Source organism: Hylobates moloch, unplaced genomic scaffold (genome assembly GCF_009828535.3).
Source record: "Hylobates moloch isolate HMO894 unplaced genomic scaffold, HMol_V3 SCAFFOLD_2, whole genome shotgun sequence".
Taxonomy (NCBI): Eukaryota; Metazoa; Chordata; class Mammalia; order Primates; family Hylobatidae; genus Hylobates; species Hylobates moloch.
In genome coordinates this window covers 4,889,158-5,033,336 of record NW_026652277.1, presented here as the reverse complement: position 1 = coordinate 5,033,336, position 144,179 = coordinate 4,889,158, and the positions used below count along the sequence as shown (strand labels likewise).

At 39.3% G+C, this 144,179-nt stretch overlaps 2 protein-coding genes and 3 pseudogenes across 6 annotated transcripts; 3 read left to right on the top strand and 2 right to left on the bottom strand.

Moving 5' to 3' along the window:
• Window positions 1-29,595: 29,595 nt before the first annotated feature.
• On the bottom strand, window positions 29,596-63,401 carry AKR1C4 (aldo-keto reductase family 1 member C4). 3 transcript variants are annotated; one of them, XM_032144125.1, is made up of 9 exons: window positions 63,318-63,401; window positions 59,646-59,813; window positions 51,070-51,186; window positions 43,130-43,207; window positions 42,567-42,689; window positions 36,236-36,339; window positions 35,799-35,988; window positions 31,565-31,647; window positions 29,596-29,638 (listed from the first exon to the last, which is right to left on the bottom strand). In XM_032144125.1, exons 1-9 carry the CDS (start codon window positions 63,399-63,401, stop codon window positions 29,596-29,598), a joined length of 990 nt encoding a protein of 329 aa, XP_032000016.1. The 3 variants fall into 3 exon arrangements, with proteins under 3 accessions (XP_032000016.1, XP_032000785.1, XP_032001505.1); XM_032144894.1 differs by having other exon boundaries at window positions 35,799-35,967; XM_032145614.1 differs by lacking the exons at window positions 29,596-29,638; window positions 31,565-31,647; window positions 35,799-35,988; ... (1 more) ...; window positions 42,567-42,689; window positions 43,130-43,207 and adding an exon at window positions 50,938-50,977 and having other exon boundaries at window positions 51,059-51,186.
• Window positions 41,233-42,262, bottom strand: LOC116471513 (ADP-ribosylation factor-like protein 4A; annotated as a pseudogene).
• A 9,737-nt stretch (window positions 63,402-73,138) lies between the features above and the next one.
• Window positions 73,139-92,799, top strand: AKR1C8 (aldo-keto reductase family 1 member C8). Of its 3 annotated transcripts, XM_032142983.1 has the most exons (10): window positions 73,139-73,152; window positions 75,394-75,463; window positions 83,552-83,719; window positions 84,595-84,711; window positions 85,724-85,801; window positions 86,612-86,734; window positions 87,909-88,018; window positions 88,817-88,982; window positions 90,964-91,037; window positions 92,541-92,583. In XM_032142983.1, exons 1-10 carry the CDS (start codon window positions 73,139-73,141, stop codon window positions 92,581-92,583), a joined length of 963 nt encoding a protein of 320 aa, XP_031998874.1. The 3 variants fall into 3 exon arrangements, with proteins under 3 accessions (XP_031998874.1, XP_031997426.1, XP_031998096.1); XM_032141535.2 differs by lacking the exon at window positions 73,139-73,152 and having other exon boundaries at window positions 75,325-75,463; window positions 90,964-91,046; window positions 92,541-92,799; XM_032142205.1 differs by lacking the exon at window positions 73,139-73,152 and having other exon boundaries at window positions 75,371-75,463.
• A 16,555-nt stretch (window positions 92,800-109,354) lies between these two features.
• On the top strand, window positions 109,355-143,644 carry LOC116458857 (aldo-keto reductase family 1 member C4-like; annotated as a pseudogene).
• LOC116459458 (ADP-ribosylation factor-like protein 4A) lies at window positions 122,790-131,020 on the top strand (annotated as a pseudogene).
• Window positions 143,645-144,179: the final 535 nt, after the last annotated feature.

Below are 144,179 nucleotides of genomic sequence, written 5' to 3'. Positions count from 1 at the left end.
GTGATTTTCGCACATTGATTTTGTATCCTGAGACTTTGCTGAAGTTGCTTATCAGCTTAAGGAGATTTTGGGCTGAGACGATGGGGTTTTCTAAATATACAATCATGTCATCTGCAAACAGGGACAATTTGACTTCCTCTTTTCCTAATTGAATACCCTGTATTTCTTTCTCCTGCCTGATTGCCCTGGCCAGAACTTCCAACACTATGTTGAATAGGAGTGGTGAGAGGGCATCCCTGTCTTGTGCCAGTTTTCAAAGGGAATGCTTCCAGTTTTTTGCCCATTCAGTATGATATTGGCTGTGGGTTTGTTATAAATAGCTCTTATTATTTTGAGATACGTCCCATCAATACCTAATTTATTGAGAGTTTTTAGCATGAAGGGCCATTGAATATTGTTGAAGGCCTTTTCTGCGTCTACTGAGATAATCATGTGGTTTTTGTCTTTGGTTCTGTTTATATAATAGTCACACATATTGATTTGCATATGTTGAGCCAGCCTTGCATCCCAGAGATGAAGCCAAATTGATCTTGGTGGATAAACTTTTGATGTGCTGCTGGATTCGGTTTGCCAGTACTTTATTGAGGATTTTTACATCAATGTTCATCAGGGATATTGGTCTAAAATTCTCTTTTTTTTGTTATGTCTCTGCCAGGCTTTGGTATCAGGATGGTGCTGGCCTCATAAAATGAGTTAGGGAGGCTTCCCTCTTTTTCTATTGATTGGAATAGTTTCAGAAGGGATGGTACCAGCTCCTCTTTGTATCTCTGTAGAATTCGGCTGTGAATCTGTCTGGTCCTGGACGTTTTTTTGGTTGGTAGGCTCTAATTATTGCCTTGATTTTGGAGCCTGTTATTGGTCTGTTCAGGGATTCAAGTTCTTCCTGGTTTAGTCTTGGGAGGGTGTATGTGTCCAGGAATTTATCCATTTCTTCTAGATTTTCTAGTTTATTTGCATAGAGGTGTTTGTAGTATTCTCTGATGGTAGTTTGTATTTCTGTGGGATCAGTGGTGATATCCTGTTTCATTTTTTATTGCGCCTATTTGATTCTTCTTTTCTTCATTAGTCTTGCTAGTGGTCTATCAATTTTGTTGATCTTTTCAAAAAACCAGCTCCTGGATTAATTTTTTTTTTGAAAGGTTTTTTGTGTCTCTATCTCCTTCAGTTCTGCTCTGATCTTAGTTATTTCTTGCCTTCTGCTAGCTTTTGAATGTGTTTGCTCTTGCTTCTCTAGTTCTTTTAATTGTGATGTTAGGGTGTCAATTTTAGATCTTTCCTGCTTTCTTTTGTGGGCATTTTGTGCTATAAATTTCCCTCTACGCACTGCTTTGAATGTGTCCCAGAGATTCCGGTATGTTGTCTTTGTTCTCGTTGGTTTTAAAGAAGATCTTTATTTCTGCCTTCATTTCGTTATGTACCCAATAGTCATTCAGGAGCAGGTTGTTCAGTTTCCATGTAGTTGAGCAGTTTTGAGTGAATTTCTTAATCCTGAGTTCTAGTTTGATTGCATTGTGGTCTGAGAGACAGTTTGTTATAATTTCTATTCTTTCCACATTTGCTGAGGAGTGCTTTACTTCCAACTATGTGGTCAATTTTGGAATAAGTGCAATGTGGTTCTGAGAAGAATGTGTATTCTGCTGATTTAGGGTGGAGAGTTCTGTAGATGTCTACCAGTCTATGCACTTGGACTTTCAAGCCTCCAAGACTGAGCCAAATAACCTATTTTCTCTGAGTCACTCAGCCTCAGGTAATTCTGTAACAGCAACAGAAAACAGACTAAGACACACCCATATAATCCTCCCCAAATAAGTGAAAGTCCATTGTCAAGCAACAAAGGGATATGCTGCTGGACTCTCTAGGGAAACACACCTCACTCCTCCTTTACCACTCCACACAAGCAGGGAGCCAGAAAGATCACCTTTCAGGATTCTCAAAATGCCCTCTGAAAAGTCTGGTTAAGACCACACCTTCTGATTAGGGGTCTAGTGCATTAAGGCTGCTATGACAAAGTACTGTAGACTGGGTGTCTTATAAGCAAAAAAGAGATATCTCACAGATCTGGAGGCTAAAAGTCCAAGATCAAGGTGCTGGCAGATTCAGGGTCTGGCAGGGGCCTGCATCCTGGGTCACAGACAGCTGTCTTCTCACTGTCCTCATGTGGCGAAACAGGCACACAATCTCTCTGGGGGCTATTTTATCAGAAGCACTGGTATAGTTTGGACGTTTGTCCCTTCCAAATCCCATGTTGAGGTTTGATCCCCATTGTTGGAGGTGGAGTCTAATGGGAGGTTTGGGGTCATGGGGTTGGCCCCTCATGAATACGTGAATGCCCTCTCTGGGGAGGGGTAAGGTCTTAGTCTATTAGTTCCCATAAGAGCTGTTTGTTAAACAGAACCTGGCCCCTCCCCTCCTTCCTGCTTCCCTTCTCACCACGCGATCTCTGCACACACCAGCTCCCCTTCACCTTCTTCCACGCTTGGAAGCAGCCTGAGGCCCTCACCAGAAGCCCAATCCTGAAACTTCCAGCCAGCAGAACTGTGAGCTGAATAAACTTCTTTTCTCTATGAATTACCCAGCTTCAGGTTCTCCTTTATAGCAACAATAAATGGACTAAGAGGAGCTCTAATCCCATTCATGAGGGTTCCACCCTCATGACCTAATCACCTCCACAGGACCCACCAGCAGATAGCATCACCTTGGGGGTTAAGGCTTCATATGACTTTGGTGGGGATGTAAAGATTCCATCCATTGCACGGGGCAAAGGGAGGCCATAGCAGCAGGGTCATAGTGTTCTGGGCTGCTCACTGCCCCTCACTCCCAGGTCTGCCCCCCACCAGCCAACGCCTTCATGCTGCTCTGGGCTACCTCTCCCAGGTCCTGCTCCCAAGCAAAGGTGCTGGCTCAGATACGATCTCCTGAGACTCACTCCCTGCCCCTGCAACAACATGGCCATGTCCTTGTCAAGTTCTTCTCTAGGAAAATGTGGGAGTCACATAGAGACTTGTACCTACCTGTGCAGAGGTTTTCCAGAGCTTCGTGTCACCCCCTCTATCTCATCATTGGTTTTTGGCTTCAGTCTCACCTTCTTGGTGATGTCTTTGTCCCTGTGTCACTCGAATCAAAGTAGCTCCCCAGTCCCCACTGTGTCTCTCCATCTCCTCTGTTTTAGTTTCTTCAGAACAATTGCCTGAATTATTCACTTATTTTGTGGCGTGTTTTCATATTTATTGACTGATTTCTCCAACACTAATCACCACACCTAGAAAAGCTCCCTAGTATGTGGTCAATGCTCAATAAATATTTGGAATGAATGAAATTGAGCTCTGCATAGCCACAGTGGGGTTTTTCAGTTTTTCTGTGCTCTGTTCTTATTTTCTGTGATCTGTAAACTATCTCTAAATCCTTATTAAACGTTGCATCCAATACTGTTTTTTTTTTGCAGTGGGAAATTGAGAGGCCCATGTTGCACTCAGAGCAGCAAAACATTTGTCATCCCTCCCCTCGGGGCTGGGACTAACAGCAGGGCCTTCCTCAATGGGGTACAGCTATGCCCAGCTGAGTGACAAATGCTCTAGTCACAGAGAACACAGCAGCACAGGAGGCCGGCATGGTGGCCACAGGGAGAGTTCACGCATGGCCGCTTGTGGACAGGGGCAGGGTGGCAGCCCTGAGGAGGTTCAGAGGTGACCAGGGACATCTTGAGGTAGGAGCATCAGTCATGAACCAGGATATAAAAATCCATGCTGCTCATTTAAACAGGATGTGTCATCAGATGATGGGAGTATCTGGAAGCCAGTAGGGAACAATGAAGCAAGCCAGAGGCTTTTAAACACAGGAAGCCGCTACCCTCCTAGGCTAGAGAAGCAGAGGAGACAGTGCTGGAGGCAGATCCTGGGGTCTCTGGAAGAAGCAGCACCCATGGAGGGCCTGAGGGAGGCAGCCAGGACAACTGGAGGGATGAAAGCTGCGCTTTGTCCCTCAGAGAAGGTAGGAAAGGCACCTGGACTCTGGCTTCCCTTTCTGCTCTCAGCAGCACCTCACAGTGGCCAAGCCCACCTGGAAGGCAGCAGGCAGAGAGGGCAGCACCCTGGGCTGAAGAGGCTGCCCTCCTGGGCTACAGCAGAGCAGGAGAGGGAGGAGGAGGGGCACTGAGCAGACAGGAGTGTCAGTCAGGCTGACCCTGGCCCTGCATCCTCTGTGAGGTTATCAATGAAATCCTCCACCTTATGTGGTTCAGGCTGATGGGGTGAGAATGCTGGGTTATGTAATTGTCATGGTGTTCATTGAGGCAGATAACTAGAACACACATAAACTTATTTGTTCCTGGGAAAATTCTTAAATCTCATTAAGGCTTCTTAAGCATTCACAAGATTGAAACCACCTTTGCCAGAGGTTAGGATTAATAGGTGGGGTTAGATATCCTACCTGAAATTCAGTTCCAGAAATATTTACTGAGTATCTTTTACGTGGAAATCAGTGTTCCTAGTGTTAGAAATGCAAAATGTTTCTTCTTTCGTGCCACAAGGAAAAATCACATTCAGACAAAAAGTTCTCTCAATGAGGCAATTTTTACTTTCTGCAGAAAGGGTACCCCTTGCAGATGGAACAAGGGTGAGGGCATGCATAGAATAAAGAGACATCAGAATATTTATTCCCTACTCATGAGTTCCCTATTGCTGTGTCCTGTCTCCACTGGCTGGAGCCAGACCTCACAATCTAAATTAAAACCCGATTGGCTAATTTTAAGCTTTTTTAAATAGGTAGAAAAGTAATATTCCCAAATAAGAAAGGGGCACAGGCTGTGAGCTGGGGCATACCTGTGAGCAGGTCCAACACAAATATCTCGGTTAAGGTACAAGGACATAGGATGTACAACTTGCCTGTGAACATGTCTAACGGCCGTATAGCATAGGGCTTAACAAAGTTATTAGCATCAAGCAAGGAGGCTTGAAGGAAGTTAGTCTTTAAAATAAACTATCATTTCTAACATTTATGATTTATTCTTTCATGAGGAAAACTTTGAAGAGGAAACTTTACTTTTTACACTATTTTTTTAAGTCAGGCATGTAAGAATAAGAGTTCCATATTCACTTTGTGAGGCTATATCTTCACATGTTCCCTTGGGCTGGGACTAAAACAACAGCCTTCCTTGAAACTAGGACATGGGAGTGATGGTATTAGGACAATTGCCTCGTGATGAAAGAATACCCGAGACTGGGTAATTGATAAAGAAAAGGGATTCAATTGGCCCATGGCCTGCAGGCTGGACATGAAGCATGGTGCTGGCATCTGCTTCTGGGGAGGGCCACAGGGAGCTTACAGTGATAGTGGAAGGTAAGGGGGGAGCCCGTGTCTCACACCGCAAGAGTGGGAACAAGAGAGTGAGGGGGCAGGTGCCACACTTTACACAGCCAGATTGCCCATGAACTCACAGCGAGAACTAATCACAAGGGGAATGTGCTGAGCCATTCATGAGGGATCCCGTCCATGATCCAATCACCTCCCACCAGGCCCTGCCTCCAGCACTGGGGATTACATTTCTGCATAGGATTTGGAGTGCACAAATATCCAAATCATATCAGTAATTATTGCTGAATTTTGAAGCCCCTGGTCCCAAGGACAAACACCTTCCCAAACTGTGGCCTGGAAGACCAAGGGACAATTTCCTGTCTCTCTGGGGCATGGATTACACCAGGGAAAAACATCAGGTGTTTGAGTGCCAGTGGCTCTGCCATTTGTAGGTTGTAACACATGATCAGAAGAATGCAACAGATCGAATATCCAGCTTTGCTAAGGTTGTAGAGTTTGGTCTGAGCTAGGAGCGGGCATTCTTCACCAAGGTCTTCCTCAGAATCCATGCCATGGGACCTGGGCTTGCTGAAGGGAGATAAGCCACAGCTGAAGACACTCCAACTTCAGAGAACACAGCTCCCTTTAATACGGAAAAGCTCGCTGCCATCAGCACCCCGAGTTTTCTCCTTTCCTAGCCTTGGGTGTCCTACGTGTGTGAACTGTAGGAAAAGAGGAGACACCCAGCTTCCAAGAGGGCAGTAGGGAGTCATCAGGACCCACTAAAGACAGCAGATCCTTCTGCTCTCAGCCCCAGGACACCCCTACCCACCGTCCCCCAGACCAAATGAACTCTGCTTGCAGCTCCTTCTGCCTAAAACTGTCTCCACTCCTGGTTTTCATGCCACAGGAAGTTAGACAAATGCTGAGGCTATCGGAACAGTAACAAGAATACTTAGTGCTGTTTGCCAGCACCTTTATTGAAGTGTAATTTACGTATCAGGAAACTCACCAATTTTTAACATACACTTCGATGAGTTTTAGCAAATGTCTAGAGTTCTGCAATCATCCCCGTGTTAAGGCTCAGAAAATCATACTACAAAGTGGAAAATGATACCCCAAGGTAGGGCGCTTTGACAGGCTGAACTGAGACAGCAGCCTCAGGGTCTCCCCTACCATACCCCTCCCCTCCTGCCACCTTTCCTCCCTCTGTCTCCCAAGAAGTGCAAGATTAGGCTCTTTTCTGAAGTTTTTTTACCTAGAAACTGGACTCACAACGAGGAACACAATTGCTTTCAATTTCTCCCTGAAATTTCATTAACCAAAGAAGATTAGAACTTATGTAACAGAGGAAGAGACTGAAAATTAAACACCAACATCTACAGCCTAAACCAACTTTGTCCCAAATTGTTATTTGTTCTGTGCTCCCAACATCCAAAGTAAATAGACTACAGGATGATCTTTGCCTCCCAGGTCCATTCAGCTCTCCTGAAAATCATTGACTCCCATACCACCTATTCCCCCACCTCCCCTTCTCCCATGAAGTGAGGTATGTGAGCACCTGGACCTCACCCGGGTTATTGGGTCATGATTCTTCTGCAATTCTTCCATTCTATACACATAAAAATAAACTTATATGCCTTTTTTCTCCTCATTTTTTTTTTGTTCATTCATTTTCATTGAAACTTCAAAGGATAAAGAAGTAAGGCTTCCCTTTTTGGCCCTATAACCACAATCTCATTTTGAAACACTTTCATCACCCCAGAAAAATTCTCTGTGCCCATCTGCAGGCAATCCCTGCTCCCAATACCAGCTCTAAGTAACCTGTAACCTACTTTCTGTCTATAAAGCTTCACTTCTTCCAGAAATTTTATAAAAATCAAGTCAAACAATAATTTTTTAAATATTTGACTTCTTTCACCTGACTAAAATATTTGTGGTTGATTTTTGTCCCTGCTTGTACCAATAGTTTGCTCCTTCTTATTGAGAAGCATTTGTTTCATTGTATGGATGTACCACATTCTGTTTCTCTATTCACCAGTGAACGGAATTTTGGCTATTATGAGTAGTAATGGTACAATGAACATTTGTATAGGAGTCTCTGAATCTACATTTTTCTTTTGGGTGGTTGTCGGGGAATGGAACTTCTGGGATCTAGGATAAGTGTATGTTTAACTTGTTAAACTGCCTCACTGTTTTTCAATGTGGCTGCACCATCTTACATTTTTCATTAGCCATGTTTGACTCCTGCCCAGAGAGAGCCACCTCATCCTGTTTCTCCACCTTTGTTTGCTTTGTTTTGCTGACTGCACCCACTGGTGTTTCTAGGTCAGGAGCCTCCTCAGTGCCCAGTCCAGGATATACAGGAGGCAAAAAGATCCAGAGGACTTACTGCCCAGCCATCTCCTCAGTCCCGGGGTCTAGGTCCCTAGACAGTCTACTTTCTTTTCTCAACGTTTCAGAGACTTTTACTGTTTTTAGGTGTAATGTGTAGGGGAGCACATTTAAGTGTGACACTACATTTCTGGAACCAGAAGCAGGTGTCATGGTTAAGAGCATGAGCAAATCTAAGTCACACTGCAAAGTCTCATCTCCTGTCTCTGGCTTACTTCTCCCAGGTCCTGGGAGAAGCCCAGCAGAGGCACTGGCCCCTAATCGAATCTCCTGAGACTCACTCCCCTTCCCCCCCCCGCAGCAATGTGACCATGTCCTTGTCAAGTTCTGCTTTAGGAAAGTACTTGAGTCACACCAAGAATTGTACCTGTCTGAGCAGAGGTTCCCTAGAGCACCATGTCACCCCCTCTATCTCATCATTTGGTTCTTAGCTTCAGTCTCATCTTCTCAGTGAGGTCTTCATCCCTGTGTCACTGTATTCAACGTAGCTTCCCAGTCCTCATTATCTGTCTCCTTCTCAACCCTCTGTTTCAGTTTCTTAAGAATTGTCACTATTAGTAATTATTTGATTTATTCACTTATTTCATGGTGTGTTTTCATAATTATTTTCTGATTCTTCCAACTCTAACTACCACACCGAGAAAAACTCCCTAGTATTAAACACATCTTTGTTAATCAAAATAGGAACGATTACAACCAACACATTTTTGCCAACGAGAAATAAGTTTGTTCCTATAACATAAAAATCCATGCTTCAGCATTCTATGAACTCTCAGAAAGCATTTTCTGTATCAAGCTGGTTGTGGAAGCATTTTCCCTGCAAAAAGTTGTCAGGTGCTTCAAAAAGTGGTATTTCGTTGGTGAGAGGTCAGGTGAATATGGTGAATGAGTCAAAACTTTGTAGCACAATTCCTTCCATTTTTGAAGTGTTGGTTGTGTGACGTGTGACTGGGCATTGTGGAGAAAAACTGGGCCATTTCTGTTGACCAGTGGCTGCTATAGGCATTGCAGTTTTCGGTGCATCTCATAGATCTGCTGAGCATACTTCTCAGATGTGATTTTGCTGGGATTCAGAAAGCTGTAGTGGATCAGACCAGCAGCAGACCACCAAAGAGTGACCATGACCTTTTTTGGTGCAAATTTGGCTTTGGGAAGTACTTTGGGGCTTCTTGGTCCAACCATTGAGCTGATCCTCATCAGTTGTCTTATAGAACTCACTTTTTTGTTGCATGTCACAATCAAATTATGAAATGGTTCATTGTTGTTGCATAGGATAAGAGAAAAGGAGACTTCAAAATCATGGTTCTTTTGATTTTTGCTCAGCTCATGAGGTACCACTTATTTCACCTTTCCAATTTGCTCCAAATGCTAAACGTCTGTAGAATGATCGATGTTGAGTTCTTTGGCAACTTCTTGTAAGAGGATCAGCTTTGATTGATCGCAATTTGTAGTTGTCAACTTCCGATGGCCGGCCATACATCATCTTCAAGGCTCTTGTCTTTGTAAAACTTCTTGAACGACTACTGCACTGTATATTAGTTAGCAGTTCCTGGGCTAAATGTGTTTTTGTTGTTGTGTGTTTCTGCTGCTTTACAAACCATTTTGAACTTGAATAAGAAAATCACTTGAATTTGCTTTTTGTCTAATGTAATTTCCAGTCTAAAATAAACATAAAATAAACAGCAAGTAATAAGTCACTAGCAAAATAAAGTGAGAAATGCCCATTAAAATGATACATAATATAATCACATTTATTTAAGAATGTATTCTAATATCAAACAGCAAATTCCAACAATGCAAAAACCACAATTTTTTTTATTCTTTAAGTTCTGGGATATGTGTGCAGAATGTGCAGGTTTGTTACATAGGTATACACATGCCATGGTGATTTGCTGCACCCATCAATCCATCTACATTACGTATTTCTCCTAATGCTATCCCTTCCCCATTCCCCCACTCCACAACAGGCCCCGGTGTGTGATGTTCCCCACCCTGTGTCCAAGTGTTCTGATTGTTCAATTCCCACCTATGAGTGAGAACATGTGGTGTTTGGTTTTTCTGTCCTTGTGATGGTTTGCTCAGAATGATGGTTTCCAGCTTCTTCCATGTCCCTACAAGGGACATGAACTCATCCTTTTTTATGGCTGCATAGTATTCCATGATGTGTATGTGCCACATTTTCTTTATCCAGTCTATCACTGATGGACATTTGGTTGGTTCCAAGTCTTTGCTATTGTGAATAGTGCCACAATAAACATATGCGCATGTGTTGTCTCAGTAGAATGATTTATAATCCTTCAGGTATATACCCAGTAATGGGATTGCTAGGTCAAATGGTATTTCTGGTTCTAAATCCTTGAGGAATTGTCACACTGTCTTCCACAATGGTTGAACTAATTTACGCTCCCACCAACAGTGTAAAAGCATTCCTATTTCTCCACATCCTTTCCAGCATCTGTTGTTTCCTGACTTTAATGATTGCCATTCTAACTGGCGTGAGATGGTATCTCATTGTGGTTTTGATTTGCCTTTCTCTAATGAGTAATGTTGAGCTTTTTTCATGTTTGACTGCATAAATGTAGTCTTTTGAGAAATGTCTGTTCATATCCTTTGCCCACTTTTTGATTTTTTTTTTTTTGTCTGTAAATTTAAGTTCCTCGTAGATTCTGGGTATTAGCTCTTTGTCAGATGGATAGATTACAATTTTCTCCCAGGGTTGCCTGTTCACTCTGATAGTTTCTCTGGCTGTGCAGAAGCTCTTTAGTTTAATTGGGTCTTATTTGTCAATTTTGGCTTTTGTTGCCATTGCTTTTGGTGTTTTAGTCATGAAGTGTTTGCCCATGCCCATCTCCTGAATGGTATTGCCTAGGTCTTCTAGAGTTTTAATGGTTTTAGGTCTTACGTTTAAGTCTTTAATCCATCTTGAGTTAATTTTTGTATAAGGTGTAAGGAAGGGGTCCAGTTTGTTTTCTGCATATAGCCAGTTTTCCCAAAACCATTTATTAAATAGGGATTCCTTTCAGCATTGCTTGTTCTTGTCAGGTTTGTCAAAGATCAGATGGTTGTAGATGTGTGGTGTTATTTCTGAGGGCTCTGTTTTTGTTTTGGTCTATTTATGTTTTGATACCAGTACCATGCTGTTTTGGTTACTGTAGCCTTGTAGTATAGTTTGAAGTCAGGTAGCATGATGCCTCCAGCTTTGTTCTTTTTGCTTAGGATTGTCTTGGCTGTACAGGCTCTTTTTAGGTTCCATATGAAATTTAAAGTAGTTTTTTCTAATTCTGCAAAGAAAGTCATTGGTAGCTTGATGGGGATAGCACTGAATCTATAAATTACTTTGGGCAGTATGGACATTTTCATGATATTAATTCTTCCTATCCACGAGCATGGAATGTTTTTCCATTTGTTTGTGTCCTCTCATTTCCTTGAGCAGTGGTTTGTAATTCTTCTTGAAGAGGTCCTTCACATCCCTTTTAAATGTATTCCTATGTATTTTATTCTCTTTGTAGCAATTGTGAATGGGAGTTCACTCATGATTTGGCTCTGCTATTATTGGTGTATAAGACTGCTTGTGATTTTTGCATATTGATTTTGTATCCTGAGACTTTGCTAAAGTTGTTTCATCAGCTTAAGGAGATTTTGGGCTGAGATAATGGGCTTTTTTAAATATAAAATCGTGTCAGTTGCAAACAGATAATTTGACTTCCTCTCTTCCTGTTTGAATATGTTTTATTGCTTTCCCTTGCCTGATTGCCCTGGCCAGAACTTCCAATACTATGTTGAACAGGAGGGGTGAGAGAGGGGATCCTTTTCTTGTGCCAGTTTTCAAAAGGAATGCATCCAGCTTTTGCCCATTCAGTGTGATATTGGCTGTGGGTTTGTCATAAATAGCTCTTATTGAGATGTTCCATCAATACCTAGTTTATTGAGAGTTTTTAGCATGAAGCGCTGTTGAATTTTATCAAAGGCCTTTTCTGCATCTATTGAGATAATAGTGTGGTTTTTGTCATTGGTTGTTTATTTGATGGATTAGGTTTATTGATTTGCATATATTAAGCCAGTCTTGTATTCCAGAGATGAAGCCGACTTGATTGTGGTGGATAGGCTTTTTGATGTGCTGCTGAATTTGGTTTGCCAGTGTGTTATTGACGATTTTTGCATCAATGTTTATCAGGGATATTGGCCTGAATTTTTTGTCATGTCTCTGCCAGGTTTTGGTATCAGGATGATGCTGGCCTCGTAAAATGAGTTAGGGAGGAGTCCCTCTTTCTCTACGGCTTGGAATAGTTTCAGAAGGAATGGTACCAGCTCCGCTTTGTTCCTTTGGTAGAATTTGGCTGTGAATCTGTCTTGTCCTGGTCTTTTTTTTGGTTGGTAGGCTATTACTGCCTCAATTTCAGAACTTATTATTGGTCTATTCAGGGGTTCAACTTCTTTCTTGTTTGGTCTTGGGAGGGTGTATGTGTCCAGAAATTTATCCATTTCTTCTAAACTTTCTAGTTTGCATAGAGGTGTTTATAGTATTCTGATGGTAGTTTATATTTCTGTGGGATCAATGGTGATATCTCCTTTATCATTTTTTATTGTATCTATTTGATTCTTTATTAGTCTGGCTAGTTGTATATTTGTTGATCTTTTCAAAAAACCAGCTCCTGGATTCATTTTTTTTTATTTGTTTTTGTTTTTTTCTGTGTGTGTGTGTGGGAGTTTTTTTTTTATTGTTTTTATTTTTTTTGTGGGGTTGGGGGTGTGTATGGTTTTCATGTCTGTCTCCTTCAGTTCTGTTCTGATCTTAGTTCTTCTGCTAGCTTTTAAATTTGTTTGCTCTTCTCTAGTTCTTTGAATTGTGATGTTAGGGTGTCAATTTTAGATCTTTCCTGCTTTCTTCTGTGGTCATTTAGTGCTATAAACTTGCCTCTAAAGATTGCTTTAGCTGTGTCCCAGAGATTCTGGTACATTGTGTCTTTGTTCTCATGGGTTTCAAAGAACTTATTTATTTCTGCCCTAATTTCATTATTTACCCAGTAGTCATTCAGGAGCAGGTTGTTTAGTTTCCATGTAGTTGTGTGGCTTTGAGGGAGTTTCTTAATCCTGAGTTCTAATTTGATTGCACTGTGGTCTGAGAGAGTGTTATGATTTCCATTCTTTTACATTTGCTGAGGAGTCTTTTATTTCCAATTATGTGGTCAATTTTAGAAAAAGTATGATGTGGTGCTGAGAAGAAGGTATATTCTGTTGATTTGGGGTAGAGAGTTCTGTAGATGTCTGTTAGGTCTGCTTGGTCCAGAGCTGAGTTCAAAGTCCTGAATATCCTTGTTAATTTTCTATCTTGTTGATCTGTCTAATATTGACAGTGGGGTGTTAAAGTCTCCCACTATTATTGTGTGTGAGTCTAAGTCTCTTTCAAGGTCTCTAAGAACTTCTTTTATGAATCCGGTTTCTCCTGTATTGGGTGCATATATATTTAGGATAGTTAGTTCTTGTTGCATTGATCACTTTACCACTATGTAATGCCCTTATTTGTCTTTTTAAATTTTTATTGGTTTAAAGTCTCTTTTCTCAGAGGCTATGATTGCAACCCCTGCTTTTTTTTTCTTTCCATTTGCTTGGTAAATATTCTTCCATCTCTTTTATTTTGAGCCTATATGTGTCTTTGCACTTGAGATGGGTCTCCTGAATACAGCACACTGGTAGGTCTGACTCTTTATCCAATTTGCCAGACTGTGTCTTTTAATTGGGGCATTTAGCCTGTTTACATTTAAGCTTAATATTGTTATGTATGAATTTGATCCTGTCATTATGATGCTAGCTGGTTATTTTGCCCATTAATTGATGCAGTTTCTTCACAGTATTGGTGGTCTTCACAATCTGGTATGTTTTTGCAGTGGCTGGTACTGGTTTTTCCTTTCATATTTAGTGCTTCCTTCAGGAGCTTTTGTAAGGTAGGCCTGGCAGTGACAAAATCTCTCGGCATTTGCTTCTCTATAAACAATTTTATTTCTCCTTTGCTTATGAAGTTTAGTTTGGCTGGATATGAAATTCTGGTTTGAAAATTCTTTGCTTTAAGAATGTTGAATATTGGCCTCCACTCTCTTCTGGCTTGTAGGGTTTCTGCAGAGAGATCAGCTGTTAGTCTGATGGGCTTCCCTTTGTGGGTAACACAGCCTTTCTCTATGGCTGCCCTTAACATTTTTTCCTTTGTTTCAACCTTGGTGAATCTGACGATTGTGTCTCAGGGTTGTTCTTCTCGAGGGAGTATCTTTGTGGTGTTCTCTGTATTTCCTGAATTTGAATGTTGGCCTGTCTTGCTAGGTTGGGGACTCTTCTTCTGGATAGTATCCTGAAGGATGTTTTCCAACTTGTTTCCATTCTGCCTGTCACTTTCAGGTACACCAATCTAATGTAGGTTTGGTCTTTTCACACAATCCCCTATTTCTTGGAGGCTTTGTTCCTTTTTGTTCTTTTTTTCTCTAATCTTGTCTTCACACTTTATTTCATTAAGTTGATCTTCAATCTGATATCTTTTCTTATGGTTGATCAAATCAGCTGTTGGTTCTTGTGTGTGCTTCACGAAGTTCTCACGTGATGTTTTTCAGCTCCGTGAGGTCATTTATGATCTTCTCTAAACGTTTGTTCTAGTTAGCAATTCCTCTAACCTTTCTTCAAGGTTCTTAGCTTCCTTGCATTGGGTTAGAACATGTTCCTTTAGCTTGGAGGAGTTTGCTATTACCCACCTTCTGAAGCCTACTTCTGTCAATTTGTCAAACTCATTCTCCATCCAGTTTTGTTCACTTGCTGGCGTGGAGTTGTGCTCCTTTGGAGGAGAAAAGGTGTTCTGGTTTATGGAATGTTCAGCCTTTTTGCTGTGTTTTTTTTTCTCGTCTTTGTGGATTTATCTCTCTTTGGTCTTTAATGCTGGTGACTTTTGGATGGGGTTTTTGTGTGGACATCCTTTTTGTTGGTGTTGATGCTATTCCTTTCTGTTTCAGTTTTCCTTCTAACAGTCAGGCCCCTCTGCTGCAGGTCCGCTGGAGGTCTGCTCCAGACCCTGTTTGCCTGGGTATCACCAGCAGAGGCTGCAGAACAGCAAAGATTGCTGCCTGTTCCTTCCTCTGGAAGCTTCATCCCAAAGGGGCACCTGCCAGATGGCAGCCAGAGCTCTCCTGTATGAAGTGTCTGTTGGCCTCTGCTGGGAGGTATCTCCCAGTCAGGAGGCATGGGAGTCAGGGACCCACTTGAGGCAGTCTGACCCTTAGCAGAGCTCCAGCACTGTGCTGGGAGATCTGCTCTCTTCAGAGCTGGCAGGCAGGAACTTTCAAGTCTGCTGAAACTGTACCTACAGCAGCCCCTTCCCCCAGGTCCTCTGTCCCTGGAGAGATGGGAGTTTTATCTATGAGCCCCTGACTGGGGCTGCTGCCTCTCAGAGATGCCCTGCCCAGAGAGGAGGAATCTAGAGAGGCAGTCTGGCTATAGCGGCTTTGCCAAGCTGTAGTGGGCTCTGCCCAGTTCGAACTTCTCAGTGGCTTTGTTTTACACTGAGGGGAAAACTGCCTACTCAAGCCTCAATAATGGTGGATGTCCCCTCCTCCACCAAGGTTGAGCATCCCAGGTTGACTTCAGACTGCTGTGCTGGCAGTGAGAATTTCAAGCCAGTGGATCTTGGCTTGCTGGGCTCTGGGGGGTGGGATCCACTGAGCTAGACCACTCGGCTCCCTGGCTTCAGCCCCCTTTCCAAGGGAGTGGATGGTTCAGTCTCGCTGGTATTCTAGACGCCACTGGGGTATGAAAAAAACTGCAGCTAGCTCAGTGTCTGCCCAATTGGCTGCCCAGTTTTGTGCTTGAAACCCAGGGCCCTAGTGTCATAGGCACCCGAGGGAATCTCCTGGTCTGTGAGTTGCAAAGACGGTGGGAAAAGTGTAGTATCTGGGCCAGAATGCACCATTCCTGAAGGCACAGTCCCTACTGGCTTCCCTTGGCTAAGGGAGGGAGTTCCCAGACCCCTCGCACTTCCCAGGTGAGGCGACACCCCACCCTGCTTGCTTGCCCTCTGTGGGCTGTACCCACTGTCTAACAAGTCCCAGTGAGATGAGCCATATACCTCAGTTGGAAATGCAGAAATCACCCACCTTGTGTTTTGATGTTACTGGGAGCTGCAGACTGGAGCTGTTACTATTTGGCCATTTTGCCATTCACCCTGAAAAAAAAAAAACTTTTCTTGTGGCTACTGAAAATGAATTCCTCCTTTTACTCCAAAAGGAAAGTAGTTCTATTGCCTGCAACTCTCACTTGGAGACCACACAGCTCCAGCAAGGCAGCCTGCCTTCTCTTAATCCCCACTCGAATGTGATGACACACTAACCCCAGCCATCTGTTGAAATACTTCTTCAAGCACTCAGTGCAGTGGTGTGTCAAGACAGGCTGCCAAGTCCAATTGCTCAACCACAATTACTTTTGTACTCACCTAATGCACAGTCAATGCTCAGTAAATATTTGAAGTGAACGAAACCGAGCTCTGAGCATGGCCACACTGGGTAGTTCTAAGTTATTTTCTGCTTTGTTCTCTGTGATTCTCCAAACTATCTTTAAATTCTTACTAAAAGTTACATCTGAAACTCGACTCCACTGTGGGAAATTGAAGGGCCAATATCACACTTGGAACAGAATAACGAATACTTAGAAGCGGTGGTTTTACCACCATCATAAATTGATGTCCCCACCTATAGCCGTATTCCCAGCTAAATCTAGGCCTGGGATATTAAACCTCCATGAGGAAAGTGGTGCAGTGATTCAGATACTGGTGTTTGCAAAGTGTTTCACATATAGAATTGTTAGAATTGTCTTTAGAAGACAGGTTTATCTAACATCTTGCATCTATTATATGTACTAATAAATACCATTTTCTTATGGGGTCTCCTAGTTGAATTAAGTTACTTTTTCTTGCTCCCTGCATGTTGCTTTGTGGAAATGCTTCTTTTCACTGGGAAGGCAGTAGTTACCTGACCTTAAAGTTCAGCAATATTGGATTGCAGTTTTGACCCAGGGTAGACAACCAGTTTCTTATACCTTTGGACATGTGATGGTCCAAAGGCAGATAAAAGAGCATAACAGTGTCAATCAATGTTCTTTTCAGTCCCCCCACCCAGTGGATATTGGAAGGTCTAGAGAACTCTCATGTATTAATGACCTTGAGTCTTAAACTGTCCCGTGGTCATATTTTCCACCAATGTAAATGCTGGGACAAAAAGCAAACTATAAAATGCAGAGATACAAGAGAAAAAAGGAGGATATTTTTGAAGACAACTTGGAATTAAGTCTAATAATGTCTTGACCTTCCCGTGTATGTAATCCAATAAACTATTTTATGTAATTCTGTCAAATTCAGCTTAATCAGAAGTAGGACTTGCAAATATTTTCCTCATTCTGTGGGCTGCCTTCTGATTCTCTTTGTAGTTTCTTTTGATGCAAAAATGTTTCAATTTTTATGAAGTCCAATTTATCTTTTTTTCTCCTTTCATTGTGCTTTTTTGTCACTTGTGTTTGATTTTCAGCCATTTTATCCCTGTGGCTACAGGACATAAGATTCTCCTTCCCAACAAACCCATTCATTGCTTGATCCAGGAATTTCACCCATGAGCTCATCCTTGTATTCCCCTTAACACTGTCTGGCAACATTAGGTGCCACCAACCAACTAATTATATTCTTTAGTTTTTCCGCTAATCTGAAAAAGTATCTCATGTAGAGTCACCAATTTCCTCGCCTCCTATGGGTCATTAAGTAGAGTATGATTGCAGATGTCTTGTACATATCTATAAACAATTCAGGCCATGGACTATCATTGTCTTCTGTATTACTGAAAATAGTCCTCAGTGTTTTCAAGTCTAACCTTAGGGAGACAATCTAGAAACCCCACAACCAATCATCCAGTTCAGAAAACGTAGATTCCTGTGCCTCCAGAACCACTCCTGTTACCAAAATCTATTAGTTAGGGTTCTCCTGAAAAACGGAACCAATTGTGTGTTGGTGTTTGTGTGTGTGTGTATGTGTATGTGAGAGGGGATTTATCAGGAGCATTAGCTCATGTAATTATAGAGGCATATGGAGGCACCATATACCATTTACAAGCTGGAGAAGCAGGGACTCAGTAGCATGGCTCAGTCCATATATGAAGCCCTGAGAGCCAGCAGAGCCAATACTTTATCTCTCAGCCTGAAGCTGAAAGCCTGAAGCCCGGGGAGCCATTGGTGGATGTCCTAGAGTTCAAAGACCACTGAAATCGGGGCTCTGATGTCAAAGGGGAGGAAAAAAGTGGTGTCCCAGCTCCATGAAAGAGAAAGAGGCCAAATTCACCTTTCCTCTGCTTTCTTCTGAGCCCTCAGCCAATAGGATTGTGCCTGCCCATAGTGGTGATGGTGGCACTTCCTGAGTTAATCACTAGTTCAAATGCTAGTATCTTTCAGGATTATCCTCAGATACACCCCAAAATGATGCTTTACCAGCAGTCGAGGTACCATTTAATACAACCCAGTTGACACATAAAATGAACCATTACACGTCATATTTTTCATGATTTGACCCATTTTTCAAAAAGGGATACCCCATTTTATTCTTTATTGTACTTTGCAGATATTACTTTTTTTTTTTTTTTTTTTTACAAATTCAAGATTAGTGACATCCCTTTTGAGCAAGTCCACGGGTGCATTTTTCCAACAGCACATGCTCACTTCATGTCCTTGGGTCGAATTTTGGTACTTCTTACAATATTTCATACTTTATTATTTTACCTGTTTTACTGGTCTGTCATCAGTGATCTTTGATGTTATTATAATTGTTTTTGGGAGCCGTGAACTGTGACCAGATAACATGGCGAACATGCGATAAATGTTTTCTGAATGTTCCACCGACTGGTTGTTTCCTAGTCTCTCTCCTTCTCCTCAGCACCAATCCTCCCCTGTTCCCTGAGAAACAACAACATTGAAATTAGGCCAATTAGTAATCCTAGGATGGCCTCTAGGTGTTAAAGTGAAAGGAAGAATTGCACATCTCTAACTTGAAAACAAATGATTAAGCTTACTGAGGAAGGCATGCTGAAAGCTAAGATAGGCTGGAAGCTAGGTCTGTTGAACTAACTTTTTGAGACAGTCTCACTCTGTCACCCAGGCTGGAGTGCAGTGGCACGATCTCGACTCACTGCAACCTCCACCTTCCGGGTTCAAGCGATTCTCCTGCCTCAGCCTCCTGAGTAGCTGGGATTACAAGCATGTACCACCACGCCTGGCTAATTTTTGTATTTTAGTAGAGACAGGGTTTCACCATGTTGGTCAGGCTGGTCTCAAACTCCTGACCTTGTGATCTGCCTGCCTCAGCCTCACAAAGTGCTGTGAGCCACCACATCTGGCCTGTTGCACTAATTTTTAGCCAAATCATGAATGCAAAGGAAACGTTCTTAAATTCAAATACTACCCCAGTAAATACACAAATGATTAGAAAGCAACAAAACAGCCTTATTGCTGATATGGAGAAAGTTTTGGTGGTGTGGGTCAACCAGCCACAACATTCTCTTCCACCAAAGCCTGGTCTGGAGCAAATCCTAACACTCTTCTAGTCTAGGAAGGTTGATAGAGATGAGGAAGCTGCAGAGGAAAACATGAGATCTACCAGAGATTGGTTTGAGATTGAAGGAAAGACACCATCTCTATAACAAATGCCAGGTGAAGCAGCAAGTTATCCAGACTTACCAAGATCATTAATGAAGGTAGCTACACTGTAGATTTTCAATGTAGAAAAGATAGCCTTTTATTGAAAAGTTATGCCATCTAGGACATTTATTGCTCAAGAGAAATCAATAGCTGGCTTCAAATCTTCAAAGGACAGGCTGACTCTCTTGTTATGAGATGATGCAGCTGGTGATGTTCAGTGAAGCCAATGCTCATTTACCATTCTAACAATCCTAGGGTCCTTAAGATTTAAGCTAAATCTATCCTGCAAGTGTTCTGTAAATGGAGCAAGAAAGCCTGGATATCAGTGTATCTCTTTAAATAATAGCTCACTGAATACTTATTTCATTGTTAAGACCCACTGCTCAGAAAAATTTCTATGAAAATATTGCTTGTTGTTTGTTGACAATGCACTTAGTCACCCAAGAGCTTTGTTGGAGATGTATACAGAGATTACTGTTGTGTCTCTGCCCGCCAACACAGCATCCATTTTGTGTCCCATGGATTGTGGAGCAATTTTGATTTTTTTTTCTAGTCTTGCTGTTCACAAAATATATTTAATAAAGCTATAGCTGCCATAGATAGTGATTCCTACAAAGAATGTAGACAAAGTAAATGGAAAACCTGGAAGGGATTTATTCTAAATGCCATTAGAAACATTCATGATGCATGGGACGAGGGCGAAATATTAACGTTAATGGGAGTTTTGGGAGAAATTGATTTCAACCCTTCTGGATGACTTTAAGGAATTCAAGACTTCAATGGAGAAAGTAAATGCAGATGTGGTGGAAATAGCAAGAGAACTAGAATTAGAATTGGAGCTTGAATGTTATGGAATTGTAATCTCATGATACAATTTTAACAAATGAAGAGTAGCTTTTTATGGATGAGCAAAGAAAGGGGTTTGGTAAAACGGATTCTACTCCTCATGAAGATGCTGTGAGCATTGTTGAAATGACAAAGCATTTAGAATATTGCATACACATATTTAATAAAGCAGTGGCAGGATTATAGAATTGACTGAGTTTGCAATAAGTTCTGCTAGGGGTAATGTGCTATCAAACAGCATAATGTGACAGAGAAATATTTCAGGAAAGGAAGCGTCAATTAGTGCAGCAGCCTTCATTTTTGCCTTTAGAAAAAGACATTGTCACAGCAACTCCAACCTTCAATAACTACCCTAATCAGTCAGCAGTCAACATCAAGGAAAGACTTTCTACCAGCAAAGAGATTTTCCTTTGCTGATGGCTCTTTTGATAATAAAATATTTTAGAATTAAGGTATGTATATTTTCTTTAGACAGAATTCTATAGTACACCTAATTACAATACAGTGTAAACATTCTATGGGCACTAGGAATTCAAACAACTTTTGTCACTCATTGGGTTATTTGCTTAATTGGGGTAGTCTGGAACTGAACCTGCAATATTTCTAGGGTATGCCTATATTCAATGTCTTGTTTATCTTTTGTCACAGTTTTTGACTAAATTTGGTCCTATATTTGTAAAATCTATTCTGCCAATCGATTTGCTTTTGAAATAGAAATTTAATCCATTTAAGCACATGCCTCTCACAGACCCACATGCCCCTCAGTCCACCTCCCCCCTCAGACCAGTGCCTGCCTCTTCTGCTCTCCCCCGTCAGACCCAAGGCCCCTCGGTGGCCCTCCCTGCTCAGACCCACACCCCTCTCAGCCGACCTCCTCTCTCAGCCCCTTCACCTGGACCTGCCTCAGACCCAGGGCCCTGCCTCAGACCACCTCCCCCCTCAGAATCACACCCCTCTCAGAACACCTCCTCCTCAGGCTCACTACCCTCTCAGACCACCTCCCTTCTCAGCACACATAATAATATTTTGGTCAATGACAAACCACATATACAACAGCAGTTTCATAACTTAATAGCTTATTTTTATTGTACCATTTCCATGTTAAAATATATTTGGATATGTAAATACTATCCATTGTGCTACACTTGCCCATGGTATTCAGTGCAGGACCATGCTGTACAGGTTTGTAGCCTGGGACCCATATTTTTATTCTATAAATTTCTTTTTTGAGTCGGAGTTTCGCTCTGTCGCCCAGGCTGGAGTGCAGTGGTGCCATCTTGGCTCACTGCAACCTCCCTGGTTCAAGCGGTTCTCCTACCTCAGCCTCTCAAGTAGCTGGGATTACAGGTGTGTACCACCATGCCCAGCTAATTTTTGTATCTTTAGTAGAGACAGGGTTTCACCATGTTGGCCAGGCTGGTCTCAAACTCTTGACCTCAAGTGGTCCGCCTGCCTCAGCCTCCCAAAGTGCTGGGATTATAGGCGTGAAACACCGTGTCTGGCCCCATATTCTATATCATATAGCTTTAATGCACAGTAAGCTATGCCATCCAGGTTCGTGTAATTATACTCCCTCATCTTTGCACAAAGAAAGATGAAATTGCCTAATAAAGCCTCTTTCAGAAGAGGTGTGATGTGATGCATGATTGAATTAGTGACAGGGAAAATGTGACTTTTGCCATTTTCAGTTTTTCCTTTCTGTCCATAGCTTTTTTGTCCTTCATATCCACAGTTACTATGTTTTTGGTGTGTTTGTATGACTTTTAAAAGTGACATTGGGATTCTCATATCATTTCCTCTTACGTATATTCTATAGTTATTTTCTTTGTGGTTGCTGTGAGGATGACATACAACTTTATAAAGTTATAACAATTTACTTTGAATCAATACCAATCTACCAGTATTTCATAAACCTTTCCACAGGGTTTCTTTTTTTTTTGCCTTTTTACATTTTATTCTATGTAAATTATACCTTAGTAAAGTTGATTTTTTTTTTTTTTAAGAGATTGCAGCTACATATTAACAGGCTGAAAGGTGTGGGTCGTGTTTGGATCCTAATTCCAACAGTTGAGGGAAACAAGAGAACTTAAAGGATAAATTGGAAAATACGAACATAATCTGGATATTCTATGATTTAGGTATTATTGCTGATTTAGAGGTGGGTATGATGAAGGTATTGTGGTACATTTAGAAGGAGCATCCTTATCTCTTAGAGATTTACACTAAACTGTTTACAAATGAAAGTATACAATGTCTAGGGTTTGATTCAAAATGATTCAGGGGGGTGGATATAATGAAAGGGACTACAAAGGAAACAAATTGGCCACAAGTTAATTATTGGATGATGGATACACGAGGCTCATTATACTCTTTCCATTACTTTTTTGTATGTTTGGAATTTTCCACATTAAAAACGTAGAAATAATTATATGCTGATATGGTTTGGATCTGTGTCCCCACCAAATCTCATGCTGAATTATAATCCCCGATGTTGTAGGCAGCGTCTGGTGGGAAGTGATTGGATCATGGCGGTGGATTTCTCATGAATGGTTTAGCATCATCCCCCTTGGTACTGCCCTTGCAAAAGTGAGTTCTCGTGAGATCTGGTTGTTTAAAAAGTGTGTAGTACCTCCCCTCTCTTTCTCTTCCTCCTGCTCCAGCCATGCAAAATGCCAGCTCCCCCTTAGCCTTCTGCCATGATTATAAGTTTCCTAAGACTTTCCCAGAAGCTGAGCAGATGCCAGCACCTTGCTTCCTGTACAGCTCACAGGATCATGAGCCAATTAAACCTCCTCTCTTTATAAATTACCCAGTCTCAGGTATTTCTTTTTAGCATTGCAAGAATTGACTTATACATATGCACATATGAAAAAGACCAAAAGAAACTTCAGTAACATATTACATTGGTCATGGTTTTTAGAATTAGAGTTATTGATGATTCCCATTTTTTTCTCCATAATTTTTATCAAAACTCTTTTAGGAACATAACATTTTAGGGTTTTTATTCTATTTTATTTTATTATTATGATACTTTAAGTTTTAGGGTACATGTGCACAATGTGCGGGTTTGTTACATATGTATACATGTGCCATGTTGGTGTGCCGCACCCATTAACTCATCATTTAGCATTAGGTATATCTCCTAATACTGTCCCTCCCCACTCCCCCCACCCCACAACAGTCCCCAGAGTGTGATGTTCTCCGTCCTGTGTCCATGTGTTCTCATTGTTCAATTCCCACCTATGAGTGAGAACATGCAGTGTTTGGTTTTTTGTCCTTGCGATAGTTTACTGAGAATGATGATTTCCAGTTTCATCCATGTCCAAACAAAGGACACGAACTCATCATTTTTTATGGCTGCATAGTATTCCATGGTGTATATGTGCCACATTTTCTTAATCCAGTCTATTGTTGTTGGACATTTGGGTTGGTTCCAACTCTTTGCTATTGTGAATAGTGCCACAATAAACATATGTGTGCATGTATCTTTATAGCAGCATGATTTATAGTCCTTTGGGTATATACCCAGTAATGGGATGGCTGGGTCAAATGGTATTTCTAGTTCTAGATCCCTGAGGAATCGCCACACTGACTTCCACAATGGTTAAACTAGTTTACAGTCCCACCAACAGTGTAAAAGTGTTCCGATTTCTCCACATCCTCTCCAGCACCTGTTGTTTCCTGACTTTTTAATGATGGCCATTCTAACTGGTGTGAGATGGTATCACATTGTGGTTTTGATATGCATTTCTCTGATGGCCAGTGATGATGAGCATTTTTTCATGTGTTTTTTGGCTGCATAAATGTCTTCTTTTGAGAAGTGTCTGTTCATGTCCTTTGCCCACTTTTTGATGGGGTTGTTTGTCTGTTTCTTGTAAATTTGTTTGATTTCATTGTAGATTCTGGATATCAGCCCTTTGTCAGATGAGTAGGTTGCAAAAATTTTCTCCCATTCTGTAGGTTGCCTGTTCACTCTGATGGTAATTTCTTTTGCTGTGCAGAGGCTCTTTAGTTTAATTAGATCCCATTTGTCAATTTTGGCTTTTGTTGCCATTTCTTTTGGTGTTTTAGACATGAAGTCCTTGCCCATGCCTATGTCCTGAATGGTATTGCCTAGGTTTTCTTCTAGGGTTTTTATGGATTTAGGTCTAACATGTAAGTCTTTAATCCATCTTGAATTAATTTTTGTATAAGGTGTAAGGAAGGGATCCAGTTTCAGCTTTCTGCATATGGCTAGCCAGTTTTCCCAGCACCATTTATTAAATAGGGAATCCTTTCCCCATTTCTTGTTTTTGTCAGGTTTGTCAAAGATCAGATGGTTGTAGATATGCAGCATTATTTGTGAGGGCTCTGTTCTGTTCCATTGATCTATATCTCTGTTTTGGTACCAGTACCATGCTGTTTTGGTTACTGTAGCCTTGTAGTATATTTTGAAGTCAGGTAGCGTGATGCCTCCAGCTTTGTTCTTTTGGCTTAGCATTGACTTGGCAATGCGGGCTGTTTTTTGGTTCCATACGAACTTTAAAGTAGTTTTTTCCAAACCTGTGAAGAAAGTCATTGGTAGCTTGATGGGGCATTGAATCTATAAATAACCTTGGGCAGTATGGCCATTTTCACAATATTGATTCTTCCTACACATGAGCGTGGAATATTCTTCCATTTGTTTGTATCCTCTTTTATTTCATTGAGCAGTGGTTTGTAGTTGTCCTTGAAGAGGTCCTTCACGTCCCTTGTAAGTTAGATTCCTAGGTATTTTATTCTCTTTGAAGAAATTGTGAATGGGAGTGCACTCATGATTTGGCTCTCTGTTTGTCTGTTATTGGTGTATAAGAATGCTTGTGATTTTTGTACATTGATTTTGTATCCTGAGACTTTGCTGAAGTTGCTTATCAGCTTAAGGAGATTTTGGGCTGAGACAGTGGAGTTTTCTAGATATACAATCATGTCATCTGCAAACAGGGACAATTTGACTTCCTCTTTTCCTAATTGAATACCCTTTATTTCCTTCTCCTGCCTCATTGCCCTGGCCAGAACTTCCAACACTATGTTGAATAGGAGTGGTGAGGGAGGGCATCCCTGTCTTGTACCAGTTTTCAAAGGGAATGCTTCCAGTTTTTTGCCCATTCAGTATGATATTGGCTGTGGGTTTGTTATAAATAGCTCTCATTATTTTGAGATACATCCCATCAATACCTAATTTATTGAGAGTTTTTAGCATGAAGGTTGTTGAATTTTGTCAAAGGCCTTCTCTGCATCTATTGAGATAATCATGTGGTTTTTGTCTTTGATTCTGTTTATATGCTGGATTACGTTTATTGATTTGCATATGTTGAACCAGCCTTGCATCCCAGGGATGAAGCCCACTTGAAGCTTTCTGATGTGCTGCTGGATTCGGTTTGCCAGTATTTTATTGAGGATTTTTGCATCAATATTCATCAAGGATATTGGTCTAAAATTCTCTTTTTTGGTTGTGTCTCTGCCAGGCTTTGATATCAGGATGATGCTGGCCTCATAAAATGAGTTAGGGAGGATTCCCTCTTTTTCTATTCATTGGAATAGTTTCAGAAGGAATGGTACCAGTTTCTCCTTGTACCTCTGGTAGAATTCGGCTGTGAATCCATCTGGTCCTGGACCCTTTTTGGTTGGTAAGCTATTGATTATTGCCACAATTCCAGAGCCTGTTATTGGTCTATTCAGAGTTTTAACTTCTTCCTGGTTTAGTCTTGGAAGGGTGTTTGTGTCGAGGAATTTATCCATTTCTTCTAGATTTTCCAGTTTATTTGCATAGAGGCATTTGTAGTATTTTCTGATGGTAGTTTGTATTTCTGTGGGATCGGTGGTGATATCCCCTTTATCATTTTTTATTGCATCTATTTGATTCTTCTCTGTTTTCTTCTTTATTAGTCTTGCTAGTAGTCTATCAATTTTGTTGATCTTTTCAAAAAACCAGCTCCTGGATTCATTAATTTTTTGAAGGTTTTTTTGTGTCTCTGTTTCCTTCAGTTCTGCTCTGATTTTACCTATTTCTTGCCTTCTGCTAGCTTTTGAATGTGTTTGCTCTTGCTTTTCTAGTTCTTTCAATTGTGATGTTAGGGTGTCAATTTTGGATGTTTCCTGCTTTCTCTTGTGGGCATTTAGTGCTATAAATTTCCCTCTACACACTGCTTTGAATGTGTCCCAGAGATTCTGGTATGTTGTGTCTTTGTTCTCATTGGTTTCAAAGAACATCTTTATTTCTGCCTTCATTTCATTATGTACCCAATAGTGATTCAGGAGCAGGTTGTTCAGTTTCCATGTAGTTGAGCGGTTTTGAGTGAGTTTCTTAATCCTGAGTTCTAGTTTGATTGCACTGTGGTCTGAGAGACAGTTTGTTATAATTTCTGTTCTTTTACATTTGCTGAGGAATGCTTTACTTCTGACTCTGTGGTCAGTTTTGGAATAGGTATGGTGTGGTGCTGAAAAAAATGTATATTTCCACAGGGTTTCTTTCTCTTCACCTCACATTACTTTTTTCAGTGAGATTACACACTATGTAAATATTAATTTAGTGTTATTTGCATACATTTGTGTTTCAAATCTTGAGATAAATGGAGTAAAAATGTGAACTTCAAAAATACATTTTTTTCACATTTTGTCCCATATATAGAGACAAGCAGTCTTTATACATCTTTATGGGTTTGAGTTACTGTCTTTTATTTCAACCTGAAGTACTGACTTTAGCATTTCTTCCTTTTTCTTTTTCCTGTTTTTTGTTTGTTTGTTTGTTTGTTTTTTGAGACAGAGTCTCACTCTGTTGCCCAGGCTGGAGTGCAATGGCGTGATCTTGATCTTGACTCACTGCAACCTCCGGCTCCCGGGTTCAAGCAATTCTCTTCCCTCAGCCTCCTGAGTAGGTGAGATTACAGGTGCATGACAGAACACCTGGCTAATTTTCACATTTTTAGTGGAGATGAGATTTCACCATGTTGGCTAGGGTGGTTTCAAACCCCTAACCTCAAGTAATCTGCCCACCTTGGCCTCCCAAGTTGCTGGGATTACAGGCGTGAACCACTGTTCCAGCCTCACTTTAGCATTTCTTATAGAAAAAATATAATGAAATGAGGAATTGGATTTAACAACATTCTATAACCTCTGTGTGTTCCCAATTTAAGCTTTAAAAAATTCCGAGTAACTTTCTTTTTGTTTTTGTTTTTGTTTTTGAGACAGAGTCTTGCTGTTTCACCCAGGCTGGAGTACAGTGGTAGGATCTCTGCTCACTGCAAGCTCCACCTCCTGGGTTCATGCCATTCTCCTGCTCCAGCCTCTTGAGTAGCTGGGACTACAGGTGCCCGCCACCACACCTGGCTAATTTTTTATATTTTTAGTAGAGACAGGGTTTCACCGTGTTAGCCAGGATGGTCTCGATTCCCTGACCTCGTGATCTGCCCACCTTGGCCTCCCAAAGTGCTGGGATTACAGGTGTGAGCCAGAGAACCTGGCCTAACTTTCTTTTTAAAATAAGATTTCTGTGAAAATGAAGGGTAAACAAGTAGAATAAGCCTGTAGCAGATTTACTATTTATTTATTTTTTATTTTTTTAGATTTACTATTTATAAATGACTGTTCTAATTATTCACATCTTGGGGAAAATAATGTCATGCATACTAAGAAAATCTGAAATTCTATAGCATTACATACTTGACTAATAAGTTAAAAAAACATTAATTTTTGATTATGTCAATCAACTTTGTGATGTGAAATAATTGTTTGAGTCATGCTAAGTGTGAAAGTCCATTAGGCACTAATGTAGAGATGCAGACAATATGATGTTTCATTTTGGAGTTTTGGAGAAAAAGCTGACCTGCCGATATTGATTTGTGGTTTCTTGGCCTAGAGGCTGTATTTAAAGCCATGAGAATATTTTACATCATCAAGGAAATGAGTGAAGACAGAAAACCAGTCCAAAGATCACCCAAGGGTCTTCCAAAGTTCATGGCTTCTTCCAATTCTAAGAAATAAATCATTTTAGGAAATATTGTAAACTACAAAACTTGGCAGGGTGTTTCTCAGCTGAAAGACATGGCTTAAGAAAACCCCTCTAATGGGGTTAAATCAGTGGAGGGTAAAAGCACTGGAAAATGTGCACAGGTCATAAACACCTGTCAGTCTCAAAGCGCTTTGGCCAGTAGCCCGTAACATTGTCCCAACTTTTCAAAAAGTTGTCTGGAATGAAATTTTATTTTCTTGACCAGCTGATTAAATTTGTACCCCTACAAACTATATGAACAATTAGGTGTTTTTAGTAACTTTCAGGAGTAATTCTTACAAAGTTTGAAAGCATCATGCTATTTTACATACACTGTTTTCAGAAGAGTTTTGAAATTTTGGATAATTAGATGTAGTTGCAATTTTGAAATTAATTTGACAACACGTAATGGCTTTCAGATATTTTATATTAGTAAGTGTGCCTTTGTGAATGTATGAAATATTTCAAAAGACTGAGTAGAACAAATTAAGAGTATATTTTTAGAACCTAATATTTGTTCTAAATGGAGCTGATATTCAGGAGAATGTGGGCAGTCACTGGTGTCTTTGATGTCCTGCTCCACCATAGCCCAGCAAGGTCACTGCTGATACTGAGCACACAGAGGTCAAGGCCTGGCTCTCAGCCTTAAAACAATGTGGGAAGTTTCCTTTTATGCACAAGACGTAATTAACAAAAGACCATGTGTTTTTATTTCCCAAGCAGAATGTGCTCAACTCCCTTCTCCTCACCTCTCCCATATCTGACTTCTAATTATTTCTCCTGGATGGGTGCCCTCCCACCTCCCTAACCATTACCCCACAGGGATGCTGCACCCCTAGGTTGCTGGAGCTCCCATTCTTGCGATGCTGGAGGGAGGCCTTGGATTGTTGGTCATCCTGTCAATATGGCTCACGTTCAGGTTCTATGCTGTGTGTTTTCTTCTTTCTGAAAGAGCTAAAGACAGACTAACAAATATGTCACTTGCTCCTCCTCTAGAGGCTGAAAACTCCACCTACTCTCACCTCAAAAATGTCTATAAAATATTTGTTATCATCTACTCTCTGCCCCAAACTTATAGGCAAATCAGTTTTTGGCCCTAAAGAACTAGAAGGAAAAGAAACACACAAGTAACAGAGAAAGGAGTAGGAAAATAATCTTTAAGGAAAAACATTCAATTACTTCAAGATAAAAATTTATTATGTTTGCTTTCTGGATCATGGATGTATCTAGCTAGCTGAAGTTGCCAAGCAGGAGGGGAGCGATTTAACCAGAGGCCACATGTCCAGTCACCAGCATAGAGACATCCTCTGCATCATCATCCACACGCAGGGCCTTCTGCTAGATGTCGTGCAACACCCTCTATGCTAATATTCATCTGAAAATGGATAATCAGGGTGGTCCATAAGACTGAAAAGAGAAAGGATAGTACATAAATATGGAAGAAATGACTCTATTAAAAAGCTGGTAGCAAAGTGATTTATATGAAGCTGCCATTAGTGTGACTGTTAAGAAGTTTATTTTCGGACTATTTGTAGAATATGTCTTTCATGAACATGAGTTTATAATAAGTGTTTTTTTTTTTTTTTCAAAATAAGAAAATTTTCAACTTATATTCCCTTGCCTGGAATTTATCACACAAACTACACAGGGTCAATTGTTCAAACATAGTCCTCCATATCTGTCAACAGAGCAAAGAGATATTCTGACCTTTTCTACTTCAAATTCTCAATGAAAGCAGGAACTCATCCTGCATTGTTTTGAATAGAAATAAGCCAGCTATATGTTCATCACTAACAAAAAGTTTTGAGGGTTAAATGTTATTGCTAGCAATCACATTTCCTTTTAAAAAATGTATTCATTACTGACTAGCTGCTTACCATATGGAAAATATTTTCTTTAATTCAGACATGTAAATTGTCATATGTGATATGGGGTTCCATATCCAAAACCTACAATATGCTAAGGGCAATCTTTAGGTGAAAATCACACAAAATAGAATGAATAAATGATTCATTAATATTGAATAACTGATTGGTGAGAATTACTGATGTTTGCCACTTTTCCTTTCCTTTTCATGATTTTCTATTTTACTGTTTTCCTCTAAACTAATAAAGATATAAACAATGATATCTAAAAATGTTTGAGTTCTTATGATGTGCTGCTGTGCTTATCCTTTTTAATACATTATCTCATGTCTATTACTTGTTAACATCTCCACTGCAGGCAGTGACATAACTTGTTTTGCCCTCATCACATGAGTGCCTTTCTGTGAATCCTAGAACCTTGGAGCATATAGAAAGAGTAAGATCTTTTGTCAGCTATATATTATCCCCAACGATGGGACTTTCCAACTCTTCCCTTGATTTTTTTTTTTTTAAATGACTGAGTCTTGCTCTGTTGCCCAGGCTGGAGTGCAGTGGCACAATTTTGGCTCACTGCAACCTCCGCTTCCCGGGTTCAAGGGATTCTCCTGCCTCAGCCTCCTTAGTAGCTGGATTTGCAGGTGTGTGCCACCATGCATGGCTAATTTTTGTATTTTTTATAGAGACAGGGTCTCGTCATTTTGGCCAGGCTGGTCTGAAACTTCTGACCTCAAGTGATCCACCTGCCTTGGCATCCCAGAGTGTTGGGATTACAGGCATGAGCCACTGAGCCTGGCTCTTCCCTTGATTTTTAATCTATCTTCTCTAAAACTTCTTTATACTCTGCATTGAGATTTCCATATTGCAAAAATTAATGCCAAGAGTTCTATTGCCCACTAAGGGCAAACTTCCCGGAGGCAAAATGCAGTGTTTGAGTCATGAGCAAATGTCTAAGGAGAAGGAAGAAAGAAATTTGAAACAATTAAAGATATTGAATTGACATGATCTAGTGAGCAATTCCATATGGAAGAGATGAGAATTTCTGGCATGGACACCAATGTTGTTGGAAATGTTTTTTATCTGATAAGGAACTGAGTGGATTTGGAAGAAAAAGCTATAAGTACAGATTTGGAAAAACATTGATGAAGCCATATGGGCAATATCTGCTGTCCACTAGGCCATAGAAGAAATGCCAGGCCTACATGAAAGTTTCAGATTCGGCAATAATATTGGCTGCTCTGGAAATTTCCATGGAGTCAGGAGAGCAGAGGCACAGGTTGACCCATGCTGACCCTGGGTCTACTCACCCTGTCAGAGAACAGAGCTCTGGAGTGAATCCAGAAGGAGAGTTCCTGTCTCACCTCTCACTTGCACTGGCCTCTGTCTCCCTGGTTTTGAGGTCACTTTCAACACCCATCTGACGTTCCTCCTCTAAAAATAAACTGGAAACCCATTTTCCAAAGTTACTTACAAATCCATGACAATATATCGATAATTTCTGTTTAGGCCATCTAGAACTTTCATATCCTCTGATGTCAACTGGAATTCAAAAACCTACCAAAGAAGTAGAAAATTTTTATTCTTAGATTGAATAATTGTCAACTTGGAATAGCCAAGTATATCACACAGTAGGGTGTAGAGGCAATATGTAAAATACTTGATAAGTTTCCAAAAGTCATGAAAGACCATCTCTAAACTCTCAAGTGATTAAAGAATATCAGATAAAATATAAATATATTCCTAGATATTATATATTGAAACTGCACAAAACTGAAGACAAAATCTCAACAGAAACTAAAGATGGAACGAAGCTGACCTTGTGTGCCCATGATTGGTTCATGTACTTAGATTCAGAAGAATCTAGAGAAATTCTGAAATATGTAATTTAGACAGTTTGATGGTGATACAATTTGGATATTTGTCCCCTCCTAATCTCATGTTAAAATGTAATTCCCCAATGATGGAAGTGGGTCCTGGTGGGAGGTGTTTGTGCCATGGGGGCATCCCTCATGAATGGCTGGGTGCCCTCCCCATGGTAATGAGTGTTCACTGCATTAGTTCACATGAAATCTGGTTTAAAAAGGAGCCTGACATTTTCCTTTTTTCCCTCTTCATCTCTTGTTATTCGATATACTTCCTCCTCTGTCACCTTCTACCATGAGTAAATGCTTCCTGAGGCCTCACCAAAACGAAATGCTGGTGCCATGATTTTGGTACAGTCTGCAAAATGGTAAGTCAAAACAACTTTTGGCATATTTTATCTGGCCTCGGGTACTTCTTTATAGCAGCACACAATGGACTAATACGGAAAATTGTTACTAGGAGTGGGACATTGCTAAAAATGTCTGAAAATGTGGTAGTGGCTTTAGAACTGGGTAATTAGCACAGTTGGGAAGTGTCGGGAGGGTTCAGAAGAAAATGGGAAGATAAGGGACAGTCTGGAACTTGTTAGGCATTGGTTAAATGATTCTGACCAAAATGCTGATTAAAAATATGGCCAACGAAGTCTAGGCTAATGAAGTCTAAGATCAAAATGAGAAACTTACTAAGAACTGGAACAAAGATCACCCTTGTTATACCTTAGGAAAGAACTTGGCTGCATTATGTCCATTCCAGGACGTTGTAGAAGTCTGAACTTAGTGATGATTAAGGGTATCTGGTGGAAGAAATTTCTTTCTTGTTTTTTTTTTGTATGTCCATTTTCTATTTCACTTTATTATATACAAATATTAACACTTCAATGTATACTACCTTTGTAGTTTACAAGCCTCTTTCACATACATAATCTTAGCGATTCCTAACATATAGTCACATAAGTATTCTTAGTCCTATTTTTATTATTATTATTATTATCATACTTTAAGTTTTAGGGTACATGTGCACAATATGCAGGATTGTTACATATGTATCCATGTGCCATGTTGGTTTGCTGCACCCATTAACTTGTCATTTAGCATTAGGTATATCTCCTAATGCTGTCCCTCCCCCCTCCCCCCACCCCACAACAGTCCCCGGAGTGTGATGTTCCCCTTCCTATGTCCATGAGTTCTCATTGTTCAATTCCCACCTATGAGTGAGAACATGCGGTGTTTGGTTTTTTGTCCTTGCGATAGTTTACTGAGCATGATGTTTTCCAGTTTCATCCATGTCCCTACAAAGGACATGAACTCATCATTTCTTATGGCTGCATAGTATTCCATGGTGTATATGTGCCACATTTTCTTAATCCAGTCTATCGTTGTTGGACATTTGGGTTGGTTCCAACTCTTTGCTATTGTGAATAGTGCCGCAATAAACATACGTATGCATGTGTCTTTATAGAAGCATGATTTATAGTCCTTTGGGTATATACCCAGTAATGGGATGGCTGGGTCAAATGGTATTTCTGGTTCTAGATTCCTATACTACAAGGCTACAGTAACCAAAACAGCATGACACTGGTACCACAACAGAGACATAGATCAATGGAACAGAACAGAGCCCTCAGAAATGATGCTGCATATCTACAACTATCTGATCTTTGACAAACCTGACAAAAACAAGAAATGGGGAAAGGATTCCCTATTTAATAAATGGTGCTGGGAAAACTGGCTAGCCATATGTAGAAAGCTGAAACTGGATCCCTTCCTTACACCTTATACAAAAATTAATTCAAGATGGATTAAAGACTTAAATGTTAGACCTAAAGCCATTAAAATCCTACAAGAAAACCTAGGCAATACCATTCAGGACATAGGTGTGGGCAAGGACTTCATGTCTAAAACACCAAAAGCAATGGCAACAAAAGCCAAAATTGACAAATGGGATCTAATTAAACTAAAGAGCTTCTGCACAGCAAAAGAAACTACCATCAGAGTGAACAGGCAACCTACAGAATGGGAGAAAATTTTTGCAACCTACTCATCTGGCAAAGGGCTAATATCCAGAATCTACAATGAACTCAAACAAATTTACAAGAAAAAAACAAACAACCCCATCAAAAAGTGGGTGAAGGACATGAACAGACACTTCTCAAAAGAAGACATTTATGCAGCTAAATTACTAAATTTTAATGGAATACTCTAATGATACAGAGAATGAGAGGAAAAGAGAATTAAAATGTCATCAATTTAGCAATTGATGAATCTAGGTAAGAAGCATTCATTGTATTCTTAGAATATTTGCATAGATTAGAAAATTCTCAAAGTTATCTAAAGACTATTAAAAGTATAATTTTTCTATGAATAAATCTAGGAAAACATGCACAGACGCCTTAATAAAGGGTATGTAACTAATTGAAGCATATCTTAAAATATCACATAAATAACTGAATATTCATAGGGTCTATGGTCATAAACTGGAAGTCTCAATCAGTTCTTACCAAACTGATCTGCAGTTTCATAGCAATTTCAGCCAGAGAACAAAATATTAGCCCTTTTGTTGAAGTTGATAATACTGAATGTTATGTAACAGAACACTCATTCAGGACTAGCCAAGCCATTATTATATAAGAGAATAAGTCAGAAAAATACTGTTACTATTATGGTAGTAAGACTTTCTATTCAACATAATCTAGACAGTGCAGGAAAGTTAACTCTGAAAGGGGGGAAATGTCAGTGAAGTACTTATGGACACTTAGGATGAAAAATCAAGATAAGTGAGCAAATACAGACTTTTCAATAATTCTCAGTAGGACATTTTAGTATCAAGTGAAGATTATGTATATATACATTTGTACCCTTATTTCACATATTAAAAATCAAATTACTATCCCAGTTTATAAAAGTACATTAATACTTTTATAAGATATTAATAGAAAATAGTATATTACTTTGTATTACTATATAATATTTTACTACATAATATAGTAACATATTGTCATGTTTCCAATGTAGAAAAAGTCATGATATTAGCAACTACAAGAAAATGCCATAAATAATTTGACTACATTAAGAGTAGAAACTTTTGCTTATTAAAACCACCATAAAGGGAATTAAAATACGGGTACATTTTGGGAGAGGGTATTTCAACAATACATTTGAAGCTCTTAAAGAATATCCTGAATATGAATTCTGGATTAATTCTGTAGAGCTGCCTGATTACCCTGCACACATGTGAGAGAGCCGAGCCAGAAACAGGACTAGACTGAGTTCAGGTGGAGCTTAGGCTAAATTTCAAACCATGGAATTGTCAGTTAAATAAATGGTTTTGTATTAAACCTCTATGTTGAGAAGTTTTCTTTAATAAGTTTACTTAGTATAATTATGGTCTTCTACACATAGAAAAAGATATGCAACCTAATAAAATACCCAAAGACTTCAACAGGCACTCAACAAATAATTCTAAGAGAATAAATATATGAAATTTATACTGAGTAAACAAGGACATGAAAAAAAAATCTGTAATGATTTTTGAAGATTAGAGAACACCTAACCCAACTCCTCACTTCAGAAAATGAAGAAAAGGTGATGTCCCTAGCAGAGGGATAGAGTTAAGTTTCCAACTTTATGTTGAAACCAAAATTCCTGGTTTTGGTCCCATCCTGATTCTCTCCACCCATGCTGCTCCTCCTGTGGTAGAGTAGAAAACCCTTATGCACACAAAGCATTTGTGCATAGGAAATGCCCAGGAAGTGGACTTAGTCCAAGGGTGTCCTGAGAACCTTACAAGAAGCACACGTGTGAAGGACACTTTGCAGGAGCCCTGATACCAACCCAACTCCTCACCTGGACATTCTCTCTGATCCGCTGCTCGTTGTAGCTCTTGGCCAGGACCACAACCCCACGCTGCAGCTGGTAGCGCAGGGCAATCAGGGCTGGGGTTCGTTTGTGTTTCTTTGCTAAGGCACAAAGAACTGGGTCCTCCAAAAGAACTGGGGAGTTCGGGTCCACCATCCTGGAAGGAAAGCCAGAAATGCTGAAGTCTTGAGGCTGGATTCAGTTTGGTAGGAGGCTCCCTAAACAGACTAAGGTGTTCATTCTGCACCAGAGCCTCTCAAGTGAGGCCCCTGAACAGCAGCAGCATCACCTGGGATCTCGTAAGAAATGCAAATTATCCCCTTACCCTGACCCATTGAGAGTGAACTCTAGGAGACTGAGTATGGTATAACTAAAATTTTTCATAAAAATGGCATTTTAGGTATACTTCCTGTTGCTTTTATTACCATAGTCGTTGGGTTCCCAGAGCACTATAGGCAACCAGAACAATGTCTTTTGACTTGCAGAAATCCAGCAGTTTGCTCTGGTTGAGGTAAGGATGACATTCTACCTTTAGATGATCAAGACAGAAAAGCATCAGATAATTCAAAACAGATATGTTAATATAAAGATTAAAATAAGCTGAATAAAGTATAACATTAAATTTGGACAGAATATTACTGGCAAGTAACAATCATTTTATAAAAATACAGTTTATATTGCTGGTCTAAAAGTATATATAGAAATGTTATTTGTGAGCATAAGCAACTCTATGAACCAGGGCCAGTTTCTAACAACCTTTGACCACTAGAAGTGCACATGGCAAGTTCCAGACTTGGGATAGGTTAAGATTCTGAGCTTTGAACATCAAATTGTGCCAGAATGTAAGAATTTCTTTAAAGACTCATAAGGGCAGGTTTAAAAGAAAGTAGTTTTATAGGAATCCCAGTAACATTTGTATAGATTTGAGCATCAAAAACCAATAATGAATAAAATGAGTCACAAATTATAGCAAAACAATCCATGTCTTCAAAGTGTTGAGTGGTTAAAAGACAGAGTGATCAAAAGTATTTGCCTTCACCAATGGTGACTGATATGTTTTGGCTGTGTGTCCCCACCCAAATCTCATTTTGTAGCTCTCATAATTCCCACATGCTGTAGGAGGGGCCCAGGGGAGATAATTGAATCATGGGAATGGGTCTTTCCTGTGTTGTTCTCATGATAGTGAATAAGTCTCTCAAGATCTAATGATTTTAAAAATGGGTTTCCCTGCACAAGCTGTCTCTTTGCCTGCTGCTGTCCATGTAGGATATGACTTGCTCCTCTTTGCCTTCTGCCATGATTGTGAGGTGTCCCCAGCCATGTGAAGCTGTAAGTCCATTAAACTCCCCCTTTTTCCCCACTCTTGAGTATGTCTTTATCAGCAGCATGAAAATGGACTAATACGGTAGAGTGGGGCGTTGCTGAAAGATAGATACCTGAAAATGAAGTGACTTTGGAACTAGGTAACATGTAGAGTTTCTAAAAGTTTGGAGGGCTCAGGAGAAGACAGAAGCATATAAGAAGGTCTGGAACTTCCTAGAGACTTGTTGAGTGTCTTTGACAAAAACACTGATAGTAATATGAACAATAAGATCGAGGCTGAGGTGGTCTCAGATGGAGATGAGGAACTTGTTGGGAACTGGAGCAAAGGTGACTCTTGTTATGTTTTAGCAGAGATTGGTGGCATTTTGTCCCTGCCTTAGAGATTTGTGGAACTTTGGACTTGAGATGGTTTAGGATATCTGGTCAAAGAAATTTCTAAGCAAAACATTCAAGAAGTGACTTGGGTGCTGTTAAAAGCATCCAGTTTTAAAAGAGAAACAGCATAAAAGTTCAGAAAACTTGCAGTAAAAATTAAAAACCCATTTTCTGAGAAGAAATTCAAGCCAGCTGCAGAAATTTGCATAAGTAACAAGGAGCCAAATGTTAATCACCAATACAATGGGGAAAATGTCTCCAAGGCATGTCAGAGACCTTTGTGGCAGCCCTTCTCATCACAGGCCCAGAGGGAGGTGGAGGTCTAGGAGGAAAAAATGGTTTCATGGGCTGGGCCTAGGGTCTCCATTCTGTGTGCAGTCTAGGGACTTGGTGCCCTGCATCTCAATCTCTCCTGCTGTGACTAAAAGGGGCCAAGGTACAGCTCAGGCCATGGCTGCACAGGGTACAAGTCCCAAGCCTTAGCAGCTTCTATGTGGTAGTGAGCCTATGGGTGCACAGAAGTTAAGAATTGAGGTATGGGGCCGGGCATGGTGGCTTACACCTGTAATCCCAGCACTTTGGGAGGCTGAGGCAGGCAGATCACAAAGTTGGGAGTTTAAAACCAGCCTGACCAACATGGTGAAACCCTGTCTCTACTAAAGATGCAAAAATTAGCCAGGCGTGGTGGCATGTACCTGTAATCCCAGCTACTCAGGAGGCTGAGGCAGGATAATTACTTGAACCTGGGAGGCGGATGTTGCAGTGAGCTGAGATTGAGCTACTGCACTCCATCCTGGGCCTGGGTGACAGAGTGAGACTCCATCTCAAAAAAAAAAAAAAAATTGAGGTTTGGGAACCTCCACCTAGATTTCAGATTTTAGAGGATGTATAGAAATGCCTGAATGTTCAGGCAGAAGTTTACCGCTAAGCCTGCACTCTCATGGTGATCTTCTGCTAGGGCAGTGCTCTGGGGTCAGAGCCCCCACACAGTCCCTGCTAGGGCACCACCTAGTGGAGCTGTGAGAAAAGGGCCACCATCCTCCAGACCCTAGAATGGTAGATCACTGACAGCTTGCACTGTGCACCTGGAAAAGCTGCAGACACTCAATGCTAGCCCATGAAAGCAGCCAGAAGGGAGGCTGTACCCTGCAAAGCCACAGTGGTGGAGCTGCCCAAGAACATAGGAACCACCTCTTACATCAGCATGGATGTAAATGGAGTTCCATTGACTCCTGGGTGTGAAACACGGAGTCAAAGGAGATCATTTTGAAGCTTTAAAATTTGCCCTGCTGGATTTTAGACTTGCATGGGTCCTGTAGCCCCTTTGTTTTGGCCAATTTCTCCCACATGGAACAGCTGTATTTACCCAATGCCTGTACCCCCATTGTATCCTGGAAGTAACTAACTTGCTTTTGAATTTACAGGCTTATAGGTGAAAGGGACTTGCCTTGTCTCAGATGAGACTTTGTGGACTGTGGACTTTTGATCTAATGCTGAAATGAGTTAAGACTTTGGAAGACTGTTGGGAATGCATGATTGGTTTTGAATTGTGAGGACATGAGATTTGGGAGGGGCCGGGGTGGCATGTTATGGTTTGGCTATGTGTCCCCACCCAAATATCATCTTGTAGCTCCCATAATTCCCATGTGTTGTGGGAGGGACCTGGTGGGAGATAATTAAATCATGGGGGCATATCTTTCTGATGATGTTCTTGAGATAGTGAATAAGTCTCATGAGATCTGATGGTTTTATAAGGAGGAGATTTCCTGCACAAGCTCTTTCTTTGCCTGCCATCATCTATGTAAGATGTGACTTGTTCCTCCTTGCCTTCTGCCATCATTGTGAGACCTCCCCAGCCATATTGGAACTATAAGTCCCAGTCTTGGATGTGTCTTTATCAGTAGCATGAAAATGGACTAATACAGTGATCATTACAGTAATTTTTTTCTAGGACATGAATAATTAAAGGAGTTAAGCTTTTGGCATATCTGAGAGCAGTAATTGTTTCTTTTCTTGACTTCGTGAAAAAAATTTTTTTATAATAAAACATAAAGTAAGAATAGTAAAACTTGTAGTTAAAATCGAAAGTTAATTACTTTAAAGCCCCAAGGAAAGAACAAATACAATAATAATAGAATACAAAAATTTAAAACATCATTGATGTATACTCGATCATCATGTGAAAATTTGCTGTGTAATATAACTTTCCCTCTTGATTATTTCACCCAGCAGATTACTAGTAATTACAAAGGGGAGAACACATGTCTCTGGAAATTAGATCTGATTACCACTTGTTTAACCAAGCGATCAAAATTAGCATCACTAATTGTGGGACAATCTGTCATTTCATGCTGCCTACTGTGGTATAATTTCAGGGATACAGCAATGTAGAGGCAGTTTCTCACCAAAAATGTTTAACTTCTATGATATAAAGCATTGAAGTATAACTTCTAATCTACACAAACTTACATTTTAAAAACTTGGAACAACAAGTTAACTGACCAAAGTACAACAAACTGAAAGTCACAATTGGATGTTTTTTTTTGTTTTTGTTTTCATGATACATCTTTTATTTATTTACTCTTCATTGTTTTATAATTCTCTCCTTAGAGGTCATACACATCTTTTATTAGGTATAATTTCAGGTACTTAATATCTTATTATATGGTATCTTTAAATTTTTTCATCTTCTATTTATGGTTAAAATAGAGGTATAAGATCTTTCAATAAAACAATGGGAAATATGAATATTGACTGGATAATCAATGATATGAGGGCATTATTGTTATTTCCTTAGATATAATAATTGCACTGTTACTGGGAGAATATCTTCATTCCTATGCCATGCTTTGAAAGGTCTGTAGAGGTGAATTGTGATCACTGGAATATATTTCGAAGAGATTCAACAAATACTACATGTATTGATGCAGATATACTCATATATGCCTATATATTTGCCAGGTTGGCAAAGCGTTGACAATTTTGGATATAGATGGTAACATGTAGATGTCCTATATTATCCCTTCAAATTTCTCTAAAATTCAAAAGTTGTCATAATAAAAATTGAGTAAAACTAATATTAAAACCACATTAATTCCTTTTTAATTGAAAATCATGATTTTGTATTATATTGCCAAATACATAAATTTTAAATACGTGTTTCAACTGTAGACCTGTACTCATTGACTCTAAGTAGTAAAAGAGTAAGAGAACAGAACCATACACAGAATAGATGCTTCTAAACAGTTGATTTGATGACAGAAAGCAAAGCAGTGCATCAGAATAAGATGTGGGCAGGCAGAAGGTCAGCTCAGTGTGCTGCTAAATTTTTCTCAGTGTTGATTTCATCCACCATAACTAGTTATCTCCATAAATAGTTAACTTTCTTTTTTTCACTCTTTAAAGTTTTATTTCACTAACTTTGCATCAAATTTCCGCAATTGTGTTCTGGTTAATTTATTATGCTTGCTTGACTTCCCAAAATGATAGTACCAAAATATTTGTGGGCTAGGGAGAAGAGACCATTTCAAGCATTATTGTATTTACTCATCTTCCACAAAGCCACAGAGTTGGGCATCTGATTGTTCAATGAAATGAAGGTTTGATAGCACCCAGGAGGGCATACAGGAAAACTAGGCTGTAGACAGTCTTGCATTAGTCAAAATCAGACCAGAGAAAATCTATTCTACATATATAGAAAAGGCATCATATTCATCTTTTTACATTACTGCAATGTTTTTCTTTTCATTATCAAATCATGGAGTTTCTCAAGTCCTTCCTTTATTTCATGTCCTATGATTGCACAGGTAGGCTGCAAATGCCAAGGAGTTGATGAGCTCAGTTCAACCATTGCTAACGATTTCTCAATTTCTGAGAGAGACAAGTTCTTCAAGTCTAGTTTCTTAGCACCTGTAAGTACAGGGACATCTTTATTTTCTTATACCCTATTTTATAAAGTTCAGTTTTGACTTATTCCATCCTGTCAACATCAACAGTCCACAACAAACACGATGCCATCTGTGCATCTTGCATATGGCTTCTACAGTGTTCCTCATTTCTCCTGACCACCTACATCTCAGGAGTGAAAAGTGACTTTTAGAATTTTCCAAAGTTACCTTAATCTTTTCAGTGTTAAATCCTTTGGTGGGTATGGTATTTACAAATTTATTGAATAGCAGCCTGTATAAAACAGTTCTTCCAGCACAGTCCAAACACCAAATAGCAATGTGGAAGGACTGAAATGAAGGCAGGATGGACAAGATAGTAGTTTAGCCAGTTAGCCCATTCCCCCATTTCCAGCTGCAAATAAGTGTCCCAAAATGAAATGCTTTCTTTTTTGTGCTTTAGAACCTCTCTTCCTAGGTGGTCCAGCTATAAGACTCCCGTTTTGGAGTTTGGGTCTAAATGAGGCAACATTGGCAGGCTTTTCTACACGAGGCGGGGGTGGGGGTAGCACGCCACGTCCTTTCAGCTTATCTCTCAAGCAGCTCTCATAAACGGGTGACTTCCTCTCCCTAACCTGGATGACTTTCATTGTTTCTAGTTAATTTTTAGTACCTGCTTAAGAACTATGAAAACAGAGATGCCAAGAAAAAGCATTCAGACATCGAAACCCTATTTAAACCCGTAGTACCTATCTTCTTATTCTCACTCTCTCCTGATTTATTGCTCATCCCATGTTTTTATGGCCTCTATAATTACACACATTATACTCCAAATCATCTTTACCAATCCACTCTCTGGTGGTCTTTCATACCTTAGAGATAAGTCCACCTTCTCCCTGAGCTCTGATTAACCATTTCAGTCCCCCTTGATGAAATTTACCTCCCCCAAAAATATTATACACAATTTAGCATGAAGGTCTCTGTACCATTTTCACTAAGACTTCTCCAAGGAGAGGTGCAATTAAGGGTCTTCCATTTTCTTCTAGACAGATGTTTTGCTTTCTAGAATCTTCTGTTTCACAAGTGAAAGTGGAACAGAACAAATGGAAGCCAGGCAGTAGGACCGGAAGATGGACATTGAGAAGACAAAGGAGAGGAGGCTGAGGGCGCTCACCTGGTTGCAGACGGGCTTGTACTTGAGTCCTGGCTTGTTGAGGATAATCTCCAGCTGCCTGCGGTTGAAGTTGGACACCCCAATGGACTTGGCCAATCCTGCATCTTTACACTTCTCCATGGCCTGGGGAGAAAGGGATTATGAGGAATTATTTGTGCAGTTGGCTGCAGATTATGATAAATGCAAGACAGAATTGTTAAAGCAACAACTGTTAAGATATGACAATGAAAATAGCAGTGATTCTCAAGAGAAAAAATTACAACAGATAACAAAAGGATAGTGACAGCAAGAAGAATTTGTGTATCCTCTTTAGGAAGCTGGAGAGATAAATGTACATGGAGGGGGAGGAATACCTGTCTTCCTTGTCCCCAGTTTATCTCCTTCATTTCCCGCTATTCTATTTCAGTCATGTGTTCTTCCCTACCACTCAGCAAAACTTCCTTTGTCAAGCTACTTAATTTCCAGTTCCAGTGGTGCATATTCCATTGTTGCATATGAAAGCTGGGGAACAGGTTTACCTCTTCTTGTCTTCCTTTTCTGTACTCTGTCCTCCAAGCACTCACCTCCCATGTGGCACAGAGATCCACTGTGTCGAATATTACTTTTCCATTTTCATCTTTTGGTAGTATCGTCTCACCTGGCTGAAGTAGAAGCAGTCATTTTAATGTCACAATTTAACTTCTCCACCGATAGGCATGCTCCCATGTACGTTTTAGGATAATAATCCACCGTGAGGTAGGTGCTGCAATGTTCTAGAAAGTGATGTGGGCCAAGTGTTTCACGTACGGAGTTTTAAGGAATGTCTTTAGGAGACAGGCTTACTTTAATCTCCTACTTCCATTATATATATTAATAACCATTTTACAGGTTTTAATGGGGTTTCAGAGTCGACTTTTGTTACTTTTGTCTGATCCTATAATTTTCTCTGGGGAAATGCCTCTCTTTGACTCAAACAGCCCTTGATATCCAGCAATAAGGGATTGTATTCTTGATCCAGGTGATACAATAATAGCTGGGACCAGGCAAGTGCCAACACGAGCAGCTCATTTTTGTATTTCTGGTAGAGAGAGGGTTTCGCCATGTTGGCCAGTCTCGAACTGACCTCAGGTGATCCACCTGCTTCGGTCTCCCAGAGTGCTGGGATCACAGGCGTGAGTCACCATGCCTGGCCTACAAGTATGATATTTTAAAATGTGGTTAGGAAGAGAGATTATATAATAAAAAGTCACTAATCTATATTAAATAAACAAATAGGGTCACAGACAATGCTATAAGAATACAAAGGGTAATCAGTGGTTGCTCAATTAATCAGGGAACACTTTGTTTTTCTTATTGCACTTCAGACTAATAATGTCATTTTAATTGTCATATTATTTTTTATTTTTTTACTTGTAAAAAAATAACTTTCTTTTTCACCTTCCACTATCTGACCAAGGATAATTGTCATAATTATTAAGTTTAATAAATTTCTGAGTCATTGGCCAAAAAAAAAAAAAAAAAGAGTTCCTTATCCCCCTGAAGACTTGATAGTCCATGAGCAGGATCATAAACTAAACATGTTCAAATGGAAGTTCTTTTCAATATTAATTTGAAAGTTGTTAGACCCACGGAGGCTCTTTTATGTTAATCACCATGAGCATTGAGCTGCCTCAAAGCTGTCATTGCCAACAATCAAAAAGGCTGGGACAAAAATCCAGAAAACCTCTTGGAGTTCATAGATAATTATGGAGAAAAGGCCACATTTTTAGAGTCTATGTCAAATCTTTAAATGTATTCATGGCAGTGACTACCCATTTGCATCATGCAATAAACTCTTTTTTATTTTATTTTTTATTATTTTATTTTAGTGGTACATGTCACAATGTCAGGTTGTTACATATTCCTGTACCATGCTTGTTGCAACTATTAATCTCATTACATTAGGTATACTCTAATCTGTCCTCCCCTCCCACCCCAGAAAACCTTCCTGTGTCCATGAGTTCTCATTGTTCAATTCCCACCTATGAGTCAGAACATGTGGTGTTTGGTTTTTTGTCCTTGCGATAGTTTACTGAGAATGATGTTTTCCAGTTTCATCCATGTCCCTACAAAGGACATGAACTCATCATTTTTTATGGCTGCATAGTATTCCATGGTGTATAGGTGCCACATTTTCCTAATCCAGTCTATCGTTGTTGGACATTTGGGTTGGTTCCAAATCTTTGCTATTGTGAATAGTGCCACAATAAACATACGTATGCATGTGTCTTTATAGCAGCATGATTTATAGTCCTTTGGGTATATACCCAGTAATGGGATGGCTGGGTCAAATGGTATTTCTAGGTCTAGATCCCTGAGGAATCGCCACACTGACTTCCACAATGGTTGAACTAGTTTACAGTCCCACCAACAGTGTAAAAGTGTTCCTATTTCTCCACATCCTCTCCAGCATCTGTTGTTTCCTGACTTGTTAAATGATGGCCACTCTAACTGGTGTGAGATATGGTATCTCATTGTGGTTTTGATTTGCATTTCTCTGATGGCCAGTGATGATGAGCATTTTTTCATGTGTTTTTTGGCTGCATAAATGTCTTCTTTTGAGATGTGTCTGTTCATGTCCTTTGCCGACTTTTTGATGGGGTTGTTTGTTTTTTTCTTGTAAATTTGTTTGATTTCATTGTAGATTCTGGATATTAGCCCTTTGTCAGATGAGTAGGTTGCAAAAATTTTCTCCCATTCTGTAGGTTGCCTGTTCACTCTGATGGTAGTTTCTTTTGCTGTGCAGAAGCTCTTTAGTTTAATTAGATCCCATTTGTCAATTTTGGCTTTTGTTGCCATTGCTTTTGGTGTTTTAGACATGAAGTCCTTGCCCACGCCTATGTCCTGAATGGTATTGCCTAGGTTTTCTTCTAGGGTTTTTATGGTTTTAGGTCTAACATGTAAGTCTCTAATCCATCTTGAATTAATTTTTGAATAAGGTATAAGGAAGTGATCCAGTTTCAGCTTTCTACATATGGCTAGCCAGTTTTCCCAGCACCGTTTGTTAAATAGGGAATCCTTTCCCCATTGCTTGTTTTTGTCACGTTTGTCAAAGATCAGATAGTTGTAGATATGCAGCATTATTTCTGAGGGCTCTGTTCTGTTCCATTGATCTATGTCTCTGTTGTGGTACCAGTACCATGCTGTTTTGGTTACTGTAGGCTTGTAGTATATTTTGAAGTCAGGTAGCGTGATGCCTCCAGCTTTGTGCTTTTGGCTTAGGATTGACTTGGTGATGCGGGCTCTTTTTGGGTTCCATAAGAACTTTAAAGTAGTTTTTTCCAAATCTGTGAAGAAAGTCATTGGTAGCTTGATGGGGATGCCATTGAATCTATAAACTACCTTGGGCAGTATGGCCATTTTCACGATATTGATTCTTCCAACCCATGAGCATGGAATGTTCTTCCATTTGTTTGTATCCTCTTTTATTTCATTGAGCAGTGGTTTGTTGTTCTCCTTGAAGAGGTCCTTCACATCTCTTGTAAGTTGGATTCCTAGGTATTTTATTCTCTTTGAAGCAGTTGTGAATGGGAATTCACTGATGATTTGGCTCTCTGTTTCTCTATGATTGGTATACAAGAATGCTTGTGATTTTTGTACATTGATTTTGTATCCTGAGACTTTGCTGAAGTTGCTAATCAGCTTAAGGAGATTTTGGGCTGAGACAATGGGGTTTTCTAGGTATACAATCATGTCATCTGCAAACAGGGACAATTTGACTTCCTCTTTTCCTAATTGAATACGCTTTATTTCCTTCTCCTGCCTGATTGCCCTAGCCAGAACTTCCAACACTATGTTGAATAGAAGTGGTGAGAGAGGGCATCCCTGTCTTGTGCCAGTTTTCAAAGGGAATGCTTCCAGTTTTTGCCCATTCAGTATGATATTGGCTGTGGGTTTGTCATAGATAACTCTTATTATTTTGAGATACATCCCATCAATACCTAATTTATTGAGAGTTTTTAGCATGAAGGGTTGTTAAATTTTGTCAAAGGCCTTTTCTGCATCTATCGAGATAATCATGTGGTATTTGTCTTTGGTTCTGTTTATATACTGGATTACATTTATTGATTTGCATATGTTGAACCAGCCTTGCATCCCAGGGATGAAGCCCACTTGATCATGGTGGATAAGCTTTTTGATGTGCTGCTGGATTCGGTTGGCCAGTATTTTATTGAGGATTTTTGCATCAATGTTCATCAAGGATATTGGTCTGAAATTCTCTTTTTTGGCTATGTCTCTGCCAGGCTTTGGTATCAGGACGATGCTGGCCTCATAAAATGTGTTAGGGAGGATTCCCTCTTTTTCTATCGATTGGAATAGTTTCAGAAGGAATGGTACCAGTTCCTCCTTGTACCTCTGGTAGAATTCGGCTGTGAATCCATCAGGTCCTGGACTCTTTTTGGTTGGTAAGCTATGGATTATTGCCACAATTTCAGAGCCTGTTATTGGTCTATTCAGAGTTTCAACTTCTTCCTGGTTTAGTCTTGGGAGGGTGTATTTGTTGAGGAATTTATCCATTTCTTCTAGATTTTCTAGTTTATTTGCATAGAGGTGTTTGTAGTATTCTCTGATGGTAGATTGTATTTCTGTGGGCTCGGTGGTGATATCCCCTTTTTCTTTCTTTATTGCATCTATTTGATTCTTCTCTCTTTTCTCCTTTATTAGTCTTGCTAGCAGTCTATTAATTTTGTTGATCTTTTCAAAAAACCAGCTGCTGGATTCATTAATTTTTTGAAGGGTTTTTTGTGTCTCTATTTCCTTCAGTTCTGCTCTGATTTTAGTTATTTCTAGCCTTCTGCTAGGTTTTGAATGTATTTGCTCTCACTTTTCTAGTTCTTTCTATTGTGATGTTAGGGTGTCAATTTTGGATCTTTCCTGCTTTCTCTTGTGGGCATTTAGTGCTATAAATTTCCCTCTACACAGTGCTTTGAATGTGTCCCAGAGATTCTGGTATGTTGTGTCTTTGTTCTCGTTGGTTTCAAAGAACATCTTTATTTCTGCCTTCATTTTGTTATGTACCCGGTAGTCATTCAGGAGCAGGTTGTTCAGTTTCCATGTAGTTGAGTGGTGTTGAGTGTGTTTCTTAATCTGGAGTTCTAGTTTGATTGCGCTGTGGTCTGAGAGACAGTTTGTTATAATTTCTGTTCTTTTACATTTGCTGAGGAGTGCTTTACTTCCTACTATGTGGTCAATTTGGAATAGGTACGGTGTGGTGCTGAAAAATATATATATTCTGTTGATTTGGGGTGGAGAGTTCTGTAGATGTCTATTAGGTCCACTTTGTGCAGAGCTGAGTTCAATTCCTGGGTATCCTTGTTAACTTTCTCTCTCGTTGATCTGTCTAATGTTGACAGTGGGGTGTTAAAATCTCCCATTATTATTGTGTGGGAGTTTAAGTCCCTTTGTACCTCACTGAGGACTTGCTTTATGAATCTGGGTGCTCCTGTATTGGGTGCATATATGTTTAAGATAGTTAGCTCTTCTTGTTGAATTGATGCCTTTACCATTATGTAATGGCCTTCTTTGTGTCTTTTGATCTTTGTTGGTTTAAAGTCTATTTTATCAGAGACTAGGATTGCAACCCCTGCCTTTTTTTGTTTTCCATTTGCTTGGTAGATCTTCCTCCATCCCTTTGAGTCTATGTGTGTCTCTGCACGTGAGATGGGTTTCCTGAATACAGCACACTGATGGGTCTTGACTCCTTATCCAATTTGCCAGTCTGTGTCTTTTAATTGGAGCATTTAGCCCATTTACATTTAAAGTTAATATTGTTATGTGTGAATTTGATCCTGTCATTATGACGTTAGTTGGTTATTTTGCTCGTTAGTTGATGCAGTTTTTTCTTAGCCTCGATGGTCTTTACAATTTGGCATGTTTTTGCAGTGGCTGGTACTGGTTGTTCCTTTCCATGTTTAGTGCTTCCTTCAGGAGTTCTTTTAGGGCAGGCCTGGTGGTGACAAAATCTCTCAGCATTTGCTTGTCTTTAAAGTATTTTATTTTTCCTTCACTTATGAAGCTTAGTTTGGCTGGATATGAGATTCTGGGTTGAAAATTCTTTTCTTTAAGAATGTTGAATATTGGCCCCCACTCTCTTCTGGCTTGTAGAGTTTCTGCTGAGAGATCAGCTGTTAGTCTGATGGGCTTCCCTTTGTGGGTAACCCGACCTTTCTCTCTGGCCACCCTTAACATTTTTTCCTTCATTTCAACTTTGGTGAATCTGACAATTATGTGTCTTGGAGTTGCTCTTCTTGAGGACTATCTTTGTGGCGTTCTCTGTATTTCCTGAATCTGAATGTTGGCCTGCCTTGCTAGATTGGGGAAGTTCTCCTGGATAATATCTTGCAGAGTGTTTTCCAACTTGGTTCCATTCTCCCCATCATTTTCAGGTACACGAATCAGACATAGGTTTTGTCTTTTCAGATAGTCCCAAATTTCTTGCAGGCTTTGTTTGTTTGTTTTTATTCTTTTTTTCTCTAAACTTCCCTTCTCCCTTCATTTCATTCATTTCATCTTCCATCACTGATACTCTTTCTTCCAGTTGATTGCATCAGCTATGGAGGCTTCTGCAATCTTCGTGTAGTTCTCGAACCTTGGCTTTCAGCTCCATCAGCTCCTTTAAGCCCTTCTCTGCATTGGTTATTCTAGTTATCCATTTGCCTAGCTTTTTTTTCAAAGTTTTTGACTTCTTTGCTATTGTTTTGAATTTCCTCCCGTAGCTCGGAGTAGTTTGATTGTCTGAAGCCTTCTTCTCTCAAATCGTCAAAGTCATTCTCCATCCAGCTTTGTTCTGTTGCTGGTGAGGAACTGCATTCCTTTGGAGGAGGAGAGGTACTCTGCTTTTTAGAGTTTCCAGTTTTTCTGCTCTGTTTTTTCTCCATCTTTGTGGTTTTATCTATTTTTGGTCTTTGATGATGGTGATGTACAGATGGATTTTTGGTGTGGTTGTCCTTTCTGTTTGTTAGTTTTCCTTCTACCAGACAGGACCCTCAGCTGCAGGTCTGTTGGAGTTTGCTAGAGGTCCACTCCACACCCTGTTTGGCTGGGTGTCAGCAGCAGTGGCTGCAGAAGAGTGGATTTTCATGAGACCACAAATTCAGCTGTCTGATAGTTCCTCTGGAAGTTTTGTCTCAGAGGAGTACCTGGCCGAGTGAGGTGTCAGTCTGTCCCTACTGGGGGGTGCCTCCCAGTTAGGCTGCTCGGGGGTCAGGGACCCATTTGAGGAGGCAGTCTGTCCGTTCTCAGATCTCCAGCTGCGTGCTGGGAGAACCACTACTCTCTTCAAAGCTGTCAGACAGGGACATTTAAGTCTGCAGAGGTTCCTGCTGACTTTTTGTCTGTGCCCTGCCCCCAGAGGTGGAGCCTACAGAGACAGGCAGGCCTCCTTGAGCTGTGGTGGGCTCCACCCAGTTCGAGCTTCCTGGCTGCTTTGTTTACCTAAGCAAGCCTGGGCAATGGCGGGTGCCCCTCCCTCAGCCTCGCTGCCGCCTTGCAGCTTGATCTCAGACTGCTGTGCTAGCAATCAGCAAGACTCCATGGACATAGGGCCCTCCGAGCCATGTGTGGGACACAATCTCCTGGTGTGCCATTTTCCACGCCCATTGGAAAAGCGCAGTATTAGGGTGGGACTGACCCGATTTTCCAGGTGCCATCTGTTACCCCTTTCTTTGACTAGGAAAGGGAGCTCCCTGACCCCTTGCACTTCCTGAGTGAGGCAATGTCTCGCCCTGCTTCGGCTCATGCACAGTGCGCTGCACAGACTATCCTGCACCCACTGTTTGGCACTCCCTAGTGAGATGAACCCAGTACCTCAAACGGAAATGCAGAAGTCACCCGTCTTCTGTGTCGCTCACACTGGGAGCTGTAGATCGGAGCTGTTCCTATTCGGCCATCTTGGCTCCTAAAATCTTTTTTAAATAAACTAGCCTGAGTTGTTTTCTATAAATTTAAAAGTTATACACAACCGAAATTTATGACTAAGCAAAGCTACAAACTCCATGGTGAAACAGCCCTTAGTGAAAAAGGCAAGGATTCTCAGGTCCTATTATGGTTTCCTTTTTAAGACTCACCCAGAGTGAATTCCACCAAATCTACTTCAGCTTAAAATGAGGAAAGATAATGGAAACTCACTGTGTACCACATGTGCAGTAGTTTTTTGGGGTACCACAGCTGCATGGATCTCTGTCTCTGTGGACATCCTAAGAGATGGACTCAGGAACCCCAATTAAGACAGAGCCTTGAAGGTGGCTATTGTTATTTTCTTGAGTTTTTGAAGTAGAGGCTTTGAGGTTGATGTACTGTCTTCTGTTGTCATCATACATTACAGAAGGAAGGTTTTACTCTTCAATAAAATGGCTTAGGTGTTATACTTAGGACTCTTCTCCCATGTAATAAAGCTACACCCTCCTTAGAAGAAGCTCAATCCAACCATCATAAAGGATGGTCATGCTGAGAACAGAAGAGAAGTTTGATCTCACAAATTCCCTACCTTGAGAGCCAATGGGAAATGAAGAAGATAGAGGTCAACATAGTCCAGTTGAAGTTTTTTCAGTGAGCTTTCCAAGGCTGGTTGGACCATCTGTGGTCGAAAGAAAGTGCACCAAAGCTGCATGGTAAAATAAAGGATTTATGTTGAATAAAAACATGAGCTAGTTTTATTAGTTTGCTTTACCTAATATTTAGACGTTTTTCACCGTTCCAAACAGATGACCTCTGGCAAAAATTCCCTTTGTTTTATTTTGACATTAGCTACCCATATGAAAGCTACTATATATTGCATATGTAGTTAGTACAACTGCTGAACAATGGGATTAAAATTTTCAATAGGTAAAAATTGATATCAAGTAATTCTGATTATCTGAATTGTGTTTGAGAGAAATTATAAGTATTTGAATAGTCTAATTTTCTCATCCGTTGAACCCAATGGGCAAGAATAATCATTCCTGTTTAGAAACTGAAGAGCAAAAGTTTTTACATGCTGACATGTGTTGAGCATCATTCAAGAAACTTTTGTTATCTGTTGTTTCATACTCATAACATCTCTTATATTGCATCTCCCTGCCTTCCACACTCTTCAGTGAAAAGGACAATTGAGATTCAGATTAAGATATTGAAGAAAGTCATCCCAGACATAAGAAAAACTAAAATATGATTATAGGTCTCTATGAATCCATAGTCTATGTTAAACCATCCTGGTCTAAGTTTTTTGTTCCCAAGATTGTGGATTGGAGGCAGTGTTAGCATGCCTCTCTCACTTGGAAAGACAGAATAGTGTATAGAGATTCACACTGCAAACTTTTTTCCAAGAAGCAATGCAGGAACTTAATAGGAAAACTGAAAGAATTCACAGACCCTTTGAAAGAAGTGGCAGGCTACAGCCAACACTGTGAGACAGATGAAAAACTGTAAGTGCCCAGAGTGTGAGAAGGGGAGAAACTGCCTCCAGAATACCCTTCCCCACTAGGGAATCTGAGAATTCAGGCCGTGGATAAGGCCTTAACCCTACCCAGGCCCAAAGCTAATTTAGGGACAGGTGAGAAATAAAGTAGAAGCAGCAGTGACAAGTGCCACAAAGGTATTACCAATCTCCAACATGGACTGAGGGAAGCTATTTCTTATTTTATCTCACAGGGGATATCAGCGAAGTCAGCCAACCTGAACTTGGGGAGTTCAGGCACATGTCCAGATCAAAAGAAGCTCCTAACTGAATTTCATGATATTAATATTATTTCAAGTGGGAATGAGCTCCTTTGGCCAGAATCCCAGGGGAAAGCAGGAAGTGTGCTGCAGACAAATGCAGAAGCCTGGCACCTGGCTTTGCAGGTGGATGGAAAGGGGCATAGCTTGAAAACCAAAGTTGCTATTGCCACAGGAAACGCTTATGGCCCATGGCAAGTCTGAGTTTTGAGCACAGGCTGCTTGGAACTTAGTCCAGTGCTCTTAGCAGAGCACCGTGGGACAGATCTGCCTTGCCAACTGCAGGTGATCTCGGTGAGGCTTACTGCCACTTGCTACTCCCTACTCCCTGTGTGAACACTTTTGTGCAGCAAAGGCAGTTATGATCCCCTTTGGAACATTACCCCAGTGGTCTGAGCACCATCCCCTGACCCTTACAGCAGCTGAAGCTAGTCTCCAGAAAGAGTGCATACCTGCCTAACCCTGACAAACTTGGTTGTGCCCCTTCACCCACCCTGGTAGCTTAACACGCAATAAATTTTTAGGAAATTTATGGCCCTGCCCATCACCTGAGAAACCAGAATACCTCCCCAGGGCAACATAAGCCAAGTTCAAATCTCACTGCTACTACCACAGCTGGTGCTCTTTTGCAAGTGCCATCTCTTGCAACCAACACAGTCCATCACAGAATATTCAGGTAGAGAAACACTGCACCCAGGTAGGAGAAAACTTGTGCATGATCTCAACTATCACTATTGCCTGCAATACCTGGCTAGCCAGAAGTCCTGAGTGTGTCCATGGGACAAGTTTACTACTATTATAACCAACATTTGAGAAGGCCAGCACATCAGGGCTATCTATAATCAAGGCATCTCACAGAATCTATGTCACTTCCCTGCCTCCCCCATGACAGCTGGAGCTGGTACCCACTGCTGGGAGACTTGAAAACAGGTCACATAACTGCATCCCTTGCAGATATTCACCAGCACTAGCCCAGAGTGAGGCAATCCCACCACTGGGTGGCTAGACCCAGAATAGCAATAAAAATCAATCACTGTAGTCTGGCTCTCAGGAACTCCTACTCTCAGGGTAAGGGGGAGAGCATCACATCAAGGGAACATTCCGTGGGACAAAGCAATCCAGAGAGCAGGCCTTGAGTCCCACATCTTTCCATAGGTGGAAAGTTTCTTTCAGCAGAGACACAATTGCCATGCTGGGTTCAGTAGAGAAAGTCTAAACCTCTACCCATAACAGGCAAGCAGCCTTGGTGCTCATGAAAGTTCTTAGAGAAGAGGTCTTCTTTCCCTACTTGTCCATCACTGCAGACATACCTAAGGCTTCTCCCAAAGGAGTTCAGCATTGGTCACCTACAGCCAGCCTTCCTGGAACATCTCAGCATGACTGCATCGCCACAGGAGGAGCACTTCTCAGGTTTGGACTTGCATGAAAGGCAGTCATGATTTCTCCCTACTTGGAACATCAGCATTCCTACAGATGAAAAGTGGTGCCTGTCTGATCTCAATATCCAGAACACTGGGATAAAAGAGAGGCTGGGAGGTGGATAGCTTTCCTGTTAGCCTGGCAGGTGAGCTGAGGTAGTTCCCACCCTTCACCCTGATAAGATACTGAGTCCAATTGTGAGCTCTCTCTACTATCTTCATCAAGGCTGAGACCTCCGCCCACCATTGGGTACTGCATTTAGCAACCTTCTTTGGCTACAAATGTTTCCTATCCAGAGATGGAATCTCTACTGGCCTGGGATGATATCCTTGGTTGGGAATACTCGATAAATAAATTTAATATAAAATACTGGGAAAATGGAATAAATAAAAAATGTACACAACAGGAGAATGAGATGAGCTTTCAAGAGACCACTGCCATTCCAATCCCATAGGAGACAGTGAACCTGCCCACATGCTGAGTATGTAGATACTACACCCAGCATCTGAGGAAGCCATGATACAAAGACTCCATATAACCAAAGAACTCATAATAGTATTCACATCTAATAGCACTAAGGATCAAATTAGGCTATTATAAAGTATAAACATTACAGTCAGATCCTTAAAAGAGGAAAAAATGCAAATAAATTCAAGAACAATTAGAATAAATAGTCTATCAAAATGGTAAGAAACCAGAAAAGTAATCATGGTAATATGACAAAACATTATTTTGTCACCCAAAACCCAGGGGTCACCCAAAATACTCCCAAAACATCACACTGGCTCCCCAGCAATGGATCCAAACCAAGATAAAATCTTTGAAATAACAGTTTATGAATTCAGAAGGTTCATTAGTAAGCTACTCGAGGAGATACCATAGTAAAGTGAAAATCAACCTGAAGAAATTTAAAAATTCAGGATATGAATGAAAAATTTTCCAGGGAGATAGCTATCTCTCTGTCTCACGCACACACACACACACACACAAAACCAATCAGAGTTTCTGGAAATGAAAGGCACATTTAGTGAAATACAAAATGCAGTGGAAGGTTTCAACAATAGAACAAGTAGAGAAAAGAATTTTAGAGCTCAACGAGGCGGCTTCTGAATTAACACAATCAGACAATGATAAAGAATCAAAAGAAGTGAACAAAATCTCCACAAAATAGGGAGTTTTGTAAAATAGCCAAACCTAAGAATAATTAGTTTTCCTGAGGGAGAAGAAAAGTCTAAAAGTTTGGAAAATTTAACTGAGAGAATGATTGAGGAAAACTTTCCTGGCCTGGCTAGAGATTTAGATATCCAAATACAAGAAGCTCAAACAACCCCTGGGAAATTCATTGCAAAAATATCACCACCAAGGCACAAGGTCATGAGGCTATCCAAAGTCAATATGAAGGAAATAATTCTAAAAGCTGTAAGACAGAAGCATCAAGTAACTTATAAAGAAAAATCTATCAGACTAACAGGCTTCTCAGCAGAAACCCTACAAGCTAGAAGGGATTGAGGTCCTATCTTTAGCCCCCTTAAACAAAACAATTATCAGCCAGGAATTTTGTATCCAGCAAAACTACATTTCGTAAATGAAGGAGAAATAAAGGGATTTTCAGACAAATGCTGAAGGAATTTGCCACTATCAAACCAGCACTACAAGAAATTCTATAAGGAGTTATAATCCGGAAACAAAGGCCTCATTATGCACCACAATAGAACCTCCTGAAAGCACAAAACTCACGAAGCCTATTAATAACACAACAACAAAAGACCAAAGTATATAACAACTAAAATGATAAATAGAACATGTCTCATATCTCAATACTAATATTGAACATAAGTGGCCTAAGTGCTCCACTTAGAAGATACAGAATGGCAGAATAGATAATAAACCACAAACCAAATACCTTCTGTCTTCAAGAAACTCAGCTAACACATCAGGATTTGTATAAACTCAAGGTAAAAGGGTGAAAAAAGAGATTCCATGCAAATAGAAACCAAAAGTGGGCATCAGTTGCTATTCTTATATCAGACAAAATAGACTTTAAAGCAAAAATAATTTAAAAAGACAAGGCCATTATATAATGACAAAGGAATCAATCCAACAAGAAGATATTACAATCTTGAATTTATATGCACCTAACACTGGAGTTCCCAGATTTATAAAACTATTACTACCAGACCTAATACATAAGGTAGCAACACGATAATAGTGGGGGACCCAATACTCTACTGTACAGCACTAGTCAAATAATTGAGACAGAAAATCAAGAAACAATGGATTTAATTGTACTCTTAAAAAATGGACTTAACAGATGTTTATGGAACATTCTACCCACCAACTGCAGAATATCCATTCTTCTCATTAGCACATAGAACATTCTCCAAGATAGACCATATGATAGGCCACAAAACAAGTCTCAATAAATTTAAGAAAATCCAAATTATATCAAGTATCTTCTCAGAACTAAGTGGAATAAAACTAGAAATAAACTCTGAAAGGAACCCTCAAAACCACAAAAATACATGGAAATTAAGTAATCTGTTCTTGAATGTTTTTGGGTTAACAATAAAATAAAAATGATAAGTAATTTTTTGAAATAAATGATAATAGTGACACAGTTATCAAAACCTCTGGGATACAGCAAAAGCAGTGCTAAGAGGAAAGTTCATAACATTAAATGCCTACATCAAGAAGTCTGAAATAGCACAAATTGACAATCTAATGTCACACCTCTATAAACTAGAGAAACAGGAAGAAACTAAACCCAAAGCTAGCAGAAGAATAGAAATAATGACTATCAGAGCAGGACTAAATGAATTGAAATTAAAAAATCACAAAAGATCAATGAAACTAAAAGCTGGTTCTTTGAAAAGATGAAAATTGAGACTGTTAGTGAGATTAACCAAGAAAGGAAGAGAGCAGATCAAAATAAGCACTCAATTAGAAATGAAACTGGACACATTATAAATGATAGCACAGAAATACAAAACAATCATTTGAGATAACTAAGGACACCTTTATGTGCACAAACTAGAAAATCTAGAGTAAATGGATAAATTCCTGGAAACATACAACCTTCCTAGATTAAATCAGGGAGAAATAGAAACCCAGAAAAGACCAACAACAAGCAGCAAGATTGAATCAGCAATAAAGAATAGCCAACAAAAAAGTCCAGGTTCAGGTATATTCACAGCTGAATTCTACCAGATGTTCAAAGAATTGGTACCAATCCTACTGAAACTATTCAAAAATACAGAGAAAGAGGGAATCCTGCCTAAATTATTCTATGAAGCCAGTATTACCTAATACCAATACCAGGAAAGGACATAACAAAAAAAAAAAAAAAAAGAAAAAACTATAGACCAATCTCCCTGATGAACACAGATGCAAAAATCCTCAAGAAAATACTAGCTAACCAAATCCATCAGCACATCAAAAATATATCATGATCAAGTGGGTTTCATCCCATAGGTGCAGGGATGTTATAATATCCACAAGCCAATAAATATGATATATCACACAAAGAGAATTAAAAACCAAAACCATATGATCATTTCAATAGATGCAAAAAAGCAATTAATAAAATCCAACATCCATTTATGATAAAAACCCTCAACAAACTAGGCATAAAATGCATATATAACAAATCCATAGCCAACATCATACTGAATGGAGAAAAATTGAAAGCATTCCCCTGAAAACTGGAACAAGACAAGGATGCCCAATTTTTACCACTTCTATTAAACATAGTACTGGAAGTCCTAGCCAGAGTAATCAGGCAAGGTAAAAAAAAAACTAAAGAGCATCCAAACTGGAAAAGAATAAGCCAAAGTATTGCTGTTTGCCAGTAATAAGATCATATACCTACAAAACCCCAAAGCCTCATCCAAAAAGCTCCTCTGACAAACAAATTCAATAAAGTCTCAGGTTACAAAATCAGTTTACAGAAATTAGTAGCAGTGCTATTCACCAACAACAACCATGCTAAGAGTCAAATTAAGAATTCCATTTACAACAGCTGCAAATAAAATGCCTAGGAATATGCTTAACCAAAGAGATGAACGATCTCTACAAAAAAATACAAAACACTACTAAAAAGAAATGATACATAAACAAATGGAAACACAACCCATGCTTATGGATAGAAAGAATCAATAGTATAAAAATGGCCATATTCTAAATTCATATGGAACCACAAAGGGCCTCAATAGCCAAGGCAATACTAAGCAAAAAGAAGAAATCTGGAGGCATTACGTTACCAGACTTCAAATTATACTACATGACTATAGTTATACAAACAGCATGGTACTGGTATAAAAAATAGGCACTTAGATCAATGAAACAGAATAGAGAACCCAGAAATTAGGCCAAATACTAATCTTTGTTCGACAAAGCAAACAATAACATAAATTAGGGAAAATAACCCTATTCAATAAATGGTGCTGGGACAACTGTTAAGCCACATGTATAAGAATAAAACTGGAAGCCATCTCTCACCTTATACAAAAACCAACACAAGATGGATCAAAGACTTAAATCTAAGACCTGAAATCATAAAAATTCTAGAAGACAACATTGGAAAAACTCTTCTTTATATTGGCCTGTACATTGGCCTCAGCAAAGAATTTATCTCTAAGACCCCAAAATGCAAATGCACAAAAAGCAAAAATAAATGGGACCTAATTAAACTAAAAAGATTCTGCACAGCAAAAGAAATAATCATGCGAGTAAACAGACAACCTACAGAATGGAAGAAACTTTTTGCAAACTATGCATCCAGCAAAGGACTGATTATCCAGAATCTACAAGGAACTCAAGTCACCAAGACAAAAACAAATAACCCTGTTGAAAAGTGGGCAAATAACAAGAATAGACATTTCTCAAAAGAACTATACAAACAGCCAATGAACATATGAAAAAATGCTCAACATAACTAATAATCAGGGAAGTACAAATTAAAATCACAATAAGATATCACCTTCTGCAAGAATGGTTATAATTAAAAAGTTGAAAAGACAGTAGAAGTTGGCATGAATGTAGTAAAAAGAGAACACTTTTACACTGCTGGTAGGAATGTAAATGAGTATAATCTTTATGGAAAACAGTATGGAGATTCCTTAAAGAACTTAAAGTAGATCTACCATTTGATTCAGCAATCCCAATACTGGTATCTACCAAAAAGAAAAGAAGTCATTATATAAAAAAAAACATACCCACACATGTTTATAGCAGTACAATTCACAATTGCAGAAATATGAAACCAAGTGCCCATCAACCAATGCATGAATAATGAAAATGTGGTATGTATATATATATACACATACATACATACATCATGGAATAGTGTATATATAAAAAGGAATGAAATAATATATTTTGCAGGAACTTGGAGCTTGAGGCCATTATTCTAAGTAAAGTAATTCAGGAATGGAAAACCAAACACTGTACATTCTCACTTATAAGTGGGAACTAAGCTATGAGGATGGGTAGACATACAGATTATATAATGAACTTTCAAGACTCAGTGTGGGTTAGGTTGGGAGTGAGGTGAGGGATAAAAGCCTACATAGTGAGTACGATGTCCAGTGATCGCCTGACAGCTTCACTTAAATCTCAGAATCACTAATATAGAATTGATTCATGTAACCAAAATCCACCTGTACCCCCAAACCTGTTGAAATTAAAAGATGAATTCATAAAAAAATTATACTGATCTGAGCTGAGGCTCAAAACCTAAAGTAACTTTCAAGTAGTAAATTTGAACACAACAATGATGAGAAAGGCATCATCATTCTCTGCCTTTTATTTTAATTTTAATACATGAATATGTGAATAAATTGGAACTAATAAGCACAATTCACCCACAACTACTGAACCAGTTACAGAATTGTCATCTCCACACAATCCCATTAAATACATGTGCATACATGCCTATCATAGGCACAGTACCTTTGAAGTGTAGAATATGTCTTCTCTCTTCACACTGCCATCTGCAATCTTGCTTCGGATGGCCAGTCCAACTTGCTCCTCATTATCGTATACATAAGCAGAATCAATATGGCGGAAGCCAACTTCTATCGCTAATTTGGTGACCTCCACAGCTCTGTTCCTCGGAACCTGAGGGAGCAACGAAAGGTAGTATTTGGTGATCAATGTGCCTGAGAGGTAGTGAAACAGGAAAAGTTCCCTTGTCCTCACAGGGTGTGCGATGGGGGTGTGGCTCACTTCTTCAGTGCTCTGCTGCTCAGACCTCTGGGGACAGGTTGTGGGGCTCTGACCTCTTGACAGTGTCTAGGTGTGGATGTTTACAGCTCCTGAAGCCCCAGTGGGCGTGTGTTACAGGGTGCTCTTTTAGTTTTGTTCTTTAAGTTTTGCCATCTACAGGCTTGTGTTAACCAGCTCAATTAGACCCTCTACCTTAAAGCAAGGACAGAGGGCTTTCTGTATCCTGAGTTCTTGCTTTGGTGTACTGGAAGTATCGGATCACACCTGGGCTTGCAGAATGAGTGCAGGGTTTCACTGAGTGGAGGTAGCTTGGGGGGAAGTCAGAAGGGGATGGAGTAGGAACGTTTTCCCCTGGAGTTCCTGACTCCCCAGGAAGTCTTCTGACTGCCCCAGCCAAACTCAGCGTCATTCTGCTTCTGCCAGTAGGTGGCCCGCTGGCGTGCTGGTGCCTTTTGGTGCATTTCTCTAGATGTCTAGCCGCCTGTGTGTTCCTCTGCTGATGTGCTCCTCTCGACGTCCAGCTGCCTGTGTGTTCCTCTGCCGATGTGCTCCTCTCAAAGTCCATCCGGTTCTGTCTCTGCCTTGCTACTAGGATTTGGGGTTTTTATAGGAACAGGATGGGGGCATGGCAGGCCAGGGTGGTCTTGGGAAATGCAACATTTGGGCAGGAAAACAAAAATGCCTGTCCTCACCTAGGTCCGTGGAGGTGGAGCCGTAGCCAGGGACCACGTCCTCCTCTCGCCAGCACTTCCCTTCCCGCCTTCTGTATCATATAAAGGGACCACGCTTTTCCCTTCCCAGCACATGCCTATCAGTAGTTCAGGCACCAGCACTGACCTTCAGAAAAATCACATTATCCTCGTGTCTTGGGTTGGTTGTGTATGTGGGGTGATAAACCCATCCCAATTTGCTTAAGTCTTTCCTGGTTAGTAATAAAGATTGGGTATCCCTGGACCTCTTCAGTCCCAGGCAGCTACGGGTTAATCACTAGCATGGAGTTTCCCAACAACAACTTCAGATTCAGTCATTTGTTGGAAAAATTAACAAGACTCAACTTATAAAGAGTTATTATTATTTGAAACAGAGTCTCTGTCACCTAGGCTGGTGTAAAGTGGGACGATCTTGGCTCACTACAAAATCCGGGCCGGGTGCGGTGGCTCACGCCTGTAATCCCAGCACTTTGGGAGGCCGAAGCAGGCGGATCACAAGGTCAGGAGATCGAAACTGTCCTGGCTAACACAGTGAAACCTTGTCTCAACTGAAAATTTAAAAAATTAGCCGGGCGTGGTAGTGGACGCCGGGAGGCGGAGCTTGCAGTGAGCCGAGATCGCGCCACTGCTCTCCAGCCTGGCGGACAGAGCCAGACTGCATCTCAAAAAAAAAAAAAAAAAAAAAAACTGCCCTCACCCCCACCTGCTTTACCTTGGGCTCAAGTGATCCTCCCACCTCAGCCTCCCAAATAGCTAGGACCACAGACAGGCACCATGATGCCTGGTTAAGTTTTTGTATTTTTGGTAGAGACGGGATTTCCTGTGTTACCCAGGCTCAAACTCTCGAGCTCAAGGGATCCACCTGCCTTGGCCTACCAAAGTGCTGGAATTACAGGTATGAGTCACTGAATACACACTCCTAATTATTTTTAATATAGTGAAATTAACACATGGAAAAAGGCACATGGAAGAAATTATGGTAAGAATACTGTGTAAGTTCCTGTGATTCTTCTCTCAGTGATGTTTCAGGAAACACACTGACTTCCTCCAGCATCACATTTTGGCAACATAGGGGAAATGTTGACTACAAGGGATGCTATTGGGAGACTCAATTCCCAAGATTTTAACTGGGTGCTGGTTAAATTGACCCAGTCTGTATAGCACACACCAAACTTCCAGTCTTGTAAAGAAAGCAGGTATACAGAAACCCCACACTTTGTACAACCAGTTAATTATAGCCGCTACCCTTATCAGTTAGGAAGGGGTGAGAAATTCAGCTTCTCAGATACCAGCCAGGCTCCAACTTTGAAAACAGGTGCATCTACAGGTGGCAGTCTATTGTGTTAACTCCTTCCTACACAGCCATTAGCCATTCTGTGTGCATGACAGAACTAAATACTAGGAGTAAAGACATATACTCCAAGTATGTAGATTTATACCTAAGAAATTAACTGCAACCTGTGAGAGATTAGTAAGGTACACTTTATCCCTAAAAAACAAGACCAACTCTTTTAGGAACGATATAATTTCAGTGAAATTTAAAATTATTGACTTATCTACCAAATTTGGATAAAGATTTGAGAGGTATATTTTTTAAATGACAAAACCGTAAATGAAACAATTTTCTATTTTAATATAAGCATTTCGGAAGCTTTCTTTTTCTAGTGAAATTAAAAGGAACTAGATGACAGGTCTCACTGCCTTCCCCTGATACCAACCCTGATCCTCTCTTTGCTGTGGAGGCACTCAAGGTTTATCAAGGCTAGAGCTTCTGTGTTGTGCTTTTCCTCCCCCTTTATGCCAATTTGCATTATAAAGTAAACCGCTCCTGTCGATGGTCTTCAAGTTGTTTCTCTGTAAATTCTTACAACGTATAGTTGATCAAATTTAGACACAAATTTTATGTGACTACTCCTTATTAACACACTTAGTAGTCTTGGAATACAAGTTTTCTTCCAGTGTAGAAATAGCTCAGTCTAGAAAAAAAGTCTCCATTTTGCCCACTTCCGTTTCAGAGGACCACCCCTATCATTTTGATACAAATCTGATGCATATTAACACGGATCAAAAATTTAAAATTTTTCTTGTGAGGTTCTAGGTTTTCCTTAGAATAAAGTTATTTTTCCTTTCAGGCAATTTTCCTAGAGGTGAGAGTTGTACAAGGTATTGTATCAAGTCCAGGACCAGTATTAGTCTGTCATGCTCAAGGCCACACGGCAGCTCAGGAGTACTCTCCCAACCGTTTTCATACACCCCAACTTTAGGTGCTGTTACCACAAATGTTTCTTTTGATCACATCTAGTAGAAGAAGAAAAGATTTCTTCAACCACAGAAATAAATGGAGAAACCATTCTCACAGCAGTCATCTCCTAGAAAGGGAACTGCCAGGCAGTGTTCTTCACTGTTGAGTTTTATATATTCTGCCAAGCTGGGCAATACACAGAAACAGCATATAAAAACAGTGTACAAAATAAAAATAAGCAGTAAATTACCATATGACAGAGCTCGGTGAGAAACAAACATTGACTACCTTTTCTCTTTGAACATAGAATAGCTCTAGCCCAGTAAGACGGACCAGGTGAGTCACTCAGGGTAACAGAAACACAAAGCTGAACAACCCAGGTCATCGTCCACTTATTCTAGCTTTGCTCTTTTAAATGCTCAATGCTGAAAATGTGATTATTACCTCTGGAGGTGCATAGGTGCCAAATCCCAATACGGGCATGAAGTGACCGTCATTTAGCTCCACACGCTGATATTTGGGATCCATTGCATGCCACTTCTTTCACTGAGCAGATCCTGTTTCCTTCAGCAAAATCTGGCATTTATATTCAGGGGTTATGTAAAAAATGGGCAGGCAATGCTGCACTGCTCCCTGGGGCTAATCAATGGCATGTAGGAGGAAGCAAGTGATGGTGTATTACACAGGCTGTGAAGAAAATTGAATCCGGTTCACTTGTTTCTTATCAAAGAGAATTTTTACGTACATTATTATATAGTCAAGATATATTTTTAAAGTGAAATTTTCTATTCAGAATCAATCTCTCTCTCTACTTATCTATCTAATAAACTCATCCAACAGATTTATAGAATGATTGGTGATCATGTTAGACTATAAAATACCTCCAGCTACAAATCTCGTTTTTGTTCATGCCATGATGATATCCCATCTTTATCTTCTGTCATTTGAAATAATCAACCATCTCACATCTTTCTCTCAGACAGTTTTCAAAAGAATGACCAGTGAGCATTTTTTTAAATGGTGACCCTCAATAAAGAAATTGAACAAAACCAAAGAAAATTTCTCTTTTTACATTTTTCACCAGCAAATTAATTTTGTTTCTTCTTTAATTGTAGTAGGAATATTCATTCCTGATGAAGGTGCGGTCCTGATGATGTGGCAATCCTGCAAAGGTTCAAAGGGAAAAGAAAACAGAAATTCTGACATGATGTTTATTGGAGTATTAATTATTAACAATGTTTGGACTTTGGACATCATTTGCAACATGCAAACAGTTCTTTAATAGTGTTTGTATCTTCCATCAGTTTTATAAGAAACCAGCAAAAGTAACTTCCCAAAAAACTGATAACTATTTTATATAATTTGTGATCTTATTAAATGTTATAAAGAAAAAAGTAATTAAAATAAATTGGTGACTAATGCTCACATGGCATAATTTTACTTGTTTCCCCCATTGGAGGGTAGATTAGAACACGATGATTAGGCCGGGAGCAGTGGCTCACGCCTGTAACCTCAGCACTTTGGAAGGCCAAGGCGGTAGGATTACTTGAGGTCAGGAGTTTGAGACCAATCAAGGTCAACATGGTGAAATCTTGTCTCTATGAAAAATACAAAAATTAGTCTGGCGTGGTAGTGGATGCCTGTAATCCCAGTTACTCAGGAGGCTGAGGCAAGAGAATTGCTTAAACTCAGGAGGCAGAGGTTGCAGTGAGCCAAGATTGGGCCACTGTGCTCCAGCCTGGGCGACAGAGCAAGCCTGTCTCAAAAAAAAAAAAAAAAAAAAAAATGGAAAATGATTAACATCTCTGAAGAATCTATACCAATATCTGTTGTTGTCTGACATTTTAAGAATAGCCATTCTGACTGGTGGACTGGTGTAAGATGATATCTCTATGTGCTTTTGATTTGCAACACCCTCTTTTCTTCTATTCACTTCTTCCTAAAAGAAACAATAAAAGAAAATAATTAGGTAAATTACTACACATTAAAGCAATGGAATATAATAGAGTCATTTAAAAATTTTCACACAGCGTGTCATCAGCAGGATGGTAGATTAGAAAGCTCTCAAATCTCCCATGGAATTATCAAGAAACAATCTGAAATGAACTAAAATAAACTCATTTATTTATAGAGTGGCTCAGTAGAGATGCAGGGTGACTATAGAGGCACAGATGCCACTGGCAAGAGATTGGGGGAAGAGACATACAATAGGCCATCTATGGCACTTAGGAGAAGCTGAGCTGTGAATTTTTGACATGATAAGGTATTCAAAAGCCATTGGGTATTTGGAGAAATCAAATAGGGCACATAGAGTCTAGGCAGATGCACGTTCACAAAAGAACTGAGAAGACCTTAAGTTTTCATGTAGAGCTGATGTCGAGACTAATAATATGCCAAGCATATTAGCTGATCATTGTCATGACACAGAATATATATATAGATTATGAAATGTGGCTGTTTTTCAAATGTGCGATAAAAACAATAACAAAGCTACAAAGAAACAGGAAAACAGGGTTCATTATGAGGAAGAGAATAAACTGACAGAAACTGTGAAGAATTATAGGCATTGATATTAGTAAGGAAAGACTTTATATTTTTATTTCTTATTAAAATCTTAAAAATTATTTTAGATTGAATAGGCACATGTATAGGTTTGCTATGTAGACACGTTACATACTGGTGAGGTTTGGGCCTCTAGTGTACACATCACTCAAATAGTGAACATTGTACCCAATAGGAAGTTTTGCAATCTTTGCCCCTGTCTCCACCTTTCTCCCTTTTGAAGTACTTGATGTCTATTATTTCCATGTTTATGTCCATGTGTACCCATCGTTTAGCTTCCCCTTATAAATGAGAATACGTGGTATTTTGTTGTGCTTCTAAGTTAGTTAACTTAGAATAATATCCTCTAGTTCCATCCATGTTGCTGAAAAGGACATAATTTCACTCTTCTTAGTGGATGCTTAGTATTCCGTAAGCATATATGCTTAGTGTATGTATGTACCTTTAGTATATATATATATATATATATATGCCTATTAGTATGTATATGCCCATTTTGCCTTCTTTCCACATCCACACTGATATTTGTTGTTTTTTGACATTTTAATAATAGTCATTCTAATTGGTGCAAGATGATATCTCTTTTTTTTTTTTTTTGAGATGGAGTCTCGCTCTGTCACCCAGGCTGGAGTGCAGTGGCGCGATCTCCGCTCACTGCAAGCTCCGCCTCCCGGGTTCACACCATTCTCCTGCCTCAGCCTCTCCGAGTAGCTGGGACTACAGGCGCCCGCCACCGCACCCAGCTAATTGTTTGTATTTTTAGTAGAGACGGGGTTTCGCCGTGGTCTCGATCTCCTGACCTCGTGATCCATCCGCCTCGGCCTCCCAAAGTGCTGGGATTACAAGCGTGAGCCACCGCGCCCGGCCTGATGATATCTGAATGTGCTTTTAATTTGCATTTTTCTGATGATTATTAAAAACAGTTTCCTGTATATTTGTCAGCTGCTTGTATGTTTTCATTTGATGAATGTCTGTTCATGTCTTTTGCCGAGTTTTTAATGGGATTGTTTGTTTTTTACTTGTTGAGTTGGTTTGAGTTCCTTTTAGAATCTAAATAAAAGTCCTTTGTTGGAGCCTAAATTTGAAAATATTTTTCCCATTCTGTAGATTTTCTGTCGATTATTTCTCTTGCTGCCCATAAGTTTTTTAGTTTAATTCCCATTTATCTGTCTTTGTTACATTTCCTTTTTGGCATCTTCATCGTTATATCTTGGCCTAGCTCAATGTCCAGAAGAGTTTTTCCAAGGTTTTCTCCTAGGACATTCATAGTTTCAGATCTTCCTTGCAGGTCCTTAATCCACGTTGACTTAACTTTGCCAATGGTAAGAGATAGGGGTTTAGTTTCATTATTCTGCTTTGGCTAGCCAATTTTCTCAATACCATTTAATGATTACAGTGTCCTTTTCTCATTGTTTGCTTTTCTTTAACTTTGTCAAAGATCAGTTTGTTGGATGTATGTAGCTTTATTTCTAGGTTCTCTATTCTTATTTATCCACGTGTCTACTGTTGTATCAGTACCATGTTATTTGAGTTACTATAGCCTGTTAGTATAACTTGAAGTCAGGTAGAGTGATACCTGTGACTTTGTTCTTTTGCTTAGGATTGTCTTTTTATGAAATTTAGATTTTTTTGTAATTATATGAAGAATAATGTTGGTACTTTGTTAGGAACTGCATTGAATCAGTAGTTTGCTTTGGGCAGTATGATCATTTTCATGATATTGATTTTCCCAATCCATAAGCATGGTAATCTTTTTATTTGTTTGTTTCATCCATGATTTTTTTCATCAGTATTTTGTATTTCTCCTTGTAGAGATCTTTCACCTGCTTAATTTAATTTATATCTAGACATTTTATTCTGTTTTTGTCTATTGCAAATGGGACTGAATTATTAATTGAGTTTTAGCTTCAACATTATTGGTGTATAGAAATGCTACTGATTTTTCTACATTGATTTTGTATCTGCAAATTTTATTGAAGTTTTTTTTTTTTTCAATCAAGTCTAGCAGTCCTTTGAAGGAGTCATTATAGTTTGATAGGTATAAAACCATGTCATCAGAAAAAAATTGATAATTTGAATTTCTCTTTTCCAACTTGGATGGCTTTTATTTTTTTCTATTGCCTGGGTTTTCTGGTGAGGACTTCCAGTTCTATGTTAAATAAGAGTGGTGACAGTGGACATTCTTGTCTTTTGCCAGTTCATAGGGTGAATGCTTTCAACATTTTCCTATTCAGGAAGACGTTGGCTGCAGGTTTGTTATGTATGACTTATTATTATTTTGAGATACGTCTTCAATACATAGTTTGTTAAGGGTTTTATGAGAAAGAAATGCTGGATTTTATGAAATGCTTTTGTGTCTCTTTTGAGATGATCATATGCTTTTTGTTTTAAATTTTGGTTATATGGTGAATCAAATTTATTTATTTGTGAATGTTGAAACATCCTTTATTCCTGCAACAAAACCCACTTGATCATGATAAATTATCTCTTCGATGTGCTCTTTGTTTCAGTTTGGTAGTATTTTGTTGAGAATTTTTGCGTCCATGTTCATCTGGGATATCGGCCTTTAGATTTCATTTTTAGTCGTGTTGTTGCCTGATTTTGGTATCAAGGTGACACTTGTTTCCTATATTGAGGGATATTATGAAATAGCTTCAGGAAGGTTTGTTTCAGATCTTCTTTGTACATCTCATAAAATTTGGCTGTGAATTCATCTCGTCCTGGGATTTTTTTGTTCTTGCTCTTTTACTGATTAAATGTGCTTGCTTATTATTGGTGTGTTTAGAATTTCTATTTATTTCTGGTTCAATTTTGAGAACTTGTGTATTTCCAAAAATTCAATCATTTTCTTTAGGTTTTCTGTTTTGTGTGCACGGAGATGTTCATAGTAATATTTGTTAGTTTTTGTGTTCTGTTCTAACAGTTGCAATGTTGCCTTTGTCATTTCTGATTTTGCTCATTTGAATTTTCTCTTTCTTGGTTAATATAACTAGCAGTCTATAATTTTGTTTAACCTTTCAAAGAACAAATTTTTAATATCTTTGATCCTGGCATCATTGTTTTAGTCTCAATCTCATTTGGTTCTCCTCTAATGTTTCTTATTTTTTTCTTCTGCTAGCTTTGGGTTTGATTTGTTCTTGTTTTTCTAGTTCTTAGAGGTGTGACATTAGGTGGTTAATTTGAGATGTTTCTATTTTTTTTTTTTTTGAAATGGAGTCTTGCTCTATTGCCCAGGCTACAGTGCAGTGGCACGATCTCGGCTCACTGCACACTCTGCCTCCTGGGTTCAAGTGATTCTCATTTCTCAGCCTCCCGAGTAGCTGGGATTACAGGCACCCACCACCATGCCCGGCTAATTTTTGTATTTTTAGTAGAGATGGGGTTTCACCCATCTTGGCCAGGCTGGTCTCGAACTCCTGACCTTGTGATCCACCCACCCTGGCATCCCAAAGTGCTGGGATTACAGGCATGAGCCACCGTGCCTGGCCTGTTTCTGTCTTTTTGATGTAGACACTTAACACTATAAACTTACCTCTCAGCACTGCTTTTGCTGTATGTTAGAAGTTTTGGTAAGTTGTGTCTCTATTTTCATTGTTTTCAAAAATATATTTTTGACTTATGCCTTTGTTTAATGTTTACCCAAAAGTCATTGAAGACAAGTTTTTAGCCTCCATGTAGTTGTATAATTTTGACAATTCGTCTTGGTATTGATTTCTAAATTTATTCTCTTGTAGACTGAGAAGATACTTGATATAACATCAATTTTTTGAATTTATTGAGACTTGCTTTGTGGTCAGGCATATGTTTGATTTTGCAGAATGTTCCACGCAGAGATAAGAAAAATATGTACTCTGTGGTTGTTGTGTATAATGTACTGTAAATACTCATTAGATCCATTTAGTCTAGAGGCTAGTTTATATCTGAAGTTTCTTTTTAACTTTCTGCCTTGATGACCTGTCAGGTGTTATCTATGTGTGTGGAAGTATAGCAGCAAATGTTTTCTCATATGTCTAGTGGTATTTGTTTCATGAATCTGGATGCTTCAGAGTTGAATGCATATATATTTAGGACAGATTTTGTTTTTCTACTGTTTTCAGTTCAAAGTCACTTTCAACTTATATAAGAATGGCTACTCCTGTTCACTTTTGTTTTCCATTATTATATATTAAAAAAATATATACTATAAAAATTGATTTTGGTGTGTTTGTAATGAAATCTTTGCTCATTCCTGTGTCCAGAATGGTATTGCCTAGCTTGTCTTATAGAGTTTTTATAATTTGGGGCTTTACATTTAAGTCTTTAATCCACCTTCAGTTCATTTTTGAATATGGTGTAAGGAAGGGGTCTGATTTAAATCATATGAATATGGCTAGCCAGTTATCACAGCACCACTTGTGAAATAGGAAGTCTTTTTCCAATTGCTTGTTTTTCTTAGCTTCATTGAAGATCAGATTGTTGTAGGTGTGTGGCCTTACCTCTGGGCTCTTTATTCTGTTCTATTGGTCTATACGTCTGTTTTTGTACCAGTACCATGCTGTTTTGGTTACTGTAGCCCTGTAGTATAGTTTGAAGTCTGATGCCTCCTGCTTTGTTCTTTTTCCTTTGATTACCTTGGCTATTTGGGCTCTTTTTTGGTACCATATGAATTTTAAAATAGTTCTTTTCTAGTTCTGTGAAGAATGCCATTGGTAGTTTAATAGGAACAGCATTGACTCTATTAATTGCTTTGGGAAGTACGGCCATTTTAATGACATTAATTTTTTCTCTTCATGAGCATAGAATGTTTTTTGCATTTGTTTGTTTTATCTCTGATTTCTTTGAGCTATGTTTTGTAGTTCTCATTGTAGAGATCTTTCCCCTTCCTGATTAGATGTATTCATAGGCATTTTATTCTTTTTATGGCAGTTGTGAATGGGATTGTGTTTCTGACTTGGCTGTTGGCTTGACAGTTGTTGGTGTATAGAAATGCTAGTGATTTTTGTACATTGATTTTGTATCCTGAGACTTCACTGAAGTTGTTTATCAGTTTGTTAAAGAGATTTTGGAATGAGACTAGGGGGTTTTCTAGATATGGAATCATGTCATCTGCAAACAGGGGTAGTTTTACTTTCTCTCTTCTTATTCGGATGCCCTTTATTTCTTTGTCTTGCCTGATTTCTTAACCACGATTTCCAATACTACGTTGAATAGGCATGGTGACGGAGGGCATCCTTGTCTTGTGCCACTTTTCAAAGGGCATGCTTTTATATTTTGCCCATTCAGTATGATATTGACTGTGGGTTTGTCATATATGGGTCTTATTATTTTGAGGCATGTTCCTTCAATATCTGGTTTATTGAGTTTTTAACATGAAGTAGCGTTGAATTTTATCAAAAGCCTTTTCTGCATCTATGAAGATGATTATGTGGTTTCTGTCTTTAGTTATGTTAATGTGATGAATCACATTTTTAATCTGTGTATGTTGAGTCAACCTTGAATCCCAGGGATAACACCTACTTAATTGGGGGAAGCCACCATTGTTTCTGTGTTTCATCCTTTATCAGAATGTTGTTGTGTGTCTCATAACTGTACATTAAATGAAATTGGCTTAAATTTTCACATTAAAAGGAAGATTTGCAGAATGGATTTTAAAAAATCTAGGACCCAACTATATGTTCTGAACTAGAAACTCACTTTAGGTGAGGACATAAATAATGTGAACATGAAAGACAGACATACGTTATAGATATTAAATGTTGGGTTCCAGACCACCAACATAAAAAAAGCACAAAAATGAATTACATAATTTTTTAATTTCAACTGCATATAAAAATTATGTTTACACTATTCTGTAATACGTTAGGTGAGCAATAGTATCTAAGGAAACAATGTACATACCTTAATTTAAAAAAAATTTTGTTACAAAATGCTAACAATCATCTGAACCTTCAGCAGGCTGTAATCTGAACTCCAGTTCAGACCTTTTCCCAATAATTCAGACTGGAATGACAAATTGTCTGTTCAGCACCTCCTCCTGAGGGTCTAATGGGCATTTCAAGCTCAGGATGCCCCAGAAAAAAATTTCTTTAATCTCCATGCAATTCAGCTCCACCTTAAATTTTCACAGTCTCAATGATTCCTTTCTTTCCATCATAAAGAACCAAATTTGGGGAGTGATTCTTGCCTTCTAAAATTCTCTCATAACCAATATAAAATCTGTGAAGAAGGCCTCCGATGTTCACCTTAAAAATTACCCAGAATCTGATCACCTCTCCTCACCTGCTTTACAACCATCCTGTTCCAAATTACTCAATTTCTTACATTGGTTATTAAATAGCCTCCTAACTAGTTTTCCACTTTTATCCCTTACCAACCTGCATTCTACTCTCTACTCAGCAGCTCAGTTTCATCCAGTGTCTCCTGATCTGTCCTAGAGTGAAAGCCAAATGCTTGCAGTGGCCTACATGGCTCTGCCTAAACATGGCCTTCCCTTCCTTTCTGACCTCTTTCCTAATCCTGCTGTTCCCAGATCACATGTGGCCTTCCCTGGCTGCAGGGACTGTGCCCTTCAGGATCCCTCTGCCTGAAGCCCTCTTCCCTCAGCTGTCAGCAAGGCTGGCTTCCTTTCCTCCTTCAGGTCTTTTCTCAAATGTCTCTGTCTCAGTGAGGATTCCCTGCTTAAGCTATTAAGCTATTTGTAATTTCAATTGTCCCTGCATTTTTTCCGTACTCTACCCCTTTCACTGCTTTTTTCCCTTCACAGTGCTTCCTATCATACAACATGGTTTTCATTCTATGTAATTATTAGTTTTTTGTCCATTTCTGTCTCCTGGAAAGTGAGTTCAATGCAGGCTTAGATTTTTGTCTGTTTTTAATGCCTACAGCAGTATCTTGCACATTATAGCTACTCACTATTTACTTTTGAATGAAATACACTTTCATATAATTCTTGAATGTGTTCCATGGAGGCCATTGCAACATATTTTCTGGCACTCCTTCCACCCCCTTTTCCAGAATTGCACGTGTCCTTCTATTTCCTTGGGTGCCGTGCTGTATTATAATTGCCATTTGCATTCTGTCACCTTGTGTAGGTTTTAAGCTGCTAAGGTTGTAGTGACTTGTGTGCAGCCACACAGAGTTGATCTAGTTCCTCTGCTCAGATCCTCAATGGGCTGCAGTAAAGGCATAAGTCTAAAGCAGGGTCTCCTGAAGGCTTAGAGGGGAATAACCTGCTTCCAAGGTCGGGGGGAACTGGCAGGGTTTGGTTTCTTCTGGACTGTCTGAATGAAAGCCTCAGTTTTGAGCTGGCTGGTGACCAGAGGCCCTACTCAGCTCCTCTCCATGTGAGCCTCTCCTATGTTGCCACCAATTTTATGAAAGTTTGAAAACTGAGAAAACAGTAGAGTTTCCTAGCACAATGGAAATTACAATTTTGTATTTCCTAATGATGGAAATAATATCACTCTTCTTTACAATAGCCAATTGTTTAGAATAAAGACACGAGTACTAGTCACAGTTGATGAGAGGGCATTACCCACATTATACAGCGTCATAAATACCAGGAGGCAGGGATCACAGGGGAACAATTTGCCATCTGCCCACCTCTTATCCAATAAACCATGAGCTCCCTGAGAGCATCTTATATCCTTGGTAGCTTTTGAAAACCTGAGGAAGTAAAAATAGTGCCAGGAAGCCACGGACGAACACCTTTCCAGTTAGGGAAGATGGATTCTGAAAAGTGCTTGCTACAAAGCATGACGTCAAATCTATAAATGTTTTAGGATAATGCTTAAGGCAAGTTTAAGGGAGCATGAAGCCCTGCTTTGGATTTACTAAGAATAAAATTGGCCCACTCTCTTTCACTAACAAATTTCCTAGACTGCTAAATTAGGGAAGTGAGAGAGAAATGTCTCTTACTTGGGTAAACCATTTAGTGCAAAATACAGGTTAATATTGCAAACATGTTAGACAAATTTTTAATCCAGTGAATGATGAGCTTCAGGCTATTACCATTAATAGACATGCTTTTCTTGTGACTTGACACAGAACTTAGCCCCATCTCTGTAGGGTTCTACAGTTTTACCAGTGTAATATAAATAGTATACTTACCAGATTTATAGCTGATACAATGTTGTGATAATTATAAACTACAGGGAATCAGAATCAGGCCGAATTCGGACCTTGCCTAGCCAGAGCTATGGGTTCAAAATAAGATAAATGACAATGTCATGTTTCAGGATTGCCTCTAAAATACCAGTGGCACAAATACATGTTGGAGAAAGCACCACATAATAAAAACACCAAAGAAAATACCACTTAGGCATCTTATCTAGCCGAAGCTCCTTATTAGTGGAGAGTGTGATTTCAATGATGTGATTTTTTTGACCTGCTTCATAGAAGCTAAGAGAATAAAGGGCACACAGAGAAGGTTGGTCAACCTCACCCAGGGAGGTTATAGAAGAAGTCATCTTCTCTTTTTATGATATTTCATAATGTGGTAATTAAATCTATTACTTAAAATTTGAAAAAAATAAAAAAAACGATGAAGAGGTGTTTTTAGCAATAACTGGTGACCCTGCTGATTATTTCAAAGTCTGTTATTTTATTTTATTTTATTTTTTTGAGAAGGTGTCTTGCTCTGTCGCCCAGGCTGGAGTGCAGTGGTGCAATCTTGGCTCACTGCAAGCTCCGCCTCCTGGGTTCACGTGATTCTCCTGCCACAGCCTCCCGAGTAGCTGTGATTACAGGCGCCTGCCACCATGCCCGGCTAATTTTTTGTATTTTTAGTGGAGACAGGCTTTCACCGTGTTAGCCTGGATGGTTTCGATCTCCTGACCTCATGATCCACCCACCTCGGCCTCCCAAAGTGCTGAGATTACAGCCATGAGCCACTGCACCCGGCCCAAAGTCAGTTATTTTGAACCATTTAAGGTATTAACCTTGGTCCAGACCTGTTGCCCTCACCTACAGAGGATGAAAGTGTCCGAAGTGAATTATGCAGAAGGCCATTTAGGCTGAGCCTCTTGGCATCTGAATTGGATGCCATTTTTAATTTTCATTTTTCTCATGGTTGCTGTGTGTGTGTTTATGTTTGCAAAAGCAATTTAGGCCCTGGAATTCCAAGCTGTTCTGTTAAGACCCAGGCTGCTTTGCTGTCTCCTATCTTTGTTCAAAACAAACAAACAAAAAACAACAAAAAGAAGGAGTCGTAAAGGATGTTAGACTGTAGGAGGTGCTTTTAGGATAAGTAAAAGATCAGAAACCCGCTGGAGACCAGGAGGGAGTTGAGCAGGCTGTTCTAGAAAGAGGCAATGGCTGGAACAAAGGCAAGAGCATAGAAATTTATCCACGATCTCAGACAAGCTTTTTCTGCAAAACGTTCAAGGAAACAAGTCGGAGAAAATGGAGTGGGGCTTGACACAGAAGGGAAATACACTGGGAGTAGGGGTGGATGTTCCTAAGGAATTTCATTACATGCGTGGCTGGCACCAGGCCTCAACTTTTATTCAAAGAATTCTAATAAGCTGTTTTTAAAGGGATTAACAATCAAATATAAGTGAGAAAGTTAACTTCAGTTCTATAGTAGAATTAGTGTTTTGAAGTGAGCACCCTAATGATAACTTTGCATCTTGTAAAGGAAGTCTAGTGTACTTATCAAGGACAAATTGGCATGGTTCATCTTTCAACTAAGGAATCAAGTGTGAACAACATGGAGGAGAAAATCAAAGTCCTCTGGCATTCACAGCCCTTCTGAATGAGTTTTCTGTAAAATACTCCCACAGAGACACAAGAATCAGAGAAAAGGCACTGGACTGATTCCAGCTTCATTTTGAAATCATTGGCAGCTGTCATCTCCAACCCGCCCATCCTGTATTTGGTGCAAATAAAGAACGCAGGAGCCTTGTCTCCTACTGGGCTGTCAGTGAGGAAAAGGAGGAAAGACAGATTAGCTGCGGATGATGTCGGATCTGAAGCAAAGTCATTCAGTGAGGCTGAATGATGGACACTTCATGCCAGTGCTGGGATTTGGCACTTATGCTCCTGATCACGTAAGTGGACCCCAGGAGGCTGAAGTTTCTTTTTTTTTTTTTTTTGAGATGGAGTCTCGCTCTTTCGCCCAGGCTGGAGTACAGTGGCGTGATCTCAGCTCACTGCAAACTCCGCCTCCTGGGTTCACGCTATTCTCCTGCCTCAGCCTCCCGAGTAGCTGGGACTACAGGCACCTGCCACCACGCCCGGCTAATTTTTTGTATTTTTAGTAGAGATGGGGTTTCACTGTGTTAGCCAGGATGGTCTCGATCTCCTGACCTCATGATCCGCCCACCTTGGCCTCCCAGAGTGCTGGGATTACAGGCGTGAGCCACCGTGCCCGGCCTAGAGGCTGAAGTTTCTTAGGTTAGCTGTACTTGCAGGGCAGTCATCAGGCAAGAGCCCTGCACTTGGTAGACAGTGGATGCTTGGAAGCACTCATCTGGGATTCCATTTAACTGTCTCTAACTTGCCCCTCTCAAGGTCACAGAGATCTTTTTTGCATTAAGTGGCATGGCAAGTTATTGATTGTGGGGATTCTAAGATTGATAATTTTGTGGGCATATTATCTTTATTAAAAGTATCAATGTTACCTAATATCTCAAATGCTTTCCATGTATTTTAGGTGTTTTACATGCATTATCTTATTTAATTCCTTAACAACTGGCCTAGGTAAGTACTCATTAAAATTTGTTACATTTTAAAAATGCAAGCTCAGGCTGTTCTCATCTTTTGCTCTGGTCAGAGCCACTCTACTCTTGGTTAGACACGTGAAGGGCCAAGGGCCCAGGAGGAATCAAAATCCAAAATGAATACTTAGTGGCAGCTTTGCTGTGAGGTTATTGGGGCTGGAAGTATTTGCCAGAGAGTTTCAACCATCCAAACTTTTTGCCATATAAGAAGCCACTGTGATTCTGTTACAGTCTCATCAATGTATTAAAAATATAGTAGTCTTTCATTTAGAGGGATTATCTGAAGTTTTTTGTCTTATGACTGAGAAAATTAAGGATTGTGTAAGGAAAGTGTAACTCAGCTTGTCCTGGGACCTTGGTCTGGGACCAATCAGAGACTAAAGTGAGTTTGGTCCAGGACCTTGGTCCAGGACTAATCAGGAGTTGAAGTGATAGCTTGGCCCGGGACCTTGGCCCAGGAGCAGTCAGATGCTGAATGATAATTCACAAAGGCTCATCTCACAGTCCACATGTCCACAAAAGGAAAGGAAAGTGCCCACCAGAACCCACTGGAGCCCACCATATACGTGCCCACAAAAGAAAAAGAGACTTGCCTAGAAGTCTGTTGGTTATACAAAAGACAAATGTGTTTCTCTGTTGGTTCTTGTTCTCATATTAGTGCAGTTGTTGCCGTGTCTTAGGCCTAAAGGACAAAGGCATTTTTACGTTGGGCCTTGTTTTTTTATCTGAGTGAGCTGGAGGTTTGTGTAAGTTTCCTTATCTGTGTGTGTAGTGTGATTTTTTTTTACACTGTTTCTCTGTTTAAAGGAGTTTTACCAAGAACTCTCTCTAACTATTTAAGTTTTTTCTCTCATTTTTACCCTCAGGAGTGAAGTCCCTAATTGTTGTTAGGGAGATTGGGTGTTGACTTTTCTGGCTATTTTTTTGTCGGATGATGGTGTCATGTGGGGAACAGTAGAGAGTTCTTCCTGGGGTTGGTTTATGATCTTTGGAAGAAAGATATGTTTATGTGTGGTGTTATTAGTATTATCATTTAGAGTTTGATAGTTTTTAGGTGAGAAGAAATAATTTGGGCTATTAGAGTACATGTATTAAAATGAAACAAAGGGGGATAAGGACAGTTTAAAAGTTCTGAGGTTGTTGATATGTGCTGATAATTGGTAGTTATAAATATGTCTGTTAAGATTTCGGTGAATGGAGCTTGGTTTTGGTTAGTTTTTTTGGTCTTCTTTTCTCAAATAAAGCAATCTCTGGATTATGGGTATTCTATATATTCTTATGCCCTGGTAGGATTTGTGGGATAATTGTTCAGAACTAGAATATTGTTCTAAATTTTATATTATTTATTTATCTTTTACTGTTTATATTTTTTGTTGTCATCAGAGATTGTTGGTTAGTTCATAAGAATAAGTAGGGTTAGTCTAAAATGTAGGTAAACATTTAAAAGTAATTAGTGAGACTAGAATTTAATGACAAATATATGGCAAGTTTGACACACCATTTTTCTCTCTAGTTCTTATTTTTGTCAAAAACAAATCATGATAGTATAGGACTGAGTTGTTTGTAAAATACATTTTAGTTTCATATTTGGTCTGATTATTTGTATAAAGAGTAGTAAGAATAATTTTTTTTTTTTTTTTTGAGACAGAGTCTCACTCTGTTGCCCAGGCTGGAGTGCAATGGCATGATCTCGGCTCACTACAACCTCTGCCTCCCGGGTTCCAGCAATTCTCCTACTTCAGCCTCTTGAGTAGCTGGGACTACAGGTGCATGCTGCCACACCCGGCTAGTTTTTTGTATTTTTAGTAGAGACAGGGTTTCATTATGTTGCCCAGGCTGGTCTCGAACTCCTGAGCTCAGGCAATCTGCCGGTCTTGGCCTCCCAAAGTGCTAGGATTACAGGCATAAGCCACCACACCTGGCCTTACAATAATTATTTTATATAGGGTTTTTAAATTGGTTTTGATGGAATTCTATTCCATAAGTAACCTCAGATAATACCTCAGTTTAAAGTTGAGTCTAGTCATGGGTTTGTACTCTCAAATATTTATGAGTTGGGTCAATTTTTCTCTTTTTGAGGTCCCAAGAATATGGGGTTCTTGGGCCTGTTAGAAAGTGACATTCTTTATTTACTATAGGTTAGGAACTCTGTTTGGGAACTGCATAGACAAGGTATGAGGCCAGTTTTTCTAAGAGGATTTTATTGGTTTTGGAAGTTAAGTTTTATTATTTAAAGGGAAATATATCCTTCCAGTCAAAGTCTTGGTAAAATAATCATTTTTAAAAATTGTGTCTTGTAAAAGAAAATGGATTTTTATTGTACTGATGTAAGCAATTATATTGTTATAAGTCTTGGATGTTTATAATTTCTGAATTTCAGAGGAACCAGGTAGAGATAAATAAATATGTTTTAAATTTTGTTCACTTAAGTGTATGTTATTCAATCATTAAAAGTTGTAGTTCTTTCAAAAGTTTTTTTGACTCTGAAAAAAACAAAATGATGATCAGTAATTTTTTAGTAAAAAGTTAAAAAGGATTACTTCGGTTTTCTATTAGTTTATTTTGCTAACTCTTGTTCTGTTTGATATTTATAAACATTTTAGTTTTTTGTGAGTCTTCCATTTTTTTGTTATTAGAAACTTGTATTTGAGAGTATTTGTTAAAGTCTTATAGTTGATTATAAATCATCTTTTGAAGTGGATTAAAACAAGATAACAATTGCCTGTGAATGACAAAATGTCCAGGGTAGTTGTAGTTAAGAATATGATTGACAAAGTAATTTGGTTATTTCTGTGGTTTACAATAGTTTAACACAATAACCTTAATTATGATTGACAGTATATATTTAGACATTAGAATCTTAGACATCTTATATGATTTTGGAACAGATATTATTATTGACTGAAATATAACTTGAGGAAGATTAAATATCATTTTGGCAGTCTCACATATTTAAATATGTCTAGTGATCCTGTTTACTTTTTTGGGGTTGTTTTAGGGGCCTTCTGTAGTATTTAAACATTAGGGGTCAGGGAAGACAATCTTGAAACTCAAGTTTGATTTTGGGAAGCCTGTCGAATATGTTAGAAGTTTAAAGCCACTTGATATTATGAAACAGAATTTCAGATTACCATAAGTCATTTGTTTTGTTAAAATGATTCAAAAATTTGAGAAAGTAAAAACTTTTTATTAGTCTTTATTATGACATGAAAATCTTGTTCAAAAGAAAGTTGAATTTCACCCTTTTATTAGTTTTTTATTAATGTCAATCTCAATTTTTAATGAAACTTTATAGATAATTCTATTTAATCTCAACCAATTTGACCAGGAGATGAGATTTTTATAAACCTTTAATAATTCTTTATACATTTTGTTAGAGTAGATTAGCTTCTTAAGAAAACCTTGTTGTGTTTTTATTTCAATGTTCAATTTATGAAAAAACTGATTTTTTTGTCAGTCTTTTAATATGTACATCAGAAAGTGCTTTCCTTTTCACATCTCTGTGGGATCACAAGAACTCTCATTAGGGTTTTCAAGGGATATTGTCTCTCCTGTTACTGGGAATGGAGATCTTGTCTCTTTTTCATTCTCTTTCCCCTTTTTACTGGTTTTCTTTTTCAGCTGTTTACAGGAAACATGTTTTCATCTCTGAATTTCTTTGTTGTCTGCAGAGCTCTCTGTTTCTCAGTAGTAGTTAGGGTTTTGTTTAAGAGTAACATAATATCTCTCTATGTCCTGAATGGTATTGCCTGGGTTTTCTTCTACGGTATTTATGGTTTTAGGTTTAACATTTAAGTCTTTAATCCATCTTAAATTAATTTTTGTATAAGGTATAAGGAATGGATCCAGTTTCAGCTTTCTACATATGGCTAGTTGGTTTTCCCAGCACCATTTATTGAATAGGGAATCGTTTCCCCATTTCTTGTTTTTGTCAGGTTTGTCAAAGATCAGATGGTGGCAGATATGCGGCATTATTTCTGAGGGCTCTGTTCTGTTCCATTGGTCTGTATCTCTGTTTTGGTACCAGTACCATGCTGTTTCGGTTACTGTACCCTTGTAGTATAGTTTGAAGTCAGGTAGCGTGATGCCTCCAGCTTTGTTCTTTTGGCTTAGCATTGGCTTGGCAATGCGGGCTCTTTTTTGGTTCCATATGAACTTTAAAGTAGTTTTTTCCAATTCTGTGAAGAAAGTCATTGGTAGCTTGATGGGGATGGCGTTGAATCTATAAATTACCTTGGGCACTATGGCCATTATTTTGTTCAGAGTCTTGGGGTCAAAGGAATCTCAGTGCTTCAGAATGCACTTGAGAAGAGTGCATGCTGAAGATGGTTTGTTACTCATCTAGAAAAGGGAGGAGAAAATATGTCCCTTAGTCTCTTTCTTCCTTTTAGAGTGACCCAGGATGGAGAGAAAGATAGAAAGGGTGTCCCCCTTTTCCTCTTTTCTCTCATCCTCCTGGTCCCAGTGACTGTTAGAGGAGTCACCCATGGATGCAAGTGTCACCTTCACCCATAGATCTGAACAAGTTAGTCGTTAGTAGTAGTCATGTTCACCTGTGTAAGGTACTAGTTCTGTGTTTTTCTAGGTTTCTTAGATCATAAGCCTCCCTGGAAGTACCCTAGGTGTCTGGGAGACATTGTACAGTAGTCAGATTTGGGTAAGAACCTTTAATGAAGGGACTGTTTTAACCTCATCTCTGTCTTTTCTAGCTATGGCCCTGGTAAAGCATTGCATTTCTAGAGAATGAGACTGATTGACTATTAAACATAAAATACTCTTTTTTGTTTAAATGTCAGTGTAACTGGATGTAGAACAGGTATCTCAAAAGAACCTGAGGATTGAATGGCTGTCCTCCCTCTGATGGGGACAGCACTGAGGCTAGAATTTGTTTCTCAAGAGAAGTTTCTTTCTGATTGTTGAAAGTGGCGTTTTTCTGTTCACAGATGGGGAATGAAGTTTGATCACTGTTAGAGGGACATAGGAGGGAGAGGAATTGGGAAACCAGAGGTTTTGAGCCAAGGGCTGACAAGGCTCCCCATGGAGAAAAAATCCTATCCCTCTAGGTGGTGTTGTAGGGTCTGAAATGTTAGGTAAAAACTCTGACTCCAGATTTTTTCTAGGCAGAAGTTAGAGGTTTGAGGCTTAATAGGCTGCTCCTATAATATGCCCCACAGTGGAAAAAAAAACTAATTTGTTTCATAAAGCAACTGTTAAAATTCACTGGGCAGTGGTGAATTTTTAGATGGAGGAAAGACAACCCAAATGGAGAGGGAGGAGGGTATTCACTTGTGGTGAAATAACCCCCTATAGAGTGTCATGAATGTCTATCAGTAGGGACAAAAAGGTCCTTATTAGGTGAAAATTTAGACAGAAATGTTGAATTCCCCTTGTTTCTAGGGAATCAGTACCTATTTGAATTACATTCCTGATTACTACAACACTGGCTGAGTTTACCCAATAAGAATATATCCACAGCTTGTAAAAATGCTATAACATTGTATACAAAGAAGGAACAGAAGACATGATAGCCATGAAAAGAGAGAAAGAAAATGCAGTAGGAAAGGCTAGAAGTTCTGGTGCCAAAGCCCTGACAGGCTGCTGGGAACTGGAGTTAGTGCAGGAGCCTTCAGATATACTGAGGTGTAGTCTTGGCCAGAAACTTTCAGTTGTCTTAGGACCTCTTTTCAGCTGCATGCAACAGCTAGGTCCTCCATGAAAGAAAACTGGAGTGGAACAGAATCAACATTCCCAACACCTGAGGATGATGGGGATTGACAAAGTCCTCTCCAGGAAGCCTATCCCCTGAGTCTTGTAAGGCGGGCAGCTGCCCTATTCACTGACAGGGGCCCAGTGTTTTGTTTGCCCTTGAGAGAAAAAAAAAATCTAAAATGAAAGTAAAGAGTTTGGAGGTTGGCTCCTGCTCACCCTTCCCATGAATCCCATTCCCAACCCATGTACCAAAAATATGTTACAGTCTCATCAATGTATCAAAAATGTAGTAGTCTCTCATGAGGTATCACCCAAAGTTTTTTGACTTACCACCAAGAAAATTGTGGACACAAAGGGTGAGGTTAGAAGGAAAGTTTAATAAATGAAAGAAGAAATCTCTCTGTAGTAGAGAGGGGGCCTGAATGGGTTGTCACCTGTGAGGTTGGGTCTAGGGTGTTCTGAACTGGGAAGGAAGGAATATGTTGAGTGGACTTGGAGAAAGTGTTACTCAGCTTTGCCTTGGACCTAGGCCCAGGACCAATCAGAGACCAAAGTGAAAGTTTTGTCCAGGACCTTGGTCCAAGACTAATAGAGAGTTGAAGTAAAAGCTTGACCAAGGACCTTGGCCCAGGAGCAATCGAGGCTGTAGTGATGATTCTTAGAGGCTCGGCTCACAGTCAAAAGTATGTCCAAAAAAGAAAAGTGTCCACTGGAAGCCACTGTAGCCCACAGTGTACATGTCCACGAAAGGAGAAGAGACTACTTTCTAGAAGTCTGTTGGTTATGCAAAGGACAGAGGCATTTCTATGTTGGGTCTTGTTCTCTTATTAGTGTAGTCGTGAGCATGTCTTAGGCTTAAAGGACAAAGGCGTTTTTATGTTGGGACAAAGGCATATCTACGTTGAGTCTTGTTCTCTTATTAGTGTGGTTGTTGGTATGTCTTAGGCACAAAGGACAAATGTGTTTTTATGTTGGGCCTTTGTCTTTTATCCGAATGGGCCAGAGATTTGTGTAAGTTTCCTTATCTGTGTCTGCCTGATTTTTCAGGCCATTTCTCTGTTTAAAGAAGTTTTACCAAGAACCCACCCTAACTGACTTTTTTATCTCAATTCCACACATTAGGAAATGAGAAGGGAAGACTTAGGAGGCATAATGTCATAATGGGGACTAGATTGTGCTTCTCATGAAATACACTATTCAGCCATCCACTCAGTTTACTGAAGGGAATTTAAAGTGTCACATTGGTCACAGTGAGGTAGGGGCAGCTTTAGGGTTGCTTTGCAAGAATTGCTCTAAAAATGACAGAACAATGTGCTTAGTCTTGGTAGAACTATAACATGAGAAGTCAATTTACAACAGCTGTCAGACAGGGCCAGTTGCTTTCAATGGCATAATTATCCATCTTATCCAGTAAGTATAAGGCGTGTCTAACATATGTTATATTCAATTTCTACAGTTGATTGATATGGAATGAGAAATGATTTTTCCATGCTCCAGGGTGAAGCCGATTTCTCTAATTTATTTGGGAATAGAAGTTATACTGGAGTTTAATCAATGTCCTCAGAGTACAGGTCTATCACTGAAACCTGTGTCATCAAAATTGGAGGAGGCGGCCAGCAGAAACCACCAGTGAAAATGCTATTGGGGGAAATGCATTGATTTTCTCTGAGTTGGGCAGATCAACAACTCTTTACTCCTGTCTTATAGACTCCCAAAAGCCAGGCTGCCAAGGCCACCAAAGTGGCTATTGACGTAGGCTTCCGCCATATTGATTCAGCATACTTATACCAAAATGAGGAGGAGGTTGGACAGGCCATTTGGGAGAAGATTGCTGATGGTACCGTCAAGAGAGAGGAAATATTCTACACCACCAAGGTGAAAAGTTCTGTGTGTACAGTGGCCAGAGGCCACTATAAGTTCAGATATATTATTTTGAAATGAAAATATGGTCTAAGTTGAATTCTTTATTTACCTCCTAATATTATGAAGGCATATTATAGAAACAGAAATGACTTGCTTACTCTGAAATATTTTACTGGTAGAACACAATTCTTCAGTGTCTCTGAGCATCAGACAGTATTCATATATAAAATGGAAATAATAATACTTATCTCCTTTAACTGTTGTACAGATTAACCAAGCCACTATGGGTCCACTCCTTCAGTTCTTCAATAGGAGCTCTTAGGATGTAGTAAGTAAGGTCAGATATTAATCAGAAAAGCGATCCAGACAAGAAAACACTTTTTCTCAAATCAGCATTGAGTTTTCTGAACTCTTTAAAATTATCCTAGATGGAAATCCAGGCTTCATATGTAAACAGAGCTGAGGTCTCCAGGGATGCACCCTGTGTGTGTTTACATCGATAACAACTTATTTTTAGAATGTAGGTCTCTCAGAATAATTATTTCTAGGAATTTATTATACAGGACAAGAGATTCTGTTCTCCCTGTCCTGCCATTTCTTGACTCATTTCAGTGGATGAATTCTCTAATCCTTGATACATTGAAGTTGATTTTCCTGCCCCTTATTAGTTTTACTCACAGTTTTCTTACATTGCAGTCATTCAAGGAAATCTCAGTACCCCATCAAGGACCTGATTTATACTGAGTAGCATATATTTAGTCCCAGCTCTTTTAGCTTTGGACCACAGTGTTTTAAGATGCACATCTCAATGTCTGACCATAAAGTTTAATTTTGGTCCTCAAATGTGTGAAATTATAATCCATTTTTGTTTCTTTTGGTCACTGCAGCTTTGGGCTACTTTCTTTCGGCCAGAATTGGTTCGACCGGCCCTAGAAAGGTCACTGAAGAAACTTGGACTGGACTATGTAGATCTCTTCATTATTCATGTACCATTTGCTATGAAGGTCAGCTTTTGTTTTTCCTTGTTATGCCCAATACTGTTTCATCATGGTTATAAGCACCTGAATTATCTCATTCTAGCTTCGTTTCCTGGGTTCTTCTTGAGAGAGGCAGATTTGAGTGAGGTGCATAGGATTGCCAAAACTTTCATGAGTATCTTGCACAATTGAGTGACTCTACCTTCAAGATTTTCTGTCTATCCTTGTCCCCCAGCCTTAAGGGGGATTCAGATTCAATGATCTCACCTCCTCTACCCTAGACAGTTGAGGGCATTGCCCTGTATTTCTCAGTGCTTGTGTTCCTGAATGGAGGCCCTGAGCCATTAGGATCCTCAAGAATGTTGAGTTACCACAGACTGCAGAGATAGAATGAGAACCCCCACCTCTTTAGTGGGAGGGTCTCCCGTACGTACCCTTCAGCCCAACAAAAGACAGATACCTGGGATGGTGCATGTGGCACAACTGGGCTCCTTTGGGCTTCGCTGATCCAACCTCTCATCACAGTGGACATTGGCTGAGCACATCTGACGTCCTCACTGTCTGAGTCGGGTGAGCCTAAACTGGGGCTAAACACACTGATGAATAGCTATATTAAGTGCTGTCCTCCACATTAGCTTGTCCTTGGGAAACAAAATGAATTCCAACAGTAGGGACCTCATTCTTAGTGACGAGTAGGGATGTGTGGAGGATGGAGCCTGGAGGTTATCTTTCTTTCCACTCATGTCTTTGTTTGCACACACATACACATATGTACACATAATCCACACATGCATGCAAACACACACATGCAAACACATTTACACACATACTCACACACACACACACACATATATATATATATATATATATACACATACACATGCACACATGCATGCACATGCAGGCACAAATATGCACACTCAGATTAATAATCACAGCCTCCTGAAACTCTTGAAGGTTGTTTGGCTGAGCGCCTTAGGCACCAGAAAGGAGAATTCCATAGAAAACGTCCTTCTTTATCTTCTTTTCTATTTTCCAGCCTGGGGAAGAATTACTGCCAAAGGATGCCAGTGGGGAGATTATTTTAGAAACTGTGGACCTTTGTGACACTTGGGAGGTATGTTCTGCTGCAGACACCAGGCAGCACTGTGTAGTGAGGTTGAAATCGCAGGAGGGAGGGGTCAGAAGAGATGGGATTTTGCTCCAGCAGTTGTCTGACCTCGTATGTGGAAATTCTCTGTGCCTCTGTGTTCTCTTCTGTGAAGTGAGAGAGTGGAATGAGATAGCCTCTACAGTTCATTTTAATTGTAACTTCTAAGGTTCTAAGTAGACATAGAAGCACCTTTGACCTTGCGATTAGGTTGAGGATGTGAGCCCTATAAGAGGGGTCAGGATAGAGAAGCACAAAAGGAGTCAGCATGTTTTCCTCAGATAGAAACACATCATGGAGGAGGGACAGCTGTGGACTGACTCAGCAGGAGGGTGGAAGGTGCAGAACAGTGAACTTGCCTTTGAAAAACCCATTTGATTGATTTTTTTTCATTTTTTTTTTTCCATTCTAGAATAGAGGTAGCAAAAAACCCTCTACTAACAGAAAACCCAAGAGTCTCGTTTGCTTATGACTCTGGTATAATTTGTTAAGGAACTACTGCATGTCTCAAGCCAGATAGGTACCATTGAAATAAGTGGGAGACAACAAATATGTCTGCTTGCTGTTCTAAGTATGCATGTAATAGAATCAAGGAGACAAACATATATGCATAGCAAGGTAATGCATTAGGAAATTGTATATTCAAGTGATAAAACTGTTTAATTCAGTCTAATATTTATATATGTTAAAACAGATTTCCAGCATTTACAAAGTCAAACGCCAATTGAAAAGAAAAATTTACACTGAAGGTCTACCACCCATATCCTTCCTCCCCAGGCCCTGGAGAAGTGCAAAGATGCAGGTTTAACCAAGTCCATCGGGGTGTCCAACTTCAGTCACAAGCTGCTGGAACTCATCCTCAACAAGCCAGGGCTCAAGTACAAACCCACCTGCAACCAGGTGAGCCCTTTGCCCACTGGGGCCTTCTCTGACTTTGTGCTCTTCACACACTTCGTGCTTAATCATGTCTCCAAGTTTCTGCTTTGATGTCATCTGTGTAGATGAGAGTTCTTTTCTCTCAGAAAAAGGAGATACCAGAGAAAGAGCAATTTGAGTGGGGTGGAAGAGCACAATTCTTCAGAGCGGGTGAAAGTTTCTATGAGACAGCCATGTGGAGGTGCTGAGTTGGGAAGTGGCAGCTTTGGTCTGGAGCTTGGGGTGGTCCAGGTAGAGATACAGATGTTTGGAGTCATTGCTTTATGGATGATAACTAAACTCACAGACATGGATTTGTTCTCCTAGGGAAAGTTCATGGATGAAAAGGAACAGGCAGGAAAATCCACAGGAGAGGGTAAGGCAGAGAGGCACTGGCAAGGAGACTGAACAGAAGCTGCCAGACAGGTGGAGACAACCAGGAGAGGGTGGTGTCAGGAATCCAGTGAAAGTTTCAGTTTTATGAAAGAAATCAAGTCATTTGTCCTATAAGGATTTCCACATCACTTACTAATGGCTTACTCATTGATCCACGTGACACACTTTGACATGTTTCTTTTGTGCTCCCTGTAAATTGAAGCTTAGTGCTACAGATCTGATCTTATTTGATTAATGCCATGCGAATTTATGAATTTTAGCCAATACGTCATTTTCCATTCATCATAATTACTATTTTTTTGATACTCAAATTTCCATATTTTGACCAGCAGGAGCCTCTTCAAGTGAGATCCTGTGTCCTTTGGCAGCATATGTCATTGTCATTCTTATCTTCTCTCCTTTCTAGAGTGCGAGCTTTTCTAGGCTCAAATGGAAACTTTCACACTCAGAACTGGAATATGCCCTTCCTCTAAGGAATCTTGGTTTCTTTCAGTAAAAATGGCTTTTAGAGGCTATAATTGGGGCACAAGGTATTTTAATAATCTTCAAACATGAATAGAAAAGGGACAAGAAAATTACTGTATCAGTATGGCGAATGATGGGATTTGAAGATGCTTCAGAAGGTGCATGGGGAAAAGGGCCAACATGAAAAGTAGAGTACATCTATTAATGTAGTATTACACATTCCTTCAGACCAGTTTTAAATTTGCATGTGGTTATCGGCTCATATATTGTGACACCTTTTGGTCTTGAAAAATTACAGGTGGAATGTCACCCTTACCTCAACCAGAGCAAACTCCTGGAGTTCTGCAAGTCCAAGGACATTGTTCTAGTTGCCTACAGTGCCCTGGGATCCCAAAGAGACCCACAGTGGTAATGAGAATATCAAAGAGTTAACCTATGGTGGGAATTCTGCTGATGCTGAAAAACCCCTATTAACGCTAAGTTTTAAAATTGTATTATAAAAAAGCTCAAAGATTAAAAACGAAAAGCAACGGTGTAGTTGTTCCCATGTATCACCACTGAGCTTTAATGTCACCAACATTCTTTCCTTCCTGTTTCATCTATGTGACTACTTACTCCCAACCCCACTCCTAAAATAAATTTTAAAGTGATTTTTCGGTAAAATTTGCATAGGCTGTAATGCTGTACAATTTTGGCAAATGGACATACTCTGTAACCCACATCCCTAATGTGGTACACAAACTTGTTATTTCCCAAAAAAGTTATTTTTTGCTCCTTCTGAGACAATAACTTCTCATTGCTAGGAAACTATTTTCTGATTTTTTCACCTTAGATTAGTTTTGTGTGCTCTAAAATTTCCTATGAAAGGGATCATGCATGTTAGTTTGCACCTGGCTTCTTTCACCGTATCTGTGAGCTGCATTCATGTAGCTGTGAGTATCTGTAGTTCTTTCCACTTTATTGCTGGGTATTATTCCAGGGTATGGATAACTTGTTTGTCCATTCACCTGTTAATGGACAGCCTTACTGTTTCCAGTTCACTGCATTTATGAATGAATCCATATGAATAGTTATGAGACTGTTTTAAATCAAATTGTATTGTGCCCACTCCTCTCAACTCTCTGGAGAATCTGGGGAAAAGGAGCAGCACACTCTAGATTTTCCATCCTGCATCCTTCACATCTGTGTCTGTTCCGTCCCCAACAGGGTGGATCCCGACTGCCCACATCTCTTGGAGGAGCCAATCTTAAAATCCATTGCCAAGAAACACGGTCGAAGCCCAGGCCAGGTCGCCCTGCGCTACCAGCTGCAGCGGGAAGTGGTGGTGCTGGCCAAGAGCTTCTCTCAGGAGAGAATCAAAGAGAACTTCCAGGTACAGATTGAGCAGTGGCTCCAGAGTGAGCCATGGGCGCTGATCTGGGCGATCTCCCTTACATGGGAGAATGCAACACGTGTCATTCATTCCTGTGCTCTCCACTGTGTGCTAAGGGAGGAGGGCAATGTGGAAGGATTGACGAGAGAGCACTGAACTCAGAGTCCTCAGGTTTATCATCTCTAGGCTTGGCTTTGCCACTTACTAGTTGGGTGACACTAAGCAAATTTCAACTCACTTATTTTCATCCGTTTCAGGAGTTCTTCTACATGGTAATGAACTTTAAGGACCCTGATTCTTCTCCTTCACCTTCTCTACCTACAAATGTCTATTTGTATTTTAAAATCAAACCCAAATAAAATTAGCTGCTCTGTTAAACTACTGGGACACCCCAGCCCAGTTTTCACCACAAAAGCCCCTGGCATGACTCTGTTAGTGAGTTTTTTGTGTATTAATTTTACATCATTTGCTAATACTTCAGTGTGCTCTCTGGACTGTTAGAACCTAAATACAGTGGCTCCTTCTGGATTATCTTTTATTACCTTTTCCCTGGCAGTGACTCTAGCAGGTATGAAACTAGGTATAAGTTTACAGACTAACCAAACTAAGAAATTGACGAGTGAAGTTATTTTGTAAACCCTTCTCCACATCCACTCTGGACCTTATATTAATCACAGGTCTCCAACTTATTTTGTTTTGAATCCCACAAGAATTTTGAAAAAGTATGTAAGCTGTTTCTCATTTTAAAATGACAGCTACAAGTTTTATTATGAGTTTAATATTCATAAGAGATGACATTTGAGTCATATATAATGTATTTATTTCAAAATATTGTAGTTATAGGTTAAGTATATTAACTTGTAGAAAAATTAAATAGGTAAATCTAAATCTCATTGTGACAACTTAAAGAAAAAATGCCCATTTTATTTTTTGATCCAAATCAAAATGTTAATACCTGCTCTCATGACAATCATATAACTTCTGAAGTACATTTTTAAAAAGAGTGGTGGATAAATGTGTTGGTAGATAGAAAGAAGATGGACAGATATATATAAAGAGATAAATACATTAGATAGATAGATAGATAGATAGATAGATAGATAGATAGATAGAGATATCTGAGTCTCTCATGAAATTGTCTCCTGAATCACATAATGAAAGTAGTATTTTGTTTGTTTGTTTTACGAAAAATATCTGTTTTACTATTAATGGACTCCTCATCAGGGACTATGTGTTGACAAATGAAAACTACTCTGGACTTCAGTAAGAGAGATTTATTAAAAATGCAGAACTCTTTGAAAATAAGATCTAAGTGTCTCAAAGATCAATTAGTAAGCATTTTTTATAAGGAAGAGCAAACACAGCTAGTAAGCATTTTTTATAAGGAAGAGTAAATACATTTTTTATAAGGAAGAGCAAACACAGCAATTAGTAAGCATTTTATATAAGGAAGAGCAAACACAGTATTTAGGGGTCCTGAGGTGAGCAAGTAGAACAGCTGTCCAGAAAATGCTTTTTCTGAGGCAAACAGATTCTTGAGTGGGAATTTCCTGTGTTCTAAGGCTCTCTCATTCCAAGGCAGGATCAAGTTCCAGGGGAAGTGAGGAAACAAAAGCCTGACCAAGTGTGGACATGTCCAGGTGGCAGTTATTTTGCACACTTTATTTTCTATTTTAAAATAAAGGATTTCCTTTTTCTGCCTCAAGCAATTCTCAATAAATATTTTAGATTGATGAGTGCACACCTTTCTTTTGAGAAGCGGAGCCCAGTAGGAGAGGGATGGGATGGAGAAGAGGCAGAATGAAGGTGGAAGAGGTCTCAGGTGGAAGAGGTCTCAGGCCAGGTGCACCTGGAAGCCGATGAGGATGAAAATGCTTCCCCCAATGCCATCCTTGCCTCTGCCTCCTGGAAAGTCCTTGTATTCCCATGTAGAAGCTGCTGCCCTGGGGAGGGGTTAATGTGAGTGTTTTCTTCCTTTCAGATTTTTGACTTTCAGTTGACTCCAGAGGACATGAAAGCCATTGATGGCCTCAACAGAAATCTCCGATATGATAAGTTACAATTGTAAGTGATGCTTGTAGATTCTTTCACAGGCTGTTTTCTGTAGTATGCAGGGAAATGGGGGAACACATCTTCCCTATATCAGGAAGACAGGCCCAAATTCAGGCATGGGGTGAAATAGGAGATGCCCTGTAGCCTTCAGACCAGAGGTTTCCTCCAGGACTCAATCTCTGACCCAGCAGAAATGTGTCTGTAAGTGAAACTGCCAATGTCTGCACCATTGTGAATCCAATTCTTTAATGCCCTTACTATCTGTGCCTGGGTCTAGCACTCAGGGCCCACTGCCTATGAGTCTAGAAGGCTCAGTGTGTAGGACCTACAAACCTATAGGGGCCCATCATAACGTTCTCTTTAATTTATATTAAAATCAGAAGAAAAATGAATACAATAATAATGCATATGTAATAATGACTCCATCCTGCTCTATCTTTGTGTTTCCATCATGGCAATGGAAACATAATTTAAGTATTAATACAAGATGGGCTCATGAAGACAAAGGTGCCTATGTCCTAGGGAAGCCTTTATGTGGTATTCCCTCTTCAGGATACCAACTATTCCTGCAAAAATTTATGTTTTTCTTGGCCCTCTTTACCTACCACAACTTCCATTTCCTCAGCTATATAATCTCACCATGCTGAACTGTGAATGAACTACGAGATTAATAGAGCCTCAAATGCTAGTGACTGAGGTGTCAATGGCCTTCACCAAGATAAGATCCGTTGGAGTTTCTCTGGATCCTCAAGGCATGACTCTTACTCAAGTGTCATCTTTGTCCACCGGAAGTCCACCTCTGGGGAACCCAACATCCCTTGACTTTGGTTTATTTATAAACGTGACGTTCCAGTTGCTCAACTACTGCAGGATCTCAGGACTAAGGAGAGAGAAGGCTAAATAGAGAGGAGTTTAGAGGAGAGTTTAGAAACGGGAAATACAATTTTGGTTGCCAGAGTAAAGACTCAGCCTCCAAAAAAGATCTGAAGAATCCTCCTTTATGTAAAACCACACCAAGATTCTGAGAGGAAACAGTTTCAATGAGAAAAATGTGGGAAGTAACTTTTCTATACCCAGAGGCTAAGTATAAGTCTGTGATCTGCCTTATGAGACTGTGAATGCGTTGTCTTACTCATGTCTGTGGCCCTATGTCGGTATGACTCCTGGCACATTTAACTGCTTAGAAGGTACTCTTTAATGTCACTCAATTTAAAAGAACAAATTATAAAAAAGAAAAATGAACAGAAAAAGGAAAATAAACAGTAATTTTAATTACTAACAAGTATCTTTATAATTACATTTAAGTAAGTCATAATTGTGTTTTTTAGGTGTGGGTATTAGAAATGCATCTCATCTCCTCCATAGATTAAACCATGTGTGCTGAGGTACAAGTAGGGATGTAGTGGTAAATTCCGGAATTTTAGCCCATCCCAAGTGCATCTTCAGAAAAACTCTTTGACAGAATGGAAAAAAGTTACTAAATTAATATCATTTTTTCTCTTTCAGTGCGGCTAATCACCCTTATTTTCCATTTTCTGAAGAATATTGACCATGAGCTACTGAACATTAGTACCACAATTTCCTCCTTTTAGGTGACATAGAGAGGATTTCTGTATTTGATAGAGGAGTAGGAAGTAGGATCTGTAGTTGCAGATTGCTTGCCTTTCCTTTCTTTATTTTATGAAATGAAGACTTTAACAAGAAATTTGTTTTTCCTGATTATTAAAGTGATACCTATAAATTTTAAAAAATGAAAAATAAAAAAGAATACAAAACAAAAATGACCTGTAATTCTTTCCTTACAGAATACTTATCATTTGGTGCATTTTCCTTCATGATTTTTCTGAACAAAATGTCTGATATGGTTTGGATCTGTGTCCCCATCCAAATATCATGTCAATGATAATCCCCAGTATTGGAGGAGGGATCTGGTGGGAGGTTATTGGATCATAGGGGCAGTCTTTACCCTTGCTGTTCTGGTGATAGTGAGTTCTTATGAAATCTGGTTTAAAAATGTGTAGCATCTCCCTTTCACCTTCTTGCTCCTGCTCTGGCCACATGAAGACGTGTCTCCTCCCCTTTGCCTTCCACCATGACCGTAAGTTTCCTGATGCTTACCCAGCCATGCATCCTACACAGCCTGCAGAACTGTGAGCCAATTAAACTTTTATAAAAGTTACCCAGTCTTAGGTATTCCTTTATAGCAGTGTGACAACGGACTAACACAATGTTCACTTGTTTACATATGTGTTTTTATAAACTTGAAATAATCAATGTGCAGCTTGTATTCTTTTTAAATAACTACCATATTTTTCCAAGCTAGCAACTATTATTCAAATTACAGAATTATATTTTACTTGTTGTAAAGCAGTATATCTTTCAATGCATTTTGTTTCTTAATTGTCTACCCACATTTTGGCATTTTTATTATTTTTGTTATATTGTCCCATTTATTCATTTATTAATCAAGCAAAACTTTATTGAGTATCCATTTTATGCCAGACATTGTTTTAGCAGTAAATTAAATAGGCAAAAATTAAATGAAATAAAAATTTTAAATTCCCTGAGTTTGTAGTCTAGTGGAGAATGTCAACTATGAATGCAAGAAACATAAGTATGTAGTTGTTAGAAATTGCTAAGTGCTTGTAGGGAGATCCTTCTGCAAGATCTCTAACATTGCTGCACATTTGATAAGGCCACTGACTGCCCTCCATTCCACACTTTTTTTCAAGAAATTTGTACATTGAACAGCTTTGCCATATAAAGGTGGTAGCTCCCTCCGAGAAAATGAAAGACATGTTTACTGTCCAGTAATAAAAAGAAAAGAAAATATCTCCCCACATTAAAATCACAGCTTTAGGGGCTAAGAGAAAATTTTCCCTTTGAGCTCTGAAGAGTTAATGAAAATCACCTGATGAAAGGCAGACTCATTATGAAAAGGCATACAATTTAATTAATGTTGGGACTCATAAAACAATACCCTCAAATGAAGGCCCCAGAAGCAAAAGGTTTTCTCTGACCTTCTCCTAACCTGCTGTCTCTCAGTCCCATTCTTCTCCAAGGCTAGCCACAGAAACTAGAATCCCTCTTCCCCACAGCATTTCCATGAAGAAAAATGTTAATGTCTGAAATAGTCCACAGATGAGGTTTTCTAGAGTCCTTGAAGTATTTTTGAATTGCAATGGCCATCTGACAATTTTTCTGAGTTGTAGTTTGATCCTGGTGTTCCAGTAAATTTTCTGAGAGTTTATACATCAACAATCACAAAGCCACTTATACAAGTTGCTGTGATGATTTATTCTGAGCCACATAGATCAGTTTGCTTAAAAAATTTTGTCCATTTTTGGCAGTAACAGCAAAAATGGGCTAGACCTCTATGTATGATTCAAGCAAACAGTGGCATTCCCATATGGGGACTGGAAAGACAAAAATTATGTTTCAAAAAACTATAGCACACCTGCTGTTAGTTGTTCTTGAGTTTTTATTATTTTCTGTAATTTGCACTAAATCCCAAATTCTTTGTGGGCTACAAGTCCCCAAACTAGTGCTTTCAAATTTTTACTTTTAAAACTGGAAATTGCACTCTTTATCCTAGAACTCATTATTTACCTGATAGTATGCTGTTTGCTTAAATGCTATACTAAAATTATAGATGACAATAATAATGCCTTTGTTGTGCAAACCTTAGAATCCCAGCCCAGCCTGCATAAGTACAGACCTCACCTTGAGGTCAACTCTATTCCTACTATGACCCCTGTCAGCAGGAAGAAGCCAGAGTGGTCATCGGCCTTTTCCCATCTTTATAGCCCACACCTTAAGAATAAGGTGTTATAAAACTCAAAGGGGTTGGGTTCAGTGGCTCATGCCTTTAATCCCAGCACTTTGGGAGGCCGAGGTGGGCGGATCACCTGAGGTCAGGAATTTAAGACCAGCCTGGCCAACATGGTGAAACCCCATCTCTACTAAAAATACAAAAATTAGCCGGGCATGGTGGTGTGTGCCTGTAATCCCAGCTACTCAGGAGGCTGAGGCAGGAGAATCACTTGAACCCAGGAGGCAGAGGTTGCAGTGAGCTGAGTTGTGCCACTGTATGCCAGCCTGGGTGACAGAACAAGACTCTGTCTTAAAAAAAAAAAAAAAAACCCAAAGGGAAGAATTGAAACCACTGGTACAAAATTATAAATTAGAAAATTATTGCAGTGAAAGAGAAGGAAACAAACTGACTCCATCCTGATTGTAACCTCCAAGCTCTTCTTGTTCACTCATGGGCATAGGCTGAACTAACTTTTGGGGGAACTTAGTTTGTAGTTTGAAACAAAGATGACAACAGCCCTTTCCCAAAACAAACCCTTTCCTGCCTGGGGACTAAACTGCTTTTGTAGGACTAATATGTTAGCCACAAGATTAGAAATTATGGTTTATGAGCCATGCAGCTGGAGGCTATAAGATTCTGAACTTCCATAAATTGCTCCTGGAGATAACATCACTATTGTAAAGCCTAAGATCAGTGCTTGAGATATTTTGCAGACCCTGCACTTGATAGATCAGCTGGTGCCATCCAGATTAATAAACTGGCTCATTTGGTCTTGTGGCCCCTACTCATGAACTGACTCAGTGCAAGAGGACAGCTTCAACTCCCTATGATTTAATCTCCAACCCAACCAATCAACACTCCTGACTCACTGGTCCCCTACCCACCAAGTTATTCTTAAAAATTCCAATACCTGAGTCTTCAGGGAGACTGATTTGAGTAGTGATAAAACTCTGTTCTTCTATATAGCTGGAACAGTGTGAATTAATCTCTTTCTCTATTGCAATTCCCCTGTCTTGATAGATCAGCTCATTCTAGGCAGTGGCAAGGAGAACCCACTGGGCGGTTGCAATGTTGTCTTGATTAAGTCTTATTTCTTGGGAAACTGAGTCTCCTTTCTATCAAAAGTAGAGGTTTTTTTTTTAAATCTTTGCATTATTATGTGGCTAAATGAATGACTTATTTTACAGTGACCTTTGATTTTATTTTGTGGTATAAAATGTCTTAAGGCTTTGATATTTGACAAACTTTCCAAAAATCAAAAGTTCAAGTTACACATTTAGTCTTTTTTACCTCATTAACTTTTATAAATATTAGGGCTCCTAAAGTCCAAAACTTACATATTTGAGATGTTAAAATTATACAGGAAGCATTGTCAAATATGAAATAGTGTTTAACTTTCTTCGAGTGTGACTTATATAAGGGTGTTATTAATATGTGTTCTTCAATTATATGAGATTTCTATAATTCTGATATATCTTAGTATATATTCTTAATAATTATTATAATTTTTATGTTAAATTGGTGTATGGCATAAAATATTCCTTTGTCAATTGTGTCTTTGATCATGGCTATCCTAAGATTTTTGTCATCCAAAGACAATTGTTGTCTTAATTTGATCCTTCTCAAAAAGCAATTTATAATCACCTGTTGTCCAAGACTTGCTTCTTTAAATACATTCGCAGAAAGGAGTCCAATGGGTACATTTAAATGCATTTTTGTAGTAACCATGGAAATTGTGCCATTGGACTAAAGAAAATATCCTGGAATCCCCTCAGTGAAGAGCTAATATGTTCATAAAATTATTAGCTCCAATATCAAACAACATGAGTTTATCGCATGGGACCAAACTAATAGAAGACTAAAACAATTTTATGACATTTTGTTTAAATTATTGCTGATTCTTTTTGTTTTGTTTTTCGAAGTCCAGAAAACTTTATTCTTTTAAGTTATTGATAGCTTTCAGTGACTGAGTAAAATATTCTATTTTGAGCAAAATTTGAAACAAAATTTGAAAAATATATTTTCTCTTCGCCTAATTCTTCCAGAATTTGAAACGTATTTGTGAGTATTCTTAATTTATGGCAACATAGTTTATTCACATAAGTTTAATAAGAATGTGTTTGTTTTTGGAATAAGACACTAGTAATTTATCAAAGCTTTAACTGGAATGACATATTTGCGGAAATGAACAGATTACTTTGAGAAATGGAGGTTAACTTTATAAAGCCAATGAAAGTCCCTTGGAAAGACTGTCCTTTACCTTGCTTATGCCATCTACAGGGTTTCTTACCTGTGAAAAATAAAGAATGCCACTTTATGACAGGCCTGGGAACTTCAAGTTATTTTGAAACCACAAAAAAGAGAAAATAAACCAATTTATGCAATTTATCTGAAGGCACAGATACATTTATGGCTGAGATAGAAAGGTCTTTAAAAGTCTAATCTGAGATTCTTTTAAATAGCTTCAGCAAAGCCAATTTATAAAGAGCCTATTGAACAATAATTATTCTGGTTGCAATGTATGCAAATAATCAGGCCAAAAACAATAAGACTATGACATATTTTGCAAATAAATTGTTTCTATCATTATTTGTCTTTGACAAAATCTAGGGACTGGAGAGAAAAAATATTTTTCAAAAGAAACTATAGTACACCTGTTATTAGAGTCTACACTTGTCCATTGCTTCTCAGTTTTTATTAGTTACTACAATTTATATGGTCTGAATCCTAAATTATTTTCTGGCTACAAGTCAACAAAATTATGTTTTCATTTTTTTCTACTACTTTCCCTACTTGGAATCACGAAACATTTAAATATGTATAACAGCTATATATATATTTGTGCTTACTGACTGTAGAGTTTTTAGTAGTAAAGACAGAATCTGTCTTCCAGGATTCCTTTCCTTTTCTTGTTATAATCTGACCTTGGTATCTTTTTTTCTATTTTTTTCCTTCTTTCTGTCCCTGCTTTCTTCCATAGGACACAAGACTTCACAACCTCCTAGGAATTAGACTTCCTGGCATGACATAGGAATGAGCCTTACTAAGAAAGGAAAGAAAGAAAAATATATTCTTTGGACCCCAAACTCACTATGCCAGAAGGAAAGTTCAGCTTGGTAATGGAGTCATCAAAAAGCTGCCTTCCTTTTATTTCCAAACAGATAGCTGTAATTTTGCATGCTTACTATATCCTATGTAAAATGTAGATTTACTGAGTGCAAGACAAATGCACAATTGAATTTTTTCCCTACTGCTTTCTTTTCACATGTAAGATGTAGATTCAGTGAGCACTAATAAGAGGCTCACAAGAATGTAATCACTTGCCTCATTGTGTACCTGCCCTGCTTTTTTTATCCTCAAATATTTGTTCTTTATCCTTTAGATATTGCAGTTCCCAAAATCCTCTTTGAAAAAAGTTCAGGTCAAAGATCTTACTGTGACTTGCATTTTTCTTTCTGGGGTGTGTCCTCAACCTTGCCAAAATAAACCTCTAATAGATTGATATCTGCCTCAGTTACTTTTTGGTTTACAATAAGATCAATTATTTATTTGAGGCAAATGAGTGTTATTGCTGACTCAAGGACACCCTGCATCTCTCCTCCCCACTTCTTATTCTTACTTTCCTCCTTCCCTGCTTCTCCTCTTCTCTATGTTCCTCCTCCTTTCTATCTCCTATACTACTGAACATTCTCCTGGCCTCCTGAGGTCAGTTTCTCATTCAGCCAGATTGTATACAATCTTCAGGCAGAAGCCCCCACATAGCAGCCACCTAGTCCCTTGAGCCTTGTGAAGCCAGAGGCCTCACACCTGGTCACTGGAGGAAATGCTGAGTAGAAAAATACAAAAAAAGGAGGAGAGTTTCAAACCTGATATCGCTGTAGCACAAGAGTAGTTGAGATTTGGCAGCTTCTCTGAGCCAGGCAGAAGCCTAATGCAGGGGTGGAGACCCCACCCAGAGTCTCTACTTGGGCAATGCTAAGCAGAAATGTGGGATCAGAAGTCACCATGCTGTTTCTGCCTAGTGGAGATGTGGGAGCAGAACCACAGCCCTCCAGACCCCAGAATCACAGACCCTTTGGCAGCTTGAAACTTCTGCCTGGAAAAGTCTCACAGGCATAGAACTCCAACCTGTAAGAGTAGCCATGTGGGCTGTGCCCAGCAAAGCCATGGAGACAGGGCTGCCCAAATGCTTGAGAGCTGGCCCCTTGCACCAATGTGTCCTGGATGCAGGACACAAAGTCACCGGAAATTATCTTGGAGCTATAAGGTTTAACGTCTGCCTTGCTGGGATTCTGGCTTCCACTGGTCCTGTTTCTCCTGACATTACCCACACCATTTTTTTTTTTTGGTTAATTTTTTACCTTCTGGAAAAGGAATGTTTACTCACAACTGATAACAATGTTGTACTTCAAAAGTAAATAACTTGTTTTTGACCTCACAAGCTCATAACTGGCAGGAACTTTCCTTGAGTCTGAGATGAACTTTTGTACTTTGGAATTTTAAGTTGGTGCTGGACCAGGTTAAAACTTTTGGGGACTATTTGGATGAAATGATTACATTTTGCATGTAAGAAGGGTGTGAGGTTCATGGGCCAGGGGAAGAATGCTGTAATTGCGATATTTGACCCTCTAAACCATATGCTGAGTTCTCAATGTAGGAAGTGGGGTTTAGTGGAGTTGTTATGGTCATTGGGACAGAACCATCATGAGTGGCTTGGTGCTCTGCCTGCAGTAGTAAGTGAATTCTTGCATTATTTCTTTTCTTGATGGCTGCTTGTTAAAAAGAGCCTGGCACCTTTCTCCCCTTCTATTGCTTTCCTCTCTCACCATCTGACCTCAGCACATGCTAACTCCACGTCTCCTTTTGCCATGAGTGGAAGCAGCCTGGGGCCCTCACCAGAGGCCTACCAGATACCAGTGCCATGCTTCTTGTACGGTATGCAGAACCATGAGCCAAATAGACTTCTTTATAAATTACTCAGCTTCAGATATGCCTTTATAGCAACACAAATGTACTAAGACAGTCTCTAATTTCTCTACACACCTAGAATCAGTACATCCTAAGTGGGTGATCTTAATACCTGATAATCACAGACATACCATTGGTGACAAAGCTTTCCATTCGAGAAGATAACCCTTCTAGACATTGGCTTAGGCAATGATTTCATGACCAAGAACCCAAAAGCAAATGCAATAAGAGCAAAGATAAGTAGCTGGGACCTAATTAAACTAAAGAGCTTTTGCACGGCAAAAGGAACAGTCAGCAGAGTAAACAGACAACCCACAGAGTGGGTTATTATTTTGAATAGTTTTCCATAACTATTCAAAAGTATCATATATAGAGTCACTAATTTCCTGGCCTTTCACAAATTGTGGAGTATGGTAATGTGGATAGTTTATGCATCTACAAAAACAGTTCATATTGTAAACTATTAGCACTTTCTGTATTACAACATATAAGCTTCTCCCTCAGGGGACATCTAGAAGCTCTTAGGTCATGGATACATTGCTTAATCTGTTATTTCAAATACCTGAGCTAATCAATTTTTTTTGACTTTACCAATCAACATTAGTTACAACCAAGCAACATTATTATATTGAATAGTTTTCCATAACTATTCAAAAGTATCATATATAAAGTTACTAATTTCCTGGCCTTTTGCAAATTGTGGAATATGGTAATGTGGATAGTTTATGCATCTCTAAGAACAGTTCATATTGTAAACTATTAGCACTTTCTGTATTATTGGAAATAGAGTCTTTAGTATTCTCAAGTTTGGTTAGATTAGAGTGGTCATTCCATAAACTCCAAAATGAATTCAGAAAACTCAGTATAAATTCTGTTCCTCTAGAACCACTTCCACTGCCAAAATCAATATGGTTAAAATTCTCCAAAGAAACAGAAATCTAAAATATATATATAGATATAAATATATAGATATTGTATATAATATATGTCTAAATATATTTAATAATATATCTAGTATATGTTAGATCCATATGTTTATACATGTATTATATATACATGTGTATGTGTGTCATCTCATATATAAATGTATAAAATCATTTTTATGATTTTATGTATGAACAGGAATACATTTGAGTGATTGCCTCATTTCAATTATGTTTTCTGTAAAGCGCTACCAAGCACCTTTCAAAAGCTGTAGAACCATGAAAGCCAGTGCCATGGCCAAATCCAACTGCGAAGGCCTGAAATCAGGGGAGTCATCAAAGTATCCTCCAGTCTAAGGCTGAAAGCCTGAGAAGCTGAGGTTCACTGGTGAAAGTCCTAGAGTGCAAAGATCAGAAGGCCTGGAGTTCTGATGTTTCTTACATCCAGGGGTAGAAAGCACTGGTGAACGTCCTAGAGTTCAAAGATCAGAAGGCTTGCAGTTCTGATGTCCACGGGTAAAAGATGGGTGACCCAGCTTCAGAAGAGAGAGAGCAAGCTGACTTTTCCTCTGCTTGCTTGTTTATCAGAAATGTCAGCTAATAGAAGGGCTGTTTCCCACATTGAATGAGGGCAATTTTTTTCAGTTGGTCCCTTGATTCTAATGTCAATATCATCCAGAGTCATCCTCACAGGTACACCCAGAAATGATGCCCTACCGTGTATTGGCATACTGCTTAATCCAATCCAGTTGGCACCTAAAATTAACGGTTAAACTTGATATATTCCTTATAAATTAACCCATTTATGAACACAGTACACCTCATTTTGTTATTCACTTTTTTGTCCTTCAAAGATACTGTATTTTTTAAAAAAAGGAATTGAACATTTATAGCAATCCTGCATTGAACAAGCCTGTTAGTACCATTTTTCCAATAGCACATGTTCACTCTGTGTTTTTTCCCACATTTCAGTAATTTTTGCAATATTTCAAACTTGCACTGTATTATTATATCTGTTACGGTAATCCCTGATCTGTAATCTTGATGTTACTGTTATACTTGTTTTGGAATACCCTAAACTGTGCCCATATAAGACAGTGAATGCAATAGATAATTGTGTGTCTTCTGACTGCTTCAGTGACAGGTGGTTCCCCTATCTCTTTCCCTCTGTTCAGGCCTTCCTATACCCTAAGACATAACAATGTTAAAACTAGGTCATATTGTAATCCTACAGTGGCCTCTAAATGTTCACATGAAAGAAAGAATAATGTATTTTTCATTTAAGCACAAAAGCTACACATGATTAAGCTTATTGAGGAACGCATGTTGAAGGCTGAGGTAGGTTGAAAGCTGGGTCTATTGTGTTAATTATTAGCCAAGTTGTGAATACAAAGGAAAAGTTCTTTGAGGAAACTGCAATGCTACTCCAGTGAATACGAAATGGTTAGAATGCAAAACAAGCTTTACTGCTGATAAGAAGAAAGTTTTAATGATGTGGACAAGCCACAACATTCCCTTAGGCCAAAGCCTAATCCAGAAGAAGACCTTAACTCTTTTCAAGTGTATGAAGGCTCATAGAGGTGAGGACGCTGCAGAGAAAATGTTGGAATCTAGTAGAGGTTGGTTCATGAGGTTGAATAAAATAAGCCATTTCCATGACAAAAAAGTGCAAAATAAAGCAGCAAGTACTGATGGAGAATCTGCAGCAGGTCAACCAGAAGATTTAGGGAAGATCATTAATGAAAGTGACTACAATAAGCAATCGATTTTGAATGTAGACGAAAGGGCCTTGTATCAAAAAAGGTGCCATCCAGGACTTTCATATTTAGAAGGAAGTCAATGCCTGGATTCAAAAGACAGGTTGACTCTTGTGTTAGTAACTCCCATGCCTGGTGATTTCAGGATAAAACCAATGCTTTATTATAATTTCAAAACCATGCTCTATAAATAGAAAAAGCTGTCTTACAGCATAGCTCTTTATAGCATGGTTACTGAATATTTCAAGTCTACTGTTTAAAATAAAAAGCGGAAGTTGAAAACTGCTCAAAAAATAAAAAGAGATTCCTTTCAAAATATTACTGTTCAAAGGCAATGCACCTGGTTAACAAAGAGTTCTAATGCAGAGGTACCAAAAGATTACTTTTGTTTTTATGACTGCTTTCACAACATTTATTCTTCAGTACATGGATAAAGGAGTAATTTTAACTTTCAAGTCTTATTGTTCATAAAATACATTTCAATCAGTTATAGCTGCTATAGATAATGATTCTTCTGATGAATCTAGGAAAAGTAAATAGAAAGCCCTCTGGAAGAATTCAGCATTCTGAATGCCATCATGAAAATTTGTAATTCATAAGAAAATGTCAAAATATCCACATGAACAGAAGTTTGGAAAAAGTTAATTACAACTCTCATGGATGATTTTAAGGGTAAGGTTAAGGCTTTGGTAACTGCAGATGTAATGGAAACAGCAAGAAAGGTAGAATGAGAAGTAGAGCCTTAATATGTGACTGAATTGCTGTAATCTCATGATAAAACTTTGAGATTAAGAGTTCCTTCATATGAATGCACAAAAAGTTGTTCTTGGGTTGAAATCTACTCTTTTCTTAACCATTGTGAGATGGTGAAGATGCTGTAAATATTGCTCCAATGACAACAAAGGATTTAAAATATTATGAAAAGATAGTTGATAAAGCAGTGGCTGGATTACAGAGAACTGACTTCAACTTTCCAAGAAGTTCTACATTGTGTAAGCTGTCAAACAGCAAAGAAATCTCTCTACAGAGAAATCTTTCATGAAAGAAGTCTATCAATGAGGCAGATTTCATTATTGTATTTTATTTAAGAAATTGCCACAGTCATTTCAGAACTCAGCAACCATGACCCTGATCAGTCAGCAGCAATCGACAGTGAAGGAATAATTTCTTTCTTTCTTTCTTTTTTTTTAAATTATACTTTAAGTTCTAGGGTACATGTGTATAATGTGCAGGTATGTTGCATATGTGTAGATGTGCCATGTTGGTTTGCAGCACCCATTAACTCCTCATTTACATTAGGTATTTCTCCTAATGCTATCCCTCCCCCAACACCCCCACCCCACAACAGGTCCTTGTGTGTGATGTTCCCCGCCCTGTGTCCAAGTGTTCTCATTGTTCAGTTCCCATGTATGAGTGAGAACACGTGGTGTTTGGTTTTCTGTCCTTGAGATTGTTTGCTCGGAATGATGGTTTCCAGCTTCATTCATGTCCCTACAAAGGACATGAACTCATCCTTTTTATGGCTGCATAGTATTCCATGGTGTATATGTGCCATATTTTCTTAATCCAGTCTATCATTGATGGACATTTGGGTTGGTTCCAAGTCTTTGCTATTGTGAATAGTGCCGCAGTAAACATATGTGTGCATGTGTCTTTATAGTAGCATGATTTATAATCCTTTGGGTATATACCCAGTAATGGGATCACTGGGTCAAATGGTATTTCTAGTTCTAGATCCTTGAGAAATCACCACACTGTCTTCAACAGTGGTTGAACTAGTTTACACTTCCACCAACAGTGTAGAAACATTCCTATTTCTCCACATCCTCTCCAGCATCTGTTGTTTCCTGACTTTTTAATGATCGTCATTCTAACTGGTGTGAGATGGTACCTCATTTTGGTTTTGATTTGCATTTCTCTGATGACCAATGATGATGAGCATTTTTTCATGTGTCTGTTGGCTGTATAGATGTCTTCTTTTGAGAAGTGTCTGTTCATATCCTTTGCCCACTTCTTGATGAGGTTGTTTGATTTTTTCTTGTGAATTTGTTTAAGTTCTTTGTAGATTCTGGATATTAGCCCTTTGTTAGATGGGTAGATTGCAAAAATTTTCTCCCATTCAGTAGGTCACCTGTTCACTCTGATGGTAGTTTCTTTTGATGTGCAGAAGCTCTTTAGTTTAATTAGATCCTATTTGTCTATTTTGGCTTTTGTTGCCGTTGCTTTTGGTGTTTTAGTCATGAGGTCCTTGCCCATGCCTATGTCCTGAATGGTATTGCCTGAGTTTTCTTCTATGGTATTTATGGTTTTAGGTCTAACATTTAAGTCTTTAATCCATCTTGAATTAATTTTTGTATAAGGTATAAGGAATGGATCCAGTTTTAGCTTTCTACATTTGGCTAGCCAGTTTTCCCAGCACCATTTATTAAATAGGGAATCCTTTCCCCATTTCTTGTTTTTGTCAAGTTTATCAAAAATCAGATGGTTGTAGAGGTGTGGTGATATTTCTGAGGGCTCTGTTCTGTTCCATTGGTCTATATCTCTGTTTTGGTACCAGTACCATGCTGTTTTGGTTACTGTAGCCTTGTAGTATAGTTTGAAGTCAGGTAGCGTGATGCCTCCAGCTTTGTTCTTTTGGCTTAGGATTGTCTTGGCAATGGGGGCTCTTTTTTGGTTCCATATGAACTTTAAAGTAGTTTTTTCCAATTCTGTGAAGAAAGTCATTGGTAGTTTGATGGGGATGGCATCGAATCTATAAATTACCTTGGTCAGTATGGCCATTTTCATGCTATTGATTCTTCCTATCCATGAGCATGGAATGTCCTTCCATTGTGTCCTCTTTTATATCATTCAGCAGTGGTTTGTAGTTCTCCTTGAAGAGGTCCTTCACATCGCTTGTAAGTTGGATTCCTAGGTATTTTATTCTCTTTGTAGCAATTGTGAATGGGAGTTCACTCATGATTTGGCTCTCTGTCTGTTATTGGTGTATAGGAATGCTTGTTATTTTTGCACATTGATTTTGTATCCTGAGACTTTGCTGAAGTTTCTTATCAGCTGAAGGAGATTTTGGGCTGAGACGTTGGGGTTTTCTAGATATACAATCATGTCATCTGCAAACAGGGACAATTTGACTTCCTCTTTTCCTAATTGAATACCCTTTATTTCTTTCTCTTGCCTGATTTCTCTTGCTCCTATGTTGAATAGGAGTAGTGAGAGAGGGCATCCCTGTCTTGTGCTGTTGTGGGAAGTCAGGGACACTGAATGGAGGGACTGGCTGGAGCTGTGGCAGAGGAACATAAATTATGAAGATTTAATGGACATTTATCAGTTCCCAAATAATACTTTTATAATTTCTTATGCCTGTCTTTACTTTAATCTCTTAATCCTGTTGTCTTCATAAACTGAGGATATATATCACCTCAAGACCACTGTGATAATTCTGTTAAGTGTCCACGTTGATTGTAAAACTTGTGTGTTTGAACAATATGAAATCAGTGCACCTTGAAAAAGAACAGAATAACAGTGATTTTTAGGGAACAAGGGAAGACAACCATAAGGTCTGACTGCCTGCAGGGTCAGGTAAAACGAGCCATATTTTTCTTCTTGCAGAGAGCCTATAAATGGACATGCAAGTAGGGAAGATATCACTAAATTCTTTTCCTAGCAAGGAATATTAATATTAATACCCTGAGAAAGGAATGCATTCCTGGGGTGAGGTCTATAAACGGCCACTCTGGGAATGTTTTTCTTATGTGGTTGAGATAAGGACTGAGATACACCCTGGTTTCCTGCAGTACCCTCAGGCTTACTAGGGTGTGGAAAAACTCTACTCTGGTAAATTTGTGGTCAGACCAGTTCTCTGCTTTCGATCCCTGTTTTCTGTTGTGTGAGATGTTTATCAAGACAATACGTGCATCGCTGAACATAGATCCTTATCAGTAGTTCTGCTTTTGCCCTTTGCCTTGTGATCTTTGTTGGACACTTATCAGTAGTTCTGCTTTTGCCCTTTGTCCTGTTGCCTCAGAAGCACGTGATCTTTGTTGGACCCTCATCAGTAGTTCTGCTTTTGCCCTTTGTCCTGTTGCCTCAGAAGCACGTGATCTTTGTTGGACCCTTATCAGTAGTTCTGCTTTTGGCTTTTGCCTTGTGATCTTTGTTGAACCCTTATCAGTAGTTCTGCTTTTTGCCCTTTGAAGCATGTGATCTTTGTACTTATTCCCTGTTCTTACACCCCCTCCCCTTTTGAAACCCTTAATAAAAATTTGCTGGTTTTGAGGCTCAGGCGGGCATCATGGTCCTACTGATATGTGATGTCACCCCTGGCAGCCCAGTTGTAAAATTCCTCTCTTTATACTGTCTCTCTTTATTTCTCAGCTGGCTGACACTTATGGAAAATAGAAAGAACCTACATTGAAATACTGGGGGCAAGTTCCCCCAATATTGTGCCAGTTTTCAAAGGGAATGCTTCCAGTTTTTGCCCATTCAGTATGATATTGGCTGTGGGTTTCTCAAAAATAGCTCTTATTACCTAGTTTATTGAGAGTTTTTAGCATGAAGGGGTGTTGAATTTTGTTGAAGGCCTTTTCTCCATCTATTGAGATAATCATGTGGTTTTTGTTGTTGGTTCTGTTTATGTGATAGATTACATTTATTGATTTGTGTATGTTGAACCAGTCTTGCATCCCAGGGATGAAGCTAACTTCATCTTGGTGGATAAGCTTTTTGATGTGCTGCTGGATTCAGTTTGCCAGTATTTTATTGAGGATTTTTGCCTTGATGCTCATCAGGGATATTGGTCTAAAATTCTCTTTTTTTGTTGTGTCTCTGCCAGGCTTTGGTATCAGGATGATGCTGGCCTCTGTCTTCTGCGTCAATCACACTGGGAGCTGCAGACGGGAGCTGTTCCTATTTGGCTATCTTGGAATGGAATCCCAGTGAGGGAATAATTTCTAGCAGCCAAAAGATTACATCCTGCTGAAGGTTCAGATAATTGTTAGCAGTTTGTAACAAAAAATGTTTAAATTAAGATATGTATATTGTTTCCTTAGACTGATACTATTGCTTACCTGATATAGAATAGTGTAAACATAATTTTTACATACAGTTGAAATTTAAAAATTTATGTGATTCATTTTATTGTGGTATTTGCTTTATGTTGGTAGTCTGGAATCTGACTTTTAATAGCTATAAAATATGCCTGTGTTTTATATCTTGTTTATCTCTTGTCAGAGTTTTTGACTAAATTTTATTTTGTCTGATCCTAGTATAGCTATCACACCTTTTCTTTGGTTACTATTTTCTTAAAATACTTATTTTTGTCCTTCATGTTCACACTATTTATGTCCTCATCTAAAGAGAGTTTCTGGTTCAGAACATATAGTTGCATCCTGGATTTTTTAAAACCCATTCTGCAAGTCGTCCCTTTGATGTGGAAATTTAAGCCATTTACATTTAATGTACACTTATGAAACACATAGAGAAGCACATTAAGATATCATTTTACACAAGTGAGAATGACTATTCTTAAAATGTCAAAAAACAACAGATATTGGTGTGGATTCATCAGGGATGTTAATCATGGATCATGCAAACTGGAATACAGTGGCACGACCTTGGCTCACTGTAGCCTCTGCCTCCTGGGTTCAACTTATTCTCCTGCCTCAGCCTCTTGAGTAGCTGGAATTATAGGCATTTGCCACCACACGTGGCTAGTTTTTGTATTTTTGGTAGAGACGAGGTTTCGTCATATTCGCCAGGCTGGTCTTGAACACTGGATCTCAAGTGATCCACCCACCTCAGCCTCCCAAAGTGCTGGGATTACGGGTGTGAGCCAACGTGTCTGGTCCAATCATTACGTTTAAATTTGCCCTCCAAAGAGAGACACAAGTAAAAATTAAGGCATGTGAGGATTATTCACCAATTTATTGTAATTAGATTCCAGTTTTATGAATAACATTTAACAGGATCACAAATTATGTAAAATAGTTACCAGTTTTTTGGAAAGTTACCTTTGATAGTTTCTTATAAAACTATATGAAAGATGCAAATACTATAAGGCACTGTTTGCATATTGCAAATGATGTCCAAAGACCAAACATTGTTAATAATTAATACTCCAATAAACATCATGTCATAATTTCTGCATTTTCTTTTTCCTTTGAACCCTTGTTAGGATTACAACATCATCAGGACTGCATTTTCATCAGGAATGAATATTCCTTCTACAATGCAAAGAAAAAAAACCCAAAATATTTGCTGATGGAAAGGTAAAAGGAGAAATTTTCTTTTGGTTTTAATGTTTAACCTTTTTATTGTCACTTGTTAAAAAAATGCTTACTAGTCATTCCTTTAAATAGCGTCATGTGAGAGAAAGATGTAAAATGATTGATCATTTATATGACATAAAGATGAAACATCATCACGGCATGAACAAAAATGAGACTTGTTGCTGGAGGTGTTTTATAGTCTAACATATGATAATTAATCATTCTATAAATCTATTGAAGGAATTTATGAGATAGATAGACAGATGATAGATGATAGATAGATAGATAATAGATAGATAGATAGATAGATTCCAGATGGAAAATTTTACTTTAGCAAGAAAATAATAATTTTATTCTAACTATATTAAAATGTACTTAAGAATTCTCTTTGATAAAAAACAAGTGCACTGGATTCAATTTTCTTCATAGCCTGTGTAATATACCATCACTTGCTTCTTCCTACATGCCATTGGTCAGCCCCAGACAGTGGGCAGTGTAGCATTGCCTGCCCATTGTTTATACAACCTGTGAATATAAATGCTGGATGTTGAAGAAGGAAACTGTGTCTGCTTAGCGAAAGGAATGACATTCAATGGATCCCAAATATCAGTGTGTGGAGCTAAATGATGGTCATTTCATGCCTGTATTAGGATTTGGCACCTATGCACCTCCAGAGGTAACATAATAATATTTTCAGTGTTGAACATTTAAAAGAGCATATAAAATTTGTCTCACTTTTCTCAACTGTACATTGTAAGAATTTACAGAGAGACATCTTGAAGACCGTCAACACTAGCGGTTTACTTTGTAATGAAAATCGGCATGAAGGGGAAGTAAGGAAAAGCACAACACGGAAGCTTTAGCCTTGGTAAATCTTGAGTGCCTCCACAGCAAAGAGAAGATCAGGGCTGGTATCAGGGGAAGGCAGTGAGACCTGGCATCTAGTTCCTTTTAATATCATTGGAAATAGAAAGCTTCTGAAATACTCATATTAAAATAGAAAATTGTTCTATTCATGGCTTTGTTGTTTAAAAAATGTACCTTTCAAATCTTTATCCAAATTTGGCAGATAAGTCAATGATTTTAAATTTTACTGAAATTATATCTTTCCTAAAAAAGTTGTCCTTATTTTTTAAGACTAAATCATACTTTACTAATCTTTTACAGGTTGTAGTTAATTTCTTATGTATAAATCTATATCCTAGGAGTGTATGTCTTTACTCCTCATATTTAGTTCTGTCATGCACACAGAATGACTAATGGCTGTGTAGAAAGGAGTGAACATGATAGACTGCCACCCGTAGATGTACCTGTTTTCAAAGTTGGAGGCCAGAATTTCTCACCATTTCCTAACTAATAAGGGTGCTGTCTATAATTAACTGCTTGTACCAAGTGTGGGGTTTCTACATATCTGCTTTGTTTACAAGAGTGGGAGTTGTGTGTGTGGTACACAGACTGGGTCAATGTAATCAGTACCCAGTTAAAATCTTGGGAATGAAGTGTCCAAATAGCATCCCTTGTAGACAACATTTCCCCTATATTCTCAAAATGTGATGCTGGAGGAAGTCAGTGTGTTTTGTGCAACATCACTGAGAGAGGAATCATAGGAATGTGCACTGTATTCTTCCTGTAGTTCCTTCCATGTGCCTTCTTCCATGTGTTAATTTCACTATATTAAAAATAATTAGGAGGCTTCCTGCAGTGGCTCACGCCTGTAATCCCAGCACTTTGGGCGGCAGAGGCAGGTGGATCCCTTGAGTTTGGGAGCTTGAGCCTGGGAAACATAGGTAAACCCCATACCTACCAAAAATACAAAAATTTAACCGGCATAATGGCACCCATCAGTGGTCCTAGCTATTTGGGGAGACGGAGATGAGAGGATTGTTTCAGCCTGAGATGAAGTGGGGGAGGAGCAGAGTTTTCAGTGAGCTGAGATTGTGCCACTGTACTCCAGCCTGGGTGACAGAGTGAGACTCTGTCTCAAACAATAATAGTAATAATAAAGACTATATTTATAACTGTAATTTGAGTCTTGTTAATTTGTCCAACAAATGTCTGAATCTGAGATTGTTCTTGGGAAACTCCGTGCTAGTGATCAACCAGGAATTACCTGGGATTGAAGAGGTCCAGGGATACCCAACATTTATTACTAAGCAGGAAAGACTAAAGCAAATTGGGATGGATTTATCTATCACCCCATATATAGAACTAACCCAAGATGCAAGAATAATGTGATTTTTGTGAAGGTCATTGTTTGTGTCTGAATTACCTATTGAGCACATTGATCACCAAATACTACTTTTCATTGCTCCTCCGGTTTCCTAGGAATAGAGTTGTGGAGGTTACAAAATTAGCAATAGAAGCTGGTTTCTGCCATATTGATTCTGCTCATTTGTACAATAATGAGGAGAAAGTTGGACTGGCCACCCCAAGCAAGACTGCAGATGGCAGTGTGAAGAGAGAAGACATATTCTACACTTCAAAGGTACTGTGCCTATGATAAGCATGCATACACATGTATTTAATGTGATAGTGTGGAGATGACAATTCTGTAACTGGATCTGTAGGTGGGTAAATTGTGCTTATTGGTTCCAATTTACTGACACATATTCATGTATTAAAACTAAAAGAAAAGGCGGCAAATGATGATGTCTTTCTCATTATTGTTGTTGTTCAAATTTGTTACTTGAAAATCACTTTACTTTTTTGAGCTGCAGCTCAGATCGGTAAAATATTTTTATGCACTCATTTTTTAATTTCAATGGCTTTTGTGGTACAAGTGGATTTTAGTTACATGAATGAATTCTATAGTGATGATTCTGAGATTTAAGCGAGCCCATCAGGCGATCAGTGGACACTGTACTCAATATATAGGCTTTTATCCCTCACCTTACTCCCAACCTCCCCCAACACTGAGTCCTGAAAGTTCATTATATCATCTGTATGTCTTCACATCCTCATAGCTTAGTTCCCACTTATAAGTGAGAAGGTACAGTGTTTGGTTTTCCATTCCTGAATTACTTAGAATAATGGCCTTAATCTCCATCCAAGTTGCTACAAAAGACATTATTTCAATCCTTTTTACATATACACCATTCTATGATGTATATATAACACGTTTTCATTATTCATGCATTGGTCAATGGACACTTAGGTTGGTTTTATATTTTTGAAATTGTGAATTGCACTGCTATACACGTGTGTGCATGTGTCTTTTTCATGCAAGCTTATTTTCTTTTTGATAGATGCCAGTAGCGGGATTGATGGATCAAATGGCAGATCTACTTTTGAGTTCTTTGAGGAATCTCCATACTGTTTTCCACAGGAGTTTTACTCATTTACATTCCCACCAGCAATGTAAAAGTGTTCTCTTTTCACTACATTCATGCCAACTTTTACTGTTGTTGTTGTTGTTTTTTTTTTTTTTTACTTTTAAATTATAACCATTCTTGCGGGAGTAAGGTGGTATCTCACGGTGGTTTTAATTTGCGCTTCCCTGATTATTAGTAATGTTGAACCTTTTTTCATATGTTTGTTGGCTGTTTGTGTATCTACTTTTGAGAAATGTCTGCTCATGTCATTAGCCCACTTTTGCATGGGATTATTTGTTTTTATCTTGCTGACTTGTTTGAGTTCCTTGTAGATTCTGGACAATAGTCCTTTGCTGGAAGCGTAGTTTGCAAAAATTTTCTCTCATTCTGTAGGTTGTCTCTTTACTCTCATGATTATTTCTTTTGCTGTGCAGAATTATTTCAGTTTAATTAGGTCTCATTTACTTATTTTTGTTTTTTGTGCATTTGCTTTTGGGGGTCTTAGAGATAAATTCTTTGTCGAGGACAATGTAAGGAAGAGTTTTTCCAATGTTATCTTCTAGAATTTTTATGGTTTCAGGTCTTAGACTTAAGTTTTTATCCATCTTGAGGTGATTTGTGTACAAGGAGAGATGTTATCCAGTTTCATTCTTCTACATGTGGCTTACCAGTTATCCCAGCACCATTTATTGAATAGAGTCTTTTCCCCAATTTATATTTTTGTTTGCTTTATTAAAGATCAGTATTTGACTTCATTTCTGGGTTCTTTATTTTGTTTCATTTATCGAAATGCCTATTTTTATATTAATATTATGCTTCTTTCCTAACTACAGCCTTGTAGTATAATTCAAAGTCTGGTAATGTACTGCCTCCAGATTTCTTCTTTTTGCTTAGTATTGCTTTGGTTATTGTGGCTCTTTTGTGGTTCCATATGAGTTTAGAATATGGCCATTTTCAGAGTATTGATTCTTTCTATCCATAAGCATAAGATGTTTTTCCATTTGTTTGTTTTATGTATCATTTCTTTTAGCAGTGTTTTATAGTTTTTCTTATAGAGATGTTTCATCTCTTTGATTAAGTATATTCCTAGGGATTTTATTTTATTTTATTTACAGCTGTTGTAAAGGGCTTGATTTTTTAATTTGACTCTCAGCATGGTTGTTGTTGGTTTATGGCAGAAATCAATTTCTGTACATTGATTTTGTAACCTGATACTTTACTGAATTTGTTTATCAAATCTAGGAGACTTTTGGATGAGTCTTTAGGGTTTTGTAGGTATATGATTATATTATTGGCAAACAGCAATACTTTAACTTCCTCTATTCAAATTTCAATGCCCTTTCTTACTTTTTCTTTCCTGATTTCTCTGGCTAGGACCTCCAGGATTAAGTTCAATATTAATAGAAGTGGTAAAATTGGGCATCCTTGTCTTGATCCAGTTCTCAGGGGAATGTTTTAAACTTTTCTCCATTCAGTATGATATTGGCTGTGGGTTTGTCATATATGGCTTTTATTATTTTCAGGCAAGTCCCTTTTATGTCTAGTTTGTTGAGGGTTTTAATCATAAAGCGATGGCAGATTTTATCAATCGCTTTTATTGCATCTATTGAGATGACCATATGGTTTTTCTTTTTTAATTCTCTTTGTGTTATATATCATATTTATTGACTTGCCTATGTTATACCATCCCTGCACTCTTGGGATGGAACCCACTTGATCATGATGTATTATCTTTTTGATACGCTGATGCATTTGGTTAGCTAATATTTTCTTGAGGATTTTTTAAAATCTATGTTCACCAGGGATATTGGTCTATAGTTTTCTATTTTTGTTATGTCCTTTCCTGCTTTTGATATTAGGGTGATAGTGGCTTCATAGAATAATTTAGGCAGAGTTCCCACTCTATCTTTTTGAATATTTTCAGTAGGATTTGTACCAATTTCTTTTTGAATGTCAAGTAGAATTCTGCTGTGAATCCTTCTGATCTTTGGCTTTTTTTGTTGGCAATTTTTTATTACTGATTCATTCTCGGTGCTTGTTATTGGTCTGTTCTGGGTTTCTATTTCTTCCTCATCTAATCTAAGAAGGTTGTATGTTTCCAGGAATTTATCCATTTACTCTAGATTTTATAGTTTGTGCACATAAAGGTGTTCTTAGTTGTCTTGAATGATTTTTGGAATTTCTGTGATATAATTTGTAATGTGTCCAGTTTCGTTTCTAATTGAGCTTATTTGGATCTTCTCTCTTCTTTTCTTGGTTAATCTCATTAATGGTCTATCAAGTTTGTTCATCTTTTCAAAGAACCAGCTTTATCTTTCATTGATCTTTTGTGGGGGTGTTTTATTTCAATTTCATTTAGTTCTGCTCTGATATTTCTTTTCTTCTGATATCTTTGGGTTTAGTTAGTTCCTGTTTCTCTAGTACATTGAGGTGTGATGTTAGGTTGTCAATTTGTGCTATTTCAGACTTTTTGATGTAGGCATTTAATGATATGAACTTGCCTCTTAGCACTGCTTTTCCTGTATTCCAGAAGTTTTCATAATTTGTGTCACTATTATTTATTTCAAAAATTACTTAATTGCCATTTTGATTTTATTGTTAATCCAAAATCATTCAAGAGCAGACTATTTAATTTCCATGTATTTTGTATAGTTTTGAAGGTCCCTTTCAGAGTCAATTTCTAGTTTTATTCCACTGTGTTCTGAGAAGATACTTGATATAATTTGGATTTTCTCAAGTTTATTGAGACTTGTGGCCTATCATATGGTCTATCTTGGAGAATGTTCCATGTGCTGATGAGAAGAATGTATATTCCACAGTTAGTGGGTAGAATGTTCTGTAAACATCTGTTTAGTAAATTCTTTTCTATAGTATGTTAAATCCATTGTTTCCTATTTACTTTCTGCCTTGATTATCTGACTAGCGCTGTACAGTGGAGTATTGAGTCCCTCACTATTATTGTGTTGCTATCTCATTTATTAAGTCTGCTAGTAGTAGTTTTATAAATCTGGGAGCTCCAGTATTAGGTGCATATAAATTTAAGATTGTAATATGTTCTTGCTGGATTGATTCTTTTATCATTATATAATGATTTTCTTTGTCTTTTTTTTAACTGCTGTTGCTTTAAAGTCTGTTTTGTCTGATATAAGAGTAGCAACTCCTGCATACTTTTGGTTTCCATTTGCATGGAATCTCTTTTCCCACCTTTTTAACTTGAGCTTATCCAAATCTTTATGTGTTAGGTGAGTCTCTTGAAGATAGTAGGTATTTAGGTTTTGATTTATTATCCATTCTGCCATTCTGTATCTTCTAAGTGGAGCATTTAGGCCATTTATGTTCAATGTTAATATTGAGATGTGAGGTACTGTTCTTTTCATCATTTCAGTTGTTACTTAAATACTTTCGGTTGCTGTTGTTGTGTTATCATTTTATAGGATTTGTGAGTTTTATGCTTTCAGGAGGTTCCATTGTGGTGTATAACAATCTTTTGTTTGAAGATTTAGAACTCCTTATATCATGCCTTGTAGAACTGGTTTGATAATGTCAAATTCCTTCATCATTTGTTTTTCTAAAAATGATTGTATTTCTCCTTCATTTGTGAAATGTAGTTTTGCTGGATACAAAATTTCTGGCTGACAGTTATTTTGTTTAAGAAGGCTAAAGATAGGACCTCAATCCCTTCTAGTTTGTGAGGTTTCTGCTGAGAAGTCTCCTGTTAGTCTGATAGATTTTTCTTTATGTTACCTGATGCTTTCTTCTCACCTCTCTTAGAATTATTTCCTTCATGTTAACTTTAGATAGACTCATGACTATGTGACTTGGTGGTAATATTTTTGCAATGAATTTCCAAGGAGTTCTTTGAGCTTCTTCTATTTGGATATCTAAATCTCTAGCCGGCCAGGGAAGTTTTTCTCAATTATTCTCTCAGGTGAGTTTTCCAAACTTTCAGACTTCTCTTCTCCCTCAGGAACACCAGTTATTCTTAGGTTTGGCTGTTTTACATAATCTCATATTTCTTGGACAATTTGTTCATTTCTTTTTTTTTTTTTTTTGACAGAGTCTTGCTTTGTTGCCCAGGTTGCTGGAGTACAGGTGCGTGATCTTGGCTCACTGCTGCAACCTCCACCTCCCAGGTTAAAGCGATTCTCCTGCCTCAGGCTCCTGAGTAGCTGGGATTACAGGCACATGCCACCATACCAGGCTAATTTTTGTATTTTTAGTAGAGACTGGGTTTCACCATGTTGGCCAGGCTGATCTTGAACTCCTGACCTCAAGTGATTCACCCAGCTTGGCCTCCCAAAGTGCTGGGATTACAGGTGTGAGCCACCCATCCAGCCTGATCCTTTTTTCTTTATCATTGTCTGATTAGGTTAATTCAAAAGCCTTGTCTTTGAGCTCTGAAATTCTTTCCTTTACTTGTTTTAGTCTATTGTTGAAACTTTCCACTGCATTTTGTATTTCCCTAAATGTGCCTTTCATTTCCAGAAGTTCTGATTGGTTTTTCTTTGTGATATCTATCTCTCTGGAAAATTTTTCATTTATATCCTGAATTTTTTTTTTTAATTTTTTAGGTTGTTTTGCACCTTTCTGTGATATCTTGTTGAGTAGCTTAATAATGAACCTTCTGAATTCATTATCTGGTATTTTAAATATTTTATCTTTGTTTGGATTTATTGCCGGGGAGCTAGTGTGATCTTTTTGAGGTGATTTGTGTGACCCCAGGGTTTTGGGGTGACAAAATCTTGTTTTGTCATATTACCATAATTACTTTTCTGATGTCTTCTCATTTTGATAGACTATTTCTTCTAATTGTTCTTGAATTTATTTTTGATTTCCTTGTTTTTCTTTAATTTCTTTTTTCCCTTTTAAGGATCTGACTTTAATGTTTATAGTTTATAATAGCCTAATTGGGTTCTTAGTGCTATTAGGTGTGAAGACTTACATGAATTCCTTGGTTATAGAGAGTCTTTGTATCACGGCTTCCTCAGATGCTGGTTGTAGTAGCTATATACTCAGTGTGTGGGCAAGTTCACTGTCTCCTATAGGATTGGAATGGCAGCAGTGTCTTGAAGCTTATCTTATTCTCCTGTTGTGTGCACTTTTTTATTTATTCAATTTTTTCCCAGTATTTTATTTATCAAGTTTATTTTATTTATTGAGTATCCCCTACCCAGGGATACCACCCCAGACCAGTAGAGGTTGTATCTCTGGATGGGAACCATTTGTAGTTAAAGCAGGTGGATAAATGAAGTACCCAATGTGGTTGGGAGAGCTCTCAATTGGATTCACTCTCTTATCAACGTAAAGGGTGGAAGCTACTTCAGCTCCCATACCAGGTTGACAGGAAAGCTATGCACTTCCCAGCCTCACTCTTGTCCCAGTGTTCAGAATCTTGAGATCAGACAGGTACCTCTTTTCATCTATAGAAATGTTGATGTTCCAAGTTGGGAGAAAGTGTGACTGCCTCTCATGCAAGCCTGAACCTGAGGAGTGCTCCTCCTGTGGAGATGCAGTCATTCTGAAGTGGTCCAGGAAAGCTGTGTATAGGTGTACCCATGCAGAGCTTCTTTAGGAGAAGCCCTAGCTATGTCTGCATTGATGGACAAGGAGGGAAAGAAGACCCCTTCTCCAAGACCCTTCATGAGCACCAAGGCCACTTGACTGTTGGTGGTAGAGGTTTAGACTTTCCCTACTAAATCTAGCACTGAAATTGTGTCTCTGCTGAAAGAAACTTCCCACCAGTGTAAAGATCTGGAACTCAAGTCCTGCTATCTGGATATTTTTGTCCTACAGGATATTGTCTTGATGTGATGCTCTTTCCATTACACTAGGAGTAGAAGATCCTGAGAGCCACACTACAGTGATAGATTGCTATTGCTCTTCTGGGTCTAGCCACCCAGTGGGGTTGCTCAACTCTGGGCTAGTGCTGGGGAATATTGGCAAGGGATCCTGTGATGTGACCTGTCTTCATATCTCCCAGCAGTGGATACCAGCACCAGCTCTCATGATGGTGTCAGGGAAGGGACATAGACTCTGTGAGATTCCTTGGTTACAGATAGCCATTTTGTGTTGGCTTTCTCAAATGCTGGATATAATAATAGTGAACATGTCTCAGGGCCAGACTCAAGACTTCTTGTTAGTCAAGTAGTTGCAGGCAACGGGGACAGTTGAGATTACAAACAAGTTTTCTTCTTCCTGTGTGCAATGTTATTCTACCTAGGGATGCTGTAATGAACTGTGTTTGTTGGCCTCCAGCTCTTGCAGAAGAGCACCAGTTGTGAGATTTGGGCTTGCCTTATGTTGCCCCAGGGAGGTATTCTGGTTTCTCAGGTGATGGGCAGGGTCACAGAGTTCCCAAAAGTTTATGTCCTTTGTGTTAAGCTACCAGGGTAGGTGGAGGGGCATAACCAGGTTGGGTCAGTGTTAGGCAGGTCTGCACTCTGACTCTCCTGGAGTGGGGCTAGCTGCAGCTGCTCTGAGGGCAAGGAGATGGTTCTTAGGCCAATAGGGTAATGTTGCAGAGGGGAGTATAACTCTGCTGCATAGAAGCATTCACGCAGGGAGTGGGGAGTAGCAGGTGGCAGTAAGCCTCACTGAGATCCCATACAGTTGGCAAGGCAGATCTCAGTTCCACAGCGCTCTGTTGCCCAGGCTGCTGAGTGAAGGTGCGAAGAGCACTGGACTAAGTTCCAAGTAGCCTGTGCTCAGAACTCAGAACTGCCCTGGGCCAAAAGTTTTCCTGTAGAGATAGCAACTGTGGCTTTCAAGCTATGCCCCTCTTCATCCAACTGCAAGGCCGGGCACAAGTCTTTGGCATATGTGTCTGCAGCACACTTCTTTCTTGCCCCCCGGTTTTTAGCCAGTTGGGAGCTTCTTTCAATCTGCGACCCCTGCCTGAACTAGTTGGCTGACTTCACCGAGGTCCCCTGTGAGATAAAATAAGAAATGGCCTCCTTCAGTCCATGCTGGAGAGTGGGAACGCCTTTGTGGCATTTGTCACTGCAGCTTCTACTTTATTTCTCACCTCTCCCTACATCAGTTCCAGGTCTCGGTAGGATAAGGCTTTCCCCATGGTCTAAATTTTCAGATTCCTTGGTGGGAAAGGGTATTCTGGAGGCAGTTTCTCCTCTTCTCACACTCTGGGCACTTACAGTTTTTCATCTGTCTTACAGTGTAGGCTGCAGCCTGCCACTTCTTTCAAAGGGTCTGTGAATTCTTTCAGTTTTTCTATTAAGTTCCTGCATTGCTTCTTGGAAAAAAGTTCACAGTGTGAATATCTACACATTATTCTGTCCTTCCAAGTGGGAGGGACATGATAACACTGCCTCTGATCCACAATCTTGGGGAAAAAAGTCTGATCAGGATGATTTTACATAGGCTATAAAATCATAGAGAACTATAATCATATTAGTTTTTGTTATGTCCTGGATGACTTTCCTTAATATCTTATTATTCTGAATCTCAATTGTCCCTTTCACCAGAGTGTGAGGGGGTAAAGTACAAAATAATGGAGCCCTATGAGTATTAAACAACGTATAACTAAAGTATCTTGAATGGAGTTTCATAAATGTCATCATGTTAAAAATGTTATTCTCTTTAATTTCTAAACAACAGGAATAATTATTATTGTCCATTGGGTTCAGTGGATGAGAAAATTAGACAATTCAAGTGTTTTATAAATTCTATCAAACACAATTCAGATAATGAGCATAACTATTGATATCAATTTTCACTTATTGAAAATTTTAATTCCATTGTTCAGCAATTTTACTATTTATGCAATAGATAGTAGTATTTACAAGGATAGGTCATATCAAAATAAAATACAACAAGAAAGCGAATATTTTTTGATAGCAGTCATCAGTTTTGAAGCAGTGGAAAAATGTCTAAATATTAGGTGGGGCAAACTAATAAAACTGGGTCATATTTTTATTCAACACAATTCTTTACTTTTACCCTGCAGCTTTGGTGGACTTTCCATTGACCAGAGTTGGTCCAACCAGCCTTGGAAAGCTCACTGAAAAAACTTCAACTGGACTCTGTTGACCTTTATCTTATTCATTTCCTAATGGCTCTCAAGATTGGCAGTTTGTGAGATCAAACTTCTTTCTCTTCTGTTGTCAGCATGACCATCCTTTACATTAATGGTTCAATTAAGCTTCTTCTTAAGAGGATGTAGGTATTATTACATGAGAGAAGAGTCCTAAGTATAATGCTTAACCCCTGTTTTATTGAATAAATAGTGAAACCTTCCTTCTCTAATATATGATGACAATAGAAGACAATGCATCAACCTCAAAGCCTCTGCCTCAAAAACTCGAGAAAGTAACAGTAGCCACCTTCAAGGCTCTGTCTTAATTGGGGTTCCTGAGTCCATCTCATAGGATGTTCACAGATACAGAGATCCACGCAGCTGTGGTACTCCAAAAAAACTGCTGCACATGTGGTGCACAGTGAGTTTCCATCATCTCTCCTCATTTTAAGCTGAAGTAGATTTGGTGGAATTCACTCTGGGTGAGTCTTAAAAAGGAAACCATAATAGGACCTGAGAATCCTTGCCTTTTTCACTAAGGCCTGTTTCACCATGGAGTTTGTAGCTTTGCTTAGTCATGAATTTCGGTTGTGTATAACTTTTAAATTTATAGAAAAAAACCCAGTCTAGTTTATTATGAATACATTTAAAGATTTGACATAGACTCTAAAAATGTGACCTTTTCTCCATAATTATCTGTGAACTCCAAGAGGTTTTCTGGATTTTTATTCCAGCCTTTTTCATTGTTGGCAATGATAGTTCAGAGGCAGCTCAAGGCTTGTGGTGATTAACATAAGAAAGCCTCTTTCAGTCTTACAACTTTCAAATTAATATTGAAAAGAACTTCCATTTGACCATGTTTAGTTTATGATCCTGCCCATGGACTATCAAGTCTTCAGGGGGATAAGGAGCTCTTATTGTATTTCCAGGGTCTAGAGTACAATTCTATGTTGCTGGATATCAAGGCTTTTCCAGTCAATGAGAGACGTTACCCCAGAGAAAATGATGGGAGCAGACAAAAGTCACCTGTGAAACCCCATTAGACCTGTAAAATGGTTATTTATTAATACATATAATAGAAGTAGGAGATTAAGGGAAGCCTGTCTCCTAAAGACATTCCTTAAAACTCCGTATGTGAAACACTTTGCTCACATCACTTTCCAGAACATTGGGCCACCTTCTTCATGGAGGACTAGTATCCTAAATTATACCTGGGAGCATGGCTATGGGTGGAGAAGTTAAATTGTGACATAATTAAAATGACTGCTTCTACTTCAGCCAGGTGAGAAGCTAATGCCAAAAGATTAAAATGCAAAAATAATATTAGGCAGAGTGGATCTCTGTGCCACATGGGAGGTGAGTGCTTGGAGGACAGAGTACGGAAAAGGTAGACAAGAGGGGGAAACCTGTTTCCCAGCTTCCATGTCCGAGAATGGAATATGCACTACTGGATCTAGAAATTAAGGAGCTTAACAAAGAAGTTTTGCTGAATGGTAAGAAAGAACACATGACTGAAATAGAATAGAGAGAAATGAAGGAGATAAACTGGGGACAAGGAGGACAGGTATTCCTCGCCCTCCATGTGCATTTATCTCTCCAGCTTCCTAAAGAGGATACAGAAATTCTTCCTCCTGTGGTCACTATCCTCTTCTGTTATCCATTTTAATTTTTGTCTTCTTGAGAATCACTGCTATTTTCATTGTCATCTCTTAAAAGTTGTTGCTTTAACAGTTCTGTCTTGCATTTATCATAATCTGCAGCCAACTGCACAAATAATTCCTCACAACCCCTTTCTCCCCAGGTCATGGAGAAGGGTAAGGATGCAGGAATGGCCAAGTCCATCGGGGTGTCCAACTTCAACCGCAGGCAGCTGGAGATGATCCTCAACAAGCCAGGACTCAAGTACAAGCTTGTCTGCAACCAGGTGAGGGGCCTCAGCCTCCTCTCCTTTCTCTTCTCAATGCCCATCTTCCTGTCCTACTGCCTGGTTTCCATTTGTTTTGTTTTACTTACTTTTGTGAAACAAAAGATTCTAGAAAGCAAAGCTTCTGTCTGGAAGAACATGGAGTACCCTCAATTGTACCTCTCCTTGGAGAAGTCTTAGTGAAAAAGGTGCAGAGACCTTCATGCTGAATTGTGTGTAATATTTTGGGACATAAATTTTTATCAAGGAGGACTGAAATGGTTAATCAGAACTCAGGGAGAAGGTGGACTTATCTCAAAGCTATGAAACACCACCAGAGAGTGGATAGGTCAAGACGGAGAAAAATGTGTATAATGATAGAAGGCATGAAAAAAATGGCATGAGCAGTAAATAAGGAGAGTGAGAATGAGAGAAGTTAGGACTATGGGTTTAAATGGGGTTTAGATATTTGAATACTTTTTCTTCGTATCTTTGCTTTCACAGTTCTTGAGCAGGTACTAAAAATTAACTGGAAACAATTAAAGTCATTCAGGTTAGGGAGAGGAAGTTACCCATTTATGAGAGCTGCTTTGAGAGATAAATTGAAAGGAAGTGGGGTTCTACCCCCACCTCTGCCTTGTGTAGAAAAGCCTGCCAATGTTGCCTCATTTAGACCCAGACTCCAAAACAGGAGACTTACAGCTGGATCACTAAGGAAGAGAGGTTCTAAAGCACAAAAAAAGAAAGCATTTCAATTTGGGACACTTACTTGCAGCTGAAAATGGGGAATGGACTATCAGCCTAAACTACTGTCCTGTCCAGCCTGCATTGATTTTAGTCCTCATGAGGTGGGAAATTAAAGAAATAAAGAAAATAAAATTTAAAAAATAGAAATAACCTTTCCTGTATTAGGCTGATTTGTCCCAGAGGCAGCAACAGGCACAGCCCAGACCCAGGAATAGTCTTGATAATACTATCTAAGAAGCTGGAACACAAAGTAATGTGCTCTGGAGACTCTCTCAGCATTCTCTCAACATAGGCAGAAGAAAAACAAACTTTCCTTTGTCTTATGGTATGAGTTTATAGATTGTTGTTCCCCATAACTAGTAACTTCAAGTATTCTGTTTTATCTAAGAAGTACAGCAAAGGTCATGAGAAGCCTGAGCAGGCCTGAACTACAGCTGTCTGGGCACCATAGTGAAGGTTATGAGATAAACCAGTGCAAGGCTCTTTTGAGCAAAACCTAGATAACTGATATCTAGTTTGCATAGCAACGGTCATGTGTAATCCTAAGTTATAACCTGTTACAATTTGATTAACTGCCTTTTTCCTGCCTTTGTATTCCTGCTTTCATGGCAGTGTAAGCCTGCTTCAAGCTAGTGCACCCCCTTTTTGAAGTGGTGTCTTTGTTCTGGGCCCAGTTTTTCTGATGTTAAATCCACTGGGTCTGGAAGTGCACTCAATCAAGATCCTCCTGCTTTACCCTGAGGTCTCTCTTGTCCTCCTGATTCCTGCAGTGTTTCTGGAGGGCCAGCCAGGAGGCGGAGATGACAGGTTGGCTGTCTCCTTTGCCTGTGGGTGGTCTGGGGTCCCCGACCATGGGACACCCATAACTTCAGGTGCCGCTGGGAGAACTTAAGCCCAGAGAAAGGAGCGGCTCTCCCGTGCCCCATTGCTCCACCCCTCACAGGGCAAGCGAACACAGAGGAGTTGCAGGATGATTCCAGGAATGGCATGCTTCCTTCAAAACAGCAGTAAGGTTTTGGGGCCCAAGGCAAGACCTGTCCCATAAGGATGGAAGGGGAGCCTGATCACCTCCTGGGGAGTGACTACTAATCTGACTCAGAGAGGCTGGGGCTGGCAAGAGTGGCTCACCAATTTGGGTGAAACTCACACCCCCAACCAACACAGGATGTGAGAGTGGCTTGCTAAGTCAGTTCAGGAGGAAACTGGAGGCAGTGAGAGTAGCTCACCGCCCCAGCCAGGAAGGGAACTGGGAGTGGGGAAGTGTGTGAGTACCCGTGAAAGAGATGGTTCCAGGAGGAACCGATGTGAGGATTGACGTGTGGGGGACACAGGTCTCTCAGTAGAGATCGTATGCTTTGTGCAAAGTGTAAGACTAACGAGGTGCAATCGGTCTGAAGTGAAAAGAAGAGTGAATGTGTTGCATCATTACTGGGGGGAAGTGAGAGGAAAATCGTCGAAACCCACCCCTTAGGATGTATGTTAAAGAACGTTAGGAAAGGTTTTGCAGGGGATTATGGAATTAAACTGACCCCCCAAAGGTTGAAAACTCTGTGAATTAGAATGGCCCTCTTTTGGTGTCAGCTGGCCGGCCAAAGGTACTATAGATAGGAAAACAACACGCTGTGTGTTTAAGGTGGTGACCGGGGTTGGAGGACAGTCAGGGCATTCAGAGACTCATGGCTGGATGCAGGATTCCCTAGCAGCTCGCTAGGGAATGCAGAATGCTCACAGCTCGAGCCAAGAGAAATCAGCTGTGCTGGCAGGTCTAAAGACTAGGTGAAAAGACACCTTTTCTACAAGACACTTGTCTAAAAGACAAGGTGAAAGCTTCACTGGTAAACACAGAGTTAAAAGGAAAGTCACAGGAGCTTGTAGTGTGAGCCCAGCCAAAAGTGAAAGCTTCACTGGCAAACACAGAGACAAAAGGAAAGCCACAGGAAAAACCAGTTTTGCAAGAACCACTGGAGGGAAGAGAGACCCCATCCTCCCTACATTCCAATCTACCTCCTTTACCAAGGCTAACTGCCGCTGAGGAGTCAAGTCCAAACGGGTACATGCCCCCAGTCTCACCCAAGAGAGAGGAATCAAAACTCCAGGAAATTAAAGTAAAAAGCTCAGAAAGTCAACCAGGCCATCTCAGCTCTTGCCACACCTTAGTTATGGAAATGCCTCTCAGGGAAAGAAGAGGACCCTCACTGGGACCCAAATGAGGCAGCCCAACTACAGCAGCTGCAGAGATACCAGGAGGCACTCCTGCAAGGTTTAAAGGAAGGCAGGAGAAAGGCAATCAATATAAGAAAAACCTCAGTTAGAATGGCCATCATTTAAAAAGTCAGGAAACAACAGGTGCTGGAGAGGATGTGGAGAAATAGGAACACTTTTACACTGTTGGTGGGACTGTAAACTAGTTCAACCATTGTGGACGTCAGTGTGGTGATTCCTCAGGGATCTAGAACTAGAAATACTATTTGACCCAGCCATCCCATTACTGGGTATATACCCAAAGGAGTATAAATCCTGCTGCTATAAAGGCATATGCACACGTATGTTTATTGTGGCACTATTCACAATAGCAAAGAGTTGGAACCAACCCAAATGTCCAACAATGGTAGACTGGATTAAGAAAATGTGGCACATATACACCATGGAATGCTACGCAGCCATAAAAAATGATAAGTTCATGTCCTTTGTAGGGACATGGATGAAACTGGAAAACATCATTCTCAGTAAACTATCGCAAGGACAAAAAACCAAACACTGCATGTTCTCACTCATAGGTGGGAATTGATCAATGAGAACTCATGGACACAGGAAGGGGAACATCACACTCTGGGGACTGTTGTGGGGTGGGGGGAGGGGGGAGGGACAGCATTAGGAGATATACCTAATGCTAAATGACAAGTTAATGGGTGCAGCAAAACAACATGGCACATGGATACATATGTAACCAAAAAAAGCTTTAAAAATGTTTCTATTAAAAATTATATATAATAATAAATAAAAATCTCAGAGATGCTCCAGGGTGCAGATGAGAGTCCCAGCCAGTTTTATGAAAGAATTTGTAAAGCATTTCAGTTGTACACTCTGTTTAACCCTGAGGCTGCTGAAAATCAGTGCACGGACATTTCTAGGGCAGGCTTAGGGAGATATCAGGCAAAAAATTTCAGAAGTGAGAAGCTCCGTAGGCATGAATGATACTCAACTTATTAAAGTGGCTACCGAGGTGTATGTTAACTGAGATGAGGAGGCAAAGAAGGAGGCTGAACAGAGGCTAAGGAAAAGGCTGATTTGCTAGCAGCAGCCCTCATGGGAAGGGAAGCTGGCTTTGCAAGGGGATGCAGATGTGGGTGTGAATGTGGTCATGGAGGTAGCCAGTCTGGACAGGGATTTGAGAGCTGGCCAAGGCTAGAAAAAGATCAATGTGCATGGTGCAAAGGAGAGGACACTGAAAGGATGAATGTCCAGAGAATTATAATAAAAAGAATGGTCAGGGCTAGCCATGATATGAGAAAGCCGCTGGCTGAGGGCTACTGCACCCGAGAGGAACCCAAGACCTTCTGCATGTGCTGTGAAAGGCAGGATATAAAGTGTCAAGGAGAAAGGCTCAAATTTGCTTGAAAGTGTCCAGTATTTGGGCTTCTATATGATCCAAGGGGAAAGATGGCTCAGTAGTGAATGAAAGCAGGCTGTTTGTGTACTTCCTACTCTAACCACCTGGCATCAGATAAGAGAGTTCCTAGGAGCAGCAAGGTTCTGCTGCATCTGGATCCCAAATTTCTCTCTCATGGCTAAGCCATTATATGAAGACACAAAGGGGGGATAGAAGGACCCCTCTCCTCTGGGAGGCTGACCAGGTGAAGGCCTTTAAAGAAATCAAAGGAGCCTTGACTCAGGCTCCAGCTTTAGGGCTGCCAGATCTAACTAAGCCTTTCTTTTTGTATGTCCATGAGCAAAATGGAATGGCCATAAGAGTTCTAACTGAAGCCATTGGATCATGGCATCACCTGGTGGCATACTCATCCAGGCAATTGGATTCTGTGGCACTTGGATGGCCTCCTTGTTTTAAGGCACTAGTTGCCCCTACTTTCCTGGCACAAGAAGTTAATGAACTGACTTTGGGACAGCAACTGACAATCCGGGTACCACACTCCATTTTAACTTTGATGGACAAAAAGGCGCACCATTGGTTATCAAATCCAAGGATGACTCAATACCAAGCACTCTTATGTGAAAATCCCTGCGTAACTTTAGAGACGGTGAGTACCCTAAACCCGGCTACCTTGCTCCCCATTGAGTCAGTGCCAGGAAGCCCCCTTCATTGCTGTGTGGATGTGATAGATGAAGTGTTCTCAAGCCAGAGAGATTTGACAGATTGGCCCCTGGGGGACCTGGACATTGAGTATTTTACTAATGAAGCAGTTTCATACTAGAGGGAGTCCACTAAGCTGGGTATGCAGTGGTGACTTTGGACTCAGTAGTAGAGGTGCAGTCTTTGCCTACAGGAACTTCTGCTCAGAAAGCAGAGCTAATAGCTCTGATAAGGGCTCTCTGGCTAGCAAAAGACCAAAAGGCAAATATTTACACAGACTCTAAATATGCTTTTGCCACTTTGCATGTTCATGGGTCTATTTACAGAGAAAGAGGATTTTTGACTGCAGGAGGGAAAGAAATAAAATACAAGGAAGAAATTCTACAGCTCTTAGATGCTGTGTGGGCCCTGAAGCAGGTGGCTTTAATGCACCGTATGGGGCACCAGAGGGCAGGAACATCAGAGGCAAGAAGAAACAGGCAGACAAAGAGGCAAAGTGGGCTGCAATGGTGACTCCACCTTCTAAAGAGGAAGACTTAGCTATGCCTCTCCTCCAGGAGATTCTCCTCCTGGAGACCCCAAGCTACACTCCAAATGAAAAGGCTGGGTTTGCCCAAGAAAATAGGAGCTACATTGAAAGAGGATGGTAGAACTTCTCTGATGGGAGGCTAGCCATACCTGAAATGGTGGCCCCCAGATTTGTAAAACGGTTCCACCAGGGAACTCACGTGGGAAAAATGGCACTAAAGATATTATTAGGGGGTCATTTCACTGCTATTACACAAGCTGTTTATGAACAGTGTTTAAGTTGTGCTCAGAGCAATCCTTGACAAGGGCCTACCTGGCCCCCGGGAATTCAGGAAACAGGAGCCATGCCCTATGAAAATCTGCCTATGGACTTCAATGAATTCCCCCGAGCAGGGGGCTATCGGTACATATTTGTGCTTGTCTGCACCTTTTCAGGGTGGGTCAAGACCTCCCGCACCTGGATAGAGAAGGCACGGGAGATAACAAAGGTGTTGTTAAGAGACATTATTCTCAGATTTGGACTACCCCTGACTCTAGAATCAGACGATGGACCAGCATTTGTGGCTGAAATAGTTCAGGACTTAAGTTGGCTATTAAAAATAAAATGCAAGTTACACACAGCCTACTGGACGCAGAGCTCAGGAAAATGGAGCACATGAACTGGATGCTCAAGCAGCTGTTGAAGAAATTTTGTCAGGAAACTCACCTGAGGTAGCATCAGGTCTTGCCCATGGTCCTCCTCCGAGTCAGGCGCACCCCCACAAAACAAACTGAGTATTCACCCTATGAGATCTTGTTTGGCTGGCCACCCCCAATCATAAGTCAGTTTAAAAGTGATGTCTGTGAGCTAGGAGAACTAACTTTAAGGAGGCAAATGTAGGCTTCAGGGATGGCCATGCAGAAAGTGCATGGCTGGGTGCAAGAACGAATGCCTGTAAGTCTAACTGACCCAGTACATCCTTTCAAACCTGAGGACTTTGTTTAGGTTAAGAAATGGAATCCAACTACTCTGGGACCCATATGTAATCTTGTCCACTCCCACTGCTATTAAAGTTGTAGGTATCATGCCTTGGATCCACCACAGTCAGCTGAAACTGGCAGCCCAGGACCAGTGGACCAGGCCAGCAGGACCCAGACCATCCAATCAGGCTGATCCTGCGACGAGACCACATTGCCAGTAGAGACAACAACAGCCCTGCTCTGGTCACTCCAGAGGCTGACCAGTCTATGCATGGTGGAAGCTTGAGGAAACAGCAAGCCGTGCTCTAGTCACCCCGGAAGATGACTAGTCTATGCAGGGCCGAATCTTGAAGAGTCAGTCATCTTCAGATGAGTAAATGTGGCCAGAAATCTTAGGCCCAATAATCTTTCTTATATTATTAATTTTACTTTTGTTGTTCTGTCACTTTGGTTAACTCCCTCCTCTGGGAAAACATCTCTTCTGCCCATGCTGGGTATAAGAATGCTACACTTTGCTTTACTTTTGATGATCCCCATATCTATGCTAGAAGAAGAAGGGCCCATAGAATGGCCCTCACTGCATGCACACTACATGGATAAGAAACACAGTAGTTAAGACTTGATCGTACCACACATACTATGGGTACCTGGGCACAAGATATGTTATGGGGGTACCATACCCCTATTTCCATGCTTAATTGCATCATAAGGTTGCAGGCGGTACTTGAAATCATCACTAATGAGACAACAAATGTAATAAACTTGCTGGCACAGCAAGCCACAAAAATGAGAACTGCCATTTACCAAAACAGGTTAGCCTTGGACTACCTCCTAGCCCAGGAAAGAGTATGTGAAAAGTTCAATCTAACTAATTGCTGCCTAGAAATTAATAATAACAAGAAAGCCATCATGGAAATAAGTGCAAGGATGTGAAAGTTAGCTCATGTCCCAGTTCAGACCTGGAAACCCAAATGGTCTCCAGATTCCCTCTTCAGAGATTGGTTTTCATCCTTTGGTGGTTTTAAAACATTAGGGGTAGTGTTGGCTACATTAAGAGGTTGCTTAATACTCCCTTGCCTCTTACCCCTACTCATCAGAAGCATCCAATCAACCATAAAAGCCATAGTTAACATAACCATCTCCACTCAACTAATGACCCTAACCAAGTATCAACCCATACCAAACATAGAATAGCTAACTTGTCATGAAGAACTAAGTAATAGTGATGCCTTCTATTAAATTTCATTTATAGGAGGCATCAAAGAGGGGAATGAGGTGGAAAATTAAAGACATAAAAAATTAAGTTAAAAAAAGAGAAATAAGATTTCCTGTGTTAGGCTGACTTGTCCCAGTGGTAGCAACAGGCACAGCCCAGACCCAGGAATAATCTTGATAATACTATCTAAGAAGCTAGGACACAAAGCAATGTTCTCTGGAGACTCTCCCAGCGCTCCCTCCACAAAGGGAGAGGGAAAACAAATTTTCCTTTGTCTTATGGTATGAGTTTATAGATTCTTGTTCTCCATAACTGGTAACTTCAAGTATTCTGTTTTATCTAAGAAGTACAGCAAAGGTCATGAGAAGCCTGAGCAGGCCTGAACTACAGCTGTCTGGGCACCATAGTGAAGGTTATGAGATAAACCAGTGCAAGGCTCTTTTGAGCAAAACCTAGATAACAGACACCTTGTTTGCATAGCAACGGTCATGTGTAATCCTGAGTTATGAACCTGTTACAATTTGATTAACTGTCTTTGTCCTGCCTTTGTATCCCTGCTTTCATGGCAGTGTAAGCCTGCTTCAAGCTAGCACACCCTCTTTTTGAAGTGTGTATAAAAGTCAAGTGGTGTCTTTGTTCTGGGCCCAGTTTTTCAGATGTTAATTCTGCTGGGTTTGAGTGCACTCAGTAAGGATCCTCCTGCTTTACTCCGACACTTCCACATTGTTATTTGGCATTTGAACTGTTCTGGAAAAACAACTGTCTTATTCAGACTGCTATCCAATAAATTTGTAAATATCATACCTACGAAAGGCGTTGACACTAAGATAATTACAATAACCTTGGAAAATCCTAAAACAGTCACTTTTTACTTCTGGGATGTAGGTGGCCAGGAGAAATTAGGGACACTGTAGAAGTCATATACCAGATGCACAGATGGCATTATGTTTCTTGTGGACTCTGTTGATGTTGAAAGAAGGGAAGAATCCAAAGCTGAACTTTGTAAAATAACTGGGATATAAGAAAATCAAGATGTCCCTGTACTTACAGGTGCTAAGAAACAAGACTTGAAGAACCTGTCTCTCTCAGAAATTGAGAGATTGTTAGCAATGGCTGAACTGAGCTCATCAACTGCTTGGCATTTGCAGCCTACCTGTGCAATCATAGGACATGAAATGAAGGAGTTGAGAAACTCCATGATGTGATGCTTAAAAGAAGAAAAATGTTGCAGTAATAGAAAAAGAGAAGATGAATATGATACTTTTTCTATATATATGTGGAATAGATTTTTTTCTGGTCTGATTTTGACAAAAGGAAGAGTGTCTACTGCCTAGTTTTCCTGTGTGCCCTCCTGGGTGCTACTAACACTTCGTCTTGTTGAAGAATCAGATGCCCAGCTCTGTGGGTTTGTGGAAGATGTGTAAATGCAGTGATGCTTGAAGTCATCTCTTCTCCCTAGCCCACAAATATTTTGTACAATCATTTTGGGAAGTCAAGAAAGTATAGTAAATTGACCAGAACACAACTGTGGAAATTTGACGTTAAGTTTGTGAAATAAAACTTTAAACAGTGACAAAAAGGAAGTTACCTGTTTATGGAGATAACTGGTTTTGGTGGATGAAACCAACACTGAGGAAAACTTAACAGAACATTGAGCTCACGTTGTGACTGCCCACGTCTTATTCAAATGCTCCTCTTTGCTTTCTGTCATCAAATCAACTGCTTAGACATATCTCTTCTGTGTATGGTTCTGTTTTCTTTTTTATTTTATTATTTTTTTCTTTTTTATTATTATTATACATTAAGTTTTAGGGTACATGTGAACAATGTGCAGGTTTGTTACATATGTATCCATGTGCCATGTTGGTGTGCTGCACCCATTAACTCGTCATTTAGCATTAGGTATATCTCCTAATGCTATCCCTCCCCCCACGCCCCACCCCACAACAGTCCCTGGAGTGTGATGTTCCCCTTCCTGTGTCCATGTGTTCTCATTGTTCAATTCCCACCTATGAGTAAGAACATGAGGTGGTTGGTTTTTTGTCCTTGCGATAGTTTACTGAGAATGATGATTTCCAGTTTCATCCATGTCCCTACAAAGGTCATGAACTCATCATTTTTTATGGCTGCATAGTATTCCATGGTGTATATGTGCCACATTTTCTTAATCCATTCTACCATTGTTGGACATTTGGGTTGATTCCAAGTCTTTGCTGTTGTGAATAGTGCCACAATAAACATACATGTGCATGTGTCTTTATAGCAGCATGATTTATTGTCCCCTGGGTATATACCCAGTAATGGGATGGCTGGGTCAAATAGTATTTCTAGTTCTAGATCCCTGAAGAATCGCCACACTGACGTCCACAATGGTTGAACTAGTTTACAGTCCCACCAACAGTGTAAAGGTGTTGCTATTTCTCCACGTCCTCTCTAGCACCTGTTGTTTCCTGACTTTTTAATGATGGCCATTCTAACTGGTGTGAGATGGTATCTCATTGTGATTTTGATATGCATTTCTCTGATGGCCAGTGATGATGAGCATTTTTTCATATGTTTTTTGGCTGCATAAATGTCTTCTTTTGAGAAGTGTCTGGTCATGTCCTTCGCCCACTTTTTGATGAGGTTGTTTGTTTTTTTCTTGTAAATTTGTTTGAGTTCATTGTAGATTCTGGATATTAGCCCTTTGTCAGATGAGTAGGTTGTGAAAATTTTCTCCCATTTGTAGGTTGCCTGTTCAATCTGATGGTGGTTTCTTTTGCTGTGCAGAAGCTCTTTGTTTAATTAGATCCCATTTGTCAATTTTGGCTTTTGTTGCCATTGCTTTTGGTGTTTTAGACATGAAGTACTTGCCCATGCCTATGCCCTGAATGGTATTGCCTAGGTTTCCTTCTAGAGTTTTTATGGTTTTAGGTCTAACATGTAGGTCTTTAATCCATCTTGAATTAATTTTTGTATAAGGTGTAAGGAAGGGATCCAGTTTCAGCTTTCTACATATGGCTAGCCAATTTTCCCAGCACCATTTATTAAATAGGGAATCCTTTCCCCATTTCTTGTTTTTGTCAGGTTTGTCAAAGATCAGATAGTTGTAGATATGTGGCGTTATTTCTGAGGGCTCTGTTCTGTTCCATTGATCTATATCTCTGTTTTGGTACCAGTACCATGCTGTTTTGCTTACTGTAGCCTTGTAGTATAGTTGGAAGTCATGTAGCATGATGCCTCCAGCTTTGTTCTTTTGGCTTAGGATTGACTTGGCAATGGGGGCTCTTTTTTGGTTCCATGTGAACTTTAAAGTAGTTTTTTCCAATTCTGTGAAGAAAGTCATTGGTAGCTTGATGGGGATGGCACTGAATCTGTAAATTACCTTGGGCTGTATGGCCATTTTCACGATATTGATTCTTCCAACCCATGAGCAGGGAATGTTCTTCCATTTGTTTGTATCCTCTTTTATTTTATTGAGCAGTGGTTTGTAGTTCTCCTTGAAGAGGTCCTTCATGTCCCTCGTAAGCTGGATTCCTAGGTATTTTATTCTCTTTGAAGCAATTGTGAATGGGAGTGCACTCATGATTTGGCTCTCTGTTTGTCTGTTATTGGTGTATAAGAATGCTTGTGATTTTTGTACATTGATTTTGTATCCTGAGACTTTGCTGAAGTTGCTAATCAGCTTAAGGAGATTTTGGGCTGAGATGATGGGGTTTTCTAGATATACAATCATGTCATCTGCAAACAGGGACAATTTGATTTCCTCTTTTCCTAATTGAATACCCTTTATTTCCTTCTCCTGCCTGATTGCCCTGGCCAGAACTTCCAGCACTATGTTGAATAGGAGTGGTGAGAGAGGGCATCCCTGTCTTGTGCCAGTTTTCAAAGGGAATGCTTTCAGTTTTTGCCCATTCAGTATGATATTGGATGTGGGTTTGTCATAGATAGCTCTTATTATTTTGAGATACGTCCCATCAATGCCTAATTTATTGAGGGTTTTTAGCATGAAGCTTTGTTGAATTTTGTCAAAGGCCTTTTCTGCATCTATTGAGATAATCATGTGGTTTTCGTCTTTGATTCTGTTTATATGCTGGATTACATTTATTGATTTGCATATGTTGAACCAGCCTTGCATCCCAGGGATGAAGCCCACTTGATCATGGTGGATAAGCCTTTTGATGTGCTGCCAGATTCGGTTTGCCAGTATTTTATTGAGGATTTTTGCATCAATGTTCATCAAGGATATTGGTCTGAAATTCTCTTTTTTGGTTGTGTCTCTGCCGGGCTTTGGTATCAGGATGATGCTGGCCTCATAAAATGAGTTAGGGAGGATTCCCTCTTTTTCTATTGATGGAAATAGTTTCAGAAGGAATGGTACCAGTTCTTCCTTGTACCTCTGTTAGAGTTCGGCTGTGAATCCATCTGGTCCTGGACTCTTTTTGGTTGGTAAGCTATTGATTATTGCCACAATTTCAGAACCTGTTATTGGTCTATTCAGAGATTCGACTTCTTCCTGATTTAGTCTTGGGAGGGTGTATTTGTCGAGGAATTTATCCATTTCTTCTAGATTTTCTAGTTTATTTGCATAAGGTGTCTGTAGTATTCTCTGATGGTAGTTTGTATTTCTGTGGGATCGGTGGTGATATCCCCTTTATCAATTTTTATTGCACCTATTTGATTCTTCTCTCTTTTCTTCTTTATTAGTCTTGCTAGTGGTCTATCAATTTTGTTGATCTTTTCAGAAAACCAGCTCCTGGATTCATTAATTTTTTGAAGGGTTTTTTGTGTCTCTATTTCCTTCAGTTCTGCTCTGATTTTAGTTATTTCTTGCTGTCTGCTAGCTTTTGAATGTGTTTGCTCTTGCTTTTCTAGTTCTTTTAATTGTGATGTTAGGGTGTCAATTTTGGATCTTTCCTGCTTTCTCTTGTGGGCATTTAGTGCTATAAATTTCCCTTGACACACTGCTTTGAATGTGTCCCAGAGATTCTGGTATGTTGTGTCTTTGTTCTCATTGGTTTCAAAGAACATCTTTATTTCTGCCTTCATTTCGTTATGTACCCAGTAGTCATTCAGGAGGAGCTTGTTCAGTTTCCATGTAGTTGAGCAGTTTTGAGTGAGTTTCTTAATCCTGAGGTCTAGTTTGATTGCACTGTGGTCTGAGAGACAGTTTGTTATAATTTCTGTTCTTTTACATTTGCTGAGGAGTGCTTTACTTCCAACTATGTGGTCAGTTTTGGAATAGGTGTGGTGTGGTGCTGAAAAAAATGTATATTCTGTTGATTTGGGGTGGAGAGTTCTGTAGATATCTATTCGGTCTGCTTGGTGCAGAGCTGAGTTCAATTCCTGGGTATCCTTGTTAACTTTCTGTGTCGTTGATCTGTCTAATGACAGTGGGGTGTTAAAGTCTCCCATTATTATTGTGTGGGAGTCTAAGTCTCTTTGTAGGTCACTCATGACTTGCTTTATGAATCTGGCTGCCCCTGTATTGGGTGCATATGTATTTAGGATAGTTAGCTCTTCTTGTTGAATTGATCCCTTTACCATTATGTAATGGCCTTCTTTGTCTCTTTTGATCTTTGTTGGTTTAAAGTCTGTTTTATCAGAGACTAAGATTGCAACCCCTGCCTTTTTTTGTTTTCCATTTGCTTGGTAGGTCTTCCTCCATCCTTTTATTTTGAGCCTATGTGTGTCTCTGCACGTGGGATGGGTTTCCTGAGTACAGCACACCGATGGGTCTTGACTCCTTATCCAATTTGCCAGTCTGTGTCTTTTAATTGGAGCATTTAGTCCATTTACATTTAAAGTTAATATTGTTATGTGTGAATTTGATCCTGTCATTATGATGTTAGCTGGTTATTTTGCTCGTTAGTTGATGCAGTTTCTTCCTAGCCTTGATGGTCTTTACAATTTGCCCTGATTTTGCAGTGGCTGGTACCGGTTGTTCTTTTCCATGTTTAGTGCCTCCTTTGGGACCTCTTTTAGGGCAGGCCTGGTGGTGACAAAATCTCTCAGCATTTGCTTGTCTGTAAAGTATTTTATTTCTCCTTCACTTATGAAGCTTAGTTTGGCTGGATATGAAATTCTGGGTTGAAAATTCTTTTCTTTAAGAATGTTGAATATTGACCCCCACTCTCTTCTGGCTTGTAGAGTTTCTGCAGAGAGATCAGCTGTTAGTCTGATGGGCTTCCTTTTGTGGGTAACCCGACCTTTCTCTCTGGCTGCTCATAACATTTTTTCCTTCATTTCAACTTTGGTGAATCTGAGAATTATGTGTCTTGGAGTTGCTCTTCTCGAGGAGTATCTTTGTGGCATTCTCTGTATTTCCTGAATCTGAATGTCAGCCTGCCTTCCTAGATTGGGGAAGTTCTCCTGGGTAGTATCCTGCAGAGTGTTTTCCAACTTGATTCCATTCTCCCCGTCACTTTCAGGTACACCAATCAGACGTAGATTTGGTCTTTTCACATAGTCCCATATTTCTTGGAGGCTTTGTTCGTTTCTTTTTATTCTTTTTTCTCTAAACTTCCCTTCTCACTTCATTCATTTCATCTTCCATCACTGATACCCTTTCTTCCAGTTGATCGCATCAGCTCCTGAGGCTTCTGCATTCTTCACGTAGTTCTCGCATCATGGCTTTCAGCTCCATCAACTCCTTTATGCACTTCTCTGTATTGGTTATTCTAGTTATACGTTTGTCTAATTTTTTTTCAAAGTTTTTAATTTCTTTGCCATTGGTTTGAATTTCCTCCTGTAGCTCAGAGTAGTTTGATCGTCTGAAGCCTTCTTCTCTCAACTCGTCAAAGTCATTCTCCATCCAGCTTTGTTCTGTTGCTGGTGAGGAACTGCATTCCTTTGGAGGAGGAGAGGCGTTCTGTTTTTTAGAGTTTCCAGTTTTTCTGCTCTGTTTTTTCCCCATCTTTTGGTTTTATCTACTTTTGGTCTTTGATGATGGTGATGTACAGATGGGTTTTTGGTGTGGATGTCCTTTCTGTTTGTTAGTTTTCCTTCTAACAGACAGGACCCTCCACTGCAGGTCTATTGGAGTTTGCTAGAGGTCCACTCCAGACCCTGTTTGCCTGGGTGTCAGCAGTGGTGGCTGCAGAACAGTGGATTTTCGTGAACCACAGATACTGCTACCTGATTATTCCTCTGGAAGTTTTGTCTCAGAGGAGTACCCGGCCGTGTGAGGTGTCAGTCTGCCCCTACTGGGGGCTGCCTCCCAGTTAGGCTGCTCGGGGGTCAGGGACCCACTTGAGGAGGCAGTCTGCCTGTTGTCAGATCTCCAACTGTGTGCTGGGAGAACCACTACTCTCTTCAAAGCTGTCAAACAGGGACATTTAAGTCTGCAGAGGTTCCTGCTGTCTTTTTGTTTGTCTGTGCCCTGCCCCCAGAGGTGGAGCCTACAGAGGCAGGCAGGCATCCTTGAGCTGTGGTGGGCTCCACCCAGTTCGAGGTTCTTGGCTGCTTTGTTTACCTGAGCAAGGCTGGGCAATGGCAGGTGCCCCTCCTGCAGCCTCGCTGCCACCTTGCAGTTTGATCTCAGACTGCTGTGCTAGCAATCAGTGCGACTCCATGGGCGTAGGACCCTCCAAGCCAGGTGCAGGATATAGCCTCCTGGTGTGCCGTTTTTTAAGCCCATCGGAAAAGCCCAGTATTAGGGTGGGAGTGACCCGATTTTCCAGGTGCTGTCTGTCACCCCTTTCTTTGACTAGGAAAGGGAACTCCCTGACCCCTTGTGCTTCCCACGTGAGGCAATGCCTCGCCCTGCTCTGGCTCGTGCACAGTGCGCTGCACCCACTGTCCTGCACCCACTGTCTGGCACTCCCTAGTGAGAGGAACCTGGTACCTCAGATGGAAATGCAGAAATCACCAGTCTTCTGCATGGCTCATGCTGGGAGCTGTAGACTGGAGCTCTTCCTATTTGGCCATCTTGGCTCCACCCCGCCATGGTTCTGTTTTCTGACTTACTTTTTTACAACTTAGAGTCAATGAGTACAGATCTACAGATGAAACATGTAGTATTTAAAATGTATGTATTTGGTAATATCATAATACAAAGTCATGATTTTCAAATAAAAAGTTAAGGAATTAATGTGGTTTTAATATTAATTTTCCTCTATTATGACAATTTTCAAACTTGTGAGAAATTTGAAGGGATAATATAGGACATCCATGTTACCATCTATATCCAAAATTATTGACACTTTGCCATCAACCTGATAAATATATAGGCATACATATGTGAATATATATGCCTGCATGTAGTATTTGTAGAATTTCTTCAAAGTTAACTGTAGTGATCAAAATTCACCTCTACAGACCTTTCAAAGCTAGCATAGGAATGAAGATATTCTCCCAGTAACAGTACAGCTGTTATATCTAAGGAAGTACAAATAATGACCTCAGATTATTTAATACCCGATCTGTATTGAGATTTACCATTGTTTCATTGAATGGTATTTTATAACTCTTATTTTTAACTATAAACAGCAGATGAAAAAAATTAAAGATACCATATAATACAAAAAGATATTAAGTACTAAAAGTATATCTAATAAAAGATGTGTACAACTTTTACAGAGAAAATTATAAAACAATGAGACATGTTAAATAAGTGGTAAATAAATATGTATCATGAAAAAAAATCCAATTGTGACTTTCATCTTACCGTACTTTGATCAGTTAACTTTTTTTTATGTTTTCAAAGGTACTTTTCTATAAATTAGAAGTTATACTTGAATGCTTTATGTCATCGAGGTTAAACATTTTTGGAGATAAACTATCTCTACCTTGCTGTATCCCTGAAATTACACTACAGTAGCCAGCATGAAATGACAGATTGCCCCACAATTAGTCATGCTAATTTTGATCACTTGGTTAAGTTAATGGTGGCCAGATCTAATCTTCATAGAGATGTGTTTTCCCCTTTGCAATTACTAGTAATCTGCTGGATGATAATTATCAAAAGGGGAAGTTATATTCCACAACATATTTCCACATAATGATTGAGTATATAGCAATGATGTTTTAATTTTTTGTATCGTATTACTATTTTATTATTGTATTTGTTCTTTCCTTGGGGATTTAAAGTAATTACTTTCAATTTTAACTACTATTTTTGTTACTTTCAATTTTAACTACTAATAAAATGTTATTACATTTTATTATGAAAAAAATCCCTCACCAAGAAAAGAAATAGTTATCCCTCTCAGAAATGCTAAAAGCTTAACTCTTTCCCTTTAATTATTCTATCCTAGAAAGAAATTACTGCAATAATCACCTTCAGTGGAGGCAAATATTTTTGCTCTCTCTTTTAATCACTCATGATTATGAACCCATGAATTGTTTTTGCTATAATTTATGATTGATTTTACTTATTATTGTTTTTGATGTTCAAATCTGTACAAACATTACCAGTAATATCCCTATAAAACTACTTCTTTTGCATTTTAAACCTGGCCTCATGAGTCTTTGAAGAAATTTTTACTTTCTGGCACAATTTGATGTCCAAAGCTCAGAATCCTACCCTATCCCAGAGCTGGAATTGGCTGCATGCCCTTCTAGTGGTCAAAGGTAGTTAGATACTGGATCTGGTCCCTGGAGTTGCATGTGCTCAGAAATGACATTTCTATGTATACTTTTAGGAAACAGCAATATAAAATTTATTTTGATGGAAAAGATAATTACTTGACAGTGATATTGTCAGTTCAAATTTGATGCTACACATATTTATTCACCTTTTTTTACTTTAATCTGTAATCTTTTTATATTGACATAACGGTTTCATATTATCTGATGTTTTTCTATCTTTGTCATCTGCAGGTGGAATGTCATCCTTACCTCAACAAAGCAAACTGCTGGATTTCCACAAGTCAAAAGACATTGTTCTGGTTGCCCATAGTGCTCTGGGAACCCAACGACATGAACTATGGTAATAAGAGCATCAGGAAGTTTACCTAAAATGCCATTTTGATGAAGTATTTTAATTATATGGTACTCTCTTTCCTGGAGTTCACTCTCAGTGAGTCAAGGTAAGGTGAGAATTTGCATTTCTGACGAGATCCCAGGTGATGCTGCTGCTGCTGTTCAGGGGCCTCACTTGAGATGCTCTGGTGCAGAATGAACACCTTAGTCTGTTTAGGGAGCCGCCTAACAAACTGAATCCAGCCTCAGGGCTTCAGCATTTCTGTGTTTCCTTCCAGGGTGGACCAGAACTCACCAGTTCTTTTGGAGGACCCATTTCTTTGTGTCATGGCAAAAAAGCCCAAGTGACCCCAGCCCTGATTGCCCTGTGCTACCAGCTGCAGTCTGGGGCTGTGGTCCTGGTCAAGAGCTCCAATGAACAGCAGATCAGAGAGAACATGCAGATGAGGAGTTGGGTGGGCATTAGGACTCCTGCATCGTGTCCTTCACACATGTGCTTCTTGTAAGGCGAGAGCAGGATACTGTTGGACTAAATCCATTTCCTGGGCGTTTCCTATGCACAAATGCTTTGTGTGCATCCTAAAGGTTTTCTACTCTACCACAGAAGAGGCAGCATGGGTGGAGAGAATTAGGATGGGACCAAAACCAGAGATTTGGGTTTCAACATTAAGTTGGCAATTTATTATGCATCCCTGTGCTAGGAACATCTGCTTTTCTTGATTTTCTGAAATGAGGAGTGGGATTAGGTGTTCTCTAGTCTCCAAATCATTGCTGATTTTTTTCATTTGCTTGTTTACTTAGTATAAATTTCATATATTCTCTTACAGTTTTCTTTATAGTACTGCGTGTTGAAGTCGTTGGGTATTTTTATTAGGTTGCTTGTCTTTTTCTATGTGTAGAAGACCATAATTATACTAATACATTTGCCCCAGAAAAAGCGTTGCCTGATCAACTGTTCTACTTGCTCACCTCATGACCCCTGAATACTGTCTATTTGCAGCTGTGTTTGCTTGTCATTATAAAAAATGTGTTCTGACTAATCTTTGAGATACATAGATGTTATGCTCAGAGTTCTACCCTTTGAATGAATTTCTCTTACTTAAGTGTAGTTTCGTTTCTTGAATGGGATTGTTCCGTGTTTCAAGGCTTGCTCAGTCTAAGGCTGGATCAAGTTCCCTGGGAAGTGGGGAAACAAGAGCCTGACCAAGTGTAGTCAAGTTCAGGTGGCATGTATTGTGTCTACACTTTCTTTTCCATTTTAAAACAAGTGATTTCCTTTTTCTGTCTCAAGCAATTTTCTAGAAATATTTTAGATTGATGAGTGCACATCTTTCTTTTGAGAAGTGGTGCAGAGTAGAAGAGGGGTGGGATGGAGAAGAGGCAGAGCTCAGGTGGAAGAGGTCCCAGGCCAGGTGCACCTGGAAGCCGATGAGGATAGAAATGCCTCCCCTAATGCCATCCTTGCCTTTGCCCCTTGTGAAGTCCTTGGATTCCCAGGTAGAAGGTGCTGTCCTGGGAAAGGTTAATGTGAGTATTGCCTGCCTTTCAGGTTTTTGACTTTGAGTTGACTCCAGAGGACATAAAAGCCATTGATGGCCTCAATGGAAATCTCCGACATGCTAAGTTACAATTGTAAGTGATGCTTGCAGATTTTTTCACAGACCATTTTCTGCAGGACGCACAGAAACAGAGGGACACATCTTTCCTACCTCAGGAAGACAGGCCTGAATTCAGGTATGGGGTGAAACGGGAGATTCATTGTAGCCCTCAGACCACAGGTTTCCTCCAGGGCTTAATTTCTGACCCAACAGGAATGTTGATCTGTAAGTAACACTGCCTATGTCTGCACCATTGTGAATCCACTGTTTTTGATGCCCTTACTACCTGTACCTGGGTCCTACACTTTGGACCCTCTTACCCTTTAGACTAGAAGGCACAGGGCTGTCTTAATTTATGCTAAAAAAAGAAAAATTAATATGATAATAACAAATATGTAATAATGACTCAAACCTGGTCCATCTTCGTGTCTCCACCGAGGCAACATAAGACATAATTTTAATATTTTTATGGAGATGGGCCCAGGTAGGTAAATGTGCATAGGTCCTAGGGAAGTCACAGTGGGCCCTGCTTCCATGTCCTCCCCTAAGAGTCCAGTGGCATTTCTTCTTAATGTGGCATTACCTTTTTAGGACACCACTTATATCTCCCAAATTTATGTCTTCCTCGGCTTTCTTTGCCTGTCACAACTCTCATTTGCTCAGCTATATAAATCTCGCCAACCTGAATGATAAACGAATTAAGAAATTAATAGACTCCCAGTGCTAGTGACTGAGTGTCCCCTATGGCCTCTACCAAGATAAGATCCTCTGGAGTTTCTCTGGATCCTCAAGGCAAGACTCTTACTCCAGTGTCATCTTTGTCCATCTGAAGCCCATCTCTGGGGAACCCAACATCCCTTGACTTTGGTTTGTTTACAAATATGACATTCCATTGGATCAACTGTGGCAGGATCTCAGGATTGAGGAAAAAGAAGAGAAATCAAACACAAAGAAGTTTGGAGGGGAGTGTAGAAATAGGGAAAAAATAAAATTTTTTATGTGTGTTTGCACCCGATAGGGATTTTATATGCAAAAATCAAAGAAAGAAAAACCTTTGTGTCTTTTTATGCTGCACTTAAAAAAAAATACCTGGATTGTTTTAGAGCATATTAACTTAAAATTCTATTTATAATCCCTTGATTCATTTTATTACTTATACATTACATATATAATAGATAATATTGTAATTAGCATGGCTTGGAAATATATGCTCATTTTGCTGCTTAGCAATGTAATAGCATCGTATTTTCCACTTCTACACTCCAAACTGGTAGAATAATTACCAAAAACTAAACTAAAATAAAAATATGACTATTTCAGAAATAGGGAAAAAATTTTAGTTATGAGAATAAAGATTCAGTCCCCCCCAAAAATATGTGAACAGTTTCTCTTCTTTTTGTGAAACCATACCAGGATTCTGAGAGAAGACATTTTTGAATGAACAAAAATGTGGGAAGTGACTTTTATATACTGAAAGGCTTTAAGTAGAAATCTGTGGTCTCCCTCATGAGAGTGTTTCGCCTTGTCTTACTCATCTCTGTGACCCTATTCAATATCACAGCTCCTGGCACACTAACTGCTGAAAAGGTGCTCATTATTGACATTCAATTGGAAAGGACAAATTATAAAAATGAAAAAAAAGAACACAGGAAAAGGAGAACAAATAATACTACTATTACTGAATAACAAGAATTCTTACAATTAATCAGACAGTAATCACTTTTTGCTGAGACCAGCTTGGTCGTGGAGACCCTAACCCAGCGGCACTACAGGAATTAAAGACACACACACAGAAATATAGAGTACGGAGTGGGAATTGGGGCTGACAGCCTTCAGAGCTGAGAGCCACAAACAGAGTTTTACCCACATATTTATCAACAGCAAGCCAGTGATAAGCATTGTTTCTATAGATTATAGATTAACTAAAATGGGAAACAAAGGGATGGGCTCTGGCTAGTTATCTGCAGCAGGAACATGTCCTTAAGTCACAGATTGCTCGCTATTGTTTGTGGTTTAAGAATGCCTTAAGTGGTTTTCTGCCCTGGGTGGGCCAGCTGTTCCTTGCCCTCATTCCGGTAAACCAACAAACTTCAGTGTGGGTGTCATAGCCATCATGAGCATGTCACAGTGCTGCAGAGATTTGTTTATGGCCAGTTTTGGGGCCTGTCTATGGCCAGATTTGGGGGCCTGTTCCCAACAACTTTTTGCATGTCTGGATATTAGAGATTCATGTTATGGGATGCTAGCAAACCCTCACTGTACCTTCAGAAAAACACTTGCATTCACAGAGTGGGAAAAGAATTATAAATTAATATTCTTTTTTCTATTTCAATGCTGCCAATCACCCTTGTTATCCATTTTCTGAAGAATATTGACCATGAGCTATTGAGCGATACTAGCAGAATTTCTTCCTTTTAGGCATCTTGGAGAGGATCTCTGTATTTGGTGAGGGGATTAGAAAGCAGAGTTTATAGTTTCTGTTTGCCTGCCTTTCACTTCTTCACTTTATGAAATAACAAAGATTTGAATATGAGGATGTTTGTTTTTCTAATTATTAAAAAGTGTGCATAAATAACAAATATTTAGAAAATAGAAAAGATAGAGAACAAAAATAATGTGTAATTCTTCCATTCCAGAATACTTTACATTTGGTATATTTTTCTTCATAATTTTCCTATGCAAATATTTATGCTTGTTTTGTGCATTTTTACAATCATGAAATCATCTTCTACATGTAGATTATGTACTTTTATATATAACAGAAGTAACAAGTATTTTTCCAAGCTATCAAATATTATTCAAAAATTTCAAAATCATATTTTACTGATTTTAAAGCAGTGCATCTCATTAATTTATTAAGGTTCTTAATCATCTACCCATGTTCTGGCATGGTGTTAGTTCTTGCATATT

Excerpts from the sequence above, each read along its gene's own strand:
- AKR1C4 (XM_032144125.1), bottom strand. The coding sequence starts at position 63,401 with ATGGATCCCAAATATCAGCGTGTGGAGCTAAATGACGGTCACTTCATG. Across the intron at positions 35,989-36,235 it reads CTGGGAACCCAACGACTATG|CATTTCTGGCTTTCCTTCCA; the intron begins GTAATAAAAGCA and ends TCAAGACTTCAG. Across the intron at positions 29,639-31,564 it reads CGATATATTGTCATGGATTT|TCTTATGGACCACCCTGATT; the intron begins GTAAGTAACTTT and ends TTCTCTTTTCAG.
- AKR1C8 (XM_032141535.2), top strand. The coding sequence starts at position 75,371 with ATGATGTCGGATCTGAAGCAAAGTCATTCAGTGAGGCTGAATGATGGA. Across the intron at positions 83,720-84,594 it reads AAATATTCTACACCACCAAG|CTTTGGGCTACTTTCTTTCG; the intron begins GTGAAAAGTTCT and ends TGGTCACTGCAG. Across the intron at positions 88,019-88,816 it reads TCCCAAAGAGACCCACAGTG|GGTGGATCCCGACTGCCCAC; the intron begins GTAATGAGAATA and ends CGTCCCCAACAG.